Source organism: Sitophilus oryzae, unplaced genomic scaffold (genome assembly GCF_002938485.1).
Source record: "Sitophilus oryzae breed Bouriz unplaced genomic scaffold, Soryzae_2.0 scaffold_158_pilon_pilon, whole genome shotgun sequence".
In the NCBI taxonomy this organism is placed as follows: domain Eukaryota; kingdom Metazoa; phylum Arthropoda; class Insecta; order Coleoptera; family Curculionidae; genus Sitophilus; species Sitophilus oryzae.
The window spans coordinates 604,999-749,177 of NW_022146269.1; the positions used below are offsets into that span (position 1 = coordinate 604,999).

At 31.7% G+C, this 144,179-nt stretch overlaps 12 protein-coding genes across 12 annotated transcripts; all 12 read right to left on the reverse strand.

Annotated features, from left to right (window-relative positions):
- Positions 1–7,724: 7,724 nt before the first annotated feature.
- On the reverse strand, positions 7,725–9,054 carry LOC115879864 (gastrula zinc finger protein XlCGF49.1-like). The gene has a single exon (XM_030896885.1). The coding sequence runs from the start codon at positions 8,555–8,557 to the stop codon at positions 7,799–7,801; it is 759 nt and encodes a 252-aa protein (XP_030752745.1). The 5' UTR covers positions 8,558–9,054; the 3' UTR covers positions 7,725–7,798.
- Positions 9,055–33,023: 23,969 nt separating this feature from the next.
- On the reverse strand, positions 33,024–34,648 carry LOC115879882 (zinc finger protein 84-like). The gene has a single exon (XM_030896907.1). It carries the CDS (start codon positions 34,301–34,303, stop codon positions 33,125–33,127), a length of 1,179 nt encoding a protein of 392 aa, XP_030752767.1. The 5' UTR covers positions 34,304–34,648; the 3' UTR covers positions 33,024–33,124.
- A 373-nt stretch (positions 34,649–35,021) lies between these two features.
- Positions 35,022–35,951, reverse strand: LOC115879868 (gastrula zinc finger protein xFG20-1-like). The gene has a single exon (XM_030896889.1). The coding sequence runs from the start codon at positions 35,949–35,951 to the stop codon at positions 35,022–35,024; it is 930 nt and encodes a 309-aa protein (XP_030752749.1).
- A 330-nt stretch (positions 35,952–36,281) lies between these two features.
- On the reverse strand, positions 36,282–37,594 carry LOC115879886 (zinc finger Y-chromosomal protein-like). The gene has a single exon (XM_030896911.1). The coding sequence runs from the start codon at positions 37,370–37,372 to the stop codon at positions 36,458–36,460; it is 915 nt and encodes a 304-aa protein (XP_030752771.1). The 5' UTR covers positions 37,373–37,594; the 3' UTR covers positions 36,282–36,457.
- A 1,466-nt stretch (positions 37,595–39,060) lies between these two features.
- Positions 39,061–39,830, reverse strand: LOC115879869 (zinc finger protein 37A-like). The gene has a single exon (XM_030896890.1). The coding sequence runs from the start codon at positions 39,676–39,678 to the stop codon at positions 39,061–39,063; it is 618 nt and encodes a 205-aa protein (XP_030752750.1). The 5' UTR covers positions 39,679–39,830.
- Positions 39,831–40,015: 185 nt separating this feature from the next.
- Positions 40,016–41,366, reverse strand: LOC115879898 (PR domain zinc finger protein 5-like). The gene has a single exon (XM_030896940.1). The coding sequence runs from the start codon at positions 41,355–41,357 to the stop codon at positions 40,404–40,406; it is 954 nt and encodes a 317-aa protein (XP_030752800.1). The 5' UTR covers positions 41,358–41,366; the 3' UTR covers positions 40,016–40,403.
- A 3,664-nt stretch (positions 41,367–45,030) lies between these two features.
- Positions 45,031–52,348, reverse strand: LOC115879870 (zinc finger protein 208-like). The gene is made up of 4 exons (XM_030896891.1): positions 50,610–52,348; positions 50,499–50,506; positions 45,803–46,988; positions 45,031–45,758 (listed from the first exon to the last, which is right to left on the reverse strand). Exons 1-4 carry the CDS (start codon positions 51,771–51,773, stop codon positions 45,423–45,425), a joined length of 2,694 nt encoding a protein of 897 aa, XP_030752751.1. The 5' UTR covers positions 51,774–52,348; the 3' UTR covers positions 45,031–45,422.
- A 4,626-nt stretch (positions 52,349–56,974) lies between these two features.
- Positions 56,975–65,554, reverse strand: LOC115879863 (gastrula zinc finger protein XlCGF52.1-like). The gene is made up of 2 exons (XM_030896884.1): positions 64,694–65,554; positions 56,975–57,720 (listed from the first exon to the last, which is right to left on the reverse strand). The coding sequence occupies exons 1-2, from the start codon at positions 65,368–65,370 to the stop codon at positions 57,216–57,218; spliced, it is 1,182 nt and encodes a 393-aa protein (XP_030752744.1). The 5' UTR covers positions 65,371–65,554; the 3' UTR covers positions 56,975–57,215.
- An 8,299-nt stretch (positions 65,555–73,853) lies between these two features.
- Positions 73,854–75,476, reverse strand: LOC115879900 (zinc finger protein 271-like). Its single transcript, XM_030896941.1, has one exon. The coding sequence runs from the start codon at positions 75,389–75,391 to the stop codon at positions 74,198–74,200; it is 1,194 nt and encodes a 397-aa protein (XP_030752801.1). The 5' UTR covers positions 75,392–75,476; the 3' UTR covers positions 73,854–74,197.
- Positions 75,477–93,222: 17,746 nt separating this feature from the next.
- On the reverse strand, positions 93,223–95,038 carry LOC115879881 (zinc finger protein 791-like). Its single transcript, XM_030896906.1, has one exon. The coding sequence runs from the start codon at positions 94,630–94,632 to the stop codon at positions 93,427–93,429; it is 1,206 nt and encodes a 401-aa protein (XP_030752766.1). The 5' UTR covers positions 94,633–95,038; the 3' UTR covers positions 93,223–93,426.
- Positions 95,039–116,241: 21,203 nt separating this feature from the next.
- LOC115879887 (zinc finger protein 888-like) lies at positions 116,242–119,202 on the reverse strand. Its single transcript, XM_030896913.1, has one exon. It carries the CDS (start codon positions 119,124–119,126, stop codon positions 117,849–117,851), a length of 1,278 nt encoding a protein of 425 aa, XP_030752773.1. The 5' UTR covers positions 119,127–119,202; the 3' UTR covers positions 116,242–117,848.
- Positions 119,203–131,930: 12,728 nt separating this feature from the next.
- LOC115879889 (zinc finger protein 569-like) lies at positions 131,931–134,493 on the reverse strand. The gene is made up of 2 exons (XM_030896915.1): positions 134,445–134,493; positions 131,931–134,361 (listed from the first exon to the last, which is right to left on the reverse strand). Exon 2 carries the CDS (start codon positions 134,313–134,315, stop codon positions 133,062–133,064), a length of 1,254 nt encoding a protein of 417 aa, XP_030752775.1. The 5' UTR covers positions 134,316–134,361; positions 134,445–134,493; the 3' UTR covers positions 131,931–133,061.
- Positions 134,494–144,179: the final 9,686 nt, after the last annotated feature.

Here is a 144,179-nt window from a genome sequence, read left to right on the forward strand (position 1 = left end):
ATTATTCGTTTTCGATGATCCCCAACGCAAACATCAAATTTAGACTCATCGCTAAATATGACCTTATTCCAATCATTTTGTGTCCACGATAATTTAGATTTTGCCCAATTGTAGCGATTTTTCTTTTGAATATCTGTCAGTAGCGGTTTTTCTTTGGCCTAAATAAGAATTTGTATCAAATACTTAAATCATCAGAAATTTTTTTGAATTATTTTTCCCGTACTGTATTGACGAATGATAATGTCGCGTAGTTTTTTATTTGTAGCTTTTCCACGGACCATTACTTTGAATTAAATTAACAAACTTGAAAATTAAAAAAATGTAAATTACTTACAGTAAATCTCACTACTCAAGTATCGAGTCACTTACAAGCTGTCAATGCTGAAGTAAACAGTTTGCGACATTTGTGACGTTTATAGCAAAACTGCCTATGATGATATTAATTATATAAAAATACTTGTCCCAACATTTAGTTGTCAGCAAATTTGACCTTTTATGAACAAAATCCGCTACTGTAAATATGGATTGATTTACAAATTCATAAAAATATTGTCAAGTTGTTTAGGACATATGGCTATGTTTATATTTAAAAAATTAAACATATATTTTTCAGTCATTTTGAAAAACCAGGGCAATAATTCCAAAATATGACCTTGTCCCAACATATAGTTGTTAGGGCTCGTAAATATGCCTGACTCGATGCATGCTATAATAAAAAAGATTGACAACACCCTACATTACTTTTCAGAATTATTTTTTGTGCTGACTAGCCAGAGAAATAAACTTTATTGAAAAATTTGATTTAATGTATCCCTTTAATGTATACAGGGGTATCACAATTTGTTGGCCTATTTTAAATACTGATTTTTCATAAAAACTTTGTTATGTCAAATGCAATACTCTGTATTTTTTAAAATAAGTCGTAGCAGATTTAAATGCTCTTTCAAATTATATTAAAAGTATAAGAATATAGAATAGAAGGAGGTGCGCCACCGTGTATGTGAAATTTTTATAAACTTAAATCACCATTAGATATACGTACTGTATATACAATTTACTGTTTCTGTATTGAAACTAATTTTTTTTATTAAAATATAACTAATTATACTATTTGTAAAAATTAAATATTCATGTTGAAAATCAATTAAATTCTTTGATTTTTTTAAAATGAAAGATGCAAACAGTAAAAAGCATAGACTTAAAATAAAATATAGACTGAGCATCTCATTCATAAATAGCTGGAACATGCGGTCAGACACTCTCTTGTTATTGTTGTGTTATTGTTTTAGGTTATAACGACACGAGCGATAGATAGGTTGTCTCTGTCGTAACGGTCGTTCCCTGACGACTCTGCCGAGAAACACAACACTGTCTTTCGTTTCTCAAGTACACCTGAACTCTCCGTATCATAGCCGGGTAATTTTTTTATTTTAATGAAGCTATAATTAAATTAAAAATATATCGTATTTAAACTTTTTTATATTTTATTAAGATTTAGGACAGGTTTGTTAAATAAAAGTTTAGAAAAAACAATTTAGAGTCCAAAAAGGATAAAAATAATAAAATACACGTTATAGAAGAAATTTTATAATCGAAATTAGGTAATTTTTGAAATTAATAATAAATTATTAATTTTAGTCAAACATTTACAACCCCTAATATTAATCAAAACAGGATCTATTCCACAGATATAATAGAATCGGCGACAGGGAGAGAAAAAAAAAATATGATTGTTGTAATTTTTTTTCTGGTTAAGTGATGTCTTATTATGTAAATTAGAGAAAACATAAATCTGTTCCATTAAAGCAAGGAAGGTGATAGGAAGTGGATAAAATAAAAACTACATTTATTTAACTCGGTACTGTCTTTATTATCCGGGTGCGTCTCAAAAGTGGCTCATCCCCATAATTTTTTTATATTTTCAAATAAAAAAACAAGATTTAGTATGTAAGTATATGAAATAAATTAGGATTGATTGACGCATTCAATTGTTTTTGGTCACTTCCTGTTTCACCGGAAATGACTATAACTTTTAATTTTTAAACGGCACCCTCGGTATATTTCTACTTTATTCGATAGAAAATGACACTCTGAATAGAATGGCATAGCATATGTCAACTTTTGACATTTTCGCATATGGTTTAATTGTAATTGTAACACGCAGTTCATAACGACAATTTGACTCGAAATACCAAGTGTGTGGTATCAATATATTCATAAAAAAATGCTTTTTCCAAATATGCTAATGAGTCACCCTTGTTCCATTTGAAAAAATTGACATATGATTAAAAATACGATTTGTACATCTTTTAACCGGCCTAGACAAGACACGAAACCTATTAGACGATCAAAACTATTTTTCCAAGGCTCCTTGATTAAAACTTAGTGGATTGAAAAAAACTGGATTGAAATTTAAAATAGGATATGTTTTTAAGCGACAATGTCAAAAGTTGACATATGATATGTCATTCTATTCAGAGTGTCATTTTTTATCAGTAGCAATATACCGAGGGTGCCTTTAAAAATAAAAAGATGTAATCATTTCGGTAAAACAGGAAGAGACCAAAAACAATTGAATACGTCAATAAATCCTAATTTATGTCATATACCTACTAACATACAAATCTGTTTTTTTATCTGAAAAAATAAAAAAGTTATAGGGTTGAGCCACTTTTGAGACGACCCGGTATATTAAAAAATATTGTTTCATAATGTAATATCATTTTAAAATTCTTGTATGTTATTTTAGATTCTGAAGATAATTTTAGAATAAACCGGAATATATTTTTAATAAAAACATTATTAATTATTAACAGGGTTATAATTATGATCGTGCTTCTAATCGGTGTTGTCATATTGTAAAGAACTTATCCTTATTAAACAGTATCCGACTTATAATTTAGTAGTATAAGGACTATTTAATACATCTATGGAATATTAAAACCTACTTTATTAAACTGTAGTATTAATATCTCAATATATGTGTATAACAAGAAAAAAAATATTGATAATATTAAAGACGTGACAACATAGGCTGGATGAGGAAGGCTCGGTCGACTGTACTCAGAAGTAAACATGTGTACAAAAAAGGTTGTTTGTCCGCGTTGAGATGTAAATAGTGTAGTCTATATTTTATTTTAAGTCTATGGTAAAAAGTAAGAACACCTATCCATTATAGATTATAATGTTACATATACAATATATAAGTTTATTCAGATCAATGAAGAAAAGTTTTAAAAGCTTCGAATGGATGAAAGATATATAACAATGATATTGCAATCTACTTTCTATTATATAAACACACTTTCTATTATGTTATATTTACACACAAAACATACAATAAAGGGTCTATTATACTAACCAAACCATAGCTATATTATAAATATGTACAAAGAAGCAATTAAACTAAATGTCAGTAGCGGTTTTTCTTTACGGACTGAATTATAATATAATAAAAACTAAATAAAATAAAAACTTTGCAACTACTTTATAAAAATCAGTGTTATTTTTTAGTTCAGTAAACCACGGCCTAATTTGTCGACCGGGACTTTTCAGGCGGATTGTGTACCTTTTGAAAAGTAGTTTTAGGAGAAAAAATTGTAACATCGGATACACTTACAAATTGTTGAATAACCCGGCTAAAATTTGATATTTTTTGATGATTCAAGTTCATTTAAAAGATAGAATCAATAGCTATCACATTTTGGAACTTGTTTAAATTTTGTGATAGATATTATTATTTTATGATAATAAAAAAAACCGGACAAACATTCATTGGCCCAAAAATTTTCAGATTTTTACAAACTTATTCATATTTGTCAAGTTATTGAATCCCATGTATACAGGTTATTTTTAAAATAAATAATATATAAGTGCATTTTTAGTGCAATGAAGCATGCAATGAAGTGATGGAATGCGTAAAGAATAACACCAAACAACAAACTAAAAGTGCAAATAAATTATTTAGTTTCAAACATGCACTGAAAAATAGATACGCACCTTAATACAATTCCCAATATTTATATGTGATCAGTTATATCTTCACTTTTAAATAGTAAATAATTTCCGTATATATCTGGTTATAAAAAATATTTCGGGTATACAAAAACTGCTTTTAATATATTTTTAACAACTTTATTTATTTTTATTAAAGTGTAGAATAGAATAACACAGTTGGGGTAGGAATTTTTGGTGTTACACCAGCAAAATAAAACACTAATTCACCACAATACACAAAAACTAGTGTTAAAAGTAAAGTGTTTTGGTGTATTGCGGCAAATTAGTGTTTTATTTTGCTGAAGAATAGAATGTACACATTTTTATACATTAAACCACAGCTTAAACTAGAGTACGTCCATCTTTGCTATTACTATTTTAACACAATACTCATTAACCACTGAATTAGAATTAAAGATATTGAGTAGTTAAAATACATGATCAAAAACAAAAATAGAACTGCATCAAGAACAATTTTTACTCCAAACGCGATTAAAGAAGTGTCACGTGACATGACAGGCGAGAGGTAAGCCTACGGCTTAGAAAAAATCGTCCGATTTAAAATAAATTTCTTCCTAACCTAACCAACTTGACCGTGTACGACACTGCGACAGTTAGTTTTGACGTAAGAAACGTCAAATAAATTTTTAGACACTCTGTATAAGGTAGTATTATTTTTATTATTGTAACACAATAACTGATCAATAAATAAACTTCAGTAAATATTTAGTATTAAAAACTTTGGTACCCTTGGAGAAATGAAGCCTTAAAATTTTTACTGCAATTTCACAAAATTGAAAATATTTCAAAAACGGTAAGGTTTAAGTATAATAAACCTCAATCAAATTTACCTTTATTTTAATCGTAGACACTAAAAATGCAATAATATACAGGGTGTTCCATTTAAAAAAATACAACTTTTATATTTTTTACTTATTTGGGACACTCTGTATCTTGTAAAATTATTTTTAAATTGTACCTCTAATAGTCCTTCATCGAACTTAAGACTTACAATTTGTAAAAATCTCATCGTTTAGCTACAATACTCCGTGTGGTATACTATGTGGTGAACAACCCTGTATAACATCTATGGTTAATGCTCAAAACTTGAAAACAGAAATGCAATATTTTCAGCCAAGAAGGAATTAGAGAAAATATTTAAAAATGCTGCTGTAATTTGATAAATGTTGCTTTTATATTTTAAAATTTTCCGCCTAGTTCTGATAAGGAAAATATCGGTATATACTGGTAAATCAGTAATTCCATGTTTTATATTATCAATTACCGGTAAAATAATATAGAAAATAAACATTTTATTTACCGGTATTGCAATCCCTAACTAGCATGTATAGTCTATAAAATGAATAACTTTGAATTTTGACCGTTATATTTTACCAACATGGCAAATATAAAATACCTCTATCAAAAAAGTTACTAATATTCTTTAAATTGAGTGCCTGAACGAATCAGATAGGTAACTCTTTTTACTTTCGTGAAAAAGAAAAGGAAAATAATAAAACAAGTGACAGTTCTTCCTTTTCTTGCAAAAATCAACACAAAATCATAGATAAATGAAACAAGTTTAGATTGGAAAGTGCCCATAAGGACAATGTAAACACTATTTGGCGCTATTTTTGCAACGGTCGCGACCCAAAACTTTAGAAAATTTCGGAGCGGTTGGGTTTTTTCCGGAATTATATCGCCAAATATTGTTTATTCAAATTTATTATTATTTTCGTTTAATTTTATAAATAAAAGACGTTGCAAACAAGAAACTTTATTTTATATAAGGACGCATGTATGAAATACCTATGAAACATTGGAAACCGACGTTATACCACGATCCACGATGGTTTTTGCAGTTCACAGAACAGCTTTTTAAGTTTTTAATGCCACTTTTTCACAATTATCACCGGCTGGAGTAAATAAAACTTGAATTAAACTCACAAGATAGCAATTATTACTTTGTAAATGGACGCTATAAACACTTTTCGGAATTTCTTTAATGAGAGCGGTTTAGATTTTGAAAGATTATTATGATTTTTGAAGATTCTGACTTTGACAAGAGAAAATTATTTCTGTTTTTGTTTGCCGTTGTTCTTAGCGACCGCTATAGCAGCGCCAGATCGCGTATAACGGTCGCGACCCAAAATTTTTACGGGCTTTCCAATCTAAACTTGTTGCATTTATCTATGCACAAAATGTAATAATTGTCAAAAGTAAAATGTCATCAGCTTTTGACATTTCTAATTATCAGACCAATGCCGTCTCTAATAGAACAGCCTCGGAGCGAAATTTATGACGTCACGCTAGTTAGATACTACGGATTAATACATATGTTGTAGAATACATGGAAAACATAATTATTCCTCGTATTTTTGGTTTGTATTTTAAAAATGATATAGTTTACATGAAATATACATAATATACACTTAATAAATACAATATACAGGGTGTCCCAGAAATAAGTGCAAATATTTTAACTGGTAGTATAGTTCAACCCCAGAAAAACGCCTATGAGGTTTTTTCGCGAAAAAAAAATTTTGAAAATTCGAAATCTTTTGAAAAATTTTTTGGAAATTTTTTTAGTTTTTAGTTAAAAAACATAATTTCTTGATAGTATGGCAACATAGGTATTCGATTAAATTTACAAGAAAGAAAATTCAGAAAAGATCCAGTGGTTTTCAAAATTTTAGCAAAAAATATTTTTTTTTTTGGAAATTTTCAAAGTAAAATAACTCCGTTATTTTGGACTTATTTGAAAAACGATAAAGAGAAAATATGTTTTTTTATCGAGATCTACCACCCCTTAAAATATTTGCACTTATTTCTGGGACACCCTGTATATATATACCTATTTATAGCAATAAATTGACAAATAAACTATGAACAATACAAATGCAGCAAATGTTTTACAATATATTATAATGAATAGGTACATAAGATAATGGGTAAAATGTAAAACATATTATATTTTTTATTATTATTTTGGGGTTTGAAAATCGATCTAATTTAACAAAAAAAACATTCAATATCTACTAATAGTGATGTATTATTATTTGCATTCACAAAATTCATATGTATATTTTGCAAGTATCAATGTTCGAAAAATTATATATTTGCAAATAATACAATATCATAAAAAAAAGGCGTCAGCGATGGCTATGAAATAAAGATCGCTGTCATTTTATATGTAAAATTATTCTAAAATTTTTGATTTTTTTGGGATTTAGGTTCGGGAAAAAGGCTGATTAAGTTTTCATTTGGTTTTTCATTATTTTTTTTGGTTTAAAAAAATGTTTCGGCTAACATTATAGCCTTTATCAGTGTTGTGTCATATGAAAAAAATAGTGTCTAATATAATCCAAAAGATTACATATAAAATATTCACAACCTAACCTAACACCACATAATGTTTACTGCAATTAATAAATTAATATAAACTTGTCAAAAGATGACCACATATTTTTTAAATTATTCTTAACACTAAAACTATCTACATTGACTATGGAGTACGATTTCAGCCATAACCAATGTAACCAAAAATACGAGGAATAATTATGTTTTCCATGTATTTCATATTTATACAACATATTTATTAATCCGTAGTATCTAACAAGCGTGACGTCATAAATCTCGCTCCGAGGCTGTTCTATTAGAGACGGCATTGCGTCAGCATGGCCGCAAGTTGCTAACCTAATAAAATTAACACTAGAAAAGCCCGCGGGAACTGTCAAATTCAAAGTTATTCGTTTCACAGACTATACAATAATATTAATATTAGTAATACTATATATTTTCATCAATCGTACAAAGTAAGAATTTTATTACAACTTCTCAAGTGCAAATTCAGATGTTCTCTTCTTCGGAACTTTTTCATACAATTAGGACACTCAAACGGTTTAATATCGGTATGGGTAAGTAAATGCCTTCTCAAGCCCTCCTTTCTCTTAAATTTCAAACCGCATTTCTCGCAGGAAAACGGCCTGTCATCGCTATGAATCTTCTGGTGAACCGTCAAAAACGCTCTAACTTTAAAAGCCATCGAACACACGTCGCATTTAAAGGGCTTAAGGTTGGTATGACCCTTGGAGTGTAGACGTAACGACTGTCTGTGAGAGAAGTCTTTGCCACAAATATCACAAATAAACCTTTCGGTTTTTTTCGGTTTTACGTTCGTGTGCATTTCGACTATGTGTTTTTCCAGACCCTCCACTTTAACAAACACTCTTTTACACAAAATACAATAGTTTGACGGTATTTGGCCGTCTATTAGTGGCCTGTGATTGTGAATTTGGTGCTTTCGAAGACTGGTATTAAAGATGAACTTCCTTCCGCACACTATACAAGCGTGAGCGTCGTTCTTTTCGTGATGGTATCTGATGTGATCGATCAAATTCACCCTGGCACTATAAGTGGCTCCACAAGTGTCGCAAATAAATGATTTTAACTTATAATGAACGTTAAACAAATGATTCTTCAAATAATGTACAGTTTTCGATTTATAGTCGCAATAAGCACAACACAAAGTTTCCTGATCGCTATGCTCGGCCATGTGCATACCTAGTATCAAAGCATTTGGATACGCTTGGTTGCACTCTAGGCATTTTTCTTCGTGTGACTCGACATGATCGGATATTTGTTTCTGATTAAGACATTCCACGTCACAAAAGTTACATACGAAGGTGCCTTTGTCTAGATTCGATTTGAATTGTGCTTCTTTTAGCGCCACTTGATGAATGCGACTGTGGAAATATATCGATTTAAAGGTGAATTGTTTTGGACAAATGGTACACTGGAATCCATCATCTAGTTTAATATAAGTTACGTCCACTTCTTTATTCGAATCGGTTGTAGTTTTTTTCTCTTTCTTTATTTTCTTGTTTGCATATCTCCCCTTCTTAACTTTAGATTTTTTATTACCTTCTTTTCCCTTAATTTCAGCTGGCTCCTCTCTATTTTTTTTAATAGGCTGTAAGTTATACTGCGTATCTTCTGATTTAATGAATCCAAAAGTCCTAAAAATTCGAATATTAATACATATACACTCAAAGGCAGAAAAAACGCAAACGCTTTTAGCCCTATTTTCATGATTTTTTTAGCAAACTGTATATAAATTTATCAACTTAATTCATAAACTCAGTTTTTTATAAACCTTAGTATTTGGCTTTTGGCTTATTATACAGGGCCATTTGAAGGTTTTTTTACCTTAATTTTCTTAACAATATATAATAACAAATTAAAAAACTTATCTTAGATAGGAACTATCGGAAACAAGAAATAGCCATCTTGTCTGATAGTCAAGCAGCGTTAAAGGCGATCAACTCAGTATCAATCAATTCGAAATTGGTCAAAGAATGCATAGAGAAGCTGAATAAATTAGGCAAAGAAAACAAAGTCCTCCTACACTGGGTGCCTGCTCACCAAGGGATAGAAGGCAATGAAAAAGCAAATAATCTAGCTAGGAAAGGAGCGAACACTCCACTAAGTGGACCAGAACCGTTCTGCTTTCCAAGTGGTAACCAACTCAAGGCGGAACTAAAGAACTTGGAAGATTCCATCCGCAACCTGGAATGGAAATCTTGCAATGGTCTAAGACACTCGAAGAAGTTTCTGAGGGCTTATGATCAAGAAAAATCACAGACCTTCCTGGGTCTGAGTAAGAACAATCTTCGGATTGTCACGGGGTTTTTAACAGGGCACTGTCTCCTCAATGAACACCTCAGTAGATTGAAACTAAGAAGAAACGGCGAATGCAGATTCTGTGGGGAAGATGGGGTAACACCAGTACACCTCATCACTGAGTGCGAGACGACAGCCATTCGTGCCATGAATTTTGGTACGACTGATATTGGAGATGGAGAACTACCCTCTATAAAACCGTCCCAGATACTGGCTTTTGTCAAAGCCCTGGGACTGTATGATGAGTTATGATTCAAGAAAGGGGGACACAATGGATCTGTAAGGTCGAAGTGATTATCCCCCCTCCCACTCATTCTAAATTCTAAAAAAATTCTACCTTAATTTTAAAGCACCCTGCGCAATAATTTCGTGAGTAACTTTTCCTTACAGATTACTTTTCGATCAGAACCATGTATCCTGAGTTTTTTATTTTTTGACCCTTGTCAACATATGCCACTATATTTTCAACTATCATTGCTTTATGATGTTATTTTTCATCACGAGGTGGCTTTGGTGACTATTGTCCTAGTATAATATCGATACTGATTAGAACTCAAATATATTCAAATTTAAATAAATACGTTAAAAAGTAACGACACAGCTTGGTTTCAATAAATATTAGTAACTTAAAAAGAGAATTAATTAAACAAAAACTGTAATAAGTAAGTGTACCGGGTGTCCCACTAAGAATAGCTCTCGGCTGTATCTCGGAAAGTATTAGCCGTAGGGCTTACGGAAAAAAAAATATTTATAACTAAAGGGGCTATGAGAAATTGCTGGGAATTATTTTCTAGTTTATAAAACGGCCGCTAGGTGGCGCAACTGCTATGGAAAATGAGAAAATAGATTTTTTACAGAATTTTGCCTAGATAGTACTATAAATAATAGCTTCATAATCTTCAGTAAATTTTGGATTTTTTTTGTTAGAACCATTTTCCCCATATCTTCTAAAATAAAGTGGTGGGGGAAGGTTAGATCTATGGAAAATAAGAAAATAGATTTTTTACAGAATTTTGCCTAGATAGTACTATAAATAATAGCTTCATAATCTTCAGTAAATTTTGGATTTTTTTTGTTAGAACCATTTTCCCCATATCTTCTAAAATAAAGTGGTGGGGGAAGGTTAGATCTATCTTTATTTAAATTATAATAACTCCGGACTGGATGATCAGAATCCAACAAACGAGGGCCAGTTTGAAATAGCGTTTCTTACTCTATATTATGCCATACTAATAATAATAATAATTAGTAGTGGGAAATATCGAATGAATACTATCGAAACATTCGATAGTTGCAATTCATTCGAATAATTCGATAGCTAGTAAGAAAACATTCGTCAAAAACTATTCGAATAAAAATTATCGAATAGATGCGTCATCTGCCTTGAAATATTGTATTCTAGTAATTCGGCAGCAAAAACCATTCATTTATAAAATTCATTCATTTATCAAATTCATTTATTCGTCAGGATCGATTATAATAAAATATAAACTGGATTTTAGTTGTCGTCCGGCGACGTAGGTTTCTTTCCTAGAAACCCGACAGCGGTCGGTGGCAATGCTATGAAAGAAGCCGGCATCTTTGATTTTTTGCGGAGTCAAATAAAGATAAGGACACATTATTTTTTTTATTGAGGTGCTATAGTATGTACACAGAAAATATATTATGATGGGCGCTGTTCCCATATATTCGTATTAGTTGGTATTAGCAAAGAATATTATTCTTTAGCATTAGTTAGTTAGGGCAAAGTTTACAGAATAAATAGGGATAGTATGTCTATATATGTTTTGCATTTTTTTATTAATATATTCTGTTGTTACACTGCAATAATACTTTTTATTTTGGATGTAGGAAAATGATTTTTAATGTTTTTAAGCAAAGACTGGTTTAATAAATTGATAAATTTTTTATTTTATCTTTTTATATAGTTTGATAAAATAACAGTAATAATTTGTTATACCTATTAACAACAAAATTTACAATCATTTAATAATATAAACATGTTTTTTAAGTAGTAGCAAAATATAAACAACAAATAGAAGTCAAAAGTATTTATATTAGATCCTATTTAAAAATAATATAGTCTCTATGTGGCAACGTTGGTTTATTAAATAATAATAATTACAGAACTAATTTGTTATATTAACAACAAATTTTAGAATCATGAAATATAAAGATTTATTAATTTTCTAAGCCTGCAGTGTAATGGAAGGAAAATATAAATAAAAAATTAGAAATCAAAATTATTTATATTACTTTTTATTACTTTATATTACTATTTAAAAATAATATATTTACTTTTGCTGGCATTTACCTTAAAAAATAAATGAAATATTTCTTCGCAAAAAACCACATGTAAGAGAATTAGCATAAAGAAAATACAAACATTGTTAACTTTTTTTAAAATTGGCACGTGTAAAACTTTCAATTTAATTTTCTCACCCCAAAATTTGACTTCGATAACCATTTACTTAACCACATTACTTAAATACGATTATTAAGTTCAACTAATTCATATTGTTAAAACATCTAAAATACAAATATGTATTTTTAAATTAATTGTAAGTTGATCTCAGCTCTCTTAAAAATTGATACTTCTCAAAATTTCCGATTAAAAAAAATGCAATCTAACCTAACCATAATATACCATATAAAATTAAATAATTGAAAGTAAAAAGATCGGGCTACGGAAAATCACACAAATTTTCGGAAAAATTTTGACCACTTCGCACACAATCGTCAATTAAAAAAAACTACTATTTTAGTATTTTAAATATTTTAATAAACGCAAAAATAGCATAGTATTTACAAGGCGAAGTTATAAAAAATTGAAGAACTAATAATGCACTGACGCACACAAAAATCAAACGAATACTAAATTTCATTTATCAAAAGCATTCGATAGTCGTGGCGCAACGATAACCATTTAGTCGCACGGCGAGGTTGTCACATATGCTTTAGTTTACAAATGAATGAATGATTTTATTCGAATAAAACCATTCGATAGTTGAAATCATTCATTCAGTAACCATTCGATAGTCTAATTCATTCGATAGTTCCCATCGCTAATAATAATAAGGTTTTGAACGTAGACGCTAGTGGGCGCTTTCTTACATTTTAACGAACATAGCGTGTTTTTTCAAAAAAATTAAATACGATAGTATGTGCTATTTTAGCTGGTAGTAAAGAGTAGTAAAAGCTTAAAAAGTCAGCGAAAACCGCATTTTGATATCTTCTTTCAAACCGAAGATATTAGCAAAATTATAATAAATACCAAAAAATAAGCTCTTAATTACATTATTTTACAATACAGTCTGAGTAGCCCTCTTGATTAGGCCCATTCTAACAAAAAAAAATAAGATAGAAACAGTTAGTTTATTTTAAAATCGACGAAATACTAGAATACCATAATACCAGATGTATTAATATCTAGTAGGCTACTGATACCGTGTTGTAAAAGTAAGGTAATTAAGGGCTTATTTTTTGGTATTTATTATAATTTTGCTAATATCGTCGGTTTGAAAGAAGATATCAAGATGCGGTTTCCGCTGATTTTTTAAGCTTTTACTACTCTTTACTATCAGCTAAAATTACATATACTATTGCATTTAATTTTTTTGAAAAAACGCTCAATGTTTGTTAAATTGTAAGACAACGCCCCCTAGCGTCTACGTTCAAAAGCTTATTATTATTGTTTATATGGCACAACATAGAGCAAGAAACGCTCTTTTAAACGAGCCCTCGCTTGTTGGATTCCGATCATCCAGTCCAGAGTTATTAATATTCAAATAAAAACAGATCTAACCTTCCCCCACCACTTTATTTTGATAGATAGGGGAAAATAGCTCTAACAAAAAATATTCAAAATTTACTGAATATTATGAAGCTGTTACTTATAGTACACCTTATCTAGGCAAAATTGTGTAAAAACTCCATTTTCTTATTTTTTGTTGCAGTTGCGCCCCCTACCGGTCGTTCTACAAACTTGAAAATAATTTCCAGCAATTTCCCATAGCCTCTTTAGTTATAAATATTTTTTTCCGCAGTCGCTACGGCTAATACTTTCCGAGATACAGCCGAGAGCTATTCTTAGTGCGACACCCTGTACAAACAGACAAAAGCTTGTAATAAATACGGTAATACTTTGTATGGCCTCCCCCGGCTGCTATAACTGTCTATACAGGGTATTCCAGAAATAAGTGCAAGCATTTTAAGGGGTGGTAGATCTCGATAAAAGAAACATATTTTCTCTTTATCGTTTTTCAAATAAGTCCAAAATAACGGAGTTATTTTACTTTGAAAATTTCAAAAAAATACCGTATGATCGAAAAAAAACGGCGTCCAGTTGGCTTGGAAATGACGATCGATGACATTTCCCATATAATTTTACATATAAAATGACAGCGATCTTCATTTCATAGCCATCGTTGACGCCGTTTTTATTCGATCATACGGTATATGTTTTGCTAAAATTTTGAGAACCACTGGATCTTTTCTGGATTTCCTTTCTTTTAAATTTAATCTACTACCTATGTTGCCATATTATCAAAAAATATTTTTTTTAATAAAAACTAAAAAAAAATTCCAAAAAAAATTCAAAAAATTCCGTTTTTTCATTTTTTTTTGCGAAAAAAAACTCATAGGCGCGTTTCTGGGGTTGAACTACACTACCTGTTAAAATACGTACTTATTTCTGGGACACCCTATATAGACGTCGGTTCATACTGTTAATGAGGCTGCAAATATTGTGTTATGTTTTCCCATTCTTCATCAAGAACCAAGCGAATATCCATAATTTCGGCCATCTTCAATAAGATCAACGACTTTTGCACAATCTTCGACACTAAGAACCATATTCAGTCATAAACAACAATCTCTCTCTCTCTTTGGTCCGTTTCCCTGAAGAGGGATTAGTGACTATGATGTTCCTGTAGCGGTTTTTATCGTATTGTGCCAGTCCGCTCTGTTTTGAGCCATGCTGACGGTTTCATGAAGGCCTTGGCCGATTAGGTCTTTAGTTTGATCAACCCATCTCTTGGGTGATCTTCCTCGTGGTCGCTTTCCCTCTACCTTTCCCTCGACTATTAGCAGCTGCAGTGAGTCCGTTCTTCTAGCAATGTGACCAATATATGTCAGAAAACATCGGTTTATTATTATTGAGAGGCTGAGTTGTGAGTTTAGTTCTTGGAGAACTGACTCATTCGTACGATGGGCTGTCCAAGGTATACGTAGCAGACGTCTATATGCCCACATTTCAAAAGCATCTATTCGCCTGGTATCGCTTTTCTTCAGCGTCCATGTTTTCGCCCCATACGTAGCAATCGGGAAAACAAGCGAGTTCAGCAGTCTTAGTTTGGTGTTCTTAGTGATGGCTGTATCTTTCCATATCTGAGTTAATTTAGTTACGGCTGTTCTAGCCAGCGCAATTCTACGTCTTATTTCGCCTTCGCATGAGCCGCTGTTGTCGATTAGCGATCCCAGATATAAGTATTTATTAACCACCTTAAATCCAGCTATGTTTCCCACGTGAGGTTGGTTGTTGTTTTGTCGGTCCACAATCATGACAGTAGTTTTGTTAGGATTAAGTACACATTAGTTATTAGTACATTAAACTTAATCCTAACTAAACAACAATAATCACCACTAAAGCTAGATCGTCATTATTATTATTAAGAATAACATCAAACAGTAACGATAATTGAAAAAATTGCAAAGTGTTTGTGGCTCATTTTGCTCAGTTCAATTTGCTCCTACAAATTAAGTGAGGCATGTGAAATAAAATACTTAGGAGACATGGTGCTGACCGAAAAATAATGTTTTAGGAAAATTTGCTCACAAAATTATTGCACAGGGTGTTTTGAAGATAGGGTAACAAATAACTCTTCGATTAAATCTGTATAATAAGTCAAATACTAAAGTTTATAATAAACTGAGTTTACGAATAAAAGTTGATTATATTTATACAGGGTGAGTTTCCTACGATGTTCTCTATGGGTATCTCGGAAACTACTGGAGATAGAGAGTCGGTTAAATGGAGTGAGAATTGCAGTTTTGTGGGGTCATAAACATGCGCCTTTCTGATTTTTGAAAAAGTTCATGGCTAACTAGTTATTTCGAAAAAAACAAATTTCGGCTATTTTAAAAATTGTCCATAATTGCATTATAATCTATTTTAGACAAAAAGTTTTCAGATAAAAGTTGTAGATAATCACATCCTTAATGAGATTGTGTCCTCCGTTTTTTTTCTAAAGCCTGTCATTTTTGACATATCACACAAATATATGTTTTTTTAAATGGAAACCATAGTTGGCCATGACTACATAAAAAGCGCCATTTTTTAAGCTTTTCAGCGATATATATATATATATATATATATATATATATATATATATTATAATATGTTTCTTTCGAAAAATTACTGAGGTATAGCCAATTCTTATCATTTTTAAACAATTTCACTCAGTTAGCCATGGAAACAACTTCAATCGTCGTTACTCTCAGTAAGGTGACACTGTCACATCCAAACTTTATAAATTAATATAAACAAAAATTGTAAATATGAATTTTTCAAAAGAAGAATGGCGTGTAGGATTATTAATTCAACTTTTCTTGGCAATACATTTACGTGGATACGTTGACCGGTGAACGTTACTTACGTTTTTTTAGAAAAGTTAAATTTATATACTCGCGCATCAATAGAGTGGTTCCAACATGACTTTCATTATGACACTCCCCCTCATAATGAAAGAAATGTTAAAAATTATTTATCATCATTATGCAAACTCAGGGATAGGAAGAGGTGGACCAATTGACCTATCCATTTTAGATTTTTTTATGCGGTATGGTTAACAATAAGGTTTACAAAAGAACTTATGAATTAAGTAGGCACTCGAAGAGGCGGTACGGGAGAAGTTTATTAAAGTCGACCGGCCGTTCTGTGGGAAAAGCTTGTAATTCAGTTTTAAGAAGATGCATTTTATGAACTCAAAACAATGGCGGTTTTTTTCAACATTAATTTGCTAAAATAACTTGAAGTGTATGTAGTGATATTAGTTTTTTAAGTTTTAATTTGCGTAATGTAAATTGTAAAGAACCGTTTAATAAAATATGAAAAAAAAGTGAAATTAGTCAAGAAAGATAAGAATTGGCTATAACTCTAACTATAATTTTTCAAAAAAAAAACATATTATGGCTTATATTGCTGAAAAGCTTAAAAAATGGCGCTTTTATGAAGTCATGGCCAACTATGGTTTCCCTTTAAAAAAAAACATATGTTTGTGTGATATGTCAAAAATGACAGGCTTTAGAAAAAATCGGAGAACACAAACTCATTAGGGATGTGATTATCTACAATTTTTATCTGAAAACTTTTTCTCTAAAATAGATTATAATGGAATTATGAACAATTTTTAAAATAGCCAAAATTTTTTTTTTTCGAAATATCTAATAAGCCATGCACTTTTTCAAAAATCTGAAAGGCGCATATTTATGAACCCACAAAACTGTAATTCTTTCCCCACTTAACCGACTCTCTATCTCCAGTAGTTTCCGAGATACCCATAGAGAACATCATAGGAAACTCACCCTGTATAGAGCTTGCTAAACGATCAAGGGGATAGGGCTAAAAATAAAAAAATATAACATTTTAAACTAGATGACAAATTTTTCCGTTGCGTTTTTTTACATCTGAATGTATAAAGTTACTGTGTGGCTTGACAGTAAACAATTTGATAATACCACCTACATACCTATTTCCTCTTAGTTTGGTAAGATTCCTTTGACTATTAATTTGTGATATGTATACAAATTACATGTAAATTTTTTGGAAACTGATGGGTGTATAGATAACTTAAGTTGAAGTAATTTTTGAATAAAAATAAAAGTTACCACATAAAATAGTTTATTTTAATTTGATTTGGAATTTCATTTTTTATCATATTTTTATGTGCACTTATGTGTTAATAGTAGTAGTGGGAACTATCGAATGAATACTATCGAAACATTCGATAGTTGCAATTCATTCGAATAATTCGATAGCTAGTAAGAAAACATTCGTCGAAAACAATTCGAATAAAAATATCGAATAGATGCGTCATCTGCCTTGAAATATATTAATTCGGCAGCAAAAACCATTCATTTATAAAATTCATTCATTTGTAAAATTCATTTATTCGTCAGGATCGATTATAATAAAATATAAAGTGGATTTTAGTTGTCGCCCGGCGACGTAGGTTTCTTTTCTCGAAACCCGACAACGATCGGCGGTCGGTGGCAATGGTATGAAAAAAGCCGGCATCTTTGATTTTGAGTCAAATAAAGATAAGGACACATTATTTTTTTTTATTGAGGTGCTAGTATTTACACAGAAAATACATTATGAACAGCGCTGTTGCCGTATATTCGTATTAGTTGGTATTAGCAAAGAAGATTATTCTTTGGTATTATAGTTAGTTAGGGATAGTATAACTATATATTTTGCATGTTTTTTTATTAATATTCTGTTGTTACACTGCAATAATACTTTATATTTTGGATATAGGAAAATGATTTTTAATGTTTTTAAGCAAAACACTGGTTTAATAAATAATAATAACAGTAATAATTTGTTATACCTATTAACACCAAAATTTAAAATCATTTAATATAAACATTTTTTTTAAGTAGTAGCAAAATATAAACAACAAATTAGAAGTCAAAATTATTTATATTAGATCCTATTTAAAAATAATATAGTCTAAATTTTTTGTGGCAACGTTGGTTTATTAAATAATAATAATTACAGAACTAATTTGTTATATTATCAACAACTTTTAAAATCATGAAATATAAACATTTATTAATTTTCTAAGCATGCAGTGTAATAGAAGAAAAATATAAATAAAAAATTAGAAATCAAAATTATATATGTGTATTACTTTTTATTACTTTGTATTAGTATTTAAAAATAATATTTGCTTTTACTGGCATTTACTTTAAAAAATAAACGAAATATTTCTCCGCAAAAAAAAACATGTAAGAGAATTAGCATGTAGAATGTAGAATGTTTAGAAGGGGAGTTAATCACCGCGACCTTACAGATCTATTGTGTGTTCCCCTTTCTTGAGTTATAACGAGTTATAACTCATCATACAGTCTCAGGGCTTTGAGAAAAGCCAGTATCTGAGACGGCTCCACAGAGGCCAGCTCTCCATCCTCGACATCAGACGTGCCAAGGTTCATGGCACGAATGGTCGTCGTCTCGGCGCACTCAGTGATAAGGTGTTCTGGTGTTTCCCCATTTTCCCCACAAAATCTGCATTCGCCGTTGTTTCTCAGTTTCAGCCTACTGAGGTGTTCGTTGAGGAGACAGTGTCCTGTTAGAAACCCCGTGACAAGAAGATTGTTTTTACTTAAATCAAGGAAAACCTTTGATTTTTCTCGGTCATAAGTTCTAAGGAACTTTTTCGAGTGTCTTAGACCGTTGGAGGACACCCATTCCAAGTTACGGATGGAGTCTTCCAGATTCTTCAGTTCCGCTTTCAGTTGGTTCCCGTTTGGAAAACAGAACGGTTCTGGTCCAGTTAGTGGAGTGTTCGCTCCTTTCCTAGCTAGATCATTTGCTTTTTCATTGCCTTCTATCCCTTGGTGAGCAGGCACCCAGAGTAGGAGGACTTTATTTTCTTTGCCTAATTTGTTGAGCTTCTCTAGGCATTCTTTGACCAACTTCGAATTGATGGTTACTGAGTTGATCGCGTTAAGTGCTGCTTGACTATCGGATAGGATGGCAATTTCCTGTTTTCGATAGTTCCTATCCAAGATAAATTGTACGCATCTTTCGATAGCGCAAATTTCTGCCTGAAGGATACTGGGGTAGGTGCCCATTGGTTCGGAGTATTCAGTTTTCGGCCCAAATACTCCTATCCCTGTCCCTGCTTTGGTTTTGGAAGCATCAGTATACCACGTGATGGTATGGTCTTTTATATGCTGAGTAAGCGTTTCTTTCTTCCAATCCTTTTTATTACTCAATACTACAGTGAGGTGTTTCTCAAAGTTGTAAATTCTTGGTATGTCATCCACTGGGAGTTGGAGAAGTGGAATTTTCTTTTTGAGGGTGTTCCAAGCCCCTGACCTGAAAATTCTCCCAGTACTGTTTCCGTCAATGACCATTCTAATCATTGTCGCATTGGCATAACTACCGACGACAATATGCAGTGGTGTTAGGTCTAGAATGACCTCCATTGCTGCTGTTGGACATGTTCTCATGGCACCTGTGATGCAGATACATGCCAGTCTCTGTACTTTGCACAGGGTTTGCCTTGCTGTACGTTGCTCTAGTTTTGTATACCAAGCAACTGCTCCATAAGTAATCATGGGTCTTACTATCATGGTATACATCCAGCGCAAAATGTTAGGGGCGCAGCCCCACCTATTTCCCGCCAGTCTTCTGCATATCATGAGAGCCTTTGTGGCTTTGCTGGTAATGTTCTTAATATGCCTGTTCCAGAGAAGTTTACTATCCAGGGTTATTCCCAGATATTTCACTTCCTGTGATGGCAGTATTTCCTTTCCATCTAGATGGATTCTTTTCAAGTTTTTCAAACTTCGCTTTCTGGTGAATGGCACTACTGCGGTTTTATCTGAGTTAATACTCAGCCCGACAGTCCTGCACCATCTCTCAGCGATGCGGAATCCTCTTTGGATAATATCACACAGGGTGCCTTCATGTTTCCCCTGTGCAATGATGACTATGTCATCTGCGTACCCTATGCAGTGTATTCCCGCTAGAGTTAATTCTTCCAGTAGTTCATCCACTACCAAGCTCCACAGTAGGGGGGAGGTCACTCCACCTTGTGGAGTTCCTTGCGTTGTTTTAACAACTACAGTTTTGGTACCTATCTCAGCCTCTGCTGTTCGTGTTGAGAGCATTTCCCAAAACCAGCGAATTATCGTACTGTTCGCCCCTCTTGTTTCAAGAGATCGCTTGACCACCTTGTGAGGTATATTGTCAAACGCCCCTGCAATGTCCAAGAAGGCACAAAGTGCTGTTTCTTTGCTATCCAGGCTTGCCTGTATTAGCTCAGTTAACTGGTACAGAGCAGTTTCTGTGGATCTGCCCGCTCTATATGCATGCTGACTATCGTGCAGTGGCTTAACCTGTAGATGATTTACTCTAATATGGTTGTCGACTACTTTCTCCATCGTTTTTAATATGAACGATGTGAGACTAATAGGCCTAAATGATTTGGGGTTAGCCCAGTCAGTTTTGCCTATTTTGGGTATAAACATGACTTTCGCTCTTCTCCAGATGGTTGGTATATATCCCATCGCTAAGCTGCTTCTTGTAATGTTTAATAGATGGAGTGTAGCTATTTCCTGACCCTTCTTTAGAAGGGCAGGAAAAATCCCATCTATTCCTGCTGTTTTATAAGGCTGAAAGGTGTCAATAGCCCATATCAGTTTTTGTTCTGTTATTACTAGCTTGGCCGTCTCCCAGTCTTCCCTGCGAGGATTGTGGGGTTCGGTCGGAGCTACTTGCGTATCAATAGATATGCTACCTGGAAAGTGTATATGAAGTAGGAGGTTAGCTCTCTCTTCATCTCCTTCCGTGCAGCTTCCGTCAGGTTTCTTAAGTGCCATGTTGGGGATGGGTCCACTCTTGGCCATAGCTTTGTGTAGCCTAGCTGCATAAGTAGTTAAAGTGATGTTTTCGCAAAAGTCTGAAGTCAGACCGCTTTGCCCTTCTAATCTCCTTATTATACTCAGTTAATTTCTCGGCGTAGAGATGCCATTCGCCGCTGGGTTTGCTCTGTTGAAGAGTCGTCGGACCTCCGATCTAAGATTGGCCAGCTTTTTGTTCCACCAGGGCTTGTTGTTACTTTTTGTATGCCCTTACTTGTGGGGCAACTAGATTCATATGCATCCAATATTGCACCACTGACTTCCCTTGCGTACCATTCTAGATACAGGTGGTTCCTAGCCCTACCTGCATCTATTTGGTCCAGGTTCTCTACGAGATTGGTATGGTATAGTTCCCAATCGGTTCTTCTTGGATTCCTTCGTGTTTCTGTTTGGAGTATGATTCCTCCTAATTTGAACTCGATGATTCTGTGATCTGATAGGGAAGGTTCCGTTGATACCCTCCAATCTTTCACGTAACTAGTTACACTAGCACTCCCGATTGTTAAATCTAATACTTCCGCCCGCGTTTTTGTCACAAACATGGGAGTGTTCCCTATATTGAGAACTTCAAGATTGAATGCTAAGAGGAATTCTAGTAAACACTCACCTCTAGTGTTAGTATTTGTGCTTCCCCATACCTCATTGTGCGTATTGGAGTCACATCCCAATAGCAGAGGTAGTCGCCGTTGGCTGCAGAATCGCGCGAGCTCCACTACTTCCGGAGGCGGTGTCTGCCCATCACCCGGAAAGTATGCAGAGGCAATCACGATATTTTTGCTACACCCTCGATATTAAGTTGAACCATGATTGGAACAAGATCCCGGGTTGTAAATTCTGAAACACATGTGTAGTTAATGTTGTTTCTTATAAGAATACAGGCTCGGGGAAGTTCCTGCCTGTTATCATATATTACACTGGAATTTTTTCCAGACAACCCTTTAATTTGTCCCTGGTACACCCAGGGTTCCTGGGCTAGTACCATTACATATTGGTTTTTCTCAAAGAGTCTTGTGATTGTGGCAGAAGACCCTTTTGCATGGTGCAGGTTTATTTGGGATATCCCATGCATCAGGTTTCTGGGGTAGGTAAGGGTCCCCCTGTTGTAGGGAGGACAGGGTATTTCCCATCCCCCCCTGGCAACAGATGTTCCTCCTCCGTGGAGTGGTCATCAACCTCCTCCGAGGATATACACCCTTTCACGGCTGGAGTTACGCCAACCGTGTCCTTCACAGTCGAGGAGCTTGTCTCCGGCTGAGGTACTTGTGAGTTGGAGGCTGGAGTATTTGTCTCCATTTTCTCCCCCTCTTTAGCTTGTTCTTTTCTTGGACCTGATACCGGTACCGTCCCGAATCTATAATAGAGGTTATATCCTTCTTTCTCTATTGCCTCCTTGGATTTGAGGTCAATTCCTATTGTGAGGACCTGACCATGGCCCTCCTCCTTCGAGTTGAGGACTCGCCAGCTCGATGTACTCACATTCTCGTTCTGAGCTTGGATAAGGTCTAGCAGGTAGGCGGTGTCTTTCCCCTTGCTTCTTGGCAGAAAGACCGTGATGGTTGTCCCTTTAGGGATGTTTTCTCCCCTCATTGCAACCAGTCCCGGCCCCTGCCAATTTTTAAGCTTAGGTGCCGTTTCCACCAACCAATCCGCCGATTTTTCAGATGCACAATCTATGAGGATCATGCCCACCCTAAAGTGTATCCCCGCAAAGCGCAGCTGACCCACACTTTGTGGATCGTTGCGTCGCAATCCGCTCGCTACTACTTCGTCCAGTATCGCCTCTTCTAGAGCCGTTTGCTGCTCGGTAGTCAGTACAACCTCAGGATATTCCTTTGGAAGCACCGCAATTTTCACTTGTCCAGCAATAGCGGCATAGCTAGTGATACGTCCCTGCTTGCCTCTCGGTGTGGGACGGCTTTCCATCCTGGCTTTTTTCTCTCCTTGACGGAGCAAAGGGGAGAGGTTTTCGCTCCCTCTCTTGCCCTTTGGTGGAGATGCGCCAGGTTGTTTCTTGGTTCCTTTTTCAAGGAGAGTTTTGGCTTTTGCTTCCTCCGGAGCAAGTCCTTCGTGGAGCAGCCGGAGGTATCTCCGTACTTGTGCTCCGCTAAGACCTACTCTCAGCGGATCGTCTAACCCGCCTGGTTGACCCAAGCCTGGTAGACGGAACGGTAACTGGTGTCGCTTGTTAGGTCTAGAGGTGGACTCCCGAACCTTACTAGAAGAGGTGATAGCTTGTGTACCACTTGTGGAGGCTGGCCTCGCACAAGTGTCAGCCGCCCCTCCTGTAGTTCCCTTTGGGATTGGTCCCTTGGAACTTTCGTTCATAATGTTCCCAGTGTTACTAGGGGGTTTCCCCACAGCTTCACCGGTGGTGTTTTTATGATAGTTTGATCTCATAGTGTTCCCACGAGTCGCTAGGGATAGTCAGTCCACTTCTACAGAGCCCCGCATGTAGAAGTAAGGGGTAAATACAATGGGGTGCCCCCTGATGCCCCAAGGTTGAGACCAGTAATGGCTAGTCATCTATCTAGCCACGCATCCCTTTGACCTGGCCCCGCCATCCAAGAGAATTAGCATAAACAAAATACAAATATCGTTAACTTTTTTTTTAAATTGGCACGTGTAAAACTTTAATCAATCAATTTAATTTTCTCATCCCAAAATTTGAGTTCTATAACCATTTACTTTTAACCACATTACCACATTACTTAAATATGATTATTAAGTTCAACTAATTCATATTACTAAAACATCTAAAATACAAATACATATGTATTTTTAAAATTAATTGTAAGTTCACCTCATCTCTCTTAAAAATTGTTACTTCTCAATATTTTCCATTAAAAAAATAGACCATATACCGTATAAAATTAAATAACTGAAAGATCGGAAAATCACACAAATTTTCGGAAAAATTTTGACCACCTGCACACGTACACAATCGTCAATTAAAAAAAAACACTACTACTTTAGTATTTTAAATATTTTAATAAACGCAAAAATAGCACAGTATTTAGAAGGCAAGTTATAAAAATTTGGAAGAACTAATAATGCACTGACGCAGACAAAAATCAAACGGATACTAAATTTCATTTATCAAAAGCATTCCATAGTCGTGGTTATCGTCGCTTAACGATAACCATTTAGTCGCACGGCGAGGTTGTCACATATGCTTGAGTATACAAATGAACGAATGATTTTATTCGAATGAAACCATTCGATAGTCTAATTCATTCGATAGTTCCCATCGCTAGTGAATAGCTTCCATCGTAGAGCAGTCACAAATAGACACATGCATAGAGTTCGCAGAAGCAAAATACGTGATTCCTAACCAAAAATCCAGCATCACAAACAGAAATTTGGAGTTTTCAATTGATTTCTAATCGTCAGAACAATCCGCGTAGAGTAGTAAGAAATTTTTAGTCTTAGTCGTGCGCATTTTTGTTTACGAATTACCAACACTCTCAAAAAACTAAATTAGAATTGTCATAAACTCATTACGCAGTTCCGTATGTAGTTACTTCCATACATAAACAATTAAATATTACAAACACCACACACATGTTTCATACAGCTTAATAAATCGACAGTTATTAAGATATTATTCTTTATTTTATAAATCTGAATAGAGGAAAGTAACAAACTGTATAAAATGCACTAACGTTAAATATTATCATATACCAAGAAACAATCTTTATAACAATAAGCAGAAAAACAAGGTAACAAAATTTAAAGAAAAATATTGTGAACATTCCAAACTAAAATACGATATACGAGCCCTAACAACTATATGTTGGGACAAGGTCATATTTTGGAATTATTGCCCTGGTTTTTCAAAATGACTTAAAAATATATGTTTAATTTTTTAAATATAAATATAGCCATATATCCTAAACAACTTGACAATATTTTTATGAATTTGTAAATCAATCCATATTTGCAGTAGCGGATTTTGTTCATAAAAGGACAAATTTGCCTGACAACTAAATGTTGGGACAAGTATTTTTAAATAATTAATGTCATAGGCGGCTTTGCTATAAACGTCACAAATGTCGCAAACTGTTTACTTCAGCATTGACAGCTCGTAAGTGACTCGATACTTTGAGTAGTGAGACTTACGGTAAGTAATTTTAATTTTTTTAATTTTCAATTTTGTGAATTTATTCAAAATAATTGTCCGTGGAAAAGCTACAGATCAAAAACTACGCAAAATTATCATTCGTCAATACAGTACGGGAAAAACAATTCGAAAAATTTCTGATGATTTAAGTATTCCAAAAACTACGGTCTTAAAATAATAAAAAATACGGCAAATCTGCCAATGTAGACGTTAGAGGTAAAAGTTCGGGAAGGCCAAATTTGTATCTCAGAGAGACAAAATGTAGTAAAATTTTGCAAGTCTGCGAGAAGAAGTACTCTTCGCGAAGTAACAGTTAAATGGAGTACTGTAACTGGTTTAAATATATCAAAGAGAATGTTGCCGAAAATGTATCCATAAATGCGGTCTGGGGTTTTACAAGGTAAACTTTATTTTGTGTGGACCTGAAGATTATTGATAAAAATTCTTATTTAGGTCGAAGAAAACCGCTACTGACAGAAATTCAAAAGAAAAATCGCTAAAATTGGGCAAAATCTAAATTATCGTGGACACAAAATGATTGGAATAACGTCATATTTAGTGATGAGTCTAAATTTGATGTTTGTGTTGGAGATCATCGAAAACGAATAATACGAAATAAAGCAGAAGCCTTTCATAAAGATTGCTTGAAGAGGGTTGTTAAATTTCCTAAGGGGATTATGGTTTGGGGTTGCATGTCAGCAAGAGGTTTGGGCAAATTAAATTTTATAGATGGCACTGTTAATGCCCAAAAATATCAACATATACTTGAGACCTCACCTAGTGCTCTAGAATTGTTTCCAAACGAAGCCTATATTTTCCAACAAGATGGAGCATCGTGCCATTCAGCAAAATCAACTAAAAATTGGTTCGGTAATAATAATATAAAAGTTCTATCCCATCTTGCAAGTAGTCCGGACCTCAATGTTATAGAAACTGTGTGGCATAAAATGAAGCAATATTGAAGAAACCACCCTCAACGAACAATTTGTGTTTTGCAGACAAAACTGCAGGAAATTTGGGATAATTTTTCTGTTCAAATGTGCTAATCTTTGGTAAATACAATGCCATTAAGAGTTCAGGCAGTTGTTAAGGCGAAAGGTGATGTAACTCCGTATTAAACAAATTTCTTGTTGTGCTGTCCCAATATACAGGGTTGTTCACCACATACGACACGGAGTATTGCAGCTAAACGATGAGATTTTTACAAATTTTAAGTCTTGGGTTCGATGAAGGACTATTAGAGGTACAATTTAAAAATAATTTTTACAAGATACAGAGTGTCCCAAATAAGTAAAAATATCAAAGTTGTATTTTTTTAAATGGAACACCCTGTATATTATTGCATTTTAGTTTCTACGATTAAAATAAAGGTAAATTTGATTAAGGTTTATTATATACTTAAACCTTACCGTTTTTGAAATATTTTCAATTTTGTGAATTTGCAGTAAAAATTTTAAGGCTTCATTCCTCCAAGGGTACCAAAGTTTTTAATACTAAATATTTACTGAAGTTTATTTATTGATCAGTTATTGTGTTGCAATAATAAAAATAATACTACCTTATACAGAGTGTCTAAAAATTTATTTTAAATAATTATTACCTTCAAACCGCAATAACGTGTTTAAGTTAAATGGAACACCCTATATATTTTACGAGAATCAGATGCACAATTTAATTGTCTATCAAATTATATTATACCATTTTTTACCTACCTCTTTAAGTTTCCGTAGAAAATGCATTTTCTTGTAATTTAGATTTTATTTATCAATATACCCATGGAATATTGACATTTTAGATTATTTTTAAAGATGTACCAAATTTTTAAAGAGTACAGATACTAATATTTTGGATATAATTCGTTTATTTCATTAAAAAATAAAAAAAACTGTTTAAATATTTGTTAAAGAGGGCCAATTAATATGATTCCAGTATTCAAACTGCATTAACTGACTGCATTGATTAATAATAATTGTTCCAAATACTAAAAAAACTGAATTTTGTATGGGTATTAGACAGTGTGATAAAAACTAACACCTTAAAAATGATATTTCATTTTTTAATAAATGCTTATTTATAACAACAGAGACTTTAATTTTGATAACTTACTATTATATTGATTTCTGAATCAAATCCACATTTATTTAGAATAATTTATTAACGAATACAATTAAGTATCTAATTAATTAGTATACGGGCGGAAATAATGGTGCTATATTTAATTAATGGTATACTCTTTTATAAAGATTTAAATAGTTTTCTTTTTGCATACTACATTATTGTTTTTAGCAAAACGATAATATTACTAGAATGTCAATATATGATGTCAATATTCCATGGGTGTCAATAATAAAATGTCAATATTCCATGGGTATATTGATGAATAAGGTCTAAATTATAAGAAAATGCATTTTCTAAGAAAACTTGAAGGGATAGGTAAAAATGGTATAATACAATTTGATAGACAATTAAATTGTGCATCTGATTCTCCTAAAATATACAGGGCGTTCCATTTAAATTAAACAAGTTATTGGCGTTTAAAGCTATAAATTATTTAAAATAATTTTTTAGACACTCTGTATAAGGTAGTATTATTTTTATTATTGCAACACAATAACTGATCAATAAATAAACTTCAGTAAATATTTAGTATTAAAAACTTTGATACCCTTGGAGAAATGAAGCCTTAAAATTTTTACTGCAATTTCACAAAATTGAAAATATTTCAAAGACGGTAAGGTTTAAGTGTAATAAACCTTAATCAAATACCTTTATTTTAATCGTAGAAACTAAAATGTAATAATATACAGGGTGTTCCATTTAAAAATACAACTTTGATATTTTTTACTTATTTGGGACACTCTGTATCTTGTAAATTATTTTTAAATTGTACCTCTAATAGTCCTTCATTCGAACCCAAAACATGAAATTTGTAAAAATATAATCGTTTAGCTACAATACTCCGTGTCGCATGTGGTGAACAACCCTGTATAGTTGTCAGCAAATTTGGCTTGATTTTGGCAAAATAAGGTATTATCAAAAGTGATTTGTTTGCAAAGTTATAAAAATATAGTAAAATTGTCTAGATCATATTGTAATGTTTGAATTTCGAATAATAAACAAAATAAAATTAACGTTTTAACAAATTACTATTTTTATTGCAAAAAAAGACCTTGTCTCAACATATAGTTGTTAGGGCTCGTAATTAGTAATTTGAAAAATAATTGGTAATGAATACCATTGCACTACATTTTTGGTGTTCATTATTTTTTTTGGTTTTTTTGTACAGTATGTTCAAGACAATTCGACATAAAAAAATATATTTTCGAATGTTAATATTTTTGATATAAGTTTCAGTATCTCGACAACTGCAGCTGTCAATATTATTATCATATATTTCGTACAGGGTGGCGCCTCTCATATGCCGAGGAAGCTCCAAGGAGAACGACAGTTTATATCGAAATGAAATTTTGGCAGCATATGTAGGTTAACTGAAAGCCTTTTATAAAAATATATAGAATTATACGGGGTGTCCCCAAAAAAAGTTACACACAAAAGTTGTGTTTTTTCTAATGGAACACCCTATATATTAATTGATTTTCGGATTCTAGGAAAAAAATAAAGGTGAGTTTTATTAAAGAAGCATATACTTAAAATCTAAGGACTTCGACATATATCACATTTTGTGAAAATGAAGAGTAAATTTTAAATTTCGATAACCTAAATTGTAGTTGACCTTGTATAGCCTGATATTTAATTACAGTAACCATTGTTTGTTAAACCAAATCGAAATTTGACTCGAAAAGTTCTACAGGGTAAGACAAAATTAATATGTTTTTGTTTCAACTGATACAAAATTATAACTAGTTGTTAAAGTTGGACTAATTAGACAGCTATGTTGAAGTAACGTCAGACATATCACAGCCACCTAGATTTTATGAAATAATAAAGTGCTTTTAAAGGTGACCAATTTTCAATATTAATTTTGTCTCACCCTGTATAACTTTTTGGATCTAGTTTTAATTTGATTTAAAATACAATAGTTAATTTAACTACATTGTAACGTTTTCTTGACACAATGCAAACGGCAGCTTTACGTCTTTGCGAGCAGTCGTAGGTTCGTTTTTTATTTTTTATTAGGTGTTATAATTAATCAATAAAACAATAATTATTGGGCGCCAGGACATTCACTCAGAAATAATAGATCTCTTTATCCCAACTTAAACTTATTTATAATTAAAAAAATATTAGACAAGTACAGTAATTGATGGAATAAGTTAGGTTTTTAAAATTAATTAATAATTAAGAATAACAAGTAATCAAAATTTAAATGTATGACATAAAAAAAAGTATCACTTGTTCTGTTGATTAAAAATCATTGACATATTAATATTAAATTACGCAAAATAAAGTTAAATAAGTACCTCAAACTAACGCAGTTCATGAACCTTGTTGTATGCGCACATAATTCCGTAAATCAATCAAAAGTTAATTAAATATCTAATAATTACATAATTAATTATTATTAGATTTAAATGCGTTAGATATTTAATAACCATATATTGTAATAAGTTTTGATCGGCGTTACTCGCTATAGTTCGGTACGGCAGCCGAGAAGCTGGCCCCTGTTACCGGTCGAGGTGGAGGAGGGTCGTTTGAGCCCTGGCGGCAGGCGCCAGGTAAGTGGTGATCGCACGTGAACAGTGAAGTTCGAGTCGGAGTGCCCTGCCAAGTACCCTGCTGCCAGCGCGTTGCCGCTCTGAAGAAGGTAAATCCAGCCGCCAAAGAGTGATCGAGAGTAGGTCGTTTCTTTTATTGTTAATACGGTTTGTTTTACTGCCTTAACGCGTTATAGAATAAGGGAGATAGAGATAGTTAAATTCGCTCCAGGTGTCTAATGTCCTACTGTAGGAAGTAAAGAAATACGTGCAAGGTAGAGGCATCTTGGTCGAAACGCGCGTACGTAAAATTTAACCCAGACTTGTATCCATCAAGGTGTCAACTGTCTATAAGTAAAAAATACGTGCAAGGTTGAGGCATTTTTGTCCGGATCCGTGGACGCGGTGATTTCTTTTGGTTAAAAGGGGGCAGATGGCGGTTAAGGTAGTACAACAGTATACGGGCGCGAATATCCTTGGAGCTAAGACAGGATCTCGCCCAAATCCGAGACTGTTCTGTAGTTCCCCATATTCTCATCAGGAGCGCCGTGGGATCGCCGACAGCCAAAGTGGTCCTGACCTTCACAATGGACTGTGCTTATCAGACGACTAACCGAGACGCCGTTTCGTTCTACTGCGAACGATCCAGGGCTCGCGTGCGTACCTATCCACAGGACTCCGTTTCGTTCTGCGAACGATCCAGGGCTCGCGTGCGTACCTCACAGGACTCCGTTTCGTTCTACTGCGAACGATCCAGGGCTCGCGTGCGTATCTATCCCACAGGACGCCGTCTCGTTCTACTGCAGACGATTCAGGGCTCGGGTGCGTAATTATCCCACAAGGACGCCGTTTCGTTCTGCGAACGATCAGGGCTCGTGTGCGTACCTATCCCACAGGACTCCGTTTCGTTCTACGATCCAGGGCTCGCGTGACCTATCCCACAGGACTCCGTTTCGTTCTGCGAACGATCAGGGCTCGTTTATCCCGGGACGTCTGTAACGACGTCGCCGACGTTTAGAAGGTCGGTTTATGGAAGAGTGTGTCGCTCCGGTACGTACATGTCTGTGTTTGCTAGGACGCGTTAAGTTAGACGCCGGTTAGAAACTCGCGTCGTTTATTTACTAGAGCGTCATGTCAAAAACGCGCTTTGAATTCGCGTGATTAAATGGACAGTGAGTTGCATATCGAGATTATACGGTCAAAACTCGGTGCTCGATTGTTGTTGTAAATTTTATTTACGAGTCTTTAATTATAAATTTTCTTCCCACTTTCATTACAATTTAAAGTCGTGAAACTTCCTGGGGTATTTAGCATATAGTTAATTAATTAAATAAAGCCTTAATGTTATGTTATAGTTGACTGTGTGTTTTATTTCTTTTCATTTCAACACTCCCTGGTATCTCCACTGTATAAAAGCTACCCGTATTGGCGAAACGTGGTCCTCTTCCACTATAAATAACAGAGGTGGCGCCCGAGAGATTTAAATTTCCTACTGTACGCCAGTAAGGCTATTTATTTTTCACTGAACCAAAGAAAAATAAATTGAGACTCTTACACTGTTGATTAAAAATCATTGACATATTAATATTAAATTACGCAAAATAAAGTTAAATAAGTACCTCAAACTAACGCAGTTCATGAACCTTGTTGTATGCGCACATAATTCCGTAAATCAATCAAAAGTTAATTAAATAAATATGCCAAGTGACACCATCACAAAATACTTGACAAGATATTAATATATATATAAAAATTGTATATTTAAAATTAAGAAAAATATATTTTAATAACGAAATTCAAAAATATCTAATAATTACATAATTAATTACGTAATTCGTCAACAGTAAGTAAATAGATTTGAAATGAGTTAATAAAAAAATATGAAATCTGGCCTGATTATCCGGTGCAATTCCAGGCTTTGGCTTGTCCTTCTGGATAGTGTGTGGACGTTAGGTGTGGGAGCTCATCCCCAATCTACCACAGCCTCGAACAGCCCCTTACAATATCACCAGCCATGTGGAAATCAAACATGGATCATAGATATAGGCTCTCGCACCTCAAACCACCAATCACGACATATAACTCGCCATGTAACTGGACGGTAAAACCCTGGAAACGACATAACTTATGCACAAAATGCATTTTAGAAATTTTAGTACTTACCTCACGATGCTGAGGGTTTACTCAAAAATTAAACTCATGACAGGACAACCAAAACCACGTTTAGAAAATCTGTAAAGAGATAAGGTTGAACCAAAAGAGTAAAAATGTGATGAAGATCAAACTTACCACCAAAATACCCATGAAAACTTAAAATTGATTCCTTCCCCAAATACCAGGAACCATTAGGACTACATTCCAAAGGTTAATAGAATTAAAAAGTATAAACTTTTTCGGATGACTTCAGATAAGTATGTCCATGTTTAAGCCACGAAATCTGAATCAAAAATGGTGATTTCCGATAGTCAAAAAGATGCTCTAGTTCTGCGCCAACAAGGGCAAGTACGATCAACAGAGTGTCCGAAATTAGTCAGAACTAATTCGGTAGGGTGTATGTTGGGTTGCCAATAGTATCGTATCATAAAACGTTACAACATATTAGGCTATATCGGGTAAATTCCAATTTAGGTAGTTTTTATTGTAATTTAAAAATTGTTCTTTATTTCTGAAATACTTCTCTTATAAAACTTACCTTTATTTTTATCCCAGAATCCGAATCAATTAAATATAGGGTATTCAATTAATTATAAAATCAATTAATATATAGGGTATTCCATTACAAAAAACACAACTTTGATATGTAACTTTTTTTGGGGACACCCTGTAAAACTTCATATTTTTAAAAAGTGCCCTGAATTAACCAACATATGCTCACAAAATTTCATTTCAATACAATCTGTCGTTCTCCTTGGTGCCTCCGCGGCGTATGAGAGGCGCCACCCTGTATATCTGGCACATCCTGTATGTTATAATTTTTTTGGTTAACGCATAATTTCGATAGTACGATGCTAAATTATGACTTACTTTGGCGAATGCAATTTTTAAAATGCAATGCGGTCTCAAATTTTCTCTTAAACCGTTTGTGACAGTTCGAGCATTCGTACGGCTTGACATCGCTATGAATGACAAAGTGGTTTAGCAGACCTCGCCTCATCCTAAATCTTTTCGGACATTTATCACAAGCGTACATTTTTTCACTGGAATGAACTTCTTCGTGCCGAGTCACTAAAGCTTTTACAATGAAAGTTTTTGGACAAAAACTACACTTGTACGGCTTCAAACCGCTGTGACGTTTCATATGAAGCTGAAGGGACTGTTTGTAGGCAACTTCCTTTCCGCAAATGTCACATACGAATTTTTCCGCTACTTTAGGCTTTTCGTTTGTATGTTTATCAGAAACGTGTTTTTCTAGTGTCCGTTTCGAACCGAACACAATATTGCACAAGACACAATAGTTTGAAATTATGTCGTCATCTATGAAAGGTCTGTGTTTCTTAAGTTGATGTTTTCGAAGACAGGTTTTTACGGTAAATTTTCTTTCGCAAACTACACAAGCATATGGGTCCATATGATCGTGACAAGATCGAACATGTTCGTTCAGTTGACGTTTAGAACAATAGGTGGCATCGCACGAGTGACACTTGAATGATTTCATTTTGTAATGGGTACCGAATATGTGGCTTTTCAAGTATGACACAAAGACAGTTTTGTAATTGCAGTGGATACAGTGAAAAGTGTCGTCTTGGTAATGAGTAGTCATATGTATACCTAAAATTAAGGCGTTAGGAAAGGACAGGTTGCATTCCTGACATGTTTCTTGGTGAGATTCAATGTGATCATCTGCTATTTCACGCGTATTGCATTGAACTTTGCAATAATTACAGGTGAAAGAACCAGGAGGAAAAGATTCTCTATACCCTGTTTCTTTTTCTTCTACCTTATGTACCCGCTTATGTAGGTACAGTTGTTTTCTCAAAGGATATCTCTTAAAACATACTGCACATTCAAAAGAATTTGTGTATACATCAAGTTTCTCTTTCTTTTCTTTGAGATTACTGCCATTTTCAATTTCTTCACTCACTTTGATTTTATAATGTACACCAAATAAATGGGTCCGCAAGTATTTTACGCCGTTCGTTTTATAATTACAATATGGACAATAAAATTTGCTTCCTTTAGTATGTTCGGCCATGTGTGCTGCTAAAACCAAATCGTTAGGAACGCGCTTATTACATATCTTGCAATTTTGTAGATTTGTTATGACATGCTTTGAAAATTCTTCAAGCGATTGAGACTCTTTTTTATATTTTACAAAGGTTTTAGGACAATTATTGTCAACCGTATAGTTAGTATTGACTGGTTCGACTTCGTGAATTCGGTTATGCAAAATGAGTAAAGTTTTTGTCGTGTATTGTTTTTGGCATACTGTACAAGAACATCCCAATTTTGCATCCGTATCAAGGCATTCCTCTTTTACCTCAACTTCTTCTTTGGGTTCTATTCTAATTTCGGATTCTACGTTTTGAAAATAAGTCGGGTAATCACTAAAAAATATTACACATTATTAATTTTAAACTTTATTTTTATTTAATTATTTATATAAACTATTTATTTGGAATATGAATTGATTGTATGTCTGTTTTTAATATAAAAATAAATACTAATACTAATATATTCATTAATTATTCAAAAATTTGAAAATATATAAACACAAACTAAGGCTGCCAAACAACTATATTTAAAAATATAAAATAAATTCAAAATTTGGAGATTATATTTGAATTTTATTAATTCGTTTGATTAAATAATCCATTGATATTATGCTCATATGATTTATTTTTCCTTCCATTTTTTATAACTTTCCTTTTCACACACCTGTTACTATAGGATTTGAGTGACTTTGTTGAATATTAAGGTATGATGCCATCTACTAAAGGTCTGTGTTTCTTAACTTGATGTTTTTGAAGACTGGTTTTTACGGTGAACTTTCTTTCGCAAACTACACAAGCATATGGGTCCATATGATCGTGATAAAATCGAACATGTTCGTTCAATTGACGTTTAGAACAATACGTAGCATAGCACGAGTGACACTTGAATGATTTCTTTTTGTAATGGCTACCGAATATGTGGCTTTTCAAGTATGGCGCAAAGACAGTTTTGTAATTGCAGTGGATACAATGAAAAGTGTCGTCTTGGTAATGGTCAGCCATGTGTATGCCTAAAATTAAGGCGTTAGGAAAGGACAGGTTGCATTTCTGACATGTTTCTTGGTGAGATTTAATGTGATCATCTGCTATTTCACGCGTATTGCATTGAACGTTGCAATAATTACAGGTGAAAGAACCAGGAGGAATAGATTCTGTATACCCCGCTTCTTTTTCTTCTACCTTATGTACCCGATTATGTAGATACAGTTGTTTTCTCAAAGGATATCTCTTATGACATACTGTACATTCAAAACAATTCGTGTATAAATCAAGTTTCGCTTTCTTTTCTATCAGATTACTACCATTTTCAATTTCTTCGCTCACTTTAACTTTATAATGTACACCAAATAAGTGGGTGCGCAAATATTTTATGCCGTTAGTTTTATAATTACAATACGGACAATAAAATCTATTTAGACCTTTATTATGTTCGGCCATATGTGCTGCTAAAACCAAATCGTTAGAAAAGCACTCATTACATATCTTGCAATTTTGTTGATTTGATATAACATGATTTGAAATTTCTTCAAGCGATTGAGGTTCTTCTTTACAGTTTATAAAGACCTTAGAACAGTTATCAACATTATAGTTAGTGTTAACTGCATTAACTTCGTGAATTTGGTTATGCATAATGAGTAGAGATTTTGTCCTGTATTGTTTTTGGCATACTGTACAAGAAAATCCCAATTTTGCATCCGTATCAAAGGATTCCTCTTTTACCTCAGTTTCTTCTTTGGGTTCTATTTTAATTTCGGATTCTACGTTTTGAAAATAAATGGGGTAATCACTAAAAATATTACATATTATTAATTTTAAACTTTAATATAAATGAATTATTTGAATATGAATTGATTGTATGTCTGTTTGTAATATTAAAATAAATACTAATAGTAATATGTTCATTAATTATTCAAAAATTTGAAAATATATAAACACAAACTAAGGCTGCCAAACAACTATATTTAAAAATATAAAATAAATTCAAAATTTGGAGATTATATTTAAATTGTATTAATTATTTTGATTAAGTAATGCATTGATATTATGCTGATATGATTTTATTTTTCTTTCCATTTTTTATAACTTTCCTTTTTCATACACCTTTTACTATAGGATATGAGTGACTTTGTTGAATATTAAGGTATGACGCCATCTACTAAAGGTCTATGTTTCTTAATTTGATGTTTTCGAAAACTGGTTTTCACGGTAAACTTTTTTTCGCAAACTACACAAGCATATGGGTCCATATGATCGTGATGAAATCGAATATGTTCGTTCAGTTGACGTTTCGAACAATACGTAGCATAGCACGAGTGACAATTGAATGATTTCTTTTTGTAATGACTACGGAATATGTGTCTTTTCAAGTACAGCGCAAAGAGAGTTTTATAATTGCAGTGGATACAATGAAAAGTGTCGTCTTGGTAATGGTCAGCCATGTGTATGCCTAAAATTAAGGCGTTAGGAAAGGACAGGTTGCATTTCTGACATGATTCTTGGTGAGATTTAATGTGATCATCTGCTATTTCACGCGTATTGCATTGAACGTTGCAATAATTACAGGTGAAAGAACCAGGAGGAATAGATTCTGTATACCCCGCTTCTTTTTCCTCTACCTTATGTACCCGATTATGTAGATACAGTTGTTTTCTCAAAGGATATCTCTTATGACATACTGTACATTCAAAACAATTCGTGTATAAATCAAGTTTCGCTTTCTTTTCTATCAGATTACTACCACTTTCAATTTCTTCGCTCACTTTAACTTTATAATGTACACCAAATAAGTGGGTGCGCAAATATTTTATGCCGTTAGTTTTATAATTACAATACGGACAATAAAATCTGTTTAGACCTTTATTATGTTCGGCCATATGTGCTGCTAAAACCAAATCGTTAGGAAAGCACTCATTACATATCTTGCAATATTGTTGATTTGATATAACATGATCTGAAATTTCTGCAAGCGACTGAGGTTCTTCTTTACAGTTTATAAAGTCGTTAGAATAGTTAGTGTTAACTGCTTTAACTTCGTGAATTTGGTTATGCATAATGAGTTGAGATTTTGTCCTGTATTGTTCATGGCATACTGTACAAGAAAATCCCAATTTTGCATCCGTATCAAAGAATTCCTCTTTTACCTCTATTTCTTCTATGGGTTCTATTTTAATTTCGGATTCTACGTTTTGAAAATAGATAGGGTAATGCCTAAAAAATATTACACATTATTAATTTTGAACGTTAACATAAACTGATTATTTTGAATTGATTGTATATCTGTTTTTAATATTAAAATTAATACTACTAATATATTCATTAATCGTTGAAATATATTTTATAGCAAAAATTTGAAAATATATGAACGTAAACTAAGGTTGCCAAAAAACTAGAATCGAAAATTTAAAATAAATTCAAAATTTCGAGATTATATTTGAATTTGATTAATTCGTTTGATTAAGTAATCCATTGATATGCTGATTTGATTTATTTTTCCGTCCATTTTTTTTATAACTTTCCTCAATTATTAGTTTTCATACAACTTTTACTATAAGATTTGAAATAAGCAAAGATTTTTTATAGGTAATGTTCAAGATTTTTTAGGTAATGTTCAAAAATATTAATTAAAATATTAAATTTAATTATTAGCAGGTTATAGACCGAATTTTGTCCACTTTTTTAAAACTTTTCTCAAAAAACCTTCAAGACGCATTATAGAAATAAGATACTCGTTTAGTGTCCCAATGCAACCTAAGTATATTATATTTTTTTAGCGTCTCATTTTTCCAAGGCTAATCTAAAAGAAACCTACTTTGTTTACGCGGAATCCGAACCGCGGTCCTCAGTCATATAATGGCCTTCCGACTACCGAGCTTGTGCTTAAATCGAACCTTACTCACGAGATATCCGATCTCATTTGGCCCTTAATTGGCGTGAATCAGAAGTGCGTCTTAAAATCTTCTTCTAAGTGTAAAACAAATTATTGACTGCACACAATGAATTACGAATAAAGCAGTGCTTCAATATTTTGTTCAACTTGTAAAAATATCAGTTATAATTAGTAAGTATTTGACTAAACTTACTTTTTTAATATTAACTTTTTTGAAAATATTAATTTATTTATTAATTTTGTTTAACGCAGAAGTGTTTACAAAAAATAACTATTTTATTTTGTAGATATTTCTTGCAGTGCAGTGGCGAAAAACCCATAAAGGATTTTTTTGGATAGATGAATCCGCCACATAGGTATAGACATTTTTTAACTTTTTTGAAGTAAAATATCTCATTTAAAATAAAATATTTATTATATTATTTACTATAAATATTAAAATTTTATTTCTTTAAATTCATTGTTTACATTATTTATAATATTAACATTATTTACAATTAATAAATAATTAATATGTTAAGTACAGCACTTAAAATAGCCACTGTAAGATTAAACATAATACAGAGAAAATAAGACCGGTGAATCATATCTACACAGATTATGCATAAAAGGTCCAATCTAAAATGAGCAATTTATTGTACACCTGTTAGGCTGAGAGCGCTTTAAGGCCCGAACTATATTATAAAATTAGGCTGTGCTTAACATTATTTACGAAAACCTATGAAAAACAATATTATTGTTCTAAAAAATGGGCCTGTGCGAAGTAAAATGACAAACGAGAATATCTTAATTTTCAAAAGATATGAGAAAATTACGACTCGAAATTCAATTTCAATTATATTATTTAAGTAATTAATTATTAATATTATAAGGAACTAAGTACTTTTTCGAACACAGCCTCACGTGTGCTCTTAAGGTGTCTTTAGTCGAAAATTCTCTATCACAAAAATGACACGTAAATGTGAGTACGCTTGAATTGTGAACGACTAGATGTCGCCTAAGATGCTTCCAGGTTTTGTAACTCTGTCCGCAAGTCTCGCAGAAATATGGCCTGGCATCCGTGTGGGAAACTTCGTGAGCAAGCCTCTTAGAATTAATAACAAAAGATTTCGGGCAGTAGGAACATTTATATGGCTTGTCTCCTGCGTGATCCCTTTGGTGCAGATTGAAGGTTTTGTAGAAACGAAACTCTTTACCGCACAGGTCACAAACAAAGTGTCCTTGGCGTTCTACCCTAGGTGTTGGCACGCACCTTTTCATTTCCAGATGCTTAGCCAAAGACGAAGGCTTTTTAAAGGACATTTTGCATAATGTACAATAGTTTGAAGATAATTCGCTTTCGTCTACGACCCTGTGTTTGTTTATTTGATGTATCCTCATACTTGACTTCAAAGTAAACGTATGTTCGTAAACGATACACTTATACGGTTCCTTTTGTAAGTAAATTACTTCGATATGGACTTCTAGCATTTACATAAATATGACGATCCACAATACTCACTTTGATTTGTCTTGGGTCGTTCATTAACTCACGTTAAGTGGTTCTCAAAACATCTGTCAAAGTGTAACAAATTGTTGATTGCACACAATGTATTATGAATAAAGCAGTGATTCAATATTTTGACTTACAAAATGATCAATTATAATTAAATGAAGTATTTTACTAGTAAATTTACTTTTTTAATATTAGAGGATTTTCTCTCGAAGTAAAACATCTTATTTAAAATAAAATAAAATATTTATTATATTATATTATTTACTGTAAATATTAAAATTTTACACTTATTGCTTACATTATTTATAATATTAACATTATTTACAATTAATAAATAATTATTAATCTGTTAAGAACAGCACTTTAAACAGTCACTGTAGGATTAAATATAATACAGAGAAAATAAGACCGGTGAATAATATCTACACAGATTATGCATAAAAATGTCAAATCAAAAATGAGCAATTTATTGTACACCTGTTAGGCTGGGAGCGTTTTGAGGCCAGAACTATATTATAAAATTAGGTTGTACCTAATATTATTTACCAATAACTGCGAAAAATGAAAACTTATGAAAAACATTAATGTTCTGAAAAATGGACCTGTGAGAAGTAAAATGACAAACGAGACTATCTTAATTTTCAAAACATATCAGAAAATTACGACTCGAAATTCAATTTCATTTATATTATTTAAGTCATTAATTATTAATATTATAAGGAACTAAGTACTTTTTCGAACACAGCCTCACGTGTGCTCTTAAGGTGTCTTTAGTCGAAAATTCTCTATCACAAAAATGACACGTAAATGTGAGTACGCTCGAATTGTGAACGACTAGATGTCGCCTAAGATGCTTCCAGGTTTTGTAACTCTGCCCGCAAGTCTCGCAGGAATATGGCCGGGCATCCGTGTGGGAAACTTCGTGAGCAAGCCTCTTAGAATTAATAACAAAAGATTTCGGGCAGTAGGAACATTTATATGGCTTGTCTCCTGCGTGATCTCTTTGGTGCAGATTGAAGGTTTTGTAGAAACGAAACTCTTTACCGCACAGGTCACAAACAAAGTGTCCTTGGCGTTCTACCCTAGGTGTTGGCACGCACCTTTTCATTTCCAGATGCTTAGCCAAAGACGAAGGCTTTTTAAAGGACATTTTGCATAATGTACAGTAGTTTGACGATAATTCGCTTTCGTCTACGACCCTGTGCTTGTTTATTTGATGTATCCTCATACTTGACTTCAAAGTAAACGTGTGTTCGCACACGATACACTTATACGGTTCCTTTTGTAAATGAATTACTTTGATATGGTCTTCTAGCATCTGCTTTGATAAATATGACGACCCACAATACTCACATTGACTTGTTTTGGGGCGTTCCTTCTGATGCTTCTGTTTAATATGCCTCAATAGCCTACTTTTGCACAACGTTTTAAACTCGTGATCGCATAAAGGACAGCTAATCTCACCTTTGTCGTTATGTTCGGCCATGTGTAACCCTAAAAATATAGGTTTTTTGAAGTCAACAGAACATACACTACAAGTATATGTATGAGTTTCAACGTGGCTTTGTATTTCATGTTCTTCTCGAAACTCTTGATGACATGTGTCACATGAATACGCTTTTCTTAAAGGATTAAAGGCAAACAGCAATTCCATTCGTTCGGCCTTGTGACTTTTCTATGATTCCTAAGGTCTTTAATGGTAGGATATTTCTTTCCACAAATGCTACATATTAATTTAGTTTTCAGTCTCTGTTCTCGTTTTCTTTTTGTGTTTAACTCCCTTCGAAGTCTGTCAATATCGTTTTTGCTTATTTTTGACTTTCTTGAAGGCACGTGATTTTCTTCTTCTTCTTGATCATATTTAGTATCTTTTAATACCTCAAAATGGATATTGGAAATGTGTTTTCTTAAAGAAACAGCAAAAGTGCCTTTATAATCACAAAGAGGGCAAGATACGCGTTCACTTTGATCGTGTTGAGCCATATGTAATCCAAGGCAAAACGGATTGTCAAATGAGATACTGCATTCTTTGCAGGTAATGGAATGACTAGTAAAATGATTTCGGATTTCTTTCTTAGAAGAATACCTAGCTGAACAGTAAATACAAAGAAAAAGTTTTTTCGTTCTATCAACGGTATAGAAAGATTCGTCTTTATGAAGATGTTTATGTAGATTTGCTGTTCTTTGCGTTAAAGATACGTTTGAACAATCGGTACAAGGATATTCAGGTAATTTAGAGGAATATGATTTTCTGCGTCTTCTTTTCCTAAAAAAATAATACAATTTTAGTGTTTTTTATAAACTAAAAAGGAATAAAACTTTTTAGGCAAAAAAATATCTTTATTATTAAAAATGTTATTTTATATAAAACAAATCTATTCTTAACTAATTCATACCATTAACAAAAATATTACATATTTTACAGAACACAATTTCAATAATATATATTAAATACTAAATAATGACACATTCCATGTGAAATAATAGACATTAATAATTATGTATTTTTCAAAACTCTACTAAACCTGAGCGAATCTCAAATTCAAAGATGCAGTAACATTTTTTGATAATATTTATTCCAAAAATATTTTTAAGGTTAACTAAGTTTAATTACCAATAGCAAAGTTGTAAGCTAACTGAAAACTTAAAATTTAAGTAATTTTCAAAATGATTTGAGATTTAAATCTCTATTCTGAAATAGAGAAAGACTTGCCATAAAAAAAGACTTAAATCTTTTAAAATTAAGTCTATTTTTCATATATTTTTCAGATAAATGTTTAACAGTGCAGTATTTCCTTTTCAGGCAACAGATGAAAAACAATTGCCGCCCCAGTTTTAGCTTAAATTATGCCATAGACATATCCAATATACAGGGTGTCCCAGGCTAAGCGTGCATTAGAAGTTTCTGGCGAACTACAACATCTAGCTCGGAGATTTTTTGCACATCATAGTTTCACAACCGATTAAAAATATTTTCAATATGGCGGCACTTCCGGAAATACCGAAAGTTGACAGCAACTTTATTATTTTAAATGGGTGCCCCCATTTTTTATTACATACTTAAATACTCTGTAAAATTTTATGAATTTTGATATTAATCACTCTATACCTAACATTAACCGTTTTCGAGAAAAAAATATTTAAAATTTTTGAACGAAAAAAACTGCCTGTCAAAAATATGTGTATAGCCTAAACGTCAAATTTAGTGATTACCACAGCCACTGTGCCATAAAGAGAAAACGTGTGGCTATCTATTTCAAAATTTAAATTGTTCGAATGTCATGTAATAATGGCCGCAGCTGTCATAGAATAGAGCGATTTAAAAATTATCATCAGTCATTTTTTTCAAATAGAAACCCACTTTTTTTATTTCACTAGTGAAAAGGCTTTTCAATTCGTTACTTTTTGACTATACATGTTCCTATACCTAAAATAAATCGTTTTTAAGTTGTTCAAGATTTAGTTGTAAAGCGTATATTTCCTTGATTTTAACCAGTAGCCTATGACTTTGTTCAAAAAGCAGCATCATTTCCGAGTCAACTTTGCGCTGTTTTTTTTTGATCATACGGAATATTATTACTAATATCAACTATTAGATATCACTAAAGACAAAGCTAAAGAGCGAAAATACGAGATATATTTTTATAAGTACACTTTTTAAACTCTTAAGGGGGGGCAAGCAGTATTTATAATATAGGAAATTCAAATAATTCGTTTTCTGACAGATGGAAATACATTTTCTGACACTTAATGTCAAAGGAAGTTAGATAAAATCAAGAAAAATATGCGTTTTCAAATTAAATCTTAAATAACTTGATTTATTTTAGGTATAGGAACATGTATAGCTAGAAAGTAACGAATTGAAACCCCTTTTCATTAGTGAAATAAAAAAAAGTGGGTTTCCATTTGAAAAAAATGATTTATGATAATTTTTTAACCGCTCAATTCCATGACAGCTACCGTTTAATTATTATATGACATTTAAAAAAATTAATTTTTGAAATAGATAGCCACATGTCTTCTCTTTATGTCATAGTGGCTGCGGTAATCACTAAGTTTGACTTTTAGGCTATACAATTTTTTTTGACAGGTAATTTTTTTCATCCAAAAATTTAAAAAAAAATGTTTTTCTCAAAAACGGTTAATGGTAGGTATAGAGTGTTTAACATCAATATTCATAGAATTTTACAGAGAATTTAAGTATGTAATAAAAAATGGGGGCACCCATTTAAAATAAGAAAGTTGCTCTCAACTTCCGGTATTTCCGGAAGTGCCGCCATATTGAAAATATTTTTAATCGATAGTTCTCGTTGTAAAACAATGATGTGCAAAAAATCTCCGATCTAGATATTGTTGTTCTCTCATAGACTGAAAATAAAATATAGACTACACTATTTACATCTCAACGCGGTCAAACAATATTTTTTGTTTAGTTCTGGGTACAGTCGACCGAGCCTTTGTCATCCAGCCTATGTTGTCACGTCTTTAATATTATCAATATTTTTTTTCTTGTTATACACATATATTGAGATATTAATACTACAGTTTAATAAAGTAGGTTTTAGTATTCCATAGATGTATTAAATAGTCCTTATACTACTAAATTATAAGTCGGATACTGTTTAAAAAGGATAAGTTCTTTACAATATCGTAATTGCTGATCACGACTAGCTGTAGCAAGTCAATGCACGGTGTCATCGAGATGACAAAAGATAGAGGCGCATGGAGAAAAATTATCCATGATGTTACGCTGACCACTACACTCCCTAATGGGGGTCAGGACTGAAGAGAGAGCCAAAGACGAAGGCTTTTTAAAGGACATTTTGCATAATGTACAGTAGTTTGAAGATAATTCGCTTTCGTCTACGACCCTGTGTTTGTTTATTTGATGTATCCTCATACTTGACTTCAAAGTAAACGTATGTTCGTAAACGATACACTTATACGGTTCCTTTTGTAAGTAAATTACTTCGATATGGACTTCTAGCATTTGCATAAATATGACGATCCACAATACTCACTTTGATTTGTCTTGGGTCGTTCCTTAACTCACGTTAAGTGCTTCTCAAAACATCTGTCAAAGTGTAACAAATTGTTGATTGCACACAATGGATTATGAATAAAGCAGTGATTCAATATTTGACGTACAAAATAATCAATTATAATTAAATGAAGTATTTTACTGGTAAATTTACTCTTTTAATATTAGAGGATTTTCTCTCGAAGTAAAACATCTTATTTAAAATAAAATAAAATATTTATTATATTATATTATTTACTGTAAATATTAAAATTTTACACTTATTGCTTACATTATTTATAATATTAACATTATTTACAATTAATAAATAATGATTAATCTGTTAAAAACAGCACTTAAAACAGTCACTGTAGGATTAAACATAATACAGAGAAAATAAGACCGGTGAATCATATCTACACAGATTATGCATAAAAATGTCAAATCAAAAATGAGCAATTTATTGTACACCTGTTAGGGCTGGGAGCGCTTTGAGGCCAGAACTATATTATAAAATTAGGTTGTACCTAATATTATTTACCACTCACTGCGAAAAATGAAAACTTATGAAAAATAACATTAATGTTCTGAAAAAATGGACCTGTGAGAAGTAAAATGACAAACGAGACTATCTTAATTTTCAAAACATATCAGAAAATTACGACTCGAAATTCAATTTCAATTATATTATTTAAGTCATTAATTATTAATATTATAAGGAACTAAGTACTTTTTCGAACACAGCCTCACGTGTGCTCTTAAGGTGTCTTTAGTCGAAAATTCTCTATCACAAAAATGACACGTAAATGGGAGTACGCTCGAATTGTGAACGACTAGATGTCGCCTAAGATGCTTCCAGGTTTTGTAACTCTGTCCGCAAGTCTCGCAGGAATATGGCCTGGCATCCGTGTGGGAAACTTCGTGAGCAAGCCTCTTAGAATTAATAACAAAAGATTTCGGGCAGTAGGAACATTTATATGGCTTGTCTCCTGCGTGATCCCTTTGGTGCAGATTGAAGGTTTTGTAGAAACGAAACTCTTTACCGCACAGGTCAAAACAAAGTGTCCTTGGCGTTCTACCCTAGGTGTTGGCACGCACCTTTTCATTTCCAGATGCTTAGCCAAAGACGAAGGCTTTTTAAAGGACATTTTGCATAATGTACAGTAGTTTGACGATAATTCGCTTTCGTCTACGACCCTGTGCTTGTTTATTTGATGTATCCTCATACTTGACTTCAAAGTAAACGTGTGTTCGCACACGATACACTTATACGGTTCCTTTTGTAAATGAATTACTTTGATATGGTCTTCTAGCATCTGCTTTGATAAATATGACGACCCACAATACTCACATTGACTTGTTTTGGGGCGTTCCTTCTGATGCTTCTGTTTAATATGCCTCAATAGCCTACTTTTGCACAACGTTTTAAACTCGTGATCGCATAAAGGACAGCTAATCTCACCTTTGTCGTTATGTTCGGCCATGTGTAACCCTAAAAATATAGGTTTTTTGAAGTCAACAGAACATACACTACAAGTATATGTATGAGTTTCAACGTGGCTTTGTATTTCATGTTCTTCTCGAAACTCTTGATGACATGTGTCACATGAATACGCTTTTCTTAAAGGATTAAAGGCAAACAGCAATTCCATTCGTTCGGCCTTGTGAACTTTTCTATGATTCCTCAGGTCTTTAATGGTAGGATATTTCTTTCCACAAATGCTACATATTAATTTAGTTTTCAGTCTCTGTTCTCGTTTTCTTTTTGTGTTTAACTCCCTTCGAAGTCTGTCAATATCGTTTTTGCTTATTTTTGACTTTCTTGAAGGCACGTGATTTTCTTCTTCTTCTTGATCATATTTAGTATCTTTTAATACCTCAAAATGGATATTGGAAATGTGTTTTCTTAAAGAAACAGCAAAAGTGCCTTTATAATCACAAAGAGGGCAAGATACGCGTTCACTTTGATCGTGTTGAGCCATATGTAATCCAAGGCAAAACGGATTGTCAAATGAGATACTGCATTCTTTGCAGGTAATGGAATGACTAGTAAAATGATTTCGGATTTCTTTCTTAGAAGAATACCTAGCTGAACAGTAAATACAAAGAAAAAGTTTTTTCGTTCTATCAACGGTATAGAAAGATTCGTCTTTATGAAGATGTTTATGTAGATTTGCTGTTCTTTGCGTTAAAGATACGTTTGAACAATCGGTACAAGGATATTCAGGTAATTTAGAGGAATATGATTTTCTGCGTCTTCTTTTCCTAAAAAAAATAATACAATTTTAGTGTTTTTTATAAAATTAAAAGAAATAAAACTTTTTAGGCAAAAAAATATCTTTATTATTAAAAATGTTATTTTATATAAAACAAATCTATTCTTAACTACTTCATACCATTAACAAAAATATTACATATTTTACAGAACACAATTTCAATAATACATAAATAGTCTATGCCAATAATAACTGAGACCTTAAGTTTTAAACAAAATATACCTATAGCTAGGAAAAATATAGTTTCAATGAAATACAAAAAAAACACTTAAAAACACCTACTCCTTAAAAATTACCCAAATTTATAATTAATTATCCTAAATTATTAATTAAACAATTTATTTAAAGACTAAATTCAATGAGAAATAACAGACTTTAATAATTCTATATTTTTCAAAACTCTACTAAACCTGAGCGAATCTCAAATTCAAAGATACAGTAACATTCTTTGATAATATTTATTCCAAAAATATTTTTAAGGAACTAAGTTTAATTACCAATAGCAGAGCTGCAATCTGATTGAAAACTTAAAATTTAAGTAATTTTCAAAATAATTTGTGATTTAAATCTCTTTATGAAATAGAAAAAACAAGAGCCATAAAAAAAGAATTAAATCTTTTAAAACATTTAAGTCTATATTTCATATATTTTTATGATAAAATTTTAACAGCAGTATTTCCTTTTCATCCAGCCAGCAGATGAACACCAAAACTGCCGCTCCAGCCCATAGCTTAAATTAAACCATAGACATATCTTATATATAGAGTATGTCGCCGGATTGTCTTTACAAGAAGAAAACTTTTTTGAAGTGAAACTTTTGTTAACAACATTCTGATTGAATGACAAGACAAGTGACAACTGTCTAAAAAAAAACAGCGATTTAGAGTGACCATTTGGTTATGTAAAATTTAGAGTGACAATTTTGATTATGCAAAAGAAATACATATTCTATGAGTTTACTGGTTGCCTAACGATTAACATTAATTTAAAAATAAATCTCCAACACGAATAATGAACAAAAGATTTAAACAAAAACAACCAAACCAAACCAGAGCACACAAAACAAATTGTTGGTTAGTAGTAGTCAGAGATATAGATGTATAGTCGGTGAAACGAATAACTTTGAATTTGACAGTTCTTGCGGGCTTTTTTAGTGTTAATTTTATTAGGTTAGCAACTTGCGGCCATGCTGACGCAATACCGTCTCTAATAGAACAGCCTCGGAACGAGATTTATGACGTCACGCTAGTTAGATACTACGGATTAACAAATATGTTGTAGAATACATCATGGAAAACATGATTATTTCTCGTATTTTTGGTTTGTATTTTAAAAATGATATAGTTTACATTAAATATACATAATATAATATTGTTATATTATATAATATTGTTGTTATTAATAAATTAATATAAACTTGTCAAAAGATGACCAGATATTTTTTAAAATTATTATTCTTAGCACTAAAACTATCTACATTGACTATGGCTGAAATCGTACTCCATAGTCAATGTAGATAGTTTTAGTGTTAAGAATAATAATATTAAAAAATATGTGGTCATCTTTTGACAAGTTTATATTAATTTATTAATTGCTGTAGTAAACATTATGTGGTGTTAGGTTAGGTTGTGAATATTTTATATGTAATTTTTTGGATTACATTCGACACTATTTTTTTCATATGACACAACACTGATGAAGGCTATAATGTTAGCCGAAACGTTTTTTTTTTTAAACCAAATAAAAATAATGAAAAACCAAATGAAAACTCAATCAGCGTTTTCCCGAACCTAAATCCCAAGAAAATTAAAAATTTTAGAATAATTTTGCATATAAAATGACAGCGATCTTTATTTCATAGCCATCGCTGACGCCTTTTTTCTATTTTATTGTATTATTTGCAAATATAATTTTTGAAACATTGATACTTGCAAAATATACATATTATATACATAAATTTTGTGAATGCAAATAATAATACATCACTATTAGTAGATATTGAATGTTATTTGTTAAATTAGATCGATTTTCAAACCCCAAAATTTAAAATATATTTTGCATTTTACCCATTATCTTATGTACCTATTTATTATGTATATTGTAAAACATTTGCTGCATTTGTATGGTTCATAGTTTATTTGCCAAAGTATTTATTACTATAAATAGGTATATTATATTGTATTTATTAACTGTATATTATGTACATTTCATGTAAACTATATCATTTTTACAAATACAATTTTTTTTAAAACCAAAAATACGAGGAATAATTATGTTTTCCATGTATTCTACAACATATTTATTAATCCGTAGTATTCTCATATACAAGGGTAGTATCTAACTAGCATGACGTCATAAATCTCGCTTCGTGGCTGTTCTATTAGAGACGGGATTGGTCTGATATTTAGAAATGTCAAAAGCTGATGTCATTTTACTTTTAACAATTATGACATTTCGTGTTAATTTTTGCAAGAAGAGAAGGAACTGTCACTTGTTTTATTATTTTCCTTTTCTATTTCACGAAAATAAAAAGAGTTACCTATCTGATTCGTTTAGACACTCAATTTAAAGAATATCAGTAACTTTTTTGACATTTTATATCTGCCATGTTGGTAAAAAATAACGGTCAAAATTCAAAGTTATTCATTTTATAGACTATAGGAGTATTTTGGTTTAATGGCCACAGCTGCTAGGGTATCCGGCCGGGTAATAAAGCTAGAATAGCATACGGTTTTATATTAACTCTAATAAAATATATATATATACAATCAATTAAAAAAAAATATATGTATATTCTTCAAAATCTTCAATTTAACAGCTGTTAGTAAGAAGTTTCATTAGTAAGAAGTTTCACTTCACAAAATATCGTACAATTTTTTATTATTGACATTTTGCAAAAAATGCATTCTTCATAAAAAAATTTGCTTGTCCTAACATGGTTAATCCCGTTTATACTGGTCCAAATTTCTGTAGTGTTTTAGAGAAATGAAAAAAAAACATGAAAATATAGTTAATTTTTTTTTAAAGTTCTAAAAATCAAAACGCGTTTCTATGGTAATATTATGATTTCCATTTTATTCTTTGATAGGTTATTGATAGTATTTTAAATAATGTCATATTTTTTGCCATTTTGAAGAAGTTTTAAAATCTTAAAGAAACTTACAATTGAGGGTTGGAACCTTTGGTTGCAACAGCAAAATAATAAAAAAAACTGCAAAAATATAACGATAATCAAAATTAATAATAACTATCTTATTAATTGGTTATAAAAAAATATTATTTTATCATTTAAAATATATTTTTGGAACTGAAAAATAAACAATTCTTAACCATAACCCCAAAAAATGCAGATCTCCTGTCAACTTTCTTTATTTTTTATTTATTCATTATTTTCCTAGTGACGTCACAGGTGGTATGCGCGAACTGAACGAAATTGGAGCCGCTATCGATCATACCTTGTATTCTTTGTACCATGACTTATATCTATCAAATAAATTACTTAAAATACTAATATAAGAATTAATGAGGTTTAAAAATTACAAAATCATACAATTTTATTTATGTATTCATACAAAGATTTTTTAGAAGACACTTTAACAGATCAGTTAGCTTTCTTGCAATGTATAGGACTTCTTTTACAATTCTTTAGGTGTAACTTGTAATGATCAGCTCTATTGTACCCTTTCTTGCAGAACTCACACACAAAAGATTTTTCTACTTTGTGAGTATTTAAATGGACCCTCAAAGTTTTCATTAGTTTAAATCGAAGTCCACACTGATCGCAGGAATACGGCCTGATATTTGTATGGACTGCTTCGTGAACTAACCTCTGCGAATTCAACTTAAACACTTTAGAACAAAACGAACATTTGAATGGTTTGATTCCTTCGTGGCCTCGCTGGTGAACTTTTAAACTTTGCCTATATCCGAATCCTTTACCACAAGTATCACAAACATAAGTCTGCTGTTTCTTCAATTTTGGATTGCGATGCTTTTCATTTAGGTGTTTTTCCAAAGCAGATACTTTTCTGAAAGTTGTTTTACAAACTAGACAAGAGTTTGTGGGGAGATCCCCATCAATTAATACTTTATGCTTTTCGACTTGATGTTTGTACAAGCTGGCACTCATTATAAACTGCTTATCACAAACAACGCATTTGTAAGGATCGCGTTTTAAATGGACGACGTTTATGTGCTCGATGAGTTGATTTTTCTTGAAATACGACGAACCGCAATGTTTGCAGTAGTGGGCATCTAGTTTTTCGTGAGTTTTCCTAATATGTGCTTGTAGAATATTGCCGTAAAAAGTCTTATACTTATGATCACAGAGTGGGCAACTTACGTAGCCGTCCGGATTATGCTCCGCCATATGCCAACCTAGCAGCAATGCTGTTGGAAAGTATTCGTAACATACTGGACACATACAAGAGTGCACTTTAATGTGCTCCTTGATTTCATGCTTGTGTTGAAATTTATTAAAACAAGTATTGCAGCGATAAGTCTGTTTGAGGTTATCAAACGTGTACGAAGGATCCTGTTTTTCAAACTTGTGTTTTTTCCTATGGAAATTTAAGAGACGCAAGGACGTGTAAACTTTCAGGCAAATCTGACATTTATAATCTGCCTTGCTTGATTTTGTGTCTGACAGTTTATTCTTTTTGCATTCGTCGCCTACTATATCTGAACTTTTGGGTGAATCGCTGTTTTCCAAAATTATTATAGAGAGCTCATGTTTTGTTCTAATTCTCCTTGGGGTGTTCCTAAAATTATTCATTTGCCATCACTTCTTAATATAAAGGTGATATTTTAATATAAAGTGTAAATCCAATTTCTAGCGTTGTCGTTCCAAAATAATTTATACTGTTTTTTTTAATTGGGTTAGGATCGAAAAAACTCAACAGAAGTCCTTTGTTTTAAATTTGTCGACGTTTCGCAAAATTTATTTGCATCTTCAGGACAATTTAAATCTGGACTTTCTTTGTCATTTCTATGAATATACGGATGATATAGAGAGGGGTGGATATCCCTTTTTCATTTGACATATAACACACTTAGTTTAAAACATCCATATACAAAAATATCACAAAAAAAAATCCAAAACAAAAAATTAATGCAGATACACATACATTGACTGTATTCAAAGAGCAAATAATCTTTGAATAAGTTGCTCTTTGATTGAAGTCAGTGTATGTGTATCTAAGACTCACTGGTCAAAATTTCAGGTTTTATAAATTACATATAGGTTGCCTGCTACTGGCTCTTAGACTAATGTTTATCCAGGGTGGTCCGAATCGAAACCGGTCCGAAATTAATCATAAATTTTTCTTCAAAAAATAATAATAAAACAGTTTTTGTTAAACTTTTGGCACAAAAACAATTCAAATTTATTATTTCATTCTAATAACTATTTAGTCAACATGTTTAATTATTTATGTCAATGATGACAGGTACCTATTCATAATTTAGATTCCAAATATCTCGAGAAACATTACTCGTAGCGATTTTTACTTCTTTGGGCGAGATCTTTTTTACGTAGAAAACGTCGTAAATGTATATTTTTTTACTCAGTAGTTTTATACAGGTACGGACGAAAAATTTTTACTCTTTAAATCAGTTAAAAAATATGTAGGTGGCGCCCTCAACAAGTAGGAGTCATATTGACATCAAAATCAAATTTCTCATGTCAAAAAACTCCCAGACGCCAGTTTTCACTCTAATATTGATGTTACTTTATTCATCAAATTATTTGGAAAAAAACGAAATAAAATTGAAAGTTCTACACTCTGTATCATCGAAACTAACCATTTTAGGACATACGTTTATACGAACTTTTTTATCTATTTTTATCTGCAGAATATGCTGCCAAAGTTTCCGGAATACAGTTCGGACCACCTTGTATATGATATGACTAAAATGGATATTGTTTTAAAAGTAACCGGCAATTATACAGACGAAATAAAAGCGGATACAAATGTAGCTTTATGTCAATTTACAGTTGGCGGTTGGAACATTTGGTGTTACATTAGCAATATAAAACACTAAATCACGACAATACACCAAAACACTTTGCACACACAATGTTAGCATTTATGTTTTTTTTACACACAATGTTAGCACATCAGCAGATGATTAAAGCTAAACTAATATCTACAAATTGAGCGTTTATATACTCGCTCAGTTGTAACATGATAAGCGAAACGCGCGTCCAGTGTAAAATTATTTTGGTGTGTTGTGGTGATTTAGTGTTTTATTTTGCTGTTTATTTCAGTTTACAAAAATAGCTGCTAGTTTAGATACTTACCAGGTATTTGTTAATGTAGATCTTTAAGTAGGTAGGTTATGGCAATATAACAATTTTTTTATTATTTTATAAATTTTATTTACAGAACTAAATAACTTTTAAACAAATACTTGTTCAATTTGATAATAATAATTAACTTAAGAAATTATTCTTTACGAGCATTGTTATTCCTAAAGTGGATAATTATTTATTATTTGCTATCCGGTTTTCTACCATTATCATTAGTACTAACTACTTATACAGGCTTAATTGTGCTACTGCAGTGATGACTAATAATATTACATCGAGGTTGCTTCACAAGTTCCCGGAGAATATAATAACAAAATTAACAATAATTCAATTTGATATCGTCTTCGTCACAATGGTAGCACAAGTCCCCTCAATCCCGAGTAACTTACGTTTGATATTGTGTATTATAATTTGGCCGTATATTTAAGCGTATATATAATTTAGTAATAAAATCATTATTTTTTCGTTCTTGAGGTGCAAGGATCGCCCGAGTGTTGAGTTAAAGTAGCCATTTAGGCTAGACTTCGCGCAGCCGAGTGATCAAACCCCTCGACAATTTTATGTTTTATTAATTAAGAATATTATCAATGATAAAAATTATAATATTTTTTTTTTTGAATAAAGACTTTTTTATAAAGTATGTATGTATAAGTTGTTTCTTAAAAAATTGCAAAATATCAGAAAACCATATACCTAGTAAATAATTACGCAAAGTTGTCAAAATCCACATAAATACGTGCAGAAGCATAATCAACTTGTATAAAATAAAGACATAATCTCACAACTATAATGCGAGAAAGTTATAGACTCCATTCTTTTTTATATTTTGCATGTACACATGTTGCATTTTCACAACTTAACCTAACCTAAACTAACCTATCTAACAATCTTGCTATTTTTAATGGCTAAACTAACTAAAATAACTGGTTAATATTAAAACAATATAAAGCACAAAACAAATAGTTGGTTACCTGCTATTTTGCAGAATCTGATTGTTCTTTGAAAATAACAGCATTTTTAGTTAGTTTGTTATAGCCGGTTGCTCTTAAAACAAGGCTAATTAATACAAGTATCCATTTTAAAAGTAATATATACATTATTTAACCCCCTAGCAAAACAGGTTATTGACAGGCCTTATATAGAAACACTCGCCAATGTATACAAAGAATCAAGATGTGAAAGCAAGAGTAATGAAACAAGCTCAGAGTTCCCAACTGACAAAGGAGTACGACAGGGAGACGTGATATCCCCAAAACTGTTTAGAGCAACATTAGAAGAAATCTTCCGTCAACTGGATTGGACCGACAAAGGATTAAAATCTTAACCATCTAAGATTCTTTGATTACATAGTCCTATGTGCCGTATATCTAAATACAGCCAGCAATAAAGTAGGTCTTAAAATGAATTTATCAAAAACTAAAGTAATGTACAAGGAACTAGTAACTAGACAACTCAATCATATTCAAATTTAGAATGCCACTTTATCCAAAGAAAAAAACATTCAACCAATGTGTGCTACCCAGTCATGACCTGAACAATAAAAACGGACATTATAAGAAAATTGCAGGTTGCAACGCTCAATGGATCAAAATATGCTGGGAATAACCAAGAATGACCGTAAAATAGAGTGGACACGACAAAAGACGAAGGTAATAGATGTCATCTACAGAATCAAATCCCTTAAGTGGCAATGGGCAGCACATCTGGCAAGAAGAACGAACAACAGACGGACCACAAAAATTACAAAATGGTACCTCCGAGGAATTAAGAGACCTAAAAGAAGACTAAACCTGAGATGGGACCATGACCACATTGATAAAAAAGATAGACTTGAACTAAAGTCGTCATCGTTCTTGAAAAAAAAATTTGCTGGCAAGAGAATTTATTTAAGCGTAAAAGAAAATATTTTGCCTGAAGAAAAACTCTCTTCAGAAACAGGTTCTCTTAAAAAATTCGAAAATTTCTCTTGAATCTATTTTCATTCAACCAAGTGCAAGCAAGGGCGTAGATAAGGGGGGGTACTGGGGGACAGTACCCCCCCCCCCCACCTGACGCTTGACGAGATACGAGAATTGAAATAGTCATTGACTATGAAAGGATTTTTTTTAATTAATATCCGACATATAAGAACGCTTTGTATGCTTTTAATTATGTTGATTTATCGTTTATAATATGTTCGACCTAATTAAAAGCATACAAAGTGTTCTTATTGGCCAGGACAGATTAGTGGGGTTAACTCTAATCAATATCCATAAAGATATTGAAATAAATGTTGATGCTGTTATTGATAGGTTTTCCAAAGAGCGTACTAGAAAACTTGATTTTGTTTTGTAGTTTTATTTATAGTTTATAGTTTTTATAGTTTTTTTTTGATAGTTTAGAGTTTTTTATTTATAGTTTATAGAAAATTAACTAATAAACGTCGTTGTTTCATTTTTGTTTATGTTATTTACAAATCTATATTTTAATTTTTGTGTTATGTTTTTATATATTTTTGAAGACAAAAAAATCGCCGTCGTTTTAATTCGACAAAAAAATTCCGACGGTGATTTTTTTGCGACTTAATCATAGTACCACCCCCATAGCATACACCTATCTACGCCTCTGAGTGCAAGTTACTTTGTTTTAAGATAATAAGAAAAATACGCTAGGAAGTACTTCATTCAAGAAACATGGCCATTTTTCCAATAGCTAAATACTCTTTTGATGAAAAATAATAACAACACACAAAGACGATGACGAATGACGGTATATACAATCAGTCGGCAGTCCGATCAGTCGTACATCATAGTACGTACGGGTTTTGTTGCTTGGAATTTTCCACTTGGAATTTTGCATAATTTGCTTTTTAAACGCATATCGTATAACTAATTAGTGATCGTTATTAACATGCATTTGTCATTTTTTATGGACAAATTTTAGGATATATGGATTCTTTAAAGGAGTTTCTGAAAAAATGGAAATTAGAGCATTTATTTGCTATATTTGAAGGTAAGAGACATTTACCTAATGCACCTGTTTAGATAATGCATGTGTGACTATAGATAGAATAAGAATATAGGTATCGATTTTTTTATGCAAATAATTACAAAAATTTTAGAATTTCAAATCGTCGGTCGTATTAAAAAATTCAAAATGTGACCAAAACTTATAATTTTATTAATTTATTTGCTTTACTTTGATTAATCGTGATGTAACATTTCTTTGTAATTTGTAGAGTGATGAACCACCCCAAAAAATACCAAGGAGTGAAGAAGCAGAAATAACTACTATCGAGGAAAATAATATCACTTTACTTACTACAGACCAGGAAAACCTAAATTTATCAGAAAATAATATACCTCGTAATATGCCTGTATATGATGTATAGACTTCTCTTAGATCAAAATAAATTTTAGTTGAGTCAATAGTATTCGCTATTTGTTTAAGAAAAGTGTCTCTTTAATCAAGAAATGTCCCTTTTCAATCAAGAATTTTTGCATGAATTAAAGAGACTATTGTTCTTGTAGCAAGAACTTCTTTGCATATTCATTTTGGGTCAAGAGTGAAATACTTTGGACAGATAGATTCTTCTATTCTCTAAAGTAATTTTTTAAATCTTATGAAAAGACAGTTAATGCTTTGGGCAAAGAAACATCGTTCTTGGCCCTATTGAAAAGCGCCAATCTTTTGGGTCAAAGTTATATTCATTTCGACTGAGAGATCCTTTTTTTCAGTGCAACAATAAACAACAATGGGGCCAACTACAAAGGGATTATCTAAATATGCGAGGGACACCATAATGAAAATGGTTGAACAAGCTGAAAATAATGATGATATACATTCTTTAAAAATATTAAAGATATTTCATTTCGGTTCGATTAACAGTTTTTTAATATCCCAAATGCAACTTATTGAAAAAAAAAACTATTTATTATACTCGGCAACACCCAAACAGTTTTTGTGAACTTTTAACTGGGAGCTTAAACCGAATCTCATCTTGCAGTGTGTGCATTCGTAGGGCTTCTCCCCGGTATGTGTTCGCAGATGGATTCGCAACGGTGCTCCCTGAGTAAAGCGCTTCCCGCAATACTCACAGGAGAAGGGTTTCTCGCCGCTGTGAGTTCTCTCGTGCAATACCAAATAGTCCTTTTTAATAAATCTTTTCGTGCAATGTCCACAAGCGTAAGGTTTGTAACCCGTATGAATCCTTTCGTGAATAACCAGCTTACTCTTCTGGGAAAACCCTTTGCCGCATGTGACGCATAAATGCTTCTTCTCGTGAGGGCCGGTCTTCAAATGCGTCTCGAGCATGTGCTTTTCTAAAGATTCGGGTTTGCTGTAATTTCGATTGCAATACATACACTGATTTGGGAGCAGTTGGCCATCGATACCAGCTCTATGCGTGCGAACTTGATGCGTATATAGATATCTAAAAAGTAGAAAAAAAACGTGCTACTTTTTATGAACTTTCAGAACCACGCAATTAGTGGAACAAATTAGTGGTTTCAATTAGCGTAGAAGTTTGTTTCTCTAGTTTGAATGTAAGCATTCAGAACGTCAAAGTTAGTAGTAGGAATTTTCAATTAGTGGAAGAAGTTAACAAACTTTGAACTTTTCCACTAATTATACTTCAAAATTTCCGAGGAATTTTGGCGTTTGATTTTCATCTGTCAAAAGAAAAATGTGTTTAGAAATCAAAAGTTTATTGTTTTATAAGCTAAATATTAGGCTTTCTCTATGGATACAACTGATTACAGCAAGATGTTGCTAGATTATTCTATTAATTTTAATTGTGTTTTTTAGACATTATGAATGATCGTAAACTAAAATGTATAAAGTGTAATTGAAACTACTAATTTATTCCACTAATTGCGAAGTTCTGAATGAAGCTTAAGGACGCTTCACACAAATTGAATCATATTCTTCTTAGTTCCTGAAATACAGGACGAATTTTAAAATGTCGCATTTTTTGACCCCCTCATAGGTATATCTTTGTTGTTTTATAATTTATCGAAAAAATAAAAACTGAGTTCCGTAGAGTTTTTCACGTCGAATCCAGTGACGTAATTAGTTTTTGGCTGGAAGCTGTCATTTTCGAAATAAGACTCAAACTTATGTTTATTTTTAAAAGGGACACCCTGTATATTATTTTTTATTTTATCTGCCTCGTTATGAGCTTTCTAAAAATATATACCTTCAAAAGTCGATTAACCCTATCACTTTTTTATTTTTTCAAATAAAAAAACGATATTTGGTATGTTAGTGTATGACACAAATTAGAATTGATTGAGGGTATTCAGTTGGTTTTGGTCGCTTCCTGTTTCACCGGAATTGACTACAACTTGCGATTTTTAAATGGCATCCTCGGTATATTTTTACTTTATTCGATAGAAAATGACACTCTGAATGGAATGACATATCCATTGCCTGGAAACTTATATGGTGAAATTTTGATAAAATAATTTAGTACTCACTAAAAACACGGTATGTCGCTAGTGGTAGGAAAAATAATTTTTAGAGGTTACTAGTTTATTTGGTTGCCTGTGATATGCATATACAGGGTGTTTCCTAATTAATCTAAAAAATAAAAGATCGTTAGAAAACGGCTTAAGGCGGGCTCTTAATAAGTATATTTATTTTTTTCTCGGCTACCGTTTGATGAACAACAAAAACTCAAAAGATCAATTGTGTTGAAAAAGGATGACCAGTCAAGAAAAAAATATATTTTCTTTAAAAAAGCAGTAGTGTACCATTTATTTTAAGCAAAATATCGATTTTTTTAATTTTTAACACCCTGTAGATCAGAAAGGAAGTACTTTAAACCCAATGGTTATATAAAAATTGTTTTAAGAACACATGAGGAATCACACCACAATTTTTTAGACTAATTAGAAAACACCCTGTATATTGTCAACTTGACAATGATTGTTGATAAATCAAAAAATACCTTTTCTGTGAAAAATGCCCGATTTTCGCAGGAAAAATTTTGGTTTTTATTGAATTTCGGTCTGCGTCTGCAAATACCGGTATGTTTTTTAATATTCTATCTATCTAAATTTTAAATATCATAGTCAGAAATAGTTTTATTATTTATTAACTGTAAAAATGGTATACTTTATAAGCTTTATCAAATATTGTGATTTACTTTCTACCTTGTAGTCAAAATTTATATTTAATAAACTGTAAAATATATATATTCTTATGTTTTATTAAAGTTACTCTGATATACTAATATATCAGTGTAACTTTAAAACTAAATCCTTTGAAATCAAATATAAACATAAAAAATATTTATAGCAGAAAAGGCGAAGGCGCTGGGTTAAACGTAATCTCTACTAAGAACACGGAGGGGCGCTTTGACCCAAAATTTTACTATTAAGTTTCATATCTATCTTAATAGAAGATTATTTTCTTTTATCTATGGACATATCATATGTTAACTTTTGACATTCTCCCTTAAAAAAAAGGATTTTAAATATCAATCTAAGGTGCCATTAAAAACACTTAAATTTTTAATCAAGGAGCCTTGGAAAAATAGATTTGATCGTCTAATGTTTTTCGTGTCTTATCTTGGCCGGTTAAAAGATGCACAAATCGTATTTTTAAGCATATCTCAATTTTTTCAAATGGAACGAGGGTGGCTCATTAGTATATTTGGAGAAAGCATTTTTCTACAAATAATTTGATACCATACACTTGGTATTGCGAGTCAAAATGACGTTATGAACCGCATGTTACAATTTTAAATAAACAATATGCGAAAATGTCAAAAGTTGACATGTGATACGTCATTCTATTCAGAGTGCCATTTTTTATCGAATAAAGTAAAAAAATACCGAGGGTGCCATTTAAGAATCAAAAGTTGTAGTCATTTCCGGTGGAACAGGAAGTGACCGAAAACAATCAATCAATAATTAATGTCATATACGTACCTAATCTCGTTATTTTATCTGAAAAAATAAAAAAGTTATAGGGGTGAGCCACTTTTGAGATGCACGGTATACTCTATACTTATTTTCGTAAAGCCGGTCCCACAAGATGTATCAAACACCTTCCAACGTTGGACAAATGAACATTTGCCATATCGTGAAGGAGACACACTACTTGTGAATTGCATTATTGTCGAAGCATAGACCAAATGACGCGTCCAAGGTTGGTTCCAAATTTTAAAAATATTTTTTTAAAAAAGTTCATGGCTTACTAGATATTTCGAAAAAAAAATTTTGGATATTTTAAAAATCGTCCCTAATTCCATTATAATCTATTTTAGACAAAAAGTTTTCAGATGAAAGTTGTAGATAATCACATCCATAGTGTGTTCTTCGATTTTTTCTAAAGCCTGTCTTTTGACATATGACACAAACATATGTTTTTTAAATGGAAACCATAGTTGGCCATGACTAAAAAGCGCCAGTTCTTTTTTCGAAAAATTACTGAGTTATAGCCAATTCTTATGTTTCTTGACTAATTTTACTAAGTTGACATTGGTTTCACTAAGTACCGCCTCTTCGAGTGCCTCTCTTAATTCATAAGTTCTTTTGTAAACCTTGTTGTTAACCATACCGCATAAAAAAAATCTAAAATTGATAGGTTAGGTGATCGAGGAGGCCCATGCAATTGGTCCACCTTTTCCTATTGTCAAGGAAGGAATTATTAGTTATATAAAATAGGTTAATAAATATATTTCGTAAATTAATAATTCGATTGAAAGGAAATATAAAATGTTTAAAGTTCATTGGCAAATCGAGTTTACGCAACAAAAGTAAACTTTTCAAAATCAAAATTATAAGTACAATTGGCAATTGCGAAAAATATTTCCTTTCAATATTATGAATTTATAAAATCATCAAATCAGCATTAACGCGGTCATCACATCGATAGACCAATAATGCTGATTTGATGATTCCCGACATCGAATTGAAAATACAAAATTGACGAAAATGCTGTTGGGAGGACAGTCGATAGTTGATGTTCAAGAGGGTCGCGGTCGAGACTCTGGCATTGACATTCGAAGCCCTGTGACACTACCCACGAGCTAGTGATGATGATGTTCGTCTATACATATATATACAGGGTTGTTCACCATATACGACACGGAGTATTGTAGCTAAACGATGAGATTTTTACAAATTGTAAGTTTTGGGTTCGATGAAGGACTATTAGAGGTACAATTTAAAAATAATTTTACAAGATACAGAGTGTCCCAAATAAGTAAAAAATACCAAAGTTGTATTTTTTTAAATCGAACACCCTGTATATTATTACATTTTTAACTAAAAATGTCTACGATTAAAATAAAGGTATTCAATTTTATAAAAAATTTAAAAAAAACTGAATTTTGTATGGGCATTAGACAGTGTGATAAAAAGTAACACCTTAAAAATGATATTTCATTTTTTAATAAATGCTTATTTATAACAACAAAGACTTTAATTTGGTAACTTATTATTATATTGATTTCTGACTCAAAAATCCACATTTATTTATAATAATTTATTAACGAACACAATTAAGTATGTCATTAATTAGTATATGGGCGGAAATAATGGTGTCATATTTAATTAATGGTATACTCTTTTATAAAGATTTAAATAGTTTTCTTTTTGCATACAAATGGGCTAGTAATATTATCGTTTTGCTAAAAACGATAATATTACTAGTTTGTACATTTTGTACATTTGTTGCTTTAAAAACAATCTAAAATGTCAATATTCCATGGATATATTGATAAATGAGGTCTAAATTATAAGAAAATGCATTTTCTACGAAAACTTGAAGGGATAGGTAAAAAATGGTATAATACAACTTGATAGACAATTTAATTGTGCATCTGATTCTCCTAAAATATACAGGGCATTTCATTTAAATTAAAGAAGTTATTGCCGTTTGAAGCTAATAATTATTTAAAATAAATTTTTAGACACTCTGTATAAGGTAGTATTATTTTTATTATTGCAACACAATAACTGATCAATAAATAAACTTCATTAAATATTTAGTATCAAAAACATTGATACCCTTGGAGAAATAAGACTTTAAAATTTTTACTGCAATTTCACAAAATTGAAAATATTTCAAAAACGGTAAGGTTTAAGTATAATAAACCTTAATCAAATTTACCTTTATTTTAATCGTAGAAACTAAAAATGTAATAATATACAGGATGTTCCATTTAAAAAAAATACAACTTTGATATTTCTTATTTATTTGGGACACTCTGTATCTTGTAAAAATATTTTTAAATTGTAGCTCTAATAGTCCTTCAACGAACCCCAAACTTACAATTTGTAAAAATCTCATCGTTTAGCTACAATACTCCGTGTCGTATGTGGTGAACAACCCTGTATATGTAAGTACATATTTACCCTTCTATTATAGGAAATGTTGTACCTATTGTTCATAATTTAATTAAATTGTTTATAAAATTAAATTTGTTTCATTCCGCTATGCCAATCACAAAATGGGGTGCGACACTATCCCCGAGATTGCATAATTAATAAATAATAAAATATATATAATAATTTCTTTCATTTTTCGAATTGTGCCACAATGAAAGTCATGTTGGAACCACTCTATTGATGTGCGAGTCTCTAAATTTAACTTTTCTAACATGTCTTGAAAACCGTTATCTAAAAAACGTAAGTAACGTTCACCGGTCAACGTATCCTCGAAAATGTATGGCCAAAAAAAGCTGAACCAACACTCCTACACGCCTTTCTTCATTTGAAAAATTCATATTTACAATTTTTATTTATTTTAATTTACAAAGTTTGGATGTGGCACTTTCACATTTCTGAGAGTAACGACGACTGTTTCTATTAAAAAAAAACATATGTTTGTGTCATATGTTAAAAATGCCAGGCTTTAGAAAAAAAAACGAAGAACTCAATCTCATTAAGGATGTGATTATCTACAACTTTTATCCGAATTTTTTTTGTCTAAGATAGATTATAATGGAATTGGGACAATTTTTATAATAGCCGAAATTTGTTTTCCTCGAAATATCTAGTAAGCCATCAACTTTTTCAAAAATCTGAAAGGCGCATATTTATGACCCCACAAAACTGGCAATTCTTTCCCTATTTAACCGACTGTATCTCTATCTCCCGTAGTTTCCGAGATACCCATAGAGAACATCGTAGAAAACTCATCCTATATACAGGGTGGTTCGAACTGTATTCCGGAAACTTTGACAGCATATTCTGCAGATAAAAATATGTAAAAAGTTCGTATAAATGTATGTCCTAAAATGCTTAGTTTCGAAGATACAAGGTGTAGAAGTTTCATTTTTATTTCGATTTTTTCCAAAGAATTTCTGAAGTAATGTCAATATTTGGATGAAAGTTCTTTGACATGAGAAATTTGATTTTGATGTCAATATGATTCCTATTTGTAGGGGGCGCCACCTACATGTATTTTATCTGTTCTGAAGTGTAATAACTTTTTACCCGTACCTGTATAAAACTACTGAGTGCAAAAATATATATTTCCATGTTTTTTTACGTAAAAAATGTTTCTTGGTAAAAATCGCTACGATCAACCGTTCTCAAAATATTTCGAATGAGAACAGTCATTTTTGACAAAAAATAAACGTGTTATTTCACTAAAATGATAAATTTGGGAACTTTTATTTTTTTAAATTAATCATAAATTTTTCTTCGAAAAAATGATGATAAAACAGTTTCTATTGAACTTTTGGTGCTAAAACATTTGAAATTTATGATTTCATTCTAATAACTATTTAGTCAACATATTTAATTTATGTCAATGACGACAGGTATTATTATTTAGATTCCAAATATCTCGAGAACCATTACTCGTAGCGATTTTTAGCAAGAGACTTTTTTTACGTAGAAAACATCGTAAATGTATATTTTTTTACTCAGTAGTTTGATACAGGTACGGACGAAAAGTTATTACACTTCAAATTAGTTAAAAAATATGTAGGTGGCGCCCTCTACAAGTAGGAGTCATATTGACATCAAAATCAAATTTCTCATGTAAAAAAACTCCCAGACACCAATTTTCATCCAAATATTGACATTACTTCAGAAATTATTTGAGGAAAATAATAATAAAAATGAAACTTCGACACCCTGTATCTCCGAAACTAAGTATTTTAGGACATACATTTATACGAACTTTTTTACTTATTTTTATCTGAAAAATATGCTGTCGAAGTTTCCGGAATACTAGAGAACTACCCTCTATAAAACCGTCCCAGATACTGGCTTTTGTCAAAGCCCTTAGACTGTATGATGAGTTACGACTCAAGAAAGGGGGACACAATAGATCTGTAAGGTCGCAGTGATTAACCCCCCTCCCACTCATTCTAAATTCTAAAAAAAATCCGGAATACAGTTCGGACCACCCTGTATATTGTGATAATTAACTCAACTTACCTAGTGTAGGTAAAGCTTTTCTCGCAAACAATGCAAACGAACGGTTTAACTCCCAAATGTTCGTTCTCGTGCTCTTCGAAAATCAGATGGTCATTAAATCCCTTTCCACATTTGGCACACGTATAAGAAAACTTCCTCAAGTGCTTGTAATTAATGTGAATCAATATCGAACCCTTTTTAGGACTCCTGTAACTACACAGAGGACAGGTCATGATACGATCGGGATCGTGCACCGCGGAATGGTACGCAATATCGTAAGTCGTCTTAAAAGCTTCGCCACAACTCTTACATTTATACTCGTTTTCGTGTTTATTTTTTATGTGACTCTTCACTTCCTCCTCGAGTTGAAATTCTGCCGAACACGTGGTGCAAATGAAAAGGTCCTGTACAGGATCGAATTTGAAACTGTGATTTTCTTGGTACTCGTTGTGAACTTTACGGTGCTTTAGTAAGAGCTTCATGGTTTTGAAGACTTCGGCGCATTTTTTACAGGGCCACGATTTTTTCGTATTGTATTTTCTTTTTCTTTTTTCTAGGACATTTTGTGCATAATCTTCGTCTTTAATTTCAGTCTTTATGTCATTGAAATCTACTGAAATATTATTTGAATCGCTATCGTTTTCCTCGAACTTTATTGTTGGCTTTCTTTTTCTAGGAGATTTCCTGGTGGCGACCATATTTCCTATATTCGGATGCCTAAAACCACACTAATATAAATAAAAAAAAATGATTGAGGACAAAATTTATTCACATTACAATAATAATTAATCCACAATAAACATCTTTACTTACTTATTTTAATAAATATATACAGGGCCCTGCAGCAGGACAGCAACAGTAAATACGTATAGTTCATATCAAATAAACTTTTAGTCGCGTGAGTAAAGCTACATTCGAAATCAATTCGCTGGCCGAGTGGCACTTCGACGGTTAAGTCGGCACGAAATTAACCATTCCCAACAAATTTCAATTCGAATTTTGCGCATGCGTGTTTAAACGTTCTCCTGACATTTTTTAGGTTAGTTGTTGGTTTTGATTTTGGAAGAGTCAAAATCCGGGACAGTTGTTAATTAAGTTTTCAAAGTTTTTATGTTTAGAAAAATGGAAACAAAAACGTCATTTATTGATGATTTTTTTCTAAAATGTTTTTTTTTCTAAAAAACTTTTTCTCGTCATTAATATGGGTCGGACACCCCATTTTTTGGGTTTTGGTAAACCCCTTGGTTTTCGGTCAAGCTAATTATTGAGCTGCAACAATAATTGCCGTTTTTTTAACAGCAAAGCCACAAGTCCTAATAAGATAAGAATAGCGTCCTTCACTCATTTTTCTTTTAATAATTATTTACTTTTCACAGGAAAATGGCTTGTAACAACGACACAAACAAAATAATTATTAAAATTTAAATGTCAAATTTGTCATAATTGTCAAACGAAAATTCCGTGCTGAAGTGGAAGTTTGCAGCTTGCAAGCTTTCAATCCAACTTCAACTTGCACTCTGGCGTCGAATTTTGTTGTGAATGAGTACACTGAAGTACATAAGATAAGCTTGCGTGCCAAAGTACGACTCGGCCAGCGAATTGATTTAGAATGTAGCTTAAGCTTGGCCGGCACGGCGCGGCGTTGCACACTTTTACATATTTTCTTTTAATCAAAATATTTTAGGAAACAAAAATAAATTAATTATAAATATACAGAGTTGTTCACCACATACGACACGGGGTATTGTAGCTAAACGATTAGATTTTTAAAAATTGTAAGTTTTGGGTTCGTTGAAGGACTAATAGAGCTACAATTTAAAAATATTTTTACAAGATACAGAGTGTCCTAAATAAATAAAAAATATCAAAGTTGTATTTATTTAAATGGAACACCCTGTATATTATTACATTTTTAGTTTCTACGATTAAAATAAAGGTAAATTTGATTAAGGTTTATTACACTTAAACCCTGCCGTTTTTGAAATATTTTCAATTTTGTGAAATTGCAGTCAAAATTTTAAGGCTTCCAAGGGTATCAAAGTATTTAATACTAAATATTTACTGAAGTTTACTTATTGACCAGTTATTGTGTTGCAATAATAAAAATTATACTACCTTATACAGAGTGTCTAAAATTTTATTTTAAATAATGACTAGCTTTAAGCGGCAATAACTTGTTTAATTTAAATGGAACACCCTGTATATTTTATGAGAATCAGATGCACAATTTAATTGTCTATCAAATTGTATTATACCATTTTTTACCTACCTCTTCAAGTTTCCGTAGAAAATTCATTTTCTTGTAATTTAAAACTCATTTATCAATATACCCATGGAATACTAACATTTTAAATTATTTTTAAAGATGTACCAAATTTTTAAAGAGTACAGATACTAATATTGTCGATGTAGTTTGTTTATTTCATTAAAAAATAAACAAAACTGTTTAAATATTTGTTAAAGAGGACCAATTAATATGATTCCAGTATTCAAACTACATTGATTGACTGTGTGCGTTGATTAATAATAATTGCTCCAGATACTAAAAAACTGAATTTTGTATGTGTATTAGACAGCGTGGTAAAAAAACTATATTATACCATAATAATAATAATAATACGGTTTTGAACGTAGACGCTAGGCAGCGCTTTCTTACAATTTAACAAACATAGCGCGATTATGTGTTATTTTAGCTGACAGTAAAGAGTACTAAAAGCTTAAAAAGTCAGCGAAAACCGTATCTTGATATCTTCTTTCAAACCGAAGATATTAGCAAAATTATAATAAATACCAAAAAATAAGTCCTCAATTACCTTATTTTTACAACACGGTATCAGTAGCTCTCTTGATTAGGCCCATTCTAACAAAAAAATAAGATAGAAACAGTTAGTTTATTTTAAAAACGACGAAATACCAGAATACCATAATACCAGATGTATTAAAATTTAATAATTAAGATATTAATAATATACTCTGTTTTTTTTCTCAGGTAAGATTTCGACAGACGATGACAGAAGAAAAGCAGATGACGTCCCATACCAATCTATTTATTTTACTAAAAAAAGTTTCTAATAATTTTTAAGTTAACTATGGATGAGTTTAATTATAAATTCGTCATGCGTCGTCTCTTGTTATTTTTAACCAGTTTTATTGGTTTATTTCAAAAATGACAGATCGTATTTCAATTTTATTGGTTTGACGGAACGATAAACGACAAACGGACGCCGATGCGTATGAACTCGCCTTTAGATTTTTGACGTTTGTCAAAGTCTTGCCAAATTATAGGTTAGAATTTTGTGTCAACTTTTAGTCAAATACTGCGTTTTGGAAGATGATGCATTTTGATTCGTGTTATTACGTGTGTTTTGTGTCTTTTGAAGTCAAGTGGAGGAAAAATCGAGTGAAAATTAACTGTAGACCCAGAGCACAGTTTATGGTTAATACTCGCTGCCCAGGCAGAAAGTCTTATACACCAATAAAGTTACCATCAATAAAGTTTGTATACCATTTCGTCGTAGATAAATGCATCTCGTATATGGTAGAAGGATCATACTAAACACATACTAAAAACTGGAGTAGCTGTAAAATATCGACATCACACAATAGGTAAATAATGGATTTTAGTACTGCAGAAAAATAATGTCAAAAGGTACTGGTTTAAAAAAATTAAGATTAAAGTTAATTAATCAACCTTTAAGGTATAAAATTTGGTAAGTGTTATTATTAATAAAATAGTTTGTTTTATTTATGTTGTTTTATTTATTCCTGTGGAATATTACAAATTCCAAATTTGTATTTGTACATAAGTTATATTGATAAATATAATCATAAATGCCGGAAGTTTCATGAAGCTTGGAAGCATTTTTTTGGTATGTGGTGTCTTGTTCTTGTTTGTTTTGTATTAACACACCGTTTTTTTGTTAAATAAAATAACTCGATTACATTTTTTCAATTTTATACAGTTTTTTCACAATATTTTGAAGTACCTAATCACTTGTCTTGTCAGTCAAATTTTGAATATATTAATTTCCTGCTAAAATGTGTTCCAGTTGTACCAACTTATTTCTTTGTAAAATAAAATAAACTACTTTGAAAATAAAATGACAGACACATCTATCACTGTCACGGATCTTCTCGTTGGACAGACTATAGTGAACAAGAAACGATGATTCAGTGAAATCATGGTAGGCTTTGCAAAAAAGTTGCTTTTCGCGTAATAGTATAAACGTCAAATTGTTATTAGATCAACATTTTGATGGTCTTTGCAGCGTTTTTTTATGTTTTAAATGCTTTTTCAAAATGACTTTATTATTTGAAGTAGTTGAAGTTGTTGGCATTTTTTCAATCCTATGGCATTAGGTTATTAATTTTGAAATATATTTATTTCAAAATTAAAAAGAGGTAGAAAATAGAAAAAAGGTAAACTTGCAAAAAAAATGTATTCATATTTCCTTCTTTGTATCCTCAATGGAAACAGTATATTTTGTAAATACAAAAAATGTACAATAAAAATAATATTACTACAAAAAACAAGTGCAATATAAGATCGTTTAATAAGTATAAAGGTACATTTCAGTAATAAATTTACTGGGCTACATTCCTAATATACAAACTATTTTCTTTATAGTTAAAAATAGAAATAACTATAACTACCACAGTGTGCATTATTAGATACCGATGAGATACTAGATTACTGATTTTATTGCGCAGGAAAACAAATACTTTTTGACTTTGGCTGTGAAGCAATTTAAAGTGTCAAAGCCACAAACTTCTAGTCGCTGCCAGTAACTGACTATCTGGAAAGGAATCGATACATCAGCTGATTGAAAATTTGACACGAGATATTCAAATTTAAAATCAAGACATTCAAATCAATCAAATTAGCATTGAAATATAAAACAGAGAATTACGAAAAAAGGCTAAAACCAAAGCAATCAGAACTCATTGGTGCAACGTTGTATCGACTGGATAGTCAGTTGCCGGTAGCGACTTCCAACGTGGACCCACAGATGCCCACAGCAATACGCAAAAATTCCATCGTCTGATCTAATGACATTTTTGAAGAGTTTTGCGAATATAGTAAAAATGTAGCAGCAGGGGGTCCACCGAAACAGAACTATCGAAACAGCGCTCAAAGTCTTTTTTTGATTAAAGTAATTTTAATGACTTAAGTAATTTTTCGAAAACTGGCTTGAGATTTAAAATTCAAGTCTTTTTCAAAACGATTTGTGATTTAAATAGTTCAATAATTGAAAATAGAAAAAGATTTAAGTCATTTTAGAAAAGACTTAAAACATTAAAAACATTTAAGTCTTTTTAGAAAATACTTAAATAACTTAAAAAAAGACTTTTTAATAAATCATTAAAAAGATTTAAGTCTTTTTATAAAAGACTTAAGTCAGATTTTCATATATTTTTATGAAAAATGTTTAAAGCAGCGTTTCTTTGTAAACAGGCGGCAACCAGGCAGCGGATAAAAACAATCTATACTAATATAGGTATAAAATCCTTAAGTGCACAGTTAGCCTGGGCCAAGATGTCAAGAAAAAAATATATAAAGTTTGAGTGTTATATTTTTTAAATGCTCATACCTCTGGGTTTAAAAAAATATTAAAATGAAAATCGCCGACGTACAATTGGGGTCTCTACACAAATTTCAAAAAATATACTTTTTTAATCAATATTAAAAGCTGCGCACAAGTTTTGGTAAGAATATTCAAGGACCATTATCACCTAAACGAACCTGTTGCCCCCCTTTTTTTGAAAATAAGAGATTGGGTCTTCACACAACTTTAAAAAATATATAATTTTTTATCCAGTGGCAAAAGCAAAAAAAGTTATTTCTTGTAATTAGTTTGAAAGGAACACACTGGTGAATAAATTGAATAGATTTTTAATACTTATTTTAGGTCTATTCTTCAATTTTTATATAATATTTTACTTTTAGTGTGAAAATTAAAGATATTAACCAAAGTAGGCTATGCGGCCAAACGTAAACAAATTGGCACGAAACAGTTGACTACACAGTTTTCTGTCAAAAGTTCAGTTTTATTTAGTTTTGCATCGTCTGCTTATATGTTAATGTGGACAATTTTTTATTTTTTTGTGATGTCAGAATCAAAATCTAATGAAAATGTAGACGAGTTTGCTAATGTTACATTTTGTCAAAAACGGTCCCATAAAGAGTGGCGATCTGCTGTATGTTATACATGTTTTAACAATGCTACATGTTAAAATTACAGGTAAATTGTTTGGTTTAATAATGGATATATCGCCAAATTACAGCATTGATGACAATTGCTTGCGTAATGTTGTGTGTGGCAGCTGCTATACAAAATTAAATAAATAAAAACTGACTAAAATTGTGGACTACAAAAAATTTAAGGTCAGAATACAACGAAAGGAGAATTTATGTAGCTGTAAAATATGTGAAGTTGCCAGGTTTAGGCCTAATCCCAGAACTAAAGTAAACAATACGCGATCACCAGTGTGTCCAATAACAAAATCTGTTGTTGGTAGACCTAGGTCTGAGCAAAAATTAAAAACATTTATAAAAATTGCTGAAAGCTGGCTAAGAAGTTCTGGGATACAATTAGACCATTACAGCAGATTTAATGGAAATAATGCCAGAAACTTGCTTAAAAAAGTTGACTTAAGCACTAGATCCTGGTATGACTGTAATTAACTTACTTTGTAACAAAACTTTATTTTATTATTGTTATTTGGACACTAAGCCCTTTGCTTACTTTTTTTAGACAACAAATACATAGAGGTATTTTGTGCCTTCAATGATGTGGTAGCCAGCTGTTTTGGAAAATATATTGATACCAATTACGAAGCCTATACAGGGTTGTTCACCACATACGACACGGAGTATTGTAGCTAAACGATGAGATTTTTACAAATTGTAAGTTTTGGGTTCGATGAAGGACTATTAGAGGTACAATTTAAAAATAATTTTACAAGATACAGAGTGTCCCAAATAAGTAAAAAATATCAAAGTTGTATTTTTTTAAATGGAACACCCTATATATTATTACATTTTTAGTTTCTACGATTAAAATAAAGGTAAATTTGATTAAGATTTATTATACTTAAACCTTACCGTTTTTGAAATATTTTCAGTTTTGTGAAATTGCAGTAAAAATTTTAAGGCTTCATTTCTCCAAGGGTATCAAAGTTTTTAATACTAAATATTTACTGAAGTTTATTTACTGATCAGTTATTGTGTTGCAATAATAAAAATAATACTACCTTATACAGAGTGTCTAAAAATTTATTTTAAATAATTATTAGCTTCAAACGGCAATAACTTCTTTAATTTAAATAGAATGCCCTGTATATTTTAGGAGAATCAGATGCACAATTAAATTGTCTATCAAATTGTATTATACCATTTTTTACCTATTCCTTCAAGTTTTCGTAGAAAATGCATTTTCTTATAATTTAGACCTCATTTATCAATATATCCATGGAATATTGACATTTTAGATTGTCTTTTTGTATTTAGAATTCATTAAATATTTAGTATTAAAAACATTGATACCCTTGGAGAAATGAAGCTTTAAAATTTTTACTGCAATTTCACAAAATTAAAAATATTTCAAAAACGGTAAGGTTTAAGTATAAGAAACCTTAATCAAATTTACCTTTATTTTAATCGTAGAAACTAAAAATGTAATAATATACAGGGTGTTCCATTTAAAAAAATACAACTTTGATATTTTTTATTTATTTGGGACACTCTGTATCTTGTAAAAATATTTTTAAATTGTAACTCTAATAGTCCTTCAACGAACCCCAAACTTACAATTTGTAAAAATCTCATCGTTTAGCTACAATACTCCGTGTCGTATGTGGTGAACAACCCTGTATACTAAAATTTTCCGACAAAATAAGAGATACGGAAATCAGTTTTACTCCAAAAATTCACGCTGTTGTTCACCATTATAGGGATTTTGTTAGTATTTCACAGAAAGCATTGGGCTTTTACTCTGAGTAAGCCTCAGAGCAGGTGCATCATTCTTTTAAGTTTTTCTCAAAAAACTTTAATTTAAATCCGAGATAAAAAAACTATCAAAAAATCTCCTTAGGAGTGTTGCTTCCTACTACAGTAACCATGTTTAAAATTTATTTATTTACTTATAGCTAGTACCTAATTGTTTTCTTCCTTTTTAGTCTAAATTCAGTTTGTGTTTAATTGCTAGTTTGGAGTTTTACTTGTTTACTAATACTTATGATCATAAAGTAAAATTTTATCACCAAAATATTAGAAAAAAAATATGTTTTTGCTTTTTCCATTAGATTAAAGTCTATTTTTATTTAAATTTGTACAGAGACCCAACCTCCTGGATTTAGAAACAGGGAGGGGGGCAACAGTAAGCATAACTTTTGCTGATGATAGTCGTTATTTATTATTAACAAAACTTTTTACGCGCTTTTTACTTTGGTTGAAAAAGTTTTTTTTTAAATTTGTGTAGAGACCCCAATTGTACGTCGGCGATTTTAATTTGTATATTTTTTTGAAGCCAGTGGTATCGGCATTTAAAAAATAAAGTACTCAAAGTTTATATTTTTTTTTCTTGACATCTTGGCCGAGGCTAACTGTGAGTGACTGACATACTGATTAATCACGATCCTGATCAAACCACTCAACATAAGAAGCTCAATTTTGGCATACAGGTTAATTCTAGGGTGTAGAGGTTCGATAAGAAGGGATTTTTCGAAATTCCAGTTCTAAGAGGGTGAAACCACCCCTCAAATATTACAATATTTTTTATTTAAAAAACGGTCAAGTTTCAGAAAAAACGCTTAAACACGTATATTTTATTTTGTTTTTTACATATTTTAAGATTTTTTAAAAATGTATACAGGGTGTTTCGAAAAATGTGGTCATTGATTAATCACGATCCTGCTTAAAGCGCTTGACGTAACAAGCTGATTTTTGGAAAACAGATTGATTTTAGGGTGTAGAGGTTCGATAAGATTTTTCGAAACTCGAATTCTAAGGGGGTGAAACTATCCCTCAAATATTAAATATTTTTTATTCAAAAACCGGTGAGTTTTTCGGAAAAACTCTTAAACACGTATATTTTATTTTGTTGTTTTACATATTTTAATTTTTTATAAATTTATACAGGGTGTTTCATAAAATATGACCACTGAGTAATCACGATTCTGTTTAAACTGCTTGACGTTTGATGCTGATTTTTGGCAAACGGATTGACTGTGGGGATTGACATTGCTGTAGATCGTTAATGTCTTATTTGAAAGCGAATAGAGTATCTCCAATAAAAATAAAGATATAAAAATGAATCAACAAATCGAGAAAAGACACACCTAGATGATAAAATGATTTTAATTTTCTTGCATTGCTATATACATATTCCGCAGGGTAATTCAAACTTTCACCAAAATATCTGATAGCCAATCTGATAGAAAATGTTAAGTTAATAATTCAATGATATTCTAGCATCTCAGTATTTAACACAAAATTATAAAAAAATACAAATTGTATAATAAAAATTAAAGAAAAATTATACCACAGTTTTTTCTATGGAGCCTCAGTCCCTGATTCGTAGTATATCCTTTCAAACAAACATCGCACACATAAGGTCTTTCACCGGTATGAGTCCTGATATGCACTTTGAACGGCGCAGTTTGCCTAAATCGCTTTCCGCAATATTCACAACTGTAGGGCCGCTCCCCAGTATGGATTCTCTGGTGACAGTTCCTTTCGCCAGACTTAGCGAACCGTTTGTCGCAATAGTTGCACTCGTACGGTTTGTCTCCGGTGTGAACCCTCTGATGGACGACCATTTTGTTTCTCTTCGCAAACCCCTTACCGCAGATATCGCACAGGTGACTCTTCTCTTTCGGTTTCGGTGTAGCATGAGCTTGGTTTATGTGCCGTTGCAACGAAGCAATCGATACAAACCGATTTTTGCAGTAAGTACATTCGGTGGCATGGTCCTTGCCAAGGATCTCTACCCTGTGAGCTTTCAACTGATGAGTGGTTACTGATTTGGAATAGGCGAACTTAGCACCGCAAACTACGCAAGAGAAAGGTTTCAGACCTAGATGCACGTTACTGTGCTCCTCGCAAAGAGTTTTACTATGAAATCCTCTACCACATGTTTGACAGTTATGCGAAAACCGTTGCTGATGCTTGATGTTGATGTGTTTCATAAATAAGGAAGCATTGGAAAACTTAAGATCCGCACAAAGCGGACACGTAAACTGATCGTCGTCGTTGTGAGTGACTTTCAAATGTTTGCCCAACTGGAATAACGTTTGAAACTTATTCTCGCACAGCGGACAGTCGAATATTTCGCCGTGGGCTTTCGTATGTTTTTCCGCTTCATCCTCATCCTTAAACTCTGCCGAACACGTATTACAAATAAAAAGCTCTTGCAGTTCGTCGAACGTGTAAGAATGTTCTTCGACGTAGTCTTTTTGAATGTGTTCTTTTCGATGTTCTCTTAGTAGTTTATACATTGGAAATACCATAGGACATTTTTTACAAAGATACAGCTTCTTTCCGGATTCTAGTTTTACAATACTATTTTCCGAATTTTTGGTTGTTCCTTTTACTTTTTCTGTGTCGCATTTTTTCTTATGTTTATTTAATAGTGCCTTAGTAGTAAATTCTTGACAACATTTCTCACATTGGTACTTAACATCGTGATCCACATAATCGTCATCGCTGTTGTATTTCATTACGTCCAATAATTCTAAATTGTTTTTCTTTTTGTTCCTATTTAACTTTGCTCTAGATCGAAGATTTTTTCTTAATGGACGACTATTTGCCCTAAAAATATATTTACATTAGAATACGAGCCCTAACAACTAAATGTTCGGACAAACAAAAATTTATTAAAAACCTTTATTTTCATTAACTGAATTATTTACATTTAAGAAATACATTAAAAATATATTAAAATCTAACATTTCTAATGAGTATATAAATAGTTTGGTTTCTATAAACATTAAAATAAACTGTAGGTCAATAAATAAACAAAAATATTGCACAATATTTTGACAACTAAATGTTCGGACACTTTAAAAAATAACTGTTCTAATATGGCGTTACATCGGCATGAGCTTTTGAAACTACTGCATGCCTGTTTGGCATTGTTTTTATTAATGATTGACATATGCCAGAGTAAAAATTTTGTCATAATTCACTTAATATCATCATCAAATGGGCAACGGTTTCTTGGGGATCGTGGCACAATTTTTGTTTTGTTTTATGCCACATGTCTCGATAACATTAAGGTCCAACCTGTGCGAGGCCATGAGGGGACCTTGATGTTCATGTCCCTAAACCATTTTTAAGTAGTTTTAGCCATATGGCATGCCCCGCCATCCTGTCGGAAAATAAAATTCATATTCTGGTAAAGGTCTCACGCACTTGGCACAAAACGGTTTTTCAAAATTTCTTGATATTTTGACACATTAGTTGTGCCTTTCTACGACCTCATACCTTCCTAGACCCATTGCGGACATAAACTCTAAAAGCATAATGTCTTTAGGAAATTCCACTGTACATCTTTCATAAATCCTTGAACTTGCAGTTTGCGATTAGAATTATCAGTGTCGGATTGGAACTTCTGATGTCACAAACTACAAAAATGACATTAAGGTAAAAAAATTAATTATTTCCCAATCCGACGCTAATAATTCCAATCGCAAATGGCAAGTGCACGGATTACATGGGCACATGAGCCACCTTAATATCGATATAATAAATATAATCGAACACCGCTAGAGTGTCTATTTGATAAAGATTGCCTCAAAAGGGCAGTGAAATTTACTAAAGGCATTATGATTTGAAGGTGTATGTCCAAAATAGACCCAGAAAAGTATGAGGTGGTAGAAGGCATAATTGATGCGTCAAAAAATTAAAAAATTTTGAAAAATATTCTTGTGTCAAATAGGAAGGACACAGGTCCTTGTAACCAATTGTTCTGGTAAAGACCAGGACAATAATTTTATATTTCAACAGGGTGGCGGGGCATGACATACAGCTAAAACTACTAAAAAATGGTTTAGGGACATGAACATCAAGGTTCCCTCATGGTCTTCGCACAGTCCGGAACTTAATGTTATCCAGACATGTGGCATAAAACAAACCAAAATTTGTGCCACGATCCCCAAGAAACTGTTGCCCATTTGACGATGATATTAAGTGAATTATGGCAAAATTTTTATTCTGGCGTATGTCAACCATTAATAAAAACAATGCCAAACAGGCCTGCAGTTGTTGCAAAAGTTCATGCCGATGTAACGCCATATTAGAACAGTTATTTTTTAAAGTGTCCGAACATTTAGTTGTCACGATTTTGTGCAATTTTTTTGTTTATTTATTGGTCTACAGTTTATTTTAATGTTTATAGAAACTAAACTATTTAAATACTCATTAGAAATGTTAGATTTTAATATATTTTTAATGTATTTCTTAAAGGTAAATAATTCAGTTAATGAAAATAAAAATTTTTAATAAATTTTTGTTTGTCCGAACATTTAGTTGTTAGGGCTCGTAATTCAAATCATTACATTATCATCAATTAAAATAAAACACTGTTTTCAAAAGTAGTTTCCTTTATTGAATCTTGTAAAAAACATAGTGATAATTTAATATTTACATTACAGTTTATTTTAATTAAACATAAATCTAAACAAATCATGTTATGGAATATATCGGTGAAACATTTTTATTAACCGGAAATAGGAACACAAATAACGAAGAAAGTAATTAATAGAAAATTAATTACAATTATAGAATTAAAGTGTCAATAAACTTATGCACCACAGACACGACTTGTTCACATACCGTGTTTCTCAAAAGTGTATTTCCCATTTTACTAACAATGTACTGTTATTTCACTATACCGGGTGTTTTTCAAAAGTGGCTCACCCCTATAACTTTTTATTTTTTCAGATAATAAAAAGAAATTTGGTATTTAGTAGGGTTTCCGAAACCGAATTTCGGTACCGCGCCTCTTATACAGACACGAACACAAGTAAAGAAAGCAGTATAGGTAACTTAAATTTCATATTAAGCAACATAAACCAACTTAACTGAATTTGAGACAACCAAAAATATTGAATTAAAAATGAAAATATCTATTAAAACATAACATAATCAATATTATAGCAACTGCAAAAAAGAAAAGAAACAGGAACAATAACAAATAGCACCATTAGTTATTTAGAAGAGTTTGATTTCGACCGCTAAAAAGTATCAAAGGACTTCCTAAAGTAACAGAAAAATATTTTTTTAATTATTGTTACCGAGGCCCGGTTCTCGTGATGGCCAAAAAGATCTGAACTAGAGGTGGGAATTCTAGTTCCTTGGGAGGAACTAGTTCCTCCAGAGTAATAGTTCCTTGAACTAGGTCTTTAGTTCACAATAGTTCCTGACTAACATTGACATCCCCCTTGCTTGCTAATGCGTTTCGTTGTCAGTCAGTCAAAAATTGCATTTTTCCTCACTTCAAGCTTTTTGTTTTTGTCCAAAAATTCAGAATATCTACTTCGTTTTATAAGATATTTCTTAATTTTAGGGACCTAAAGTGAAACATTCCTATAAAATATTTAAAAAACAAACTAAAAATCAAAAACAGTATCCACGACAATTTCCTGTGGTAATTACGCCGCGCCGGCTGTGGCAATAGACAAGGCCGAATCCATCGTCGTCGCCTTGTATTATATCTCGGATCTGCCGACTGAATAGATTCCCGTGAACTAGTCTATTAATAGTTCCTCTATGTCCGAATCCGATAACATACGGCTGGCACTCCCCACACCTGCCTAGCATCAATCGCGCTGGCTGATCCATACGTAAACTAGTCTTTTATTTAGTTCCTCTAGTTCCTTTAGGTCCGGATCCGATAACATACGGCATATGGCTGGCACTCCCCACTCCCCACACAATCTGCCTACAATCGGGATACGCGCAATCGGGATATATCGGTCACAGTCTCGATCCCGGAATAGGTCCTGAGGAACTAGTTCTTTGAGAAACCAGGAACTAGTTCCTTTCATTCCGGGGTCGGAATAGTTCATTGGAACTAGTTCGTTCACGAACTACACACCTCTAATCTGAACCCTAATTGGTGGTATTAATTTGAGTTTCCGGAGCATTACTAAAATATTTTCGTTCAATGATTGTGGAGTTCGTCAATTAGCAAGCAAGGGATGGTTCTTAAAAGCAAAACCGATAAAAAATTAAATTTCAAATGAAAATAATATCAAATTATTAAGTCATGATAAAATAAACATGAACACAAATAATGAACACAAGCGAAAAAAAAAAAGAAAAAAACACATAGGTAGCTTAAAAATGACATTAAACAACATCAACCAACCGCGAAACCAACTTAACTAAATTTGAAAAAAAACTTAACATTTTCAATTAAAGATACAAATACCTATAAAAACATAACACAAAAAAAATATAACTAATACATTTAGCAATATTATGCTTAATAATATAATAATAATAATAGCTCCCGTATACCGGGTGTTGCATCGTCGAGCGGGACATAGGAAATCCCAAGTAAATTTTAATGGGGTCAATTATTAGCTTCTCTAATTATTTTAGAGAATAATTCTTATTTAGGTTTATTGAAGAGCACTAAAACGCACATTCAGAAGAATAACTTTAGATATTTTTGATTAGCCAGTTTACGAGTTATCGATTTCTTTTTAAATATTTCTCCTTTCTTATGGCCCTGTATTTATTTATGAGCACCAGTCAAGGTAAAAGATAACTGTCAAATGAAGTTGTCATTTCAGAAATTTATCTATTTAGTGCTTTATTATTATTATTAAAAACTCATACCTACATCGAAAATATTAGCCATGAATTACACTACCAAAGAAAAAATATTGATGATTAAATGGTATTATCAAGGAAATAGTTATCAAAAGGTGTCGGACATGTTTGCTGCTCTGTATCCGAATAGACCAATACCTGGAAAATCTAAAATCGCAAGGAATATCCAGAGATTTGAGACCAAAGGTACCCTAATAAATAACTGCAGATGTGAAGCAAGGAAGGAACAAAGAGAAGATGCAAGAAATGATATCGACTTGGAAGTTTTATTGTGCGTGGAGGAGAACGATGGAAAGATCAGCACAAGGAAACTTGAGGATGAAATAGGAATAGATCACACTACAGTGTTTCGAATTTTTAAACGACATAAATACTATTCCTTCAAATATGAAAAGCACCAAGAGCTACGAGATGGGGACGAAATACGGCGGCAGGCGTTTTGTTTTGATATGATTGAAAGAGCAAACACGGATAGGGAATTTTTAAAAAACATATGTTTCACTCACGAATGCACGTTTACCTTAAATAATGAACCCAATGTTCAAAATTATCGATATTGGAACAAAGAAAACCAACACATTTGGAACTACTCGAAAATCATATTTTACCTGCTTTACATGATGCCGCTGGGGAAAATCAGGAAGTTTGGTACCAAATGGATGGCTGCCCGGCACATAGTACCCTGGCTGTTCGGGAATATTTAGACAATAGTGTTAACGGAAACGTCATTGGCCTAAATCATACAGTAAATTGGCCAACAAGGTCTCCTGATATTTCGCCAAATGATTTCTTTCTCTGGGGCTATTTAAAAAACAGGATATACAAGGATAAAAAATACCCAAGTCTAGACGAGTTAAAAAATGCTATTTCTGCCGAATGCAATAGAATTTCAGTTTACCAACTAGCGAATGTAAGAAGAGAATTTTATGATCGCCTGGGTTATTGTCTAACAGTCTAGCTTAAATCCTAAAGTTCTAACAATTTAATAGTACCTAAATTAATAAGTTATTGAATATTGTAATAATACTATAATTAACCTTGTAATTGATTACTTTATTTTACTTTAATTCATATTAATTTGTATTTATAAATACATCTTTAAGATTTCCGATGTAGGAATGAGATTTCAATAATAATAAAGCACTAAATAGGTAAATTTCTGAAATGACAACTTCATTTGACAGTTATCTTTTACCTTGACTGGTGCTCATAAGAAAGGAGAAATATTTAAAAAGAAATCGGCGATAACTCGTAAACGAGCTAATCAAAAATATCTAAAATTATTCTTTTGAATGTGAGTTTTAGTGCTCTTCAATAAACCTAAATAGAATTATTGTCTAAAATAATTAGGGAAGACAAACACCATTAAAATTTACATGGGATTTCCTATGTCCCGTCCAACGATGCAACATCCGGTATAGCGTTTAACGCCTTGGGAGTAGCAAGGTACAGCTTGCTATACTAGAGCCGTTCGGTATACAAGGAAGGTAATGTGGCTAGCACTACGCTTCAACCGCCTATTAATAATAAAATAACATATTTAAACTTCAATAATTGCTAATAAACATTATAGAAACTTCAAAATAACTTCAGAAGTAATACCAGTAAGAGATAGCACCACTGCTTATTTGGAAGAGTTTGATTTCGACCGTTAGAAAGTATCAAAAGTAAAAAAACGCACGTAAAGAAAATTATTATTATTGCCGAGTCCCGAAAGTACCGAAAGAACCGGGAATTAATAATTTCGAGTCCCGGTTCTTACATGTCTCAAAAGAACCGGGAATTCCCGGTGCTGAACCCTAGTATTTAGTACATGACATAAATCGGGATTGATTGATCGGGTATTCAATTGATTTTGATCACACGCCACTGTTTCATTGAAAATTACTACAACTTTTGATTCTTAAATGGTTTTAAATGGTACTCTTTTTAAACATTACCTGAAAAAATAAGAAGTTATAGGGGCGATCTACTTTTGGGAAACACACGTGAAAATTTAAATATAATCTTACGATAATCTAAAATGCAATCAATGCTCTAAGCAGTTCAAAAATAGTGCAAGTATGAGATTCATTTCATACGATTTATTATTCCAAATATGAACAATACCTATTTATAAAAATATAATATAGTACATTGTAGATAGCCAAATATATACTAGATATATACAGGGTGTGTTAAGGGGGTGATTCCTGGACGTATTCTAAACGGCTATTCATAAAAACTTTATGAATATGTGTCCTAAACGTCTTAATATTTGAGATACAGAGTGATAAAATTTTCCAAAAAAAAGATTAGAGTTATTATAATTTTTTTTTCATAATAACTCTGATGTTATTATAGATATCTTTATAAATCTTAATACACGTCTTTTATGCATCGAAATGCCTATTTTGATCTACAAACAATTTTATTTATTTCAACCAGTGGCATCCATACGGGTATTGCATTGAATATTTTTGAAGGAAAAAATTGTACGCCACTAACTTTTCAAAGAATAAAAAGTATTTTCAAAATCTTCATTCATTTCTAAACAATTTTCTACTATTGATTTTTTGTACAGGGTGAGTCAACGATAGAGTAAAGTCCATTATCTCATTTGTTTCGAGGTTTACAAAAAAATGTTTAACATAAAAGTTATAGGGAAGGTTAAGATACACATTTTAAAATTATTACAGAGTATACAGGGTGCTTCAAAAAAGTGTGGCGGATATAGCATATGTTTTTTTAAAGGCAACACCCTATTTTTTATTTTATTTTTAGATTCTGCGTAAAACTTTTTTATATATAATGTTATATACCTAAAATTAACAGTTTTTGAAATATTTAAATTTGTTTAAACAAATGTTAAATTGCAGTGTGGCTTTTTCAGATACTGGCTTTTGTCAAAGCCCTGGGACTGTATGATGAGTTATGATTCAAGAAAGGGGGACACAATGGATCTGTAAGGTCGAAGTGATTAACCCCCCTCCCACTCATTCTAAATTCTAAAAAAAAATTCTAATAGGGTAATTGTATTAAAAATATGGGTAAAAATAGAAAAAATGGGAATAAATCGCAAACAATTAAAAATAGGTATATGACATACCTAATAAAAGTTCAAGAGTTTTGTAAAATCTATCAGAAAAAATGATAATATATATAAGAACTCTATTTTTCTATGCTACGTTTTCTTTATCTGACGTAATAAAAAGAGAAAATTAGCAATTAAAATTTTGTAATTGTTTAGAGTCGATAATTTTGGCCAAGGTGAGCTCAATACATCATGTAAAGCTTCATCATGTGATGATACTCTTGCAAGTATGATAATCTCTGAACTAAATATGTTTATTTCTTAATACTGTATTTGTTTAAATATCTAAGAAAAGTTAATGTGCAAATTTATATAATGTTATAAAACGTAAAGTAGTGTCTAGTTTTATATTTATAGAATGTCTAACTTCACATTGCTGCATATCGTTGTTTACTTTATATTACGCAATAGATTTCCTAACTTCATGTAACACTGACCTCTGAAACTGACTAAATCGACCAATATATTATATAATGTGTGTTTATTTTAATTTATATTAATGTCAGGCCTCCACAATCCTTCCTTTCTTAAAAGTTTTGGATGATTAACCTTCGTTACTTTTATTGGCTCTATCACACTCTGTATATTATTATCGAATGTGACTTCTGGTCGAAGGTGACATATTTTCAGACTTGCGACAGTGAAGTTCTTAAACTCACACTTAGATATCTAATAAGAAACATTTGAACTAGTTCACCGCTCACGTTCGTCTTTTAAAGAATAACCTCTTTCCAGACTCTGCCACTTTTATCTGCATATATAATCAAAAATAAATATACAATATCAGCATATTTCCAGTTTCTCTTTGCATTTATGGAAATATAAAATTGGCAGTCATTTTACAGTTGTACTGCTAGACTTCCAACTTCTTTATTTGTCTGAGGCCAATTCTTTAGTAGTGAAGACTTTCAGTTTCTAGTATCTGGAAAATCTACTAGACAATTATTAACAGTCATGAGTTTCTGATGATGTTCCGTAACGCCTGAACTTCCGAGGTCAACAGCATACTAGGCTAGTAATAGTCAAATAATAAGTTTGTTGTTGGTTATTGCTGAGGTGCTCGATATAGTTACGTAACGTCATAGTCAGTCTATAAAAAAAACATACTCTATATAAACATTTTTTTATTCAAGGTATGGGAGGTCACATGATCATCGATATAGTATAGTCTGTGGTATAGTGCAGCTAATACCTTTTGTAGAGGTGCAAAATTACACAAATTTCTATTATCGTTCAAGTAACAATGAATATCTAAATGATATACATTTTATTTTATTTTTGTTTCATAACTTTGTCAATAAAAGGAGATCATCATAATATCAACATAAACTAGATCCCCTATTATACTCATTGAGAATCTAATGAACGATTTGTTTGCTTAAAGAAATAATTATAATTTATGTATACATTTTAACGTTGTTTTGAGACTAATTATAATATTCTATAAATTAGAACATGAGGCTATACTTTTGATAGACTATCTTAACAGGTATATTTATAAAAACTGATGTGTATTTTTTTTGGTGATAAATGTAAAATGAGTTGATTACTCTTGTAGTAGTTTGCATACAGAAATAAAATTGAAATATGTTATTTGTTAAATTTGTTCGAATATTTAGTTTTCTATGTTTACCTGAAACTCATACGTAAGAATATCTATTCAAAACATAAAATGAAAGCAATACAGCACAAAAACATAAGTGCCTTTGTCAAGCTAACCTAAACGAACAAAAATCGATAAACAAATTCTTAAAAAAAAATATCTAGACACTAGATCTACCTACGCAGATGAAAAGTGTAGTTATCAGCTTACTGAAAATTTAAAATAGCAATTTCTTATGTGTTATTATTACTGAGCATAATTTATATCAAAACCGGACTGGGGGTTTTGTATTTTGTAATTTCAAGAGAGATATTTAAGCTAGAGCAGAAAACACTTTGTAGATGATTATCACTACTTAGGTCACAGCATGATGCTGTGCATAGGTTTCAATAGCAACTGTGTGTGTGTTTGGCAATGGTTGTTTTACTGCTCTCACATATTATGGATTAATTTGGTTTGATATTGATTTTTTTTAAGATGGATTTTTCTTGCTTAGAAATATTGAATTAAGAAAGCTTTTAAATAAAAATGATTTATTGCTATTTGAGATTAAACATGTCCAGTCAATGTAAATTTAAAAACAGCCTTAAATGAGTGTTAATGATTAAGAATAGTCTAGAAGTACTGAAAAAATATGTTTATTTTCTACTACACGAAGGTATAGTCCGAAAAGTTTATATCGGTTATATTTGTGTGTGAAAACTGGGTTTTACATTTAGTCTATTGTAACATTTACTGGCATGTAGTTTAAAATGATTTGCTACATAATATCTTGTTTGAATTAGAACTTTATTACAGCTATCATAAGGAATATTTATATTTTCAGAGTCGCCTGTTTATTATTTCTATTCTCAGATTTAAAATATTGAAAGTATTTTTTTCCAGAAATATAGCAATGATAATTTCCGTAGATAAGTTTATTTTTTTTAATAAATAAATCTTCTTTTGAGCTGGTCGTAATAAAATGATTTACAAATCAAATAATTTTAGAAGAGTAAACGAAAGGAACAATCACATCAGTACAATCAAAGCAATGAACACATATGCAAGCAAAGTTGGACTTTACTACAGCAGCACTCAAATGACAGATCACACCCATCCGGCCACTAACAAAAATATCATTCGCTTGAGCTTGAGACATTAGATGTTGTTGAAAGCCTAAGAAAATTTAGAATTTCTGTAACAGATTCTAATTCGTTAGAGACAGCTAAAACAAAGAAAGATATGATTTTTTTTGAATTGCTAGATGGTGGCTAGAGTTTCGAGAGTTTCATCTTATGGTGGATTATAGGCTTGGTAAAAGAATGAACCATATAGACGCACTAAGGCGAAAATCTGGTGTGTTGACTAGGTTTTATCCGGACAACTTACAGATGAAACGATAAGACAAATCAGAGAAACAATTTCCATCAACAACCTTCAACAACTGACCACAAGAAACAAGCATATAAGAATTAGAGCCAGAGTAAATTTAGGGGTATTTTTCTACAAATAACTAAAGACTAGAGGACGATAGCCGTTGATAAGATGCGTTCCTAGCAAGACTTGGAGCAGTTTCGGGGGAAAACAGATAGTGAGAGTGGTGAATAGATAGTAAGAGTGGTGGTGATGGAGTACTCTTTCCAACCGAGTACGATGAGAACCAGGTAGAGATATCTCGAGGCGAGATATTTGCAGGATGGCCGAATATAAGAACTCTATTTTTCTATGCTACGTTTTCTTTATCTGACGTAATAAAAAACAGACATTTCAAAAGCCGGAGCGCAATGGAATTTCGAATGTAAACAAAAACAAGCCCAAAATTCATGCTACCTGCACTTTGCAAAAAGGTTTTAGATAACATTCAATACAGTATCGCCGTCTAAAACAGTATTAGACAGCGTCAGAGAAAGAAGTGGTACGCGCTTATTAAATTAAAACTATTAAAGTTTCTGAGGTTTAATTAAGGTTTTGTGGTAGTTCTGAGTTCCATTGCCGTGCCGAATAAGAAGTTTAATTAAGGTGAGTTTATTTTATCTCACTGAGCAACAGTTGGTTACTGTTTATTGTTTTTATTGAGATATATTATATTTCTGAATCTCAGATAAATTTTAAGATATTTGATTGAATATAAAGAAAAGATAATTTGCAGATGATAATATTGAAGTATTTCTTTATAGTGAGTTATTTATAATTTGTCTAAGTGACTTTAATAGAAGATAAGAATATATTTCTGTATTTGTATTATCAAATTGATCTTGAATGAATTATGATTAGCTTTATTATTTTCTACAGTTAGCCATTGGGGCGTAGTGACCCTGTGTAGCGTAGTTAGACTTGAAGAGTAGTTCGTCCTGTAGCGTAATTAGCCTTGACAAGTAGTTAGTCCCGCAGCGTAATTAGACTTGAAGAGTAGTTAGCCCCGTAGTGTAGTTTGACTATTAACTTGTATATTTTTTATTAGCCTGTGTGGCATTTTGATAGCCTGTGTGGCTTGTTTTTTTAGCCTGTGTGGCATTTGATAGCCTGTGTGGCATATTTTTTTAATAGTCTGTGTGACTAGCCTGTGTGGCATGTTTTTTTGGCCTGTGTGGCATTTTGATAGCCTGTGTGGCTTGTGTTTTTTAGCCTGTGTGGCATTTGATAGCCTGTGTGGCATATTTTTTTAATAGTCTGTGTGACTAGCCTGTGTGGCATGTTTTTTTGGCCTGTGTGGCATTTTGATAGCCTGTGTGGCATTTGATAGCCTGTGTGGCATATTTTTTTAATAGTCTGTGTGACTAGCCTGTGTGGCATGTTTTTTTGGCCTGTGTGGCATTTTGATAGCCTGTGTGGCTTGTGTTTTTTAGCCTGTGTGGCATTTGATAGCCTGTGTGGCATATTTTTTTAATAGTCTGTGTGACTAGCCTGTGTGGCATGTTTTTTTAGCCTGTGTGGCATTTTGTTAGCCTGTGTGGCTTGTTTTTTTAGCCTGTGTGGCATTTTGATAGCCTGTGTGGCTTGTTTTTTTAGCCTGTGTGGCATTTGATAGCCTGTGTGGCATATTTTTTTAATAGTCTGTGTGACTAGCCTGTGTGGCATGTTTTTTTAGCCTGTGTGGCATTTTGTTAGCCTGTGTGGCTTGTTTTTTTAGCCTATGTGGCATTTGATAGCCTGTGTGGCATTTTATTATTTTATTTAAACTTGTATTTTTAAGTTGGACTATTGATAAATCATTCAAGTACCTGTTTAATTTTAAATTCACTTTATTTTAATGATAACTGGTAACATTGTTGCTCACACCATGTTTTTTCTTTAATTGCAGGTAGGTCATCTCGGTAGCTGGGTCATACAAGACTTTTGTTGCTATACAACGTTTGTCCATTTGCAGCGCCCAGATCAAAGTTGGCTATTACCATTAGTAACGTACCGTCTATTAGTATTATTTTTATTTTATATTATTAGTTGTATTTTATTATACAACATTTACGCCCTTTAAATTTGTTTTATGGTTTTTATTTTTAATTTGAGTTGACCGCCTGAAATAAAAAAAATGTTTGGCCCTTACATATATAGGGTGTCCCATTTAAAAAAATTGAGATTTTTTAATTTTAAGCAGATGAAATTCAGAAAAATATTTTGAACACCCTGTATCATTTAACTAAAATATCTTTACATATATCTTTTTTTTCATCTCTATAAAACTCCCCTACCAAATTTTGGTACTCCAACATCAGAAACAATAGCACCACTGACAATTTTTTACCACACTGCAATTAAACATTTGTTTAAATAAATTGAAATATTACAAAAAACTATTAATTTTAGGTATATAACATTATATATAAAAAAGTTATGGAATTTTACGCAGAATCTAAAAATAAAATAAAAATAGGGTGTTGCATTTAAAAAAACATATGTTATAGCCGCCACTTTTTTTTGAAGCACCTTGTATACTCTATAATAATTATAAAATGTGTATCTTAACCATCCTTATAACTTTTATATTAAATATTTTTTTGTAAACCTTGAAATAAATGAGATAATGGACCTTACTCTATCGTTGACTCACCCTGTACAACGCTCAGTTTTTGCTTAAAAAATAAATTTTACAGGGTCAAATCGCCAAAAATGTGATGCGGTTACTCTTGTACTTTGCTCTTGTGTAGAAATCATTTCTGTATCGGCTGAATGTAAATTAAGAGATACAACACAATTTTTTTTGTACACCAAAAATATAATTTTTGAGCATAAAAGAGAATACTTGATAAATATGCAGCTACATTATATTAAAAAGAAAATGAGAAAAAAGATTTATTAAAACAAAGTAGCATTCATATTTAGTGATTAAAAAAAATCAATTCTTGTTGAAAAAAATAACAAAATATAGCAAACACGGCAATATAGATTAAAAATACAACGGGATCCCGATTTGGAATCCCTAGTTGGACGTACATGTTGGAAAATTATCTTCCTAGTAAGGCTCTGCTATTTAAGTTTTTACAAATGTATGAGTTTATTACATTTACACTAGTGATTACCTGTTATGGTAAATCAAAACTCTTATTCGACAAATATCTAGTCAAATTTTATAATCCAAATATACATAAATATTTTATTTATCAGGTACTGTAAAATTATCATCAACCTACAAAGAATGTTAAAATCCCTAGCTGATAGCTGATTCTTGTATAGATCATCGGTTTTAATCATATCACAATGATTAAACATATACTGAGTGCGTCTCAAAAGTGTCTCACCTCTATAACTTTTTTATTTTTTCAGATAAAAAACGAGATTCGGTATGTTGTTAGTATATGACATAAATTAGGATTGATTGACGTATTCAATTGTTTTTGGTCACTTCCTGTTTCACCGGAAATGACTACAACTTTTGATTTGTAAATAGTACCCTAGATATTTTTTTACTTTATTCGATAGAATTAACATTCGATAGAATAGAATGACATATCATATGTCAACTTTTAACATTTTCGCATATGGTTTATTTGAAATTATAACTTGCGGTTCGTAATGAAAATTTGACTCGAAATACCTAGTGTGTGTTATCAAACTATTTCACATCTATTTTTCCAAAAGGCTCCTTGATTAAGAATTAGTGTTTTTAACATAGCCATGGCACTCTAGATTGAAATTTAAAATAGGATTTTTTATTAAGCAAGAATGTCAAAAGTTGACATATGATATTTCATTCTATTCAGAACGTCATTTTCTATCGAATAAAGTAAACAAATACTGAGGGTGCCATTTAAAAATCAAAAGTTGTAGTCATTTCCGATGAAACAGGAAGTGACCAAAAATAATTGAATACGTCAATCAATCCTAATTTATGTCATATAATGACATACCAAATCTCGTTTATTTATCTGTAAAAATAAAAAAGTTGGTATACACCCGGTATATGAGAACGCTACAGCTTGTGTTAGGCTTTATGAAGATGCTAACAACTTTCACATACAAAAGGCGTTCTCCAAGGCAACACCATCTCTCCAAAGTTATTCAATAATTAGCGCCAATACACGTAAAAATAGATAGAATGGAACGAATTAGGTATAAATATAAATTATACTATCCGTAATATACAAGATATTCACGAAAATAATAAACAACATAATTTAAAAGACGCCAACCGCGAGAACAAGGAGGCTGTAGAATCGGCTTCAGTACGATTGATGACAGATGACATGCATACGGTAAGAGAAACTATCATCCGAACAAAAGAATACGAACTTCCACTAGCCATAGCCTTTATAGACTTTGAGAAGGCTTTCGACTCGATAGATTCTAAGACAATAATAGAAACCCTAGCGAATCAAGGTATTGACAGGTCTTACACAGAAACTCTCGCCAATATATACAAAGAAGCCAAAGCAAGAGTAATGATATAAAAAACAACCCCAGAGTTCCCAAATGGCAAAGTAGTAGGAGTACGACAGGGAGACGCAGTATCCCCAAAGCTGTTTACAGCAATACTAGAAGAAATCTTCCGGCAACTAGACTGGACCAACAAAAGATTAAAAATAGATGGAGAATATCTTAACCATCGAAGATTCGCTGATGACATAGTCCTAATAGCCAATAGTCCTGAAGAAATACAAACACAAATTAACGAACTAAATACAGTTAACAATAAAGTAGATCTCAAAATGAATTTAACAATAACTAAAATATGTACAACGAACTAGTAGACAGAAAAGACATTCTTATAAATAACACAAAAGTGGAAATAGTAGAAGAAAACATATATTTGGGACAACTAATACACAATTCGGGATCTCTACTACCAGAAATCAACAAAAATAAGTTAGCATGGAAGAAACTCAATCATATTCAAATCTAAAATGCCATTTTATCTAAAGAAGAAAACATTCGAGCAATGTGTCCTCATCAACGAGAGAAAATCCAACCAATAAAAGTATATTTTTTCCACAGTCACAATACCTTTCAGCGAAAGCTTATAAAACTCTAATATTTAAATATTGCCAGTACGGTACTATCACTCCCAGACTCTAGATGCGCCACTGTTGCCTGGAGACTACCCATAATAAACAATAAAGTTTCAATGCAGCATAAGCCTAGTTCAGACACCGCTAGTAATTTAGTCGTGTAGCGAGTAAATATACAGTATCCACTTACCGATTATTGTTCAGACCAGTTTTAAAATTGAGTTTAGTAGTGCAATAATTATGTCAAAACTGTTAAAATGGATAAGAAAAGACGTCGTACGGAATTAAATAAGGTTATAAAAAACATAATAAATATTATTTTGAAAGAATGCGTTTATGGGTCAGAAAATGGATCATCAAATAGTATTTTACAAGAGTTGCAATTAGAAGATCCTGCAGAATACAGACCTACTTAACTAAACAATGAACTAAACACTCGTGTTCATACTTGTTTTAGTGGCAATTTAGTAGTTAGTGGTGGGGGACTCTACTCGACCATCAAAATAGAATCGGATGGATCCAGCCGACTAAACTACTACACTAAACTACTCTACTAATTTGTACTGTCCGCACGCACTAAATTACCAAATTACTCGCTACTCGACTAAATTACTAGCCGTGTCTGAACTAGGCTATGAGACAGTAGTTATACGAAACATTCAAATTCTCAATGTTTCACGGACAGTACGTTTACTGGAGAAATGCCGCATGTAGAAATAAAAAAAGATGTCAAAAAAGATTGAGTCTCATAAAAAATCTGTATCAAAATAAAAATTAAGTATTCATCTGTTATGTCGGAAAGAATCAAGATGAGCAGGTATTTTACCTCAAAACTTTAAGAATACATTTTTTTTATAAATATATAGGGATACGACATGGAGTATTGTAGCTAAACGATTAGATTTTTACAAATTGTAAGTTTTGGGTTTGTTGAAGGACTATTAGATCTACAATTTAAAAATATTTTTACGAATTACGGAATGTCCCAAATAAGCAAAAATATATTATAGTTGTATTTTTTTAAATGGAACACCCTATATATTATTCTATTTTTAGATTCTACGATTGAAATAAAGGTAAATTTGATTGAGGTTTATCACACTTAAACGTTACCGTTTTTGAAATATTTTCAATTTTGTGAAATTGCAGTAAAAATTGTAAGGCTTCATTTCTCTAAGTGTATCGAAGTTTTAATAATAATATATTTACTGTAGTTTATTTATTGATCAGATATTGAGTTGCAATAATAAACAAAATACTACCTTATACAGAGTGTCTAAAAATTTATATTAAATTACGAGCTTTAAACGGCAATAACTTGTTTAATTTAAATGCAACACCCTGTATATTTTACGAGGATCAGATACACAATTTAATTGTCTGTGAAATTGTATTATACCATTTGTTTACCTATCGTACAAGTTTTCGTAGAGTTTTTTCGTAGTTTACGCATTTTTTATAATTTAGACTCTATTTATCACTATACCCATGGAATATTGACGTTTTAGATTATTTTTAAAGATGTAACAAATTTTCAAAGAGTACAGATACTAATATTGCCGATATAGTTCGTTTATTTCATTAAAAAAAACCTGTTTAAATAGTTTTTTGTTAAAGAGGACCAATTAATATGATCCGAGTATTCAAACTACATTAATTGACTGTTTACGCTGATTAATAATAATTGTTCCAAATACTAAACAACTGAATTTTGTATGTGTATTAGACAGTGTGGTAAAAAGTAACACCTTACAAATTTTATTTAATTTTTTGACGAATGCTTTTTTATAACAATAAAGACGTTCATTTTCATAACTTATTAATATATTGATTTCTGAGTCAAATCCACATTTATTTAGAATAATGTATTAATTAAAACAATTAAGTATGTAATTAACTAATTTTTGGGCGGAAATAATGGTGGTATGTTTACTTGGTATACTCTTTCAGAAAGATTTAAATAGTTTTCTTTTTGTAAACGAATGGGCCTTGCAATATTATTATTTTACCACCTATACATTTTATACATATGTTGCTTTAAAAAAAATCTAAAATGTCAATATTCCATGGGTATAGTGATAAATGAGGACTAAATTATAAGAAAATGCATTTTCTACGAAAACTTGAAGAGATAAGTAAAAAATGGTATAATACCATTTTATTGACAATTAAATTGTGCATCTGATTCACGTAAAAAATACAGGGTGTTACAATTTTTGGACACTGTATAAGGTAGTATAATTTTTATTATGGCAACACAATATCTAATCAATATATAATCTTCAGTAAATATTTAGTATTAAAAACTTTGATACCCTTGGAGAAATGAAGCCTTAAAATTTTTACTGCAGTATCACAATATTGAAAATATTTCAAAAACGGTAAGGTTAAAGTGTGATAACCATAATCAAATTTACCTTTATTTCAATCGTAGAATCTAAAAATACAATAATATATAGAGTTGTTCGATTTAAAAAAAAATAACTATAATATTTTTTACTTATTTGGGACACTCTATATCTTGTAAAATTATTTTTAAATTGTAGCTCTAACAGTCCTTCAACGAACCCAAAACTTAAATGTGTAAAAATCTAATCGTTTAACTACAATACTCCGTGTCGTATGTGGTGAGGAACCCTGTATAGATCTTCACAAGATGTAGGTCAACTTTTCTCACCATGCATTTGTTAGCAATAAAAATCAATAAACTATTTCCGTTGATTAAATCGGTTTCTTCTAATAAACGTTTTTCTTAAGCTATTTTTTGCCAAAAAGCTGGCCAAAACTTTACACCTAATCAATTGATTCAATTCAAATTCCAAAAATCTCCTCCCCAGGATGACCTTGTACTATTACGGTGGGTGGTATACTGGGAGTAAATCCATCCTCTACCTTAAATAGGTTGGGAGGACAGTTTCTTTTGTGAAACTTTAGTCCCTGATTAGTAGTAAAGCCTTTATTGCAAAAATTACAAACGTACGGCCTTTCGCCAGTATGCGTTCTCCTGTGAACTCTGAAAGGGGCATGATGCCCAAATCTTTTACCGCAAAACTCGCAAGAGTAAGGCTTTTCCCCAGTATGAACGCGTTCGTGTGTCTTCAGGTAGGACTTAACTGGGAATTTTTTGCCGCACCACGTGCACACAAATGGCAGGTCCCCTTTATGCACCCGCAGATGTTCCAAGAGTTTAGCTTTCTCGGTAAAAGTTTGACCGCAAGTCTCGCATAGAAAGCAAACACTCTTACCTTTTTTCTTCTTGTAACAGGTATGTTCCTGTAGAGCTTCCGGTTTGTAAAAATAACGATTACACTTGCGACATTCATTCTCGATTCTGCTTCCCGTGGTGCCGACCTGGTGGTTTCTTACTTGATGCACCTGCAAATATTTTCTATACGTAAATTTCTTTTGGCAAACCACGCACTCGTAGGGCTTCGTTCCAGTATGGGTATTCTGGTGTTCTTCGAATGGCTTGTAATGTTTAAAAGCTTGCGCGCATATCTTACAATAAAACGGAAACTTTTTCAGGTGGACGTAATTAAGGTGAGATTTAAAACTATACGGATTGGGATTGGAACATACATAGGAACACAAAGGACAATGTATTTTCTGTTCTGGATCGTGTTGAGTAGAGTGAATTCCCAAATCAAATAAATTCTTGAAACTTTCCTCACATTCAGAACAATTATGTCTCTCCTGATGAACTGTAATATGGTCTTCGACCTCCATTTTTTCTTGAAATTCTGCCGAGCACACCGAACAAATATACAGGTCTTGAATTTCGTCGAATATAAAAGACGGTTCTTCTGCGTCTTGGTCTTGAGGAGGAGGTTTATGAGATGCTCTATGAACTTTAAGTTCCCTCTGTGTCTTATATATTTCTTTGCAATATTTGCATGTCCACGCGTGAGATTTATCTTTTGGCTTGCGTTTGGAACACAAATTATTATTGTCCTTTTTACTTGATTTATTAAGACATTCTTTCGTAATATCGTTCGTTCGTTTTTTAGGTAGTTTCATGTCTAGTGGTTCCGATTTTATTTTTATTGTGCTTTTACCATTCTTTTTACTGGACTTTGTTGTATTGGAATTTCTCGAACTTCTCCGTAAACTAGTACGTCGCTTCCTAAAATAAAATTAGTATTAGACAAAATAAGACTATAATTAATATAAACATTGAATAAAATGACTAAGGAAGGAGTCTTAATACTATTTTTATATTTTTGCATTTAAGACGGGAGCGACGTCATTGTAACCATTTTGACGTCTATTCCGTCAGTTTTGTTTGACGGAAAATTGAATAGTTGAATTTTTTGCGAGTTTGTTACGTTTTGCTGTGATTGTTTTATACACTCAGACGCAAAAAACGCAACGGAATATTTTTCGTTTTATTAAATTGTTATATTTCTTTTATATTTAACTCTATTTTCATTAAGTTTTTAGTTGTATAAAAATTAATAATTAAACTGTAAGTATATTTCATATCAATTAAATTTTTAGGGTGTATTCCGTTGCTTAGCTTGGTTATGGTTTTATGTTCCGTTTCTATCGGTTTCTTGAAATTTTTCTTATTACGGAACACGGTTCCTGGAAAATTCGGTTATAACTGTCACCAAACTAACCAGCGCGAGAAGGCTGGTATTTCTGGTTTTGTTTGTCAATCAATGTCATTTATGTGACAGAAATCAAGCAAATATTGGAAATTCGAGTGAAATTCTCATTTAATTTCTAATAATATTTTGTATTTACATCCAAAAGCAATGGAGGTAGACGATAGAAGAAGGAAGACGATAACATCGGGGGCTGCACAAGGATCAATCCTTGGTCCGGATCTATGGAATGCGTCTTACGATGGCCTATTGAGAACAAATATGCCCGAGGAAACAGTATTGGTCGGATACGCCGATGACGTCGCCGCACTTATCGCAGCTAGAGATATGGAGATGGCCCAAATCAAATTAAGGAGTGTGATGCTAACTATTAATAACTGGATGACGAACCATGGACTATCATTGGCTCTTATGAAAACAGGAATTGTGGTTCTCACAAAAATCAGAATAAACACAGTGCTCCCATTCCACGTAGGGGGAGAGATAGTTACATCGAAACCAGCAGTAAAATATCTTGGCATCACCATAGACAATAAAATGACCTTCTGGGAACAGATAAAAATAACCGCAGGCAAGGCCGCTAAAGGTGTCACAGCACTGAGTAGACTTATGGCCAGCACGAGTGGACCCAAGTCAAGTAAACGGCGATTATTGATGTCGACTGTTCAATGGGTTCTTCTATATGGCACTGAGATTTGGGCAGTAGCTCTATCGAAGGAAAAATATAGAAAACCTTTGGCCCAAGTGCAGAGACAGGCAGCACTCAGAGTAGCTTCATCTTACCGCACAGTTTCCGAATCTGCAGTGCTGGTTATCGCAGGGATAGCATCTACAGCTCTACTTGCCAGAGAACGGTATGTAATATACCAAAGAAAAACCGAATTGAACCAAAAAGAAGTTAAAAAGGAGGAAATCAACAGAACTTATGAAGCATGGCAGAGATTGTGGGAACAGGAGAGTAGGGGTCGCTGGACAGCGCGACTTATTAAATCGGTGAAAACCTGGACACAAAGGGAACACGGGGAAATAAATTATTACTTGACCCAGTTTCTTAGCGGCCACGGGTATTTTTTATCGTATCTTGAAAAAAATGAGAAAGGTAACATCACCAGTATGCCTTTACTGCGAATGTTATGACGACGCAGAACATACCTTTTTTACATGCGAGAGGTGGAGCGTATACAGAAGGAATATCGAAGAAGAAATTGAAGGACAACTATCCCCTTATAACATCGTCCAAAAAATGCATCAAAGCCCTGAAAACTGGAACCGCATATCAAAGTATGTGGAAAAGATACTAAGGGAAAAGAAAAGCGACCTGGATAACCGCTGATACCATAAACAGAAGCGAGCCCGAGGGCGATAAAAAACGGACTAGTCTCGAAGTAATGTGCTAAACGGTCCCGAACTAGAGTCCAAGACGTAAAAGGAGGTGTTTTAGTCGGTATTTATTAAGAGCCTGACACTTCGTGCGTAAATTGCATTTCACCTCCTTACAAAAAAATAAAAAATAGCAATGGAGGTAAGCAGGCAGTAAAGGTAAATAAATTTCATTAACTAAATAGAATGACTTTTAGGGCCATTTAAACTTATCATGCAGCCATTGTTTCTTAAAGTCAGGAACATTTAAAGAAAACATGAAAAACAAGACAACAAGTGAATGTTTTATAAGCTATAAAAATTTAAATATTGATTAGATTTGTTTATTTATTATTGATCTGTTTTAATATATTGGACCTGCAAATCTTCACTTGAGCTGTCTAACGAGTTTAACAGTTTATTAATAAGGTCTGGTTTTTCAATATTAAACTCTATTGAAAAGAAGAAGCAAACGTAAAAGCGGAGAATAAGTACATTAAAAATGCATAAAAGATAAATTTTATGTGTATAATTTCCAATATGTCGTTGATATTTTTTTTATTTCAGGATTGGTTTGATACAAAGTGTGTGAATTGGAAAAGTCATTGAATGATTAAATAATTACAACGGTCTTAAGTCTCTTAGGTCTAAATTACAACGGTCATATTATTATTACTTAATTAATAATAAAATGCAACTTTTCAAATATTTGTACAGCGTGCTATCGTTACCAAACGAAAAACATGAAAAATAATGAAACAGAAAAAAAACAATTTATTATATTTCGAAGAATTACTTTAGAGTTAACAGTAATTATTGTTGTGTTTCATTCTCGCACTTATTAATTTCATTCTCGCACTTATTATTATTATTAGTCAAAAATAAGTATGATATGTAAGTTTTATGAATTTTCATTCGTTGTTCCAGTAGCGTATCTATATTTTTGTTATTAAATAACTACATTAACATATAAATTTTTATTAGAATTATATTTTTCAATCAGTATCAATTATTATTTTTTTACTCAAATTAAAACAAAACTAGCACGTTTATTGACCGTACGGCTCTTTAACAAATTAAAAAAAATGTACGCCACTGATTAATCGAAATTATAAATAAGTCAGCCATATAGACTCCTTCGCAGCCCTACCTTTTTAGCCGACCATACCAAAAGGTATGGTAGCCTATTAGGATCGGCAAAAAAAAAGTTTTTTTTAATTTCACTCAAAATGAGTTGCTTGGGCCATAAATGACCTAAATACAAAATATTTTCATGGTGTCTGTCTGTCTGTCTGTCTGTCCGTCTGTCCGTCTGTCCGTCTGTCCGTCTGTCCGTCTGTCCGTCTGTAACACGATAACGCTGAACCGATTTTAACCAAATTTGGCACAAAAATATTGTGGCACCCGAGAATCTGGCCATTAGTTTTTGGTGGGGGTGGGGGGCTGGTAAGGGGGTATGGGAGGGGGTTAAAAATTTTAAAAAATCGTAACTCCAAAATTACAGTAGCTAGCGAAACGCGGTTTTCAAATTAAGATTAGGAATAATATTTGCAACAAAATTTGTAATAACATCAAAATCAGTCAAAGTCGCAGTTTTCGAGATATTAACATATTTTAGTATGGGCGACTATACGTACCTCCCGGCGCCAATTTTTTTTATATACCTTCCTTAGTTTTTTTATTCAATAAATATTAAACCTATACAGGGTGGCCCATCGAAAACGTTCCGCAAGGCATAACGGCCAGGGTAATTTTTTTTTCAGAAAATCCAAAAACTCGTCAATTGTGTTTGTGAGGGGGACAAACTTTTCAAATTTCAATCCTTCATATTTTCTCAATGACTCGACCGATTTTCAAAAACGAAGCGGGGAAATATAGAGAATAGAAAGCTCTTTTCATTGCGGCGCCACTTGGTCCCCTTCCCATTTGAAAAAAGTTGGGGGATGACACCCCCGCTTAGAGGGTTGAAGATTTTGCAATCATTTTTGGGGCAAAAGTTGTCCCCCTCACAAACAAAATTGACGTGTTTTTGGATTTTTTGTGAGAAAACATATCCGGGCTGTTATGCCTTGCGGAACGTTTTAGATGGGCCACCCTGTATATTATAGGCTCCTCTTTCAGCCGCCTATGATGGTTTCTAGGGCGAGCAATTTTTGAGACTTTTTTTGAGCATTTTTTCGGACCATACACCTTCTATAAGTCAACTGAGGAATTTGAGTTTTTAAAAAACGGGCTCCTTAAATTTTGATATATCTTAAAGTTTGCTTAAAGTTTTATATATTGTGTTCTGACGAACCGATTTTGATTATGTTTTAGCCAATTTGTAGCTAAATTATTTAACTTTTTAATATCTCCTTCTAAATTAAAAATGAAAGTTCCCATCTGTCAATTATACGAGGGAACAAAAAATGTTGTTAATTTGCTGAGTTTGGAACACCCTGTGGAATATGTTAAAAAAGCAAGGAATTTGAAACTAATTTTATCATCTAGGTACCATTGCGATCAAAAAAAGTAGACAACCAAATATGATTTAATCTGCTGGTCTATAATAAAATTTAAAAAATTGAAAAATTGCCCATTTTTAAAAGATAGGTAAATTTTGTATACTTTTATTTCGCCACGTATACCTACCAGTTATTTCCAAATTCATGGTAACGGCGAAAAGTTAGGTGGCATAATTGTATTGTTCGACGATATCCACCCAACTAGCAAATATAGTTCTCAGTCCTTTTTAAAATGTCACTGCCCCTAAAGTATAGTTCCTACTGTTTGACCAGCGGATCTGAAGCTACGGAAGGAATGCGAGAAAAAAAAATCGACATTGCCACGTTTATCTATAAAATTGCAAAATTGCCAGACATGAACTATAAATTTAATATATTTTTATTATATATAATGTGTTTAGCATATATTCTGACGTATATTACTAAGGAATTTTAACGTAGTTCATATTGTTCGATATGTTTTATTTAATAACTTATTTCTTTCATTCTGTATAATCTGCTTATTATGAAAGTTGAAGATTTTTCAACGATATCTTTGGCAAACCGGCATCGCCGCGCATGGCCGCCTATTCATCGAACATGATTGGCGAGAGTACGTCACAGGATTTGTTACCACGCGGTTGCCATGGCTTTTACGCCTTTCCTATTCGCTTGCTTTATCCCCAACTTCAGGGTCTCTTCTGAAAAGAGTAGGAATATTGAATACTATTGAAATATCCAGTGGCGGTGTCATTTTTTTGATCATTATTACTTTATTTCATTATTTTATACCGGTTATCCTAAACTTTATTTCTATATTTTTCGTATATTTGATAGTTAAGTTGTGTTTTATTGTTTTGTTATCTTGTTATAATGTTCATAGTTGTTAATTATTAATATCAAGCTTGATCGTATATTTGTATTTTAAAATGAATAAATTTGTTAAGGGTAAGACGCTACATAGTCAGACAAGAGAAATAATAGCTAATTTATATAGGTAAGTTAATAATAACGTGGATGAAATCTCATTTGGTTTATTTCCTTGTGGTTCATAATAAGGTTTGCGATGAAGAAGCTACAGAGAGTTCGCTTAAGTTGCCGCTTAAACGTAAACTTGAGCGGATATTTTTTTATACCGGAGTTAGCGTATCGGCTATAAAAAATCACACAGAAAGATAAAAAAGGCTGAAAACTAACCCCGATAAAATGATATCCAGCTCTGGAAAGAAACGACCACGTGAGACTGCTGTCGAAAAGCTCGACGACTTTTTCGAAGTGGTCAGGAATTTGATAAATAGATTTTATCTCGAATTCAAACTCGTCCCCGCAATTAGAAAGCTTTTGCAAAAATTGCAGGAAGAATCGAATTTTCGTTTTGCAGGGAAACGCTTAGGGGATTATTAAAATCAAATTATTCTTTTGGCGTAAATGTCAAAATAACAGATAAATATTAATGGAGCGGCCCATTATATTGCAGAGAGAGATATAAATATATATGCGAAATTCGAAAATATAGCCAAGTATTATCTATTTGGATGAAACATATGGGTAGACAATGACCTAACCTTTAAAAACTGCTGGTGGAGCGATACCATATCTGGTGTAATAGGCAATATTGGATCTACTGGTGAGTAAAATTATGTTTTGTTTGCGTTTCCAAAGTTAACTATTTTCAAGATTTTTTTTTTTGCCAAATAGTTCCAACCCCCCTGTAATTATTTCTTCTATTATATTAATAACACAATAATAAGATGATTCAAAATATTTAAGGGAGCTTTAATAAAAGCTTTTAGTGTTTATCTGCTAACTCAACAGTAACGATTCAAACAGTATAAAGTTTTTTAAAAAAATTTTTAATCTGAGTATTATATTTATGATACACATTATTTTCATATAACACCGTACGCCCATGCCTATTTTATGAATGAAATTGGGCGTGTTTTGTTTACAACTGCGTTCCCCTGCCGATACCCCGTAGCTACAGATCCGTTGGTCACACTATAGGTCCACTCTGCCACTTAAAATGTTACTCTATAAGGAATAGTCACTTTGAAGTATATTTCGAGAGTGACCGGTTAGTGCCTACCTACCATAAAAGTGGAAAATAAACACCCCGATTGCAAGTCGCAAACATGTAATTTAAAGAAGTGGCTAGAACTACCCGAATCTTCAAATATGGCACCATAAAAGACCAAAAAAACTTTATAGTAACTTTTCAAAGTAGGGGTTACTAACAAGTGCTACCATAATACCTCCATTAGCTTTTAGTTACTTTATAGTAACAATTTAAGTTACAGGGTAGTCGCGGCCACGGCACCTAGTTACTTCTAATTTATAGTAGCCTTGAAAATAGCAAAATGGTTACTGCTACCTTCCTAGGTCACTATAAAGTAGCCGTCGCTCATCCATTGCCACTAAAAGTCACGGGGATCAAAAACGGCTATATACTTTATAGTGACCGTAACTTAATATACCCTATGTAATTGCCTCAGATTGCATCGTGTGCTGCTCTGTTTTAGTGTTTTCTTTTACTTGCTTTTAAGCTTTATTAAAATTTTGAAAAATCCTTAGGTGAATAAGAATTAAAAGGAATCACTGCGAGCCGATGCATCAACATCAGAAACAAAAACTACATCTTTCTATAATCCTACTGAAAGAACACCAGCATAAATCAGGGTGGTGACTGCGGCATTTTTGAAACTGTCGCTGTAGATGAGTGTAGTGTTAGTTCATCTGAAACTGAATCTCAGAGGGGAACTAATTTGAAAACCAACAACAATATAAAACAAGAGCTAAAAAGAGTGGCGTCTATAAAATACTCTATACATCAGCTCTGAATAATATAGAAACACTAATAATAGAAAATGCACAATAAGTAAAAAATAACTTCAATAATTCTTTCGGATTAAACGGCCATATTTTTTCATGAATTTTTAGACGAACAGCCAAATGGCTTAAACATTATGCGTTTTGAGGGCGCCCGGCGATTAAAGTCTTTCTTGAAAGTCACTCTATTTATGGTTCCTAAGAATCGTTGACCATGTAGTTCCAAAAAGTTTAAGCTAAATATACCTAGATTAAAGCTTTTTTCCTTAGTTATTTTGTTATTTTTGACGGTGGACTAATATTTTAAAGTTTGACACCTGTTTCAAGCAAATTATTATTATTTTTTAATTACAAACATGAGTTTCTATTGCAAATAATATAATAATTTGAAATATTTTGAGAGGCGCTCGAAAATTTTATTATATAAAGCCACTATTTTATTCAGTAAAGTTGATGGCGTTCTGGAATTTACCTAAAAAAGGCGTTAAAATCGCACGGTAAATAACAAATAACGAAAAAATAATAATGGCTTCCATAATTATTTTCCATCATGACATTTATTTTTACGAAATGTGAAATTGCATGAAGAGGTCGCTGCGAATAATGTTCAACAGTTTAACGAAAGTTCCACATGTCGGTGGATAACACTTGGCTGCCACGAACCCGCGACTAGGCAGCTTCGTAGAGGATAAGTCGCATTCACCAGTAGGCTACTTTATAGTAACACATCATAGTAACTCTTTTAGTGGAAAAAACTACCCAAGACACTACCCAGCTACTCAAAATCTTTCCCCATTTTGGTCGCAGTTACTTAGCACCGCCCACTTTGTAGTGGCTTTGATAGTAGCAGTTACGTATCTGCCACTATAAATGCCAGTTGGGCACTTCTCGATATCCATATAGACCAGGAGTTCTATCTGGGACTACTAATTCTTGTACTACTTTTTTTATGGCAATGGTACATGTTTTCTGGACAGTTTAATTTTTTGGTTCATTTCAACAGCTTTATTTTTTTTGGAGATATTTGTTGTTGAAGAAGACACTTTCAACCTTCAAAATCGTTTGTAGTTTTATGTAGTAGCAAAAAAACACTATGAAACTTTCTTGGAATTAGTGAATTATAGTAAAATTTGAAAATTAACATAGTTTGACTTAGCAAACATACATAACAAACTACAAACAATGAAATTGATTGTAGTAAATTCAATTTTTTTGTAGTACTAACAATTAGTCATATATAATTATGAAAAAATGTCAAATTACAACATCTATTTGACATTTTTTCATAATTCTCAGAATAAATGAGATAAAAGAACTTCTCTATCTTAGACTCACCCTGTAATATGTATACCTAACAAGAAAGGTAATTTGCGTAATCTAGTAAAAAAAAGTTTATCCAGTTTTATTGTAATTTATTAGACCTTAATAGAAACAAATACAGTGTGTAGTACATTATAATTTTAGTTATAACTAAATTCTAAAATATACAAAATAATTAATAAAGTTTACACATAATATACTATATTTAAGTATATAGTACAGATAAACTTTATTTGATCTCTGTTATAAAATCCAAACTACTAATAAATCGCGAATAATAAGTGGCAATACAAAATTCAAATAAATCCATCATAAACAAATACAGAGATATAGAATAAAAGCTGTTGCTTATTCATTACTATTATTTGGACAAAAACAATTCAATCAAAAATACAATTAAAACAAATTATAATTAAAATTAAATTAAAAGTTATCAACTGTTTATGAAACACTCATTTTGTCAATATTATGGACATAAAATGATGTTGCTCGATTGCCATGCGATAAAATAAAATCGTTGTTATAGTCTGTCAAACGGGAAGATTCCTGACAGTGACAGTTGTGTCTGTCATTTTAATCACAGGCAAATTGTATCCGCTGTTATTTTTTGGGAGTCGTTGGACAGACTATATGATCAAAAAAAATAATATAATCAAATATAGAGTTTAGATTAGAACCTTTGTGTGCAATCTTCTCATTTAAAAACTAATATGGAAGTTAACTTCTGTATTACTGTATACAGGGTGTCCCCGGTTGAGCGTGCATAAGAAGTTCCTATAGAACTACAATATCTAGATGGGAGATTTTTTGCACATCATTGTTTCACAACGAGATTTATCGATTAAAAATATTTTTTGAATATGGCGGCAACTTTCAAAAATTTTAAATGGGTACCTCTATTTTTTATAACGTACTTATATTCTCCGAAAAATTTTATGAATTTTGATATCAAACACTCTATACCTAACATTAACCGGTTTTGAGAAAAAATATTTAAACTTTTTGGACGAAAAAGACTGCCTGTAAAAAAATGTGTATAGCCTAAACGTCAAATTTAGTGATTACCACAGCAACTGTGACATAAAGTGACATGTGGCTATCTATTTCATAAATTAAATTGTTCGAATGTCATATAATATTGACCGTAGCTGTCATGGAATAGAGCGATTAAAACATTATCATAAATCATCCTTTCCCAATAGAATTTCCAATAGCTAGTAAATTAGTAATCGATCATCATTTTCAAGCCAACTTTGAGCCGATTTTTTTAGATCATATAGTATAATATTATTAATAATATCAACTATTAAATATCATTAAAGAGCGAAAATAACTGTCCAGAAAAAATAAATTGCTGTCAACTTCTGGTATTTCTTTAAGTGCCGCCATATTGAAAATATTTTTAATCGATAGATCTCGTTGTGAAACAATGATGTGCAAAAAATCTCCGATCTAGCTATTGTAGTTCTCCAGAAACTTCGAATGCACGCCCAGCCTGGGACACCCTGTATACACAAAAAATTTGTAGTAATGTATCCACGACAAAGACATGAACCAGAAATTAACTACTGCATTACATATCCATTTTATTTAATAGAATGAAATAAACAAAAATTCATTCTGCAAGACAGCCAATGCTTTAATTTTTTTACAGCTTTATAAGATACTTAAGATTAGGGAATGCAATCCCGCACCAAAATCTCAATCCCGCAAACCCGCGGGATTAAAGCAATCAATCCGGCGGATCTGCAAAATTGCGGAATTGTAAACAATAAATGGCTGTTCTTTTCTCTCTCCAATTTTGGGATGCGTTTTGGACCAGGTTTTAGACGCATCTATTGTGATTAAGATGCTATGTGGTTTTCGAAAATATATTTAGCGAATTCTCGTATACAGGGTGTTTTATAATAGTGTACAGGGTGGTCGAAATTCGTCTCTTTTAACAGAGAAAACCTATTTCCTGACAAAATGGAGCAAAACCGACAGAGATGTCATGGACTCGATTTCTGAGAAACGTTTAATGGCGTACACCGCCTGTTGATATTTTCACTGCCAACTGAGATACTTAAATTAAAGACTGTTGAAAAGGTATTTTTTTATAATTGGCAGTGAAAATATCAACAGGCGGTTTATGCCATTAAACGTGTCTCAGAAATCGAGCCCATGACATCTATGTCGGTTTTGCTCTATCTAGTCAGGAAATAGGTTTTCTCTGTTAAAACAGACCAATTCTGACCACCCTGTACAAATTTGGTCAAGAATTTTTTTTACCGAAAATTTACAATTTTTGAAAAATCGAAATTTTAACTATGTACGACTAATCTGTATTGAAATTAGAAAAAACAATTTGGTGTTTTTTTTAATTTTTTGTTTTAAGGAAAATACGAGTTTTTTTCGAAAAATATGCATTTATAGTCCTAAATAATACATTTGGTCATAAATGGTACAAAATGCATTGTACATTTTGCATAAGCTCACAATATACTGATATAGCGTGTATCTTCTAGCTGTACAGAAATTTGGACCGATGTATACAGGGTGTTTAAAAAATATATTTAATATTAAATAAACTTAAATTTTATTATAATTTATCTACTTATTTTATAAATAAAAATATTATTCTGATGTTGAAGATTGTTTTCAACTTGTGTTAGTTATCTGCTTTTAGATACACTCTATATTAATAATTTTTTGGCATATGCAGAATGTACAAAGCTTTTTGTACCATTTAGGACCATCGTATGACTAAAAATGCATATTTTTCGAAAAAACGTCGTATTTTCCTTAGAACAAAAAAAAAATAAAAAATTAGTAATGTAGTTACTTACTTAGTAAAAATTTCGATTTTTTAAAAATTGTAAATTTGCGGTAAAAAAAATTCTAAACCAAATTTTAACACTCTTATAAAACACCCTGTATACGAGAATTCGCTAAATATATTTTCGAAAACCACATAGTATCTTAATCACAATAGATACATCTAAAACCTGGTCCAAACCGTATCCCAAAATCCTTTTTAGTTCAAGAGATATTCAACTTTAAATTTACCCTAAAATTTTGCTTGTCCCGATAATTAAGTCCGGCAGTTTATTTGACGAAATTGTCCACAAGTACTAGTTAAACGCTTTTCTTCACTTACGCACGCGAGAAAGAAATCTAACAACTAACCTGTTTGTTTCACTTATTTTTAATGGCCAAGCCGTAAGGGGAATCACCTGGTGTCGTTCCCGCAGATCCCGCACGGTAAAACCCGCAAATTCGGTCCCGCGGAATCACAGAGGGATCCCGCATTTGCGCGATCCAGCATTAGCGGGATTGCATTCCCTACTCAAGATAAAATTGTATTTTTTTTAAATATACCAATTAAAATTATTTAGAAATTAAAACTAAACATAAGAACTAACATGGAGTATACAATATTTATGTAATGTTCCAGTAAAGACAATGTAATTTAGAGAAACAATGCAAAAGGGTGTTATATATTTTTTTTTAAATTCTATGTTTTTCATATCTAAGTGACAACATAGATACAGAAGTATATAATATGTCTACTACAAACATTTATAAAAATTAAACTAAAATAAAGACTATTTAAGTATTAGTTTAACTGTATTTAAATATTTTTTTATTAACGTGTCAATTTTCAAAAAACTACGGGAGTTTTTCAAAATGTTACCTTCGATTTTAACTGTCATATAAAAATGTATTATTTTCTTTTCGGCAAATATTGCAACTGATCAATGTGTATCAATAATAGTTAAAAAGGGACGTAATAAAGAGAACATGGTCTTGCAAAAACATATTGAGACAGAAACTTATTTTAAAAAATATTTAATGTGGTGACCTGCAATTGAAATAAACGTTGCAACACCACACCGAATGACGAACCTCGCATTCTTATTTTAAGTTTATTAATATAACACGTTGTTTAATTGATTGAAATTGAAAGTGTTTTAATAATTCTACCACATAGGAGTCTATAGGGAGTAACGATTCAAACAGTATAAAAGTTTTGCCAAAAATTTTTTAATCTGAGTATTATATTTATGATACACATTATTTTTTTTAAATTTTATTTTGACTGGTCTTATTTTATGAATGAAATTGGGTGTGTTTTGTTTACAACTGCGTTCCCCTGCCGATACACGATACACCCCGTAGCTACAGATCCGTTGGTCACACTATAGGTCCACTCTGCCACTTAAAATGTTACTCTATAAGGAATAGTCACTTTGAAGTATATTTCGAGAGTGACCGGTTAGTGCCTACCTACCATAAAAGTGGAAAATAAACACCCCGATTGCAAGTCGCAAACATGTAATTTAAAGAAGTGGCTGGAACTACCCGAATCTTCGAATATGACACCATAAAAGATGAAAAACTTTATAGTAACTATTCAAAGTAGGGGTTACTAACAAGTGCTACCATAATACCTCCATTAGCTTTTAGTTACTTTATAGTAACAATTTAAGTTACAGGGTAGTCGCGGCCACGGCACCTAGTTACTTCTAATTTATAGTAGCCTTGAAAATAGCAAAATGGTTACTGCTACCTTCCTAGGTCACTATAAAGTAGCCGTCGCTCATCCATTGCCACTAAAAAGTCACGGGGATCAAAAACGGCTATATACTTCATAGTGACCGTAACTTAATATACCCTATGTAATTGCCTCAGATTGCATCGTGTGCTGCTCTGTTTTAGTGTTTACTTTTACTTGCTTTTAAGCTTTATTAAAATTTTGAAAAATCCTTAAGGTGCCGATGCATCAACATCAGAAACAAAAACTACATCTTTCTATAATCCTACTGAAGAACACCAGCATAAATCAGGTGGTGACTGCGATATTTTTGAAACTGTCGCTGTAGATGAGTGTAGTGTTAGTTCATCTGAAACTGAATCTCAGAGGGGAACTAATTTGAAAACCAACAACAATATAAAACAAGAGCTAAAAGAGTGGGCGTTAAAATACTCTATACCTCATGTAGCTCTGAATAATATAGAAACACTAATAATAGAAAATGCACAATAAGTAAAAAATAACTTCAAAGGACAAGGCGGAACGTTATAGTGGCACCAATGGAATGTATAGTCACCATCGCCGCGATCGGTGTAGCATAACGCTCCAATTAAGTGGCAATTTGAGGGCGCCCGGCGCAGAGAACTTTCTTGGAAAAAGTCACTTTATTTATGGTTCCAAAGAATCGTTGACCATGTAGTTCCAAAAAGTTATTGTTTCTATAAAGTCGCCTTTGGATAGCTACAATTGTCACTTTATCAATCCGAAGATTTTAAAGGTCCAAACGGGTAGGGTTGGCCTAATATGTTATTGTTCCCGGTACTTTGTGGAAGCATATGGAAATATAAAGTATTTTTCGGATTAAACGGCCATATTTTTTTCATGAATTTTTAGACGAACAGCCAAATGGCTTAAACATTATGCGTTTTTAAGCTAAATATACCCAGATTAAAGCTTTTTTCCTTAGTTATTTTGTTATTTTTGACGGTGGACTAATATTTTAAAGTTTGACACCTGTTTCAAGCAAATTATTATTATTTTTTAATTACAAACATGAGTTTCTATTGCAAATAATATAAAAATTTGAAATATTTTGAGAGGCGCTCGAAAATTTTGTATTATATAAACCCACTATTTTATTCAGTAAAGTTGATTGCGTTCTGGAATTTACCTAAAAAGGCGTTAAAATCGCACGGTAAATAACAAATAACGAAAAAATAATGGCTTCCATAATTATTTTCCATCATGACATTTATTTTTACGAAATGTGAAATTGCACCGAAGAGGTCGCTGCGAATAATGTTCAACAGTTTAATGAAAGTTCCACATGTCGGTGGATAACACTTGGCTGCCACGAACCCGCGACTAGGCAGCTTCGTAGAGGATAAGTCGCATTCACCAGTAGGCTACTTTATAGTAACACATCATAGTAACTCTTTAGTGGAAAAAACTACCCAAGACACTACCAGCTAACTCAAAATCTTTCCCCATTTTGGTCGCAGTTACTTAGCACCGCCCACTTTGTAGTGGCTTTGATAGTAGCAGTTACGTATCTGCCACTATAAATGCCAGTTGGGCACTTCTCGATATCCATATAGACCAGGAGTTCTATCTGGGACTACTAATTCTTGTACTACTTTTTTTATGGCAATGGTACATGTTTTCTGGACAGTTTAATTTTTTGGTTCATTTCAACAGCTTTATTTTTTTTGGAGATATTTTGTTGTTGAAGAAGACTTTCAACCTTCAAAATCGTTTGTAGTTTTATGTAGTAGCAGAAAAAAACTATGAAACTTTCTTGGAATTAGTGAATTATAGTAAAATTTGAAAAATTAACATAGTTTGACTTAGCAAACATACATAACAAACTACAAACAATGAAATTTGATTGTAGTAAAATTTTTTTACGTAGTACTAACAATTAGTTATTATAATTATGAAAAAAATGTCAAATTACAACATCTATTTGACATTTTTTCATAATTCTCAAATAAATGAGATAAAAGAACTTCTCTATCTTAGACTCACCCTGTAATATGTATACCTAACAAGAAAAGGTAATTTGCGTAATCTAGTAAAAAAAAAGTTTATCCAGTTTTATTGTAATTTATTAGACCTTAATAGAAACAAATACAGTGTGTAGTACATTATAATTTTAGTTATAACTAAATTCTAAAATATACAAATAATTAATAAAGTTTACACATAATATACTATATTTAAGTATATATAGTACAGATAAACTTTATTTGATCTCTGTTATAAAATCCAAACTACTAATAAATCACTTGAATAATAAGTGGCAATACAAAATTCAAATAAATCCATCATAAACAAATACAGAGATATAGAATAAAAAGCTGTTGCTTATTCATTACTATTATTTGGAGAAAAACAATTCAATCAAAATACAATTAAAACAAATTATAATTAAAATTAAATTAAAAGTTATCAACTGTTTATGAAACACTCATTTTGTCAATATTATGGACCTAAAATGATGTTGCTCGATTGCCATGCGATAAAATAAAAGCATTGTTATAGTCTGCCAAACGGGAAGATTCGTGACAGTGACAGTTGTGTCTGTCATTTTAATTCACAGGCAAATTGTATCCGCTGTTATTTTTTGGAGGTCGTCTGACGAATTTTTTCCTGAGTCGTTGGACAGACTATATGATCAAAAAAAAATATAATCAAATATAGAGTTTAGATTAGAACCTTTGTGTGCAATCTTCTCATTTAAAAACTAATATGGAAGTTAACTTCTGTATTACTGTATACTGGGTGTCCCAGGCTGAGCGTGTATTCGAAGTTTCTAGACAATTGCAATAACTAGATCGGACATTTTTTTGCACATTATTGTTCCATAACGAGATTTATCGTATATATTTAGAGTATTTTCAATATGGTGGCAACTTTCTTATTTTAAATGGGTACCTCTATTTTTTATAACGTACTTATATTCTCCGAAAAATTTTATGAATTTTGATATCAATCACTCTATACCTAACGTTAACCGGTTTTGAGAAAAAAATATTTAAACTTTTTGGACGAAAAAGACTGCCTGTAAAAAAATGTGTATAGCCTAAACGTCAAATTTATACCCCAGTGCAGTTATGACATTCACCATGTTGAAATTGCAAAAATTTTTAGAAAGCTGCGACCATTGAAAATAGTTAGCCTTAGTAACCCTTATTAACATACTAAAAGTCCCCATTTGTCCTGATGTGCGTCGTCATCAAAAAATCGGCCGCCATCTTGAATTTTGGTACTTTTTGGGAAAAAAATGTAAATAACTCGAAAACGGTTTGTTATAGCGAAAAACTTCAAGGGTAAAAATTAAAGAGAATAAAAAACTATATTAGAATCAGTAAAAATAGTTTATTATCCTAACGCAATGACGTATAAAAATTTTCAAAATCGAGCAGAATTTTAAAAGGAATCACTGAAAGGCAAATTACTAATTTTTTTAAGCTTATTAACAAAATAACATGGATATTTAGCATCAATTCTAACTGAAATACAATCCTTGTGACATTTTCAAGAAATATTTTTTATTGGTGGGTTAATAATATTTCAAAATTAACAAAAATTGTAAAAACTATCCTTTACTAAATACATGTGTACTAATAATGTGCGAAAGCAGTCTCCACCTGTCCCAGTCGGGGCTATTTGCCCTTAAACCAAGGTCTTATTGTTACCATTTTGTAAACAACTTGTTTTTAAAAATACAGTGACAGTTTGAAAAATTAGGCAACAGGTTGGAAGAAAAAAATAAAATGTAATGTAAACTGGCGACTTTCAAAACGTTGCAAAAGATCCTTTATCTGCGAACAAATTTTTTTTTTTAGATCTGCAGCACAAAAATCTGAGCTAGTCGAAGCTGGAAATACATTCTTATTTTCATTATATGGTCGACATAGGCTAGCAAAAGATCTAGATCATTTGAGGTATTTTAAATATAAAGCTCTTACATCTCGTCAGGTACTTATAGTAAAAAATTTGATTTAACTACCTTATACCTCCAACAACTAACTATGGTGGTATTATAGGACCTATTTATAAATGCAGTATTGGCTAAATAACGGAGAAGAGGCAACAGAATGTGGATGGAGTAAAAAACGGATACCTTAATTCCAACAACAATGTCAAACGCAGTGGCACCAGCATTTGTATTGAAAATGATTTACTGTAATTGCAAATCTGGATGTAATAAACTATGTACCATTGCGATAGAAAAAAAGTAGTACAAAAATTAGTAGTCCCAGATGGAACTCCTGGTCTATAATGATATTTAAATTATATTGAATTATTTTTTTGGATTTAGCCAACAACACTGTTTTTTTTGTTTATCCATAATGCATCTGCAATGTCCCTTATGGGAACCCCATCCCTTAATCGCGTAAATATAATCGATTTTTGCTCTGAACTTAAAGGCATTTTTTAAAAATTACGTGACACTGACACAAGAATATAGACCAGCAGATTAAATCATATTTTGTTGTACTATTTTTTTTAATCGCAATGGTACATGTTTAAAATCCAATATGCCATGTTCATGCTTGTGTGGTACCTGTAATGGTATTTCTTGCGAGAACAAACAAATATCGTCGATGAAGAACAAATCGAATAAAATTGTAAATTTCATTTTTTTTCTAGAGATAGAGAGTTTGAAAAGTTAAAAGTTACAGTTGGTAACACATTTTATTAAATGGTCATAATTTGAATTATTGTTATTCGATTTGTAGGGATATGTTTATAATGTATTTATCACATAATGAAAAAGTGTTAAGATCTTAGGTTAAGATCGTAGATGATATTTATGTCAAAAAGACATTCGCAAGTAATTTATTACATTTTATTTTTTTCTTCCAACCTGTAGCCTAATTTTTCAAACTTGTCACTGTATTTTTAAAACAAGTTGTTTACAAAATGGTAACAAAAAGACCTCGGTTTAAGTGCAAATAGCCCCGACCGGAACAAGGTGGAGGCTGATTCCGCACATTATTAGTACATATGTATTTAGTCAAGGATAGCTTTGACAATTTTTGTTAATTTTGAAATATTATTAAACCACCAATAAATATTTCTTGAAAATGTCACAAGGACTGTATTTTAGTTGAGTTGATGCTAAATATCCATGTTATTTGTTAATAAGCTTAAAAAAATAGTAATTTGCATTTCGGTGATTCCTTTTAAAAATTGCTCGATTTTCAAAAGATTTTTGTACGTCACTGCGTTAGGATAATAAACTATTCTTTATTGATTCTGATAGACTTTTTTATTCTCTTTAATTTTTACTTCTTGAAGTTTTTCGCTATAACGCACCGTTTTCGAGTTATTTACATTTTTTCCCAAAAAGTACCAAAATTCAAGATGGCGGCCAATTTTTTTTGATGACGCACACATCGGACAAATGGGGACTTTTAGTATGTTAATAAGGGTTACTAAGGCTAACTATTTTCAATGGTCGCAGCTTTCTAAAAATTTTTGCAAATTCAAAATTATTTGCACTGGCCTATTAGTGATTACCACAGCAACTGTGACATAAAGTGAAGACATGTGGCTATCTATTTCATAAATTAAATTGTTCGAATGTCATATAATATTGGCCGTAGCTGTCATGGAATAGAGCGATTAAAACATTATCATAAATCATCCTTTCCCAATAGAATTTCCAGTAGCTAGTAAATTAGTAATCGATCATCATTTTCAAGCCAACTTTGAGCCGTGTTTTTTAGATCATATAGTATATTATTAATAATATCAACTATTAAATATCATTAAAGAGCGAAAATAACTGTCCAGAAAAAAATAAATTGCTGTCAACTTCTGGTATTTCTTTAAATGCCGACATATTGAAAATATTTTTAATCGATAGATCTCGTTGTGAAACAATGATATGCAAAAAATCTCCGATCTAGCTATTGTAGCTCTTTAAAAACTTCTAATGCACGCTCAGCCTGGGACACCCTGTATACACAAAATTTTTGTAGTAATGTATCCACGACAAAGACATGAACCAGAAATTAACTACTGCATTACATACTTATTTTATTTAATAGAATGAAATAAACAAAAATTCATTCTGCACGAGAGCCAATGCTTTATTTTTTTTACAGCTTTCTCTATAAGATACTTAAGAAAAAATTGTATTTTTTTAAAATATACCAATTAAAATTATTTAGAAATTAAAACTAAACATAAGAACTAACATGGAGTATACAATATTTATGTAATGTTCCAGTAAAGACAATGTAATTTAGAGAAACAATGCAAAAGTGTGTTATATATTTTTTTTAAATTCTATGTTTTTCATATCTAAGTGACAACATAGATACAGAAGTATATAATATGTCTACTACAAACATTTATAAAAATTAAACTAAAATAAAGACTATTTAACTATTAGTCTAACTGTATTTAAATATTTTTTATTAACGTGTCAATTTTCAAGAAACTACTGGAGTTTTTCAAAACGTTACCTTCGATTTTAACTGTCATATAAAAATGTATTATTTCCTTTTCGGCAAATATTGCAACTGATCAATATGTATCAATAATAGTTAAAAAGGGACGTAATAAAGAGAACATGGTCTTGCAAAAACATATTGAGACAGAAACTTATTTTAAAAAATATTTAATGTGGTGACCTGCAATTGAAAGAAACGTTGCAACACCACCTGGAGAATGACGAATCTCGCATTCTTATTTTAAGTTTATTAATATAACACGTTGTTTAATTGATTGAAATTGAAAGTGTTTTAATAATTCTACCACATAGGAGTCTATAGGGTACCACACTTTACTAGGATATTATATACTAGTGATGAAACGGATAGTTGTTTGGCCGGATACCGAATACTGGATATTCGGTGAGCTGAAAGGCCGGATGGTCGAATATCCGGCAGCCGGATATCCGGCCATCGCGATTGTTTCAGTGAAATTGCTGATGAAAATAATAGACAATGTCGCGATCAAGAGAAAAACCCAATTGCAAGCGTGATCGAGTACTACTTGAAAACAGTTCGAATTGATCACAGCCGGGACCCTTACAGTTGGTTGTCGAATAACGCAAACCACTAACCCAATTTTACGAAATTTGCGAATATATACCTTTCAGCTCCTTGCAGCAGTGTTTTTAGTAAAGTTAGGTTTTTGCCTAACTAAACCATATTTAGAAGTAATTTTATGCCGCATGTCTGACAAAAAAACGTTTTTGGGTTCCTTATTCTGGTTCTGGGAATTTTCAAGATGCCTGCCATGGAAGGTTCTGCCACAAGTTCTGCTTTTAACGCAGGCTTGTGTTTAATAATTTGATATTTAGGCAGTTTCGACTGTTGATAAAACAATTATTACATATAATACTTTTAAGGCTGACCTTCAATATATCATCTTTCTTAAGAATATCAGAGTGGTCGTACTTGATATGACTTGTTATAAGCTAAACTTTAAGATGCTTCCCATAGTTTGACGAAACCTATATGTTCTAGAGGGTGTGCACACGGGTCGACTGGCTTGCGATGCGGAAGCATCTCGAACTCCAAGCGAATCTCCCTCCACTCTACGTTCGTATAGTAGTAACACAGATTATACAGATTATAAACTTTGTTTTTTCTTTATTGTTTTTCGTGGTTCCAATTTTCGGAATCGGGCACTAGTTAGGTTACTAGTTTGCGCACATAGCACGCCCACTTATGGCCTCTAAAATTGTACACAGCGCCTGACCGGCACAGTTATTAGAGAGATATCGGAAAACCGAATAGCGTCATGCAGTATTTACGCGTACCTTATCATGGTTAGGATATGCGCGAGTCAATTTTAAACGCAACACCCGCTAATAACATTACCGCCTGACGTAATTTGCGGATCAATTACACCAAGAGCTATTTCTAAATAACGTTTAAAAATTGCTTAAATGGGCATGTGCAGGTATTTGACAACCGGGGCCGGCCGGCGAGATCTTTTATTTTAGGTTATGTTTGAATTATTACTTTAGTTTTATTAGGTAATTTGATATTTAAGTAGCTGGGATTAGTTTTAATTAAATAAATATGGCCTAAAATATGGATTCCACCTCTTCCAATATTAAAGAACATATAAAGAGGCTTAGGTTTATAGTAGATGACGACTTAGCCCTTCTAAGAGAATTTGTTGCTTGTTGCCCTAAACCTACTGGCAGACGTTGAACAATAAAGCAGTGGAAATAAGCACTTTAGCCCTTTAGTTTTAAAATACCTAGTAAACAAAATAATTTCAAAGCTTTAAATTCAAAGTTAGGTTAAGTTCAAATAGCGGACGCGACGCGAACAGAATTCTTTCCGATCGGATAACTATAAATGAAGAGGGTTAATACCACCCCACGTAAAGGAAATAACACCTGGCCTTATTAACGTCCATGCACGCTATTCGGTTTAGCGATATCTCTCTATTACGCTGTTTTATTGTTATTTTACGCGAGTTTATTTTTGCGCACAGGAAATTTTACTCGTTTTCTCGCACATCGTCATAAAAAACAATTTTCGTACCACGAATTTGGGACAAGATTTTTATCTGTATACTTATAGGATACCTAATCTGTGGTAGTAATAATAGCCAATAGCTATAATACGTAGTAAATAATAGCGTTGATTGAAAGAACTGGGAAGATAGGCAACCTAATGGGCGAATTCGTGACAAAGCTGACTTGATTTCCCCTTAAGTGCTGTACAGTGGAGAAAATACAAGCAATTTTCAATTAGTCATTTTTAGTACAAAATTCTAACTAAAATTTTGTTAACTTAAAAAAAATACTTTCTGTTAGATAAATTATTAATGGCGAAATGATGGTGGATTACTCTGTTTATAGAAATTACTAAACAACTTAAGTCTAGGAAAAACATATTATCAAAAAAATTAAGATATACCTATTTTTATTTTTTGGATTTATTACCTCCCAATCCCATATTTTTTAAATTTTGTGTCTGGAAGAAATTGTTTCATAGTTACTAATAATTTTACTGGACAGTCTATATTTCGCGAAGTTATTTTGCGGCTCGCTTCCCTATTTTTCTTTTGTTTGCCATCAAAATGGCAGTGATAAAATCTCTTAAATGCTTATTAGACGTAGTCTCAGAGCCAATCTTAAAATGTTCTTGAAACTCTTTCAAAAATTTCTCTTCTAACATTTATCAAGGCAGTTATCCATTCTATAATAAGATAAAAATAAACTAAAATTTACTGGCTAACGAGTTTTAAGCTTCCATGCCGATAATAGAATGATTGGAGCCTTAATAAAGGGTAAGTTAAGTTTCAAGACTTATCGCAAGTACCGTATGATCGAAAAAAACAGCGTCTAGTTGGTTTGGAAATGACATCATTGACATTCCTTATATAATTTTACATACAAAATGACAGGTATCTTTATTTCCAAGCCAGCTCGACGCCATTTTTGCGATCGTATGGTATATCTAGCATTCACATGAAAGCGCATAATAGTTTTGCGCAGTGTAAACAAAAGCATTTATCTGCGCTATTACTATTTATTTTTTATTAATGATATATTAATAACATTACTGTTATTTAATTTCTCTGCAAAAAGCAACATACCTAAAATCTGTTTTTATCAGTAATCTGCAACCTCAGTTTATTGGAGACTATTTATTTATCAGGTACATCTGGTAATGTCTTAAAATCCATGTTTTTGAATTAGCAATCTGCTCGAAATGCATTACAGACGCAAATCAAATTAATCCGATTTACAAACTTGCGAAGAAAGAAACAATATTTTGAGCGCATGGTAAATCGCCGACGTATTAGTCTAATACGTTGGTACTTTATGTAGCACCCGAACTATCCCGAGCAGCAATGTGTCGACGCATTCCGAATATGCGGCCCCTTCGTGGACCTACTATTATTTACGTAGGAAGTAGAGTTCGAGACGCTTGCGCTTCGAGTTTGAGACGACCCATTGGTGCACAGTCTTAGTAGAAGTTTTTCTTAGTATGAAGGGGTTTTATGAAAATTGACAGAAACTTATTAAAAAAAAAGACTTAACTACAATACGTTCGACTTTAAATCAAGAAAGAAGTCAAAACTTTATTTCACAAACTTAAAATTAAAAACAAACTTAAAATTAAATATTTAACATAGAATATTCAAAAAGGACATTTCCCTGCCACAATTATTCATATGAACTTTTTTACTTTGATTAGTGATAAAACCTTTTTTGCAGAACTTGCAAACGTACGGTCGTTCGCCAGTATGAATTCTGAGGTGGACAGCGAACGGTCCAGGCTGTCTAAAACATCTTCCGCAGTATTCGCAAGAATAAGGTTTTTCACCAGTATGTATTCTTTCGTGCTTCTTCATGGTGTCCTTTCCAGTAAAGGCCCTACCGCAGTAACGACAATTGTACGGTTTAATACCTTGGTGCATAGCGTTAATGTGTCTAACTAACCGATATTTCGATGTGAAATTCTTCCCGCACGTCTCGCAAAGAAAAACTCTTGGACTGGTACTCGTTTTGGCTTTTGGAACTTTCAAAATGCCTCCCATGGAAGGTTCGGCCTTTATGACAGGCCTGTGTTTAATAATTTGGTGTTTAAGCAGCTTCGACTGTTGATAAAACAGTTTACTACACACGACACATTTGAGACTGACCTTCAGTATCTCATCTTTCTTAAGAATATCAGAATGGTCGTCCTTTATATGACTTGCCAAGGTAAACCTCGATGTAGTCTGGAAAGCGCAACAAGGGCAAGTCATATTATGTAGGCTGTCGTGTTCTTCGCTGTGATATCCCAAACTAACTACAGATTTAAACAGCTTTTCGCATACATGACATACAAATATTGGATGTTCCTTTATATGCTCCTCGATTGCGGATTCTGAGTCGAACTCTCCGAAACACCTTGAACAGATATGACAGTTCTTATACTCGTCGAAATAGTAGAGTTCGTCATCGCCATAACTAGCATCGTCTTCTTCATAAACAGGTGATTTCTTCTTTACCTGTTTCTGGTAGGGGATGCACGGATCAAGCTTAATGGCTATACATTTCGCAAGATGATCTTCAAGTAGAGCTGGAGAAGAGAATATTTGGGGACACTGTATACACGGCCAGAAGCATTTTCGATCTTCCGGCTCGTCTTCGTTCGATTCTGACTTTTCTTTCTTCGTTTTTCTTTCTTGTTGACTTGTGCGGCGTTTACGAGTTGTTGTTTTTGTTGGTTTCGTCGCTTTTGGCTTAGATTTTGATGTCAAGCTTTCTAAGAGCTTAGCTCTTGATACTGGATTGTCCGATAAAGTAATTTTAGTGACAATTGGCTCATTTTTTGCACGCTTTTTAACTGTTTTTGTTGATTTTCTCAAATTTATCTTCGTACAGATCGCTTCCATATGTAACTTTAGTCCACTCATATTATGAAATCGTTCGGAGCAATTGTTACATTGCCAGAATATCCCAGTTATTGTAGTGTCGGGTGTAACTTTTCGCACTAGCCTAAAAATAACAAAGTTAGTTTTATTCGTACAAAATAAAAGAACATAAAAAATTGAGAAAAACAAGAAAGTATAAAAAAAACTATCAACCACATTTTCATATTTTTTTTAATTTTCTCTAAAAGTGTATCGAAATTCGTAAAAATATAAACGGGAATTACCATTTTAGAAGAGGCAAAAAATTTTATGAAGAATGCATTTTTCTCAAAATGTCAATAATAAAAAAGTTTTTCTTCTTCTAAAGACCACCCGGGGACATACTGTATAAAATTTAAATACACAGAATTATACAGGGTGGTCTGAACTGTATTCCGGAAACTTCGGCAGCATATTCTGCAGATAAAAATAAGTAAAAAAGTTTGTATAAATGTATGTCCTAAAATGCTTAGTTTCGGAGATACAGGGTGTAGAAGTTTCATTTTTATTTCGAGAGATTTTTTCCCAATAATTTCTGAAGTAACGTCAATTTTTGGATCAAAATTGGTGTCTGGGAGTTTTTTGACATGAAAAATTTGATTGTGATGTCAATATGACTCCTACTTGCAGAGGGCGCCACCTACATTTTTTGTAACTGGTTTGAAGAGTAATAACTCTTCTTCTGTACCTGTATAAAACTACTGAGTAAAAGAATATACATTTACGACGTTTTTTACGTAAAAAGGTATCTTGGTAAAAATCGCTACGAGTAAAGGATGATTCACGGTACACCGTGACGGGCCGGAGCCGTGCGACGGTGAAGGCACGGCCAAACATTGTCAAATATTATTTATACTTATAGATTCATGCTAAGCCGAGCACGGCCCGAGCTTCGGCGGAACGCGCGCGTGCCCCGTCCAAGAAAGGTCGGTGTACATTTTTCGTCGGATCCGCTACATTCCGGCCCCGTTGCGGCAAACATAAATGAGCCGCCGCGGCTAAATACTTCGTTCGTCTACGGGCCTATAGCGACTGTTTTCTAGCAGTGTTGCCGCACCCAACTTTTAGCGCGTACCACATTATAAACTAAAAATGTACCACTTTGGTACAATTTTTTAAAGCACAACAAAATACATCTGCAAATGACTTTAACCGGTTTGGTCGTTGTGAATTTCTTCATAAATTTCAACATAAAAAAACTTCCTGGAGAAAGACACAAATCGAGACGAAAAACATGAAATAGAAATTCAGAAAACCCAATTATAAGTATGTATAGGTTGAAGAAATGTAAGTAATTCTAATACTACACACGATACTTGGAAAACTTAAATTTTATTAAAAAAAAACGCAAATATAGAAGCATGTTAGAAACAGCAAATTTTTAAGTTTTTTCTTCGGGTTATTTAATATAGGCAACCCTATAGACATTACAACGTTTATAATACGTCGTTAATTAATGCGGATTGTCTCTGAATGGTATCGGTAAGCGCGTTTAATGCAATATCAACGACGATAATTATGAAATATCTATTCATTTTCGTTGCGCGTGGGAAATAATTATTGTACCGAATCATCCTGGATTTGAAAATGTAGTACCACTGTACCAAATAGAATTAAAAGTATCAAATTTGGTACAAATGTACCACTGCGGCAACACTGTTTTCTAGAATATAATCGGCACGGACATGATCCCCGTTGTCCACTCGGTGTTGCATATATTGAAGGCCCGGACGTGGCTCGGTGTCTACTTTACGGAACGTCCGGTGTACCGTGAATTAATGGTTCTTAATGGTTCTCGAGATATTTGGAATCGAAACTATCAATACATGTCAACATTGACATAAATTAACATGTTGACATCAAATAAATTACCCATGACTGAAATCATATACATGAAATGTCTTCTAAATGCCGAAAGTTAATTCAGAAACTATTTTATCATCATTTTTAAAAGAAAAATTCTACACCCTGTATTAAAAAAACTAAAAATTTTAAGACATATCATTTCAATCAAATAAATCCAACTAAACTTCTACACCTTGTATTTTCAATAATGACATGTATTGATTATTTCCTTTCTAAATATATTAGCTATGGTTGCTCCTAGCGATTTTTACCAAGAGACATTTTTTACGCAAAAAATCACGGAAATGTATATTCTAAGTATTATAGGACATACATTTATACGAACTTTTTTACTTATTTTTATCTGCAGAATATGCTGCCGGAGTTCCCGGAATACAATTCGGACCACCCTGTATATATCTATAGTCTGCAAATAGGGGTGTACGCCAGCAAAGTTGTTTAATATAAAAATAATAAAATTAAACGAATATAAAAAGAGACTGTCAAAAAAATTGAAAAAGAACGCTTTTTAGCTCAGAAAATATCAGTCAGCTTTACTAAGCTTGCTGTTTAAGCAGTTTTTCTTCTTGTTTCAATCTGTTTTTTTTTCTGATTTGTAAAGTTTATTATATTATTAAAGTTTTTAACAGTTTTCAATGTTTTACAATCGTCGACTAACGCAGAATTGGCTTTTTACTAGTGATGGGAATAATCGAATTATTTTCACCATCGAATAATTAGTAATAATTCATATTTCACAATCGAATTAATAATTCGAATTTTTTAGTAGTATTATAAATTTAACCTAAAAATAAATTCATCCCAGCTAGTGCTCGTCTAGGGGCTATTTTAAACAAATTCTGAACCATTGCCATACCTATATTCTATCATTGAATAAAAAATAAAAGAAATATTCTTTATTCAATGTATTCTATTAACTGTGCCGAAGCCGTTTAATAAATTAAACCATAATTTAAAGTTTTAAATTTAAAAGTGCCGAGTTTATGATTATTTCAATTCCTATTGAAAAGCTCATATCTAAAATAAAAGCTTCTTCTAAAACGATATAAGTATGTCCTTGTTTACGTGCGGTTACTTATTTCTTTTTATTTTATCAGTTGCAATCAATAATTATTTAGATAAAAGAAGAAAATTAATTTTAGTGTTCGGCAGGTGTTCGGTGAAATTTGGGTGAGATGGAAATGAACCAAATAATAGTAGTATTCTTTCGTTCTGAACGAAATGAAAATTTTCACTTAAACTGATTTATTCCTACGTGATATAGGAAATAACAATGATTTCTGGATTTTTCTATATCGGATCGTTCCTTTCTTTGTCGATTCCCTTTATAAATCAGTTTAAGTGAAAATTTTCAGTTCGTTCCGAACGAAAGAATACTACTAATATTACTATACTAATTACTAATATTCGTTTTATGTTCATTTGTAATTCGGTTACCACAGATATAATATAAAATACTACTAATTTTTATCTCGATTATATCGAAAAAGATAATTCGAATTAGTTAGTTTTAATTTACTATCGAATTAGTCGTATTATTTAATTCGAATTTTCCCAACACTACTTTTTACCTCTACAACTTTTTTAAATACTGACCTGGATTTTTTAATTTCCATTTTTTAAACGCTTATAACCTTCCAAATATAATGATTTACTAAACTTTTCCAAAAAAAACTTGTTATTACACTTTTCTTCTGGCTATTGATATACACTTTAGTTTTACACAGTGTTAAAAAGAATAATTAAATGTAAAATTAAATTACTGAAATTGTATGCGAACTGCCGATTTTTAACTGTGTACTAAGGACTGCGAATTGGCACTGTGTCTATATGAACTGTTAATGGGAACTAAAATATTGCAACTGATCCTTTGACAGATCTTTCAGTTTCTTAAATGATAATAAAAAAGTACCACAAAGCCAGAGGCGTACTTAAATTTAATATTCTTAAAATTACTGTTCAATAGTAGGCGACAATGCCTCGAGAAAAAGGCATATACTAATAGTATGTCTATGGAAAAAGGTCAATAAAGTCTGAACGTTACTATGGTGTGAATAACTAAATTACTTTACGATAGAAATTCCTCATCGATTGCCATTATATTATATTTTTTCAAAATATTATAGGGTAGTTTATGACTATAGGGGTAAAATGTTTTTCAAAATCCTTTATGGTGGTAGATTTCGGCCGTGCGGTATAATTTCTTAATACAGTAGCGTAACTTAAAAACACACACAGTTAAAACTTAACTGAAACTAATATTACAAATTTAAACGTACCGGGTGTTCCGAATTGTATTCGGGAAACTTCACATATGCATTTTCTGCAAATAAACATAAGTACAAAAGTTCGATAAATTTATGTCTTAAAATGCTTCGTTTCGGAGATACAGGGTGTAAAAATGTCATTTTTATTTCGTTTTTTTCCAAATAATGTCTGAACTAAAGGTTGATATTTGGATGAAAAATGGTATCTGGGTGTTTTTTGACATGAGACAAATGATTTCGATGTCAATATGACTCCTACTTGTAGGGAGCACATGTTTTTTTAACTATTTTAAAGAGCAATAACTTTTCGTCCATGCTTGTATAAAACTACTGAGTGAAAAAATATACATTTCTGTAATTTTTACGTCAAAAAAGTATCTTAGTAAAAATTGCTACGAGCAACCGTTCACAAGATATTTGAAATAAAAAATAAACCTGTTGACTAGATAAGTAGTTATTTCACTGAAATGATAAATTTGGAAACTTTCTATTTTTTTTAATTATTCATAATTTCTTCTATAAGAAATTATGGTAAAACAGCTTTTTAATTCCGGATTTATTATTTCAATCTAATAACTATCTAGTACTAATCCAACTGTGATACTGTGATGTACATATACTGAAACTAATATTACAAATTTAAACGATTTTTTTTATTTTATTTTTATTTTTTTTTATTTTTTTTTATTTTTTTTATTTTTTTTTATTTTAATTTTTATTTATTATTTTATTTTTATTTTTTGTACATAATTACCTATTTTCCTGTTTTTTTTCTCTACTTTTTTTGTGCTTGTTTTTGAGCCTTTAGTCATTCAACTTGAAATGTTTATGTCAGTGCAGATTTATGTTAAATTTTGAATTGTCCTTGTAAAAGTGATCTCTTGAGAGATCCCCTGTAATTGCATTGTTATCAATAACGAGTTGGGTGAGTCAACGATAGAGTAAAGTCAATTATCTCATTTGTTTCGACGCTTACAAAAAAATTTTAAATATAAAATTTATAGGAAAAGATACATATTCTAAAATTTTTATAGAGTATACAGGGTGATTCAAAAAAGCGTGGCGGTTATAATATATGTTTTTTTTAATGCAACACCCTATTTTTGATTTTATTTTAGGATTCTGCGAAAAATTCCATTAACTCTTGTTTACATTTTTTTATATATTGAGTTACAATTGTTATTATTAGTTTATATTAATTAACTTTACGCGAATAAACTAAATCATAGTCGTGATTTTTTTGGTGTATTTCTATATCTATTATGAAAGATGACACTTGGATTATCCCTTAGAGCGCTATGATAAATGCTGTTCTATTTATTCTATTCTATGCTATTCTATTCTATGTTATGATAGCAGGGTATAAAATAAAAAACAGGGTATTGTAAAAAAACATATATTATATCCGCCACACTTTTATGAAGAACTCTGTATACTCTGTAATAATTTTAAAATGTGTATCTTTACGTTCTCTATAGGTATAACTTTTGTAATTAATATTTTTTCCAAATTTAATTTTGATCCAAATATCGACATTAGAAATAAAAATGAAACTTCTGCACCCTGTATCTCCGAAACTAAGTGTTTTAGGACACGAATTTATACAAACTTTTTTACTTATTTTTACCTGCGGACCACCCTGTATATATTTTTAGTAGAATTGTGCTGTTGTGTTTGGTATTTCATGAGTTTTTAAAAAATTAAAAAAAAAAATCCAGGTCCTTATTAAAAAAATTAAGTTGATTATGGTTATTAAAAAACGCAACGTGAGATTGAAAATCTAAAAAGCAGAGACTTGTAGAGCAGCAAAAGTAGCAAAATAAAACACTAATTCATCCCAATACACCGAAACACTTTACTTTTGCTCAGGATGCGAGTTTCGCTAACCGTGTTAGCAACATAAGCATATGATTAAAGCTAAACTAATATCAACATATTTGGCGTTTATGTAAGCGCTCTGTTGGCACCGACTGGACTTGGCAAAACCTACCGAGCATAACAATTAATTACCGAAACATCGCTGGCGTAACATGGATGTTTTTAGAACATCAATAAACATGGCCCAACACTACTTCGTATAGTAAGCATGCGCAGTAGTTACCTAACCCTATCGTTTCTGTCTTACAGATAGACTTGTCCTTCATGATTAGATCTGATTATGTGCTGTTATTTGGCTGTTATATACTAGCCTTCTAGGAGTATTAATTCTATGTATGTAGCCCTTTAATCTAATACCAACGTTAAAAAACGTTGAAACAAAAATATATCAAAAATTATGAGACATTAAATTATATGAGCAAATGTTTATTTGTAGTAAATAACAAATTATATTAAACGCATAATTATATTGTGTGTACCTCAAAATTTTTAATAGTCCTGAGGTTAGATTTTGGGGGCCTTTTTTGCCTAATAAAAATATATGTTCTACTCAATATTAGTGTGAAACTACAAATCAATAACTATAGAATACTAAGTAATTATTTTTATTATTTAATATAAAATTAACAATTTCAATGCGAACATTCTTATGACAATGTTATCCATTTTAAATATAATTAATACAGAATTATGTAGTACTACTATTGGTATACTATTGGTAGGCAATCAAAATCATAGAAAGTGTACAAAAATAGAAACGTTTATTTTAAAGAATGCCTTTGAAAATTACTAAAATAAATAATATAGGAATATTAATGTGAGAACATAAGGTTAAATACAAGTACTTAAAATTAGTAGGGTTATATTATTATTAACCTTGTCTACTCCAAATTCAGATTAAAAATAACAATTTTTAACATTAAAAATTTGCCTCTTTAAACTTGGCAATATACAGGGTGTCAGAAAAATAGTCTATCTAACTTAATCTAAAATCGATGCATCGGAACCTTTAAAAGCAAACTTGAAAATCGTTCACCGTTTCGCATCTTTTTAAACGGTTTTTAAACGGTTTTATTTAGCTCGACCCGTACGGTATTTATTATTTATTTGGGTCAAAATTAGAAATTGAAATTTAAGTACCTTCCTGTTGTCAGATTGATCTGAAATTTGGTACACACCTTTAGTTCGGATGACAATACAATATAGTAATATCAATAACATTGTAAATCTAAGATGGCCGCCGGTACAAAATGGCGGATTTCATATTTTTCCACAACCTCCTCAATATGAGTATCAAATGAAAGGGCTACACTAGTAGAATACTGTGGTTATGACAAAATTTAAAATCCAAGATGGACGTCGTTACAAAATGGCGTATTAGGTGAGGGCATGAGTAGTCGTGTCCAGAACAGTTGTGTCCAAGATTGTGTGACGTTAGAAGGACAGATAAAAAAAATAGGTGATTAGATGTACCTACGTAGTTAGCGGTAGCTTTACCACCCAAGTTAAGGTAATAGGTTAAAACGTGCTGAGGACTGTATGGCATTAGGGTGGCTAAAAATGTAATGTCGCAAGCGTTTTCCCCTCAAGATTGGGCGCCTCTTGTTGTATATTATAGCCTTGCCCCTCTACTGGACCTCTGGGGGGGGGGGTCGACCGTTAAAATGTCCATTACTCGTGGGAACAACATGGAAACAATAAATAAAAAAACAAACAAAAATAAATTATCAAGTAAAAAACCATGTAATAATGATGCACTAAATGAATTAAATAGAATGAGGAATATTCGGTAGGCATTTCCGTTAAATACTAAAAACTAGAAAATAAAAAATCGGTAAAAAAACTTTTAAGTTAAACGGTTTTATCTTATGTGCACTGAAAACTAGAAAATAATAATAACAATTAGGTATTTTGAACTTCTAGTTCAGAAATATTTTAGTACTAGGCAGAATAGCTTTTAGGCATATTAGACTAAAATAAAAACGTGGGGCCCCTCTGAAATCCTACCTATGGCAAAGCATATCTTTATACTTTGGTAGATCATGAGCTCGGCGTTCGCTGGTGAAGCCGCCACGGCTGGTTATTGATTGTCAAAATCTCCAGTTACGATTATAGTAAGTCGATGCAATCCACACTTAGTATAGAAGAAAGTATTACAGCAATAGTTAATGGGCCCCACGTTTTTATTTTAGTCTAATATGCCTAAAAGCTATTCTGCCTAGTACTAAAATATTTCTGAACTAGAAGTTCAAAATACCTAATTGTTATTATTATTTTCTAGTTTTCAGTGCACATAAGATAAAACCGTTTAACTTAAAGTTTTTACCGATTTTTATTTAAGTAAAAGATGCGAATTTCCAGCTTTTTATATCATTTGTTGAAATTACTGTATCTATAAGGATAAGAGAAGTACCACCAGTAGTACTATCTATCTTAGTGGAAAGTACCATTTCAGGGGTGCTATTGAATTTTACATGATCGCCATTCGCCTTGGCATTAAAATGTGTGTAAGAGTACCAAATTTCAGGAAAAACGGTTTACCAATGTTCTTAAAATAAACAAAATACAGGGTGTTTCAAAAACATGTACCATCGCTCGTGGTGAGATTTCTCACGTAAAAATAAGATTTATTTTTCATATCAACATAGGTCCGATTCTGCTTTGTTTCGTAGCTACAGGGTGTTAAAGTCTTAATATTTCTTCGATTTATTATAATTTTCTTTCAAGTACTTTTAGTGTTTCGAATGAAATTTTGAGGGTAAAAGTTACTTAGTACAAGTGCGACATATTTTAAATCTAAAAAAATGTCGACATATTCACCAGGGACGTGCATATGGGTTATCGCTGGAATATTTTTCTAACGATAGCATGTACGCCACTGACTTTTTTCCCTTGTTAGCGAAATAGTGTAAGCAGTTTAATGCCGATTAAATATTGTCTCTTCATATTTTGTCGATTTCGGCCTCCTTGATGAGATAGAAGCAATTTTATTAATGTGCATTGATCCAAGTCAATAGCAGCCTTAAAAAAAATTATATCATTAACTTGTGAAAGTTAATGATATAAACCAAACCAAACCAAACCAGAAACTATTAGAGACAGAGTTTGCCAAAAATGCTTTTTATAACTACTAGTGGGTAAATGAATTTCTAGATATATTACGAATTTTTTGGAACTTTAGTTTCGGAGATATAAATTTAATCGGACCTTTTTAAGAAAATTAATTTTATTTTTCAGAAACTATTTGAGACAGAGTTTACCAAAAATGCTTTTTATAACAACTAGTGGGTAAATGAATTTCTAGATATATTACGAATTTTTTGGGAACTTTAGTTTTGGAGATATTAATTTAATCGGACATTTTTAAAAAAATTAATTTTATTTTTCAGAAACTATTAGAGACAGAGTTTACCAAAAATGCTTTTTATAACTACTAGTGGGTAAATGAATTTCTAGATATATTACGAATTTTTTGGGAACTTTAGTTTCGGAGATATTAATTTAATCGGACATTTTTAAAAAAATTAATTTTATTTTTCAGAAACTATTAGAGACAGAGTTTACCAAAAATGCTTTTTATAACTACTAGTGGGTAAATGAATTTCTAGATATATTACGAATTTTTTGGGAACTTTAGTTTCGGAGATATTAATTTAATCGGACATTTTTAAAAAAATTAATTTTATTTTTCAGAAACTATTAGAGACAGAGTTTACCAAAAATGCTTTTTATAACTACTAGTGGGTAAATGAATTTCTAGATTATTACGAATTTTTTGAAACTTTAGTTTCGGAGATATAAATTTAAATAATAAGTACTTATTGATTCATCGTCAAAAATATGAAAAAACTCCATTGGCATGGAAATGCATAGTTTTAAAGTTACAGGATGTTAAAACTTTTTAAATTAGTTTTTTTGTAATTATCTTAAATACCATTATTTCTTTATTTGAAATTGCTGTAGGTTGAACTAACTGTAATAATAACCAATAGTAATAATATTTAATAATAAATAAGGTAAAATATATAATTTATTAAATTAATTTTTATTTTAATTTTATTAATTGTGATTAATAAAATTGCGTTTATCTCATCAAGGATGCCGAATTCGACAAAATATCAAGAGGTAACTTTTAATTGACATTAAACGGCCTACATAATTTTCATATCAAAAGAAAAAAGTCAGTGACGCACATGTTTTTTTTTGAAAAATATTCCAGTGATAACCCATATGCACGTCCTTGATGGATTTCTGATTTCTCGATACTTTTTTTGCATTAAAATATGTAGCACTTATAGTAATTTTTACCCTGAAAATTTCATTCGACCACTCAAAGTACTTGGAAGAAAATTATAATAAATCGAAAAATTATTAAGACAAAAAAAACCCTGTAGCTACGAAACTAGCAGAATCGGACCTATGTTGATATGAAAAAAAAATCTTATTTTTTCGTGAGGAATCTCTCCACGAGAGATGGCACATGTTTTTGAAGCACCCTGTATATTATTTTTATTTACCCTTTCAAGGGTTGTAACTTCTTCGGGAAGCATTTTAGGGCATATGTTCATAGGAACTTTCTGTTGTATTTTTATCTACAAAATCACTCACCGAAGTTAGATACACTATTTTTGACACTCTGTATATGTTACAGTAAAACAGTAAGTCAGAAATCAGCGAATGTCAACAATTACCAGTAGAAGCTCACACTCCTTGATTTGCTAACCAACACTACTCCAGTAAAAGTAAACAATTAATAATGAAACAAAATTTTACTAGTGAATTTTACAGCTACCATTCGTGAATGTTAAAATTGAGATTCGCTTTGTTTTTCAACTTCTATCTAGCAGCTACTAGATAGAAGTCAAGCTTTGAAGATGAATTCAAATTCATTTCTAAATATATTCTAAGAGCTGCCCGTTACCCACAATTCGGAAATTACGATCAGAGCCGATCGATACAGGAGATGATGGAAAATTTAACGTGAGATATTCAGTGTTAAAATAGAGATATTAGAGCTACAATTTAAAAATATTTTTACAAGATACAGAGTGTCCCAAATAAATAAAAAATATCAAAGTTGTATTTTTTTAAATGGAACACCCTGTATATTATTACATTTTTAGTTTTAATTACAAGAAAATGCATTTTCTACGGAAACTTAAAGAGATAGGTAAAAAATGGTATAATATGATTTGATAGACAATTAAATTGTGCATCTGATTCTCGTAAAATATACAGGGTGTACCATTTAAATTAAACAAGTTATTGCCGTTTGAAGCTAATAATTATTTAAAATAAATTTTTAGACACTCTGTATAAGGTAGTATTATTTTTATTATTGCAACACAATAACTGATCAGTAAATAAACTTCAGTAAATATTTAGTATTAAAAACTTTGATACCCTTGGAGAAATGAAGCCTTAAAATTTTTACTGCAATTTCACAAAATTGAAAATATTTCAAAAACGGTAAGGTTTAAGTACAATAAACCTTAATCAAATTTACCTTTATTTTAATCGTAAAAACTAAAAATGTAATAATATACAGGGTGTTCCATTTAAAAAAATACAACTTTGATATTTTTTACTTATTTGGGACACTCTGTATCTTGTAATATTATTTTTAAATTGTACCTCTAATAGTCCTTCATCGAACCCAAAACTTACAATTTGTAGAAAGCTCATCGTTTAGCTACAATACTCCGTGTCATATGTGGCGAACAACCCTGTATATTCTAATAGCGGAACTTACAATGCGGAAATTACGATCAGAGCCGATCGATAAAGGAGATGATGGAAAATTTAACGTGAGATATTCAGTGTTAAAATAGAGACAAAAAAATTCGTGTTAAAATTAAAGAGAAAACTAGGGAATAACGAAAAAAAAAAGATTGAAACCAAAGCAATCAAACAACGTACAATACGTACGTACAACAACGCAATCGTACAACTTTATATCGATTATGATAGACAGTAGTTATCCGACAGCGGCTAGACGCTTAATGTTTGACTGTTTTTATTGTCGATTTCATGTAATTTTAAGATGACGGATCAATTTTTTTTTAAATATGGAGGTGATTCAATATTCTTAAACGCTTTATTTGTCCCAACTTCCAGCGACGAGTTCCCTATTGTACAGGGTAGTCAAAATTGATCTGTTTTAACAGAGAATGAGATGTCATGGGCTCGATTTCTGAGACACGTTTAATGACGTAAACCCGCCTGTTGAATTGGGCCTTTTTGATTTTTTTACCATTGTGAAAATTGACCATTACTTTTTTATTTTGCTGAATAATAAAATTTTGTAAAAACGTTCTTGAGGCACTTTTTAGAGCACAATCCAGTGGCGTAGTCAGTTTTTTTTCCTATACTTGATCTTTTTGTCAGTAATAATAAAAAATATAATTTTTTAAATAGAAATCATAGTTGGCTATGAACCTAATGAAAATGTTTAAAAAATACTAATATAGAATTTAATTTACCTTTTCAAAAGTCTTTAATTATGCAGATAAATAATAAAATAGAATATTAAATTGTGAAAAAAAATTATTAGGCAACAAAAAAACCTAATATTTCTCTCATTCTTAGAAATAGATACCCATAACTTTATATCGTTGGAAAGAGTTTAACGCCAGCATTTTTTAAGTTCATAGCCAACTATGATTTCCATTTAAAAAAATAAATTTTTTATTACCTATTTCTGACAAAAAAAAACTCACTACGCCACTGGATTGTACTTAAAAAGTGCCTTAAGGACGTTTTTACAGAATTTTATTATTCTGCGAAATAAAAAAGTTTTTGGCAATTTTCAAAAAGGTAAAAAATTCAAAAAGACCCCGTATGTCAGTTGGCAGTGAAAATACCAACAGGTGATTTATGTCATTAACCGTGTCTCAGAAGTTGAGCCCATGACATCTACATATGTCTATGTAATTTATCTAGTCTGGGATCTAGTCAGGAAATAGGTTTTCACTGTTAAAACAGACCAGTTTCGATCACCCTGTATAATGGAATGGAATAACGTTTACTGATAACTTTTAGTAAATTTTACTCTCACTAGTGAGTGCTAATAATTACCTGTAAAAATCGATTTTTTTTAAATACGATATTCACTGGCCCAGTGCGTAACTGCAAAGTTTACAGAATCTGTAAACTTTGGTAACTGTTAGCATATCCTAGTGATTTGTCAACATTTACTGGATTTGTTGAACTTTCACTGTAACATATACATTATATTAGAGGTTTATTCATCAAGTCCAATATATTTTTATATATTTTCTTATGTATTATATTATTATGTATTTTTATAAAAAAATATGTTAAAATTTATTATATCTTAAAGAAATAACAAATTTGGATGTTACAACAAGGTTATGAAAAGTTATAGTTTTTGTTTTTATTATAAAAGTTTACCAACTTTGACAGAACTATCAGTAAAAGTTAATTTTGCCAGGCAGCAGACTTGGTCAATAAATATGAACCACTGAAATATAGAAATACCACCTATATAAATAATTTCTTTGCATTTTAATTCAGATTTATACAAATTTAATATAGATTTTTTTAAACTAATCCTAGTAATAATATATTTTTTGTTTTCTCTAAAACCATTTACCAGCAATAGTACGATTTTATACATGTACTTTATACAATACCTAGCCATATAAGTTATTTCTAAATATACATAATATATTTTCTCTCTTTCTTTCTAAATAAATTATATTTATTTTCCCAACAATAAAACAAACTACACAGCTTTATTATATTTTGCGTTTCTTCGAAAACAATATAACAAATTGCACAAAAGTAATCTTTACTCTAAGTAAAAATCATTGATATAAAAAATTTAACAATATGAAAACGGAACGAACAAATCAAAATGAACTCTATAAAACTAATCTACCTACATATAAATACGTTGCTTCTTTTAAACCATGTCATTAGCCATGTCACTTCTCATGCCGTTACAAGTCTTGATGTGTAAATTGAGTGATCCTCGTGATATATATCCACCGTTACATATTTGACAGATATAAGGACGTTCTCCTGTGTGTCCTCGTACGTGAATTCTCAGAGAGCAAGCTTGGTTAAAGCATTTTCCACAGTACTCGCAAGGATACGGTTTCTCGCCGGTATGGATTCTCTCGTGCATAATCAGATAATCTTTTTTAGTGAAGCGTTTCTCGCAGAATCGACAAGAAAACGGTTTTTCACCAGTATGAATCCTGTAATGGATTTTCAACTTGTCGCTGGTACCAAAACCTTTTCCGCACAAGTCGCACAAGTGTCTTTTTTCATTCTTATCTTCACCGGCTCTATGTTTTGTGGTGATGTGTTTCAACAACGTGTCCACTTTAGAGAAAACTTTCAGACAAATGCTGCATTGGGTTTTATGCAAAGTTCCTTCAATGTGAACAGTGTGATGTCTCACCTGATGAATGGTCATGTATCTGGAGTAACAAAAAGCCTTGTTACAGACCACGCAAATAAAAGGTTTGATGCCCATGTGCTCGTTGCCGTGCTCTTTAAAAATCACCGAGTCGTTGAAGCCTTTGCCGCACGTTCCACAAGTGTAATAAAACTTATGGTAGTGTACTCGGTTAATGTGCGTCTGAAGGCACGTTCTTCTCGGAGTGCTATAGCTGCATAGAGGACAGACCATCATATCGTCTTTGGAATGCGTTTTCATGTGGATAGCGAAGGAATAAGCTTTTTTAGATTGGTGGTGGCATACCTCGCAAGAGTAAAATTCTTCGTGGACTTTCACGATGTGTTTTTCTACCTCCTCTTGAGTCTGATATTCGGCCGAACAAGTGTTACAGTAGTACAAGTCCTGCTCGTCGTCATATTTAAAAGTATGCTCGTCGGAGGTTTTATTCTCGTGATGAATTTTCGCGTGATCGGTTAAGCCTTTTCGAGTGTCAAACTCTTGCAAGCAGCGTCTGCAAGTCCACAGTTTATGTTCCTGCTTCTTTCGTTTCAGTTTTGATTTTTTCACCTTCGGAGATTCGGATTTTTCTTTTTTGGGCGTTTTCAAGGCCTTTCCCTTCTTTTTCTTGCCTCCCGGAAGATATTCCTCATCCGTGTCGCTTTCTACCTTTATTTTAACTTTTCTGGGAGAGGGCTGCTTGGGCTCGGGAACTAAGCTGGAAGGCTCTAATTCTTGCTCGCTGACCTCCATTTCAACTTGCAAATGGGAGCTGTAGTGGAAGGTATTGTACAAATACCTAAAACAAAGGGTTGTAAGTAAAAAATACATATATTTTACGATTGTAGGTAATTTACTATATGTGATATTGTATTTACTTACTCGCTTAACAACAGAACTCTAATTTTAAAAAGATATTAGTCCTTTTAAACTTCAGTTATGTAATTTCGAATTTTCTAAAATAATCGTCAGGTAACCAAGGAGTATAATAACAGCCATATAACAGCTGTCACTCGTTTGTCAGAAACTGACATGATACGGCTAACTTAATAAATTAGGGATATAAAAATAATATATTTACAAACATTTCCTTGACAACGAAGAATGATGGAATATATTTTTTAAGTGATAAATTTATTTAAAGTTTTTATGTAGATACGTTTTCTTGTATAGACAAGTATTAGGGAAATCAAGAAACTATATTACTATTAAAAATAAAGATAATTTTATAATTATTATGAATTTCGCTTAGATGAGTAAATAACAAAATTGAAAATATAGGGTGCCCCAATATTCCGTGACCATCGAACTACTAGGTATCAAATTAAGTTCATTGGACACGCTTTACCTCTATACAAAAGTGCTTCATTTGCCCGTTAGAGGGCATTAACCTTTAAAAAAATAAACACATTTTTTTAGATATTTTAGGAGCCGTTATTACGATTTGAATGAGATTTTAGATGTCTATGTTTTGCTAAGTGCTTTAACATTTGACTTTCACAAAAATCAAGAAAAAGTACGGGAAGGGTAAAAACTACTAAGGGTTTAAATTTTAGTATAAATATTTTCCAACTCAACCAACGACCGAATTTTTTCGTAAAATGGTATTTCTAGTATTTACTACATTTTTTGACTCTGTTAAATGTTAAAGCACTTATAGATATATACCGGGTGCGTCTCAAAAGGGGCTCACCACTATAACTTTATTATTTTTTCAGGTAACAAAACAAGATTTGGTATGTTAGTATATGACCTAAATTAGGATTGATTGGCGTATTCAATTGTTTTTGGTCATTTCCTGTTTCACCGGAAATGACTACAACTTTTGATTTTTAAATGACACCCTCGCTATTTTTTTAATTTATTCGATAGAATATGACACTCTGAATAGAATGACATATCATATGTCAATTTTTGACATTTTCGCATATGGTTTATTTGAGGTTCTTAACGACAATTTGACTCGAAATACCAAGTGTGTGGTACCAAATTATTCGTAAAAAAATGCTTTTTCCAAATATGCTAATGAGCCACCCTTGTTCCATTTGAAAAAATTGAGATATGATTAAAAATACGATTTGGGCATCTTTTAACCGGCCAAGACAAGACATGAAAAACATTAGACGATCAATCTATTTTTCCAAGGCTCCTTGATTAAAAATTAGTATTTTTAACACAGCCATGGCACTCTAGATTGAAATTTAAAATACAATTTGTTTTTGAACGAATATGTCAAAAGTTGACATATGATATGTCATTCGATTAAGAGTTTCATTTTCTATCGAATAAAGTAGAAATACACCGAGGGTACCATTTAAAAATCAAAAGTTGTAGTCTTTTCCGGTGAAACATGAAGTGACCAAAAACAATTGAATACGTCAGTCAATCCTAATTTATGTCATATACTAACATGCCAAATCTCGTTTTTTTTTATCTGAAAAAATAAAAAAGTTATAGGGGTGAGCCACTTTTGAGACGCACCCGGTATAGAAAAACATAGATACCCAAAATCTCATACAAGTCGGAATAACAGTTGTCAATTACAGTTGAGGGTTGGAACCTTTGGTGTTACACAGCAAAGTAAAAACACTAAATCACCACAATACACCAAAACACTTTTACTTTTACACTGGACGCGCGTTTCGCTTACCATGTTAGCATCATCAGCAGATGATTATAAACTTTATAGTAGTTTAATCTCCTTAGTTTATAATCATCTGCTGATGATGCTAACATGGTAAGTATTAACGATTAATGCGTCCATATTTTATTTTCTGGTGTCAAGATATCTGAAAGAATGTGTTTATTTTTTTTTTTAAATTTGCAGATGACGTCCCATACCAATCTATTTATTTTTACTAAAAAAGTTTCTAATAATTTTAAGTTATCTATGGATGGGTTTAAATATAAATCCGTCATACGTCGTGTCTTCTTGTTTTTAACCAGTTTTATTGGTTTATTTAAAAAATGACAGATCGTATTTCAATTTTATTGGTTTGACGGAATGATGAACGACAAACGGACGCCGATGCGTATGAACTCGCCTTTAGATTTTTGTCATTTTTGACGCTTGTCAAAGTCTTGCCAAATTATAGGTTATAATGTTGTGTCAACTTTTGTTAAATACCTTGCGTTTTGAAAGATGATGCATTTTGATTCGTATTATTACGTGTGTTTTGTGTCTTTTGAAGTCAAGTGGAGGAAAAATCGAGTGAAAATTAACTGTAGACCCAGAGCACAGTTTATGGTTAATACACGCTGCCCAGGCAGAAAGTCTTATACACCAATGAAGTTGCCATCGATAAAGTTTGTATACCATTTCGTCGTAGATAAGTGCATCTCGTATATGGATCAATATCCATATACGAGATATATATAGATATATATATCAAGTATGGAAGGATCAAACTAAACACATACTAAAAACTGGAGTAGCTGTAAAATATCGACATCACACGATAGGTAAATAATGGATTTTAGTACTGCAGAAAAATAATGTCATAAGGTACTGGTTTAAAAAAATTAAGATTAAAGTTAATTAATCAACCTTTAAGGTATAAAATTTGGTAGGTGTTATTATTAATAAAATAGTTTGTTGTATTTACCTATGTTGTTTTATTTATACCTGTGGAATATTACAAATTTGTATTTGTACCTAAGTTATATTGATAAATATAATCATAAATGCGGGTAGTTTCACAAAGCTTGAAAGTAAATAATAGTTCTTTTTTATATTTTTTTTGGTATGTAGTGTCCTGTTCTTGTTTGTTTTGTATTAACACATACCGTTTTTATTAAATAAAATAACTCGATTACATTTTTTCAGTTTTATACAGTTTTTTTCACAATATTTTGAAGTAATCACTTGTCATCTTGTCAATCAAATTTTAAATATATCGCTATGCGTTCCAGTTGAACCAACTTATTTCTTTGTAAAATAAAATAAACTACTTTGATATTAAAATGACAGACACATCTATCACTGTCAAGGATCTTCTCGTTGGACAGACTATAAAAGTAAAAGTGTTTTGGTGTATTGTGGTGATTTAGTGTTTTTATTTTGCTTTTTAACAGTTGTCAAGATATCTGAAAAAATGTGTTTATTTTTTTTAAATTTGATACCCTCTAGCACAAACTAAGCACTAAGCACTTATTACTAACTTATTTTGATTCCAAAAATGCGCAGTAGTTCTATGTTCACGAAACATTGGGACACCCTGTATAAGCTAAAAAACATATGATTAAAATTTACAAAATATATAAAACTGCATTATCTAAATTAAAATTACTGCATATTTAATATTGCACTACATATTTCTATTGGGACTAAACAAAAAGATAAAAACTCATGGATAAAGTTGTTAAGTTGTTTTTCGCATCAGAAAATTCATCTTTGGCAGCAAAATTCAATTCGAAAATAGTGTTTTCTTTAATTTTATCAGAAAAATGGTCAGAAATAAAAAATGAACAACTAAACTACAGAAATAATTTATTAAAATCAAATACAGAGGAGTAAAATAGATATTTCCAGAAACCTCTTAAAAAATACCTTAAACATTAACTTCAAATTACATCCTCTTCTATTATACATGAGTTAAACTTATAGGGTATAAAAAACAAGATTCAAGTTATAGTTAAACTAATCCTAAAGTATGAATTAATGACCAAAAATGGAAACAAACATACATTTTAAAATAGAACATCATTTTTAGATTTTTTTGAAAATTTTCTCTATTAAATTTACCAAAGTAATGGTCAATCATTACCCACTGATGAATATGAATTTTCTTTAAAAATAGAAATGTCTAATATATAGTAATATTAGAGTAGGTTACTTTTTTAATTAAAACCATAAAACTAATTTTATTTTGAAAAAAAATATATTGAATTAAAAGAATCGAATCTACAGAACATAACATGCTTTTGACTATTTTTTTTGTTTATTAGTTTTTTTTTTTCAGTTAAAAATAATTGTAATATTTCAAAGTAAGATTGTTAATAGACATTCTTACCTGCCTTATTTACAGTTTCTATAAATAAAACTGTGATGTTATGTCAACCACAAAATTTATAATAATATTAACTTAATACATATTAACATAAAAAAAAGTACAATATTCCTAGCAATAGTTCATCACTATTGTAAAGTTACGTTAAAGTAGTTGTATTAGAAATAATTTGGTATAAACATTATTTACATTATATTTTTTATCTAACAGATCCTCTATTTTTATAGCAACCCTAAACCACATACAATAGTAATCAAAAAGAATTATACTACTAATATTTCTATTTTCAAAACTATATTAAATGTATTTACAAATCTAGGATACTAATAGTGAAATAAAAATATAGACTATATTGTATAGTTTAAAATATAAAAATATCACTTTTTTCAACAACTGTTGATTGATAGTACAAATAGTACCAATGGACTTGTCACGAGAACAAGAAATAGAAAGTCTATTTTTTCATTTAAACAAAATTCTCAAGGTCTGGACTGCGCAGTTTTGCCTTAAGGAAAAACTGTATGTGTATGACTATCTTTGTTACTAACCTGATTCTTAAAAGCCTAAAATGACTTCTTTTTCGACGGATTTTAATTATATATTACATCAAATACAATAATTATAAACGACAAAGTTTGTTGTGATGAATTTCTGTGATGTATGTTAGCACAAGAACTAATCGAAGTTAAAATATGTTTTTATTCGACCCAACAGTTGAATCATAAAATAAATGTAAACAAGTCCATTTGTTGAAATTATTGTTCACACTAATATTCCTGGAGAACTAAGTTCATTATAATTCATCATGGAAGTAGAATTAGGATTCCATTTGACTTAAATTTGTTACTATTTTGCAATACCACTTATTGTTTTTATTATCCTTTTAATTGAATATGATTCAATTTTAAATCTGGGTGGTATCAAGTTGACTAATTCAAAAATACACGTGGTGTTTTGAGACTGATACTATAGTCTGTCCTGCCAAAAAATATATGAAACTAACAGTTGTTGACTGCCATTTTCATTTAAAGTTAGATTGCTTTTCGTATAGTTTTTAAGATAACGTCCGTCAGAATCATAGATTCTTTCGCATAACAGACTGGCAACAAATCAGTTCCTCTTTTCAAAACCGAAATATTTAAATATTAATAAAATATACCAATGACATAGGTATAACCCTTGTATATGAATCTTTAAAGTAGCTCAACCTAAGACGTTTATGGATGTAAAGCACCAGATGGCGGGGCGTATTTCACAGTCTTTTACTACAGAAAAATATTTTTTGTTACTCTGAATTTTGAAGCGACCAATAAAAACAGAGAAAATAAAAATCGATAATTTTCGGACTGTGCCAATTGGTTACTAATCGACCAGATACTTTTTATCTATTAGATATGCTATAAAAGCTTGTAATTATACAATTCGACCATTGTAAATACCCGACAAATTTCGCAAGGCCGACGAGGCCGATGCTTTTCACTGATAAGAAAAAAAAATGTTTGTTTAGATAATTTTCGAGATATTTTTTTCTTTCTGAATGCACATTTTTAAAGTATTTTATATTCTTTGTCCGCTTGATCTATTATACTGGTTGCACGTATCGAAGTTCTGTTTCTTTTAGTTTTAAAAAATGTTCTTATTTCTTTGTAGTTGTAGTGGTTGTAGTGTAAAATTAGATTAATTTTATTAAGTTTAATTATAATGTTTAGTGTAGAATACCAGAAATAGTTTAGTAGTGTTTTTATAGCTTATTATTTTGCAGTTAAGTAGTAGATGAAGGGATAATTTGGTTATTTTTTCTTTTTTTTTGATTAATTTGATTAATTAGTAAGTTTGATAATTTTTTCAGTGTAGAATACAAGTAGTTGTGTAGTGTTTTTATAAGAGATTATATTAGTTTATTTTGTAGATGAGTAGTAGGTGAAGTGAAGGTATTTTTTCTTTTTGTTTTTCTTCTAATTGTAGTAATTCTATTAAGTATTGTGATAGATACACTATATCTTCCTTCAACTTAGTTGAAAAGTGCGTTATCATATAATTTTGGTTTTTTGGTAGTAGAATATACGGAAAAAAAATCTGATCAAATTTATTTTAAATTAAATTAATCGAGTCTTATTAATCAAATTAATCTAGTCAAATAATAATAATAGTTAGGTTCTAAGTACTATACAGGGTGAGTTTCCTACGATGTTCTCTATGGGTATCTCGGAAACTACTGGAGATAGAGAGTCGGTTAAATGGGAAAAGAATTGCAGTTTTGTGGGGTCATAAATATGCGCCTTTCGGATTTTTCGGAGAAGTTCAAGGCTTACTAGATATTTCGAAAAAAACAAATTTTGGCTATTTTAAAACTTGTCTCTAATTCCATTATAATCTACCGTATGATCGAATAAAAACGGCGTCAACGATGGCTATGAAATGAAGATCGCTGTCATTTTATATGTAAAATTATATGGGAAATATCATCGATCGTCATTTCATAGCCATCGCTGACGCCGTTTTTATTCGATCATACGGTATTTTAGACAAAAAGTTTTCAGATAAAAGTTGTAGATAATCACATACCATGAGTTTGTGTTTTCTTTTTTTTTCTAAAGCCTGTCATTTTTGACATATGACACAAACATTATGTTTTTTTAAATGGAAACCATAGTTGGCCATGACTTCATAAAAAGCTCCATTTTTTAAGACTGTCAGCGATATAGGTATAATATGTTTTTTTCGAAAAATTACAAGTTATAGCCAATTCTTTCCTTTCTTGGCAAATTTTCGTACCAATAATACCATTCCAATTAGTTGGCATGAAAAATGTAAAAGTTTTATGTTTTCAAAAAAAATATAGTAAAATTCATAAAGCACTCAATTTAGAATAAAATAATCTAAGAATGAAATGATTCTTTTATAAACCTGCATTAAATCAAATTAAAATAGGTATGTAACTTTTTTTAAATATTAATTAACAAAAATTAGCATTATCATAAATTATAAATAATGTACCAACATATCGAAATAATAATTTCTTTGTTAATACGGTTTAGAATTCTTAAAATAAGAGGCAAAAATAATCCACAATTTACAATAAAATAAAAGTTTCGTTTAAATTTCTTAATCAGCTGATCACTATTAAAGTTCGCAGAAACCCGGGGCTATATTATTACATTACTCTGAGGAAAATAACGAAAATAATCGATATTTTTTACTCCGCCCCGAAAGGTTCACGATTTGTCCTCCAGTTGGCAGCACATTTTGTCTAGTCGGTTGGGCAACTTTAAGAATATATAAACAAGGGTATAACCAAAGTATACAGAATTAGTATTAATGTTTTTTATTAGTCCAAGGTTAGAAGTCATCATAAATATCCCCATTTACTTTTATTTTAGAGTCAGTTGGGGTTTTTTAAGTGATAATGAATGAATATAAAAAATCCGAGAAATAATTTTAATATAAAAAATCCGAAAAAAAACTGTTAAATTAAGTCACCAATAGACAACCGATATATAGAGGGTGTCCCAAAAGTTTAATTTTTCAATTTTACCCTGTATCTCAGAAACAAAAAATAGTTTCATAAATAGTAGCCATCCATGCAAAATACCGATTCATGCGTGTCAAAAAATGACCACCCATTTTTAGAGTTAATAAGATTCTAATTTGTTACATGTACCGGGTGTCCCACTAAGAATAGCTCCCGGCTGTATCTCGGAAAGTATTAGCCGTAGGGCTTACGGAAAAAAATATTTAACTAAAGGGGCTATGAGAAATTGCTGGAAATTATCTTCAAGTTTGTAAAACGGCCGCTAGGTGGCGCAACTGCTATGGAAAATTAAAAAATAGATTTTTTACAGAATTTTGTCTAGATAATGGGTACTATAAATAATAGCTTCATAATCTTCAGTAAATTTTGGATTTTTTTTTGTTAGAACCATTTTCTCCTATCTGCTAAAATAAAATGGTGGGGGAAGGTTAAATCAATCTTTATTTAAATGTTAATAACTCCGGACTGGATGATCAGAATCCAACAAACAAGGGCTCATTTAGAAGAGCGTTTCTTACTCTATTGTATTATACAATAAAAATAATAATAATAAGGTTTTGAACGTAGACGCTAGGGGGCGCTTTCTTACAATTTAACAAACATAGCGTTTATCCAAAAAAATCCTTATGGGTTTTTCGCCACTGCACTGCAAGAAAAATCTACAACATTAATCTTGTAAACACTTCTGCGTTAAACCTAAACGGACGCTGCTTGTCAGAAGTTGTGTTTACAGTAATAAAAATTTGCCTAACAAAGAAAAAAATGCTTAACGTTTCGGAAAGTTTTCTCTTTCCGTCGTCGGAAGCAAAAAAATATAAAGAATCAAGAAAAAAACTATTTAAAATATTTAAATTAAACTATATTCGAGAACACTTTACTTTTTAAAACAGATACGTCTACAAGAAATCGTTGACGTTCTGTTAAAATGACATTATATTAAGTTAAACTTCAAAATTAACAATTACTACCTGATAATTACTTAATAAGGTAAAACCAAAAAGCCCAAACTTTCTGTATGATTATTTTTAAATTTCACGTATGTTATGTTTATTTATGTAATGTTCTTTAAAATCAAAGAAGCGATTGCCATACATTACTAACATCTACAGATGCATGAGCAATACATTTATTTTTATTAGATTGAATTAAAAAAGCCTCTTTTATTTTTTCTTTTAGAGGCTATCGCTTCTTTCATTATAATTTTGGCGTTATTTAAATTTATTCTGTGCCCTGTGTCCCATGAATGCTGACAAATCTTAGATTTGTGAAAATCTCCCTTTCTTAAATAATCTTTATGTTCTTTAATTCTAACATTTAAGGGTCTAGATGTTTCACCAATGTAAAATTTATCGCATTCACAGGGTATTGGTATATTACATTTTTGTTTGTTGTTCTGTATTCATTGGTTTAGTATGTGATAAAATTGATCTAAGTGTATTTTGTGTTTTGAAAGATGTTTGTATATTATATTGTTTTCCTATCCTTCTTATTTTTTCCGAAACGCCTCGTATGTATGGAATTGTAAGTTGTATATATTGTGTATTGCTATCTTTGTGTCTATGATTTGGGACAAAATGTAATAATAAAATCGTTTGCCATTTCTTGATGTTTTAGTGTCAAAATAAAATAAACTAATTTTAGATGTTTACAGAAAACCGACAAACACAGATAGATACTTAAATTTCACATCTAATCACAGTATAAGTGTAAAAAAGGTGTTATAAAAAGTTTATATGATAAATGGCAAAAATAATATGTACAGACGACATTTCACTAAACAAAGATATAAACCACATAAAAAATACATTAATAAAAAACGACTATCCACCATATTTTATTGACAAAACATTAAACGAAATACAAACCCCAAATCAGGATTTTTTTGGATAGATGAATCCGCCACATAGATATAGACATTTTTTAAACATACCGTTTTTTTTTTTCAAAAAAATTAAATACGATAGTATGTGTTATTTTAGCTGATAGTAAAGAGTAGTAAAAGCTTAAAAAGTCAGCGAAAACCGCATTCTGATATCTTCTTTCAAACCGAAGATATTAGCAAAATTATAATAAATA

What these genes read in the sequence shown, in the direction of transcription:
- LOC115879898 (XM_030896940.1), bottom strand. Translation starts at nt 41,357, where the DNA reads ATGGAATTGCTGTTTGCCTTTAATCCTTTAAGAAAAGCGTATTCATGT.
- LOC115879863 (XM_030896884.1), bottom strand. Translation starts at nt 65,370, where the DNA reads ATGGTCGCCACCAGGAAATCTCCTAGAAAAAGAAAGCCAACAATAAAG. An exon ending in AAAAGCTTTACCTACACTAG is followed by an intron (nt 57,721 to 64,693) that starts GTAAGTTGAGTT and finishes TCTACTTTTTAG; the next exon opens with ATATCTATATACGCATCAAG.
- LOC115879881 (XM_030896906.1), bottom strand. Translation starts at nt 94,632, where the DNA reads ATGAAACTACCTAAAAAACGAACGAACGATATTACGAAAGAATGTCTT.
- LOC115879864 (XM_030896885.1), bottom strand. Translation starts at nt 8,557, where the DNA reads ATGCACATGGCCGAGCATAGCGATCAGGAAACTTTGTGTTGTGCTTAT.
- LOC115879887 (XM_030896913.1), bottom strand. Translation starts at nt 119,126, where the DNA reads ATGAGTGGACTAAAGTTACATATGGAAGCGATCTGTACGAAGATAAAT.
- LOC115879870 (XM_030896891.1), bottom strand. Translation starts at nt 51,773, where the DNA reads ATGAATAATTTTAGGAACACCCCAAGGAGAATTAGAACAAAACATGAG. An exon ending in GGTGCGTGCCAACACCTAGG is followed by an intron (nt 45,759 to 45,802) that starts GTAGAACGCCAA and finishes TGCGGTAAAGAG; the next exon opens with TTTCGTTTCTACAAAACCTT.
- LOC115879900 (XM_030896941.1), bottom strand. Translation starts at nt 75,391, where the DNA reads ATGAAATACAACAGCGATGACGATTATGTGGATCACGATGTTAAGTAC.
- LOC115879868 (XM_030896889.1), bottom strand. Translation starts at nt 35,951, where the DNA reads ATGCATAACCAAATTCACGAAGTTAATGCAGTTAACACTAACTATAAT.
- LOC115879882 (XM_030896907.1), bottom strand. Translation starts at nt 34,303, where the DNA reads ATGGCCGAACATACTAAAGGAAGCAAATTTTATTGTCCATATTGTAAT.
- LOC115879869 (XM_030896890.1), bottom strand. Translation starts at nt 39,678, where the DNA reads ATGCTAGAAGTCCATATCGAAGTAATTTACTTACAAAAGGAACCGTAT.
- LOC115879886 (XM_030896911.1), bottom strand. Translation starts at nt 37,372, where the DNA reads ATGCATAACCAAATTCACGAAGTTAAAGCAGTTAACACTAACTATTCT.
- LOC115879889 (XM_030896915.1), bottom strand. Translation starts at nt 134,315, where the DNA reads ATGGAGGTCAGCGAGCAAGAATTAGAGCCTTCCAGCTTAGTTCCCGAG.